This window comes from Dermacentor variabilis, chromosome 10 (genome assembly GCF_050947875.1).
Source record: "Dermacentor variabilis isolate Ectoservices chromosome 10, ASM5094787v1, whole genome shotgun sequence".
NCBI classification, from domain to species: domain Eukaryota; kingdom Metazoa; phylum Arthropoda; class Arachnida; order Ixodida; family Ixodidae; genus Dermacentor; species Dermacentor variabilis.
Genome location: NC_134577.1, coordinates 79,637,592 through 79,776,582, shown reverse-complemented (window position 1 = coordinate 79,776,582; position 138,991 = coordinate 79,637,592). Strand labels below are relative to the sequence as shown.

Genomic DNA, 138,991 nt, shown 5'->3' with positions numbered 1-138,991 from the left:
TTCAGCCAATGCGGCCCAAATGCGAAAACATACTTTGGAATCCCTGACGTCACGCTGACGTACCGGCGCTGCGTTTTCGTCGCGAAATTCAAATACTGATACTTGGACCTTCATTTTCTCATCTAATAATCAAACAATTTTTTTGAGATGACTGCCTGCAGGGTTTTCAAACAATGCTTCATTAGTCTAAACTGATTTATTGTTTCGCTTTAGTGTCCCTTTAATGAACTTTGATATAAAGGGGTCCTGGGCCACCCCTTGGGCTTCGTGAAAAAACAGTCCGTGGATAGCATATGTTGCTGTGACCATCTTGGCCAAGTTTTGCAATCGTGCATGTCGTGTGGAGCTCTCAAGCGAAGCGCAAATTTGCATTTCTCTCAAATGCTCCCTTTTCAACAGAAGCCTGCTCCTCACCCTTTTCTGGATGCTTTATTTTGTAACATAGCAGATTCCCATACACGGCTGCTATTGGCTAATAGCTGACATCAATCAAGAAGGGTGTTTAGATCAGTGCACTCCTTCCGACTGTTAATGTGTGTATTTATTGACTCAGTTTAATGAAGAGGCTGAACTAAGTGAAAATCTGATTTCAAATTTTGATAATAATTACGCACTTCCGGAAAACAACTATAGTCTGCTCACGTTCAGCCATGGCCACCCGCGTAGAAATTAAACTTTGGCCACACTGCTCATCGCTGTCGTAGACGTTGGGTCTCGCTAATTTCGACTAGTTTTGTGCACTTGACTAGCCTATAACCATGCGAAACTTGCACGTGCCTGCCAACGCACGCTCATTCCTGGCCGCACCTGGTTACATGCCTTGGCAGACTTCGCTATGTATTGAGCTATTGACAGCACTTCAAATTGTGGAAGTTTGATGTGACCAATATCCGCTGGTCAAGCTGGTGAAGGACAAAGCCAGTCAACACCAGGTAGCATGGCCAGACTGGAGCACGAGCGCGCACTCAAGCCCTCTTGTGCACAAAGCAAATGCTGCGCTTGCGCACTGCAGTTGCATGTATCTGCGGTCTGCTACGTAGCATAGATGCCGCGGTGCATCTGCTGGCTGAGCTCCTGCGCCTCCTCCTCGCATGTGGACGACGCACCCTATCTTGGAGATGATCTGCGACAAGTGCAAGAGGCCAGCTGAGATGGTCTGTGCTTTCATGCTCATTGTGTTTCCGCTCGACTAGTGTTGGGTGGTCGTGTAATCTCAAGTTTCAGAGACGCAGTGCGAAGCATTCGCTGGCATTGTGACAGCGAGTTCGCGATCATCAAGTGAGATCTGTTCATGTTGGCCTGAGAGTGCATGAAACTGATAAATATATGGACTTTACTTCTAGCAGTGGTCTCTGTTATGGCCATCAGTGCTCCGCCTTTCTGGCGAAACTGCTACATTTTTAGAGCGCAGCTTTCAGGCGCCCGTTCCTGCATTCAGCATCGGTGTCTTCGGCGTGAACGAGTGCAGGGGTGGATGAAAGACGCAAGGAGGAAAGCAGAGTGCATGGTGCAGGGTAACCATGAGGCGGAAAGCGGAGGAGGGTATAGTGAAAGCATGAGAAGGAAAGTGTAGCGCGGCGACAATTGGTACAAGATGGCGCCAGCGTAGCGCGTGGCGTCTGGGAGGTCTGGCGGCGGCGGCCGCTGTGAATAGTGCCCACGCGTTTACCCATGCGCTGGCTCTCGTGACCTCCAGATTAGCAAGGCAGTTGCGGCGCACTTACTCCATTTGCCACGTGCCACGCGAGACAGATTATCCGCAACAGCCAATATATCACGAAATGAAAACACTTGTAGAGCTGCACTCTAATTTCACGTTGGGGAGTATCGTAATTGTTGGTGTATTCTTTTTATCGATTAAAGATTAATCATTTATCATTCAGCCTTTAATCGATGCAGCGTCTTTCAGCAATTGATTGATTAATCGAAATTTCAGCCGGGCATCTTAAAAAGGTGGAAATAGTTATCTACTTCTGTAGGACCCTATTTTAATGGAAACAATCGTTCTAAACAGAGTTTATAAAGTTTGATGAAGAATAATCTTCAACCTGTGAAAGACTTAGAGTTGGCAATAGTCGCCTTTGAAAATATGAACAATATATGTTATATGATGGCACTTAGAGCAGAATTAAGTAAGATACATGGCACTAGTAAATCCCTGTACGGAACAGTTAAACAAGACTTTAAAAAATAGTGGCGTTTCACTTCATGAATGCGGGCTACGCGCAAGGGATAGCAATGATATGGACACTCCAGGCTCATTTCTGCTGTAGTCGCCGTGATAGGAGGAGTAGATTTTAATGGAGAGAAAGGAGGAGTGGTCGGCCTGGAGAGCGTGTCTCTAGCCTGCTACTCCTCACTGGGGAATGGGGAAGTGGGAAATACAGGGAAAGGTAGGTGGCGGATGATTATGATATGGTACAATGAGATACTATATACACGTTGGCCAATATGCGGATGCGCACTGGAGACGCAATACACTAAGAGTAATCTTGCCCATAAAAAAAGTAATCTTGCCACAAAAAGTTTTTGCGCAAACACATTTCGCACTGACTACACGTCTCACAGCTTCTAGAGGCGATCGTCTAAACCAGTCTCACTTAAAAAGTTCAAAAGTGCTTTTACGGCACGTTGTGAGTTCTGTATAAAAGTCCTAGGGCGATAACATCATCCCCGCGCGCCGTATGCTGTACGTGCGAGTGAAAGCGTGCAACGGTGAGCCACAAGGGTGGAAAGCAGTACTTTAAGGAAAGCGGGAAGGCAGCGTGGTAGGGCGACTTGTACTCTTGTCGCAACTGCGTCGTTTGCGCAGCTGCGCGCGCCCTATCTTGAAAGCGATCTGCAGATGGCTCATGCCGGGATTCGATCCCGCGACCTCGTGCTCAGCAGCCTAACACCATAGCCACTGAGCAACCACGGCGGGTCGCCGCTCAATTCTCGTTGACGCGATAAACAGCACGTAAGTCACTTCGCTCGCTGCTGCTGCCCCGCTTCCTCACGCCAGCACTTGTCCAGCCCTTGCATGGCGCTTGGCGACGACTTAGGGGGCGGTCGGCCTGCCGCCGTTCACGTTGCTGCTCCATCTTTCTCGCACAACGTTCGGCAACCCGATTACGAGATGAACCCGGCCGGTACCTTCGTAGCGTACACACAACCCGTAGCGACAGCCACAGGAGGTCAACCCAGCGCGCTTCGCCTAAAACTCTGCCTTCCCTCGACGCTTGCCCTCCCATTGGCCGAACGCCGTCGCGTGCTGTTTCGCGCGTTTTTTCCTTGCTTGTTTTTTGCTCCCTCCGCCATCGCGGTGCCAAACACAACGAGCGGCGTACAGTACGCAGGGACCACGGTCGCGCCTCCTTCGTGTTTTTGTAGCGTAGTTCCGTATTCGCGATGCTGTGTAGCTGTGCCTTCGGGCGCAGCACACGTGACAGGGACGGCAAGTGACTCTTCCGGATTCCATCTGCCAAGCGAGACGCGGCACGGAGGAATTTACTCTGGCGTCAAAGAATCAGCCGAGCCGAGCGCAAAATGGTCTCGGCTCTGTGGGGTAAGCGAGCGGTTTTTCGCTGATCACTAATCTCACATGCTGCCGCTTGCTGTATGCGGCTTCGTTAGTTTGTCGCTTCGTCAAGTCGTCTTCAAACGCACGTGATTTTTGTCGACTCAGTCATACATTCCATGGCGTTGTCATTGTTTGGCCTTAGTGTATGCGAACGGCACCTTTTGACTGTATCGCCGCACGTTACGAAGCAGTGACTGTACGTAGGCACAAAGGTGCGCTTACCTGCGGAAAGACGAACTAATTGGGGCAACTTTGCTCGTTTAAAAGAAACTGAACTTGGTGCTCGGCGAAGATCGAAGTTCCTGTCGCTATCACCCGCGCTGAAAGACGTCCGAGGGACCGATAACTGTCTCGACAATGGTAGAAAGTGTTCCGCGCGGAAATTGTGCAGAGCATTCTAGGTGCGTATTCGTGCAGTCACGATGTGGGGTACGACTGAAGAGTGCAGTGCCTAATGCCCCTCGGAGAAAGCTCTTCGGCCAATGATGTCGACCAACTGTCATGACGTCGTGGCTAATCCGGTTAATTCGTTTGCCGCTGTCATATCCCTTCGATGTGGCGCTAGCAGGTGCAGTGGGATTAACCAAACGCTCCGCGTACGAACGAACATAGTAGCATCTAGCAAGGTGTGCTGCCGCTTAAAAGGCGACGGGGCAGTGACGCAGGCGTTGGCTGTGCGATTTACGCCATCGATTTGCTTCCCTCGCGGCGTTTTATGATAGCGATAAGCAGGCGCAGCGGCAGCACACCCTGATAAATTCTGTTCTGTTTGTACGCGGAACGTTTGGGAGCGCTGAAATAACGGCGCGCAAGCCAACACGTCACGCTGTATTATTTTTTATTTTTATTTCGCGGGCATCTGTAGTAAGCTGGAAAACACTAAAGTTTAATAGAGAGAAAGTTAGAACTCACGTCTAATCGGACGTTTTTCAAAGCGCTCTACAACTTTCTCGTTCGAATTTTTTTGCTTAGCTTCATTGCTTCCGAAGTTGGTTAATTAATATTGACTGATTATGCAATTAAGCAGAATAAGAAAATAGTGTGACTTACCCCATACTATAGTCAGCAACATGCATTTAGTCGCGTCGTCTTGCACTGCATCGGCATATTCTTTAAACTCTGGGTAAACTAAACAGGGACGCCCTGTATAATGGTGAACTTTTAGCGAAAATTAACACACGGACACAAAGGAACAAAGTAGAAAGTGACGGACCCTACTAGAAACTGAATTTATTGACGCGCCACCCACCGATATTTGTACAATTTATTGCGCATGCGCGGCGCCGCATCATCGAATCACGTGGGAAGACACCGCTTAGCGCGGGCGTTCTGTGCTCTGTGTGTGGCCGCCCCGGCTGACGTGGTAGCGGACTTTGCGTGTGAGAGCGGGCTTGCATGAATTTGTACTCTGACGAATACAAGGTTATCGAAGCTTCGCTAACACAATTAGAGGCATTCTTTTTTTTTTTTTGATAAAGGAACGTCTCCGGTGCCACATGCAGTAAGATGCTCGACCAAACGTGCGTGCTTATCCTCCTCCTTTGGTTACTTTTTGAACATGCTCCCTAAATAGTCTGTGTCAGTTAGACATCAGGTGCGACGCTGTGGAAGCTACGTAAGAAGTTCGGTGACAAAAATGTATCACTCCGCGCGTTCCGTCCACGCCTCGCTGCACGCCAAAGACGGACGCTCGCGCGAGCGTGCGCGAGAGGCTGCCGCCATGGGCTGCCAATAAAAAAGAACCTGAAAAGAAACGCAATGCCAATAGAAAATAACCTGAAAAGAAACGCAATGATAAACAAATTGATCGATAACAACGCATTAGATAACCGTATACCAGAAGGGTTTCTTTTTTTTTCTAAGGACATTCAATACTGAGCCTCCATAAAGAACAGTTTCGCACAATGACGATCAAGAACACCAAACTATTTCGAATTGCGGACGCAGCCACTGCAAAGAGTCTCTCTAGCCTCCACAGCGTTGCACCTGATGTCTGAAACGGAGTACAGAATTTCCCCACTTGACATTGGAGATGAAGTAGCTAAATGCTGTGGTAGACCTAGATGCCATGTTGGAAAATCTACATCGGCCACACGGAAATGTGTTTCCGTCTGTTTCAGTTATCCATCCCTGTTCTTTTAGCTCTGCCACATTTTATTTAGGATGTGCGAATATTCGAAACTTTCAAATGAGTCGAATAGCGTCCTATTGGATTCGGTCTTTGAATCGAAAAGTCACTATTCGTAAAGGCGAGCATTTTTCGAGTGCTTTTCGAATATTTCCAAACGTTAACTGCGCCCAAATAAACTTCTGTATATCACTACTGTATATCGATCTAGATGGTAGCTGCACAAACTATAATGTGTGTAACATTTCTATCAAAAGTGGGTCCATAATACCCCGAAGGAAGAACCGACGAGAGACAAGTTGCTTAAAGAAAAGGTGAACCAACCCACGACCCATTCTTTACAGGTGAGGGCCGCATGGTATCAGTGCGTGAGCTCCAGGCAAAGGTAGCGAGTATAGTGCGCACAGGCAAACATGCTCATGGCAAGACAGCGCGCGCAGGCAGACATGATCATTTGACACTCGATGACCGCGGACACTCGCTGTCAAAACGCTGGCGCGAGGAATCGCGGCAGCAGCAGCGAGCGAAGTGACGCTTCAACGCAAACTGCAGGGGCGAGAACGCTGCGCATGCAAAGCTACGAGCCGCCGTCGGCCCACCTAGAGAGTGGCCCCAAATCAGATCGCTTTCCAGATAAAGCCCGCGCGACCGCTTGCGGCCGAAGTATTGACCTCGAGCTCCACCACTGGAAAAGCTGGCGCCACCGTCGGTGTGACGTTCTATTAGGGATCACGTGGATATAGCGGCCGCGTCGGCTGCTTCGGGAGCGCCTAAGCGAGCTGAAAACGAGTTTAAGTTCCCTCGTACGCTGCGGTCCTCATTTAGTGGCGAGATTTTCCCGCTTCGAGTGTCTCCTTTACAAGGATTGAAAGCACTACAATAGGTAGTGGCTGCCTTTGAAGGCGCGCAACATGGTAGGCTATTACTAGGTGCCGCCGTGCCGGACGTACGCAACGGAGCCCAGTGTCAGCCTTCATACGTAGCCGCAGGACAAGAAGGTGCGTGAAGCTTGGCTCGCGAAACATAAAACCGGCAGACAGCCATCAGCTACAACTCGGGTATGCAGCAAGCACAGACGCGAGGAAGATTTCTGCTACCGCGCTGGGACTGCGATGTTCGGAAAACGCGCACTGAGACGCTCGCCCGAGTCCGCTGCCCGACTAATGTCATGACGGTTTTGTCTATGAACTTGTCGATGCTATAGATACTGGCAAGATCACTGGAGTGGAAAGGGAGCGGTAAGAAGCACATTAAAAAAAAACATGGCATATGGTCATGCTTCTGTTATGAACTAATGCACTGGATTACAAAAAAAAAAAAAAGAAGCAGCGGGAAATGGCATGCTGGGAACACCAATAAACATACAGTGCGACGCAACTCGAGAAATAATATTGAAACGTTCAAGAATTTCGAAAAAAAGAAAGATTGAATCGTCGCGACGGCACATCACAGTCCCCGTAGGCGTCGAAGTTTCTACAATGAAATTATCTTTGAACAGCTCTGACAGCGCCCACGCAACAATGGTTGCTTGTATACTGTCAAATGCTCATATTCTGCGGCCTAAAGCTCATGGCACGGAGCGAAAATGCGCACGCGGCGAAAGCGAAACAGTGCGCGGACAAGCATGCAGACGCGCAGTAGGTCGCTGCTAACCTGTGTAACCTGTGCGATCGCTGCATTGAGACTTCATTCTATTACGCTCCATTTAGTTATACAAACACTATAAGAACATATTTCACATAGTTTGCTCTCAGCGTCTGCCTACCTTTCACGCAAGAAGCCGGTTCGGGAGACTCCATCGCGGCGACCGCGCGCAGTGGCGTTCACTGTACGTATTCGGTAAAGAGATAGCGTCGGTAAACGATTCTGTGCTTTCAGTTTGCCCAAGATTATTATTTAGACAGGAAGAAGCTTCTCTCGTTTCGAAAGTACTTACAGAAATGTCTGGGAGAGCTCCCGCGTGGTGTTTTCAGTGAGCGCTGACAGCAAAACCTATGAGGAGCGCGTCGCGTGATTCCTCATACTACGCCAGCGAGGCGCTACCGATAGATGGCGACTCCGTAACTCCTCGCCGCCAATACAACGCCCCGCCTCCCTCCCCTCCGCCGGTGCCATGTGCGCGACGGAATACGGCGCGCTTTCCTTCCCTTGCGCACGCGAGGTTGCGCCACCATCGTCGACTCACCGACGCACCCTTTCGCTCGCGCACAGAGCGTACGGCGCGCGAGGACGATGTCATCCACGCACCTCTGTATCGCAAACAATAGAGAGTTTTAGATCAGCGGACGCAAGCCGCTTGCGTCCCCTAATCTAAAAGTCTCCAATACCTGTAGCAACTGCCGGTGGAGTTCAACCCCGCGCGCCTCTGCCTACCTTCGCCCTCCGCGACGCTTTGCCTCGTTTGTTCTTCCCGCCTTCGCTCAATGTTACCTACGCTTTCCTCTGGGTGGCGTTACTTTGACGCGCGCTTTGGGTTTTAAAGCTTTAAGCTTTGGGTTTTAAAGACGGTAAAAGTAAGATAGACTTTGAACAGGTAGAAATAACTAAACGGAGGCTATCTGATTTGTGGATAATTTCAACGCAAAAGTGAAGGAGTAAATACATAGGTATGCATGCATATATGTACCATTCAAGGCTAGGTGGCATCGCGCCGCCGCCGCCCGATTCAAAGGGTTGAGCCTCATTCATCCATCCATCCTGGCGTCAAAGTATGCCGTTTGCAAAAGTGTGCTTGCTGCGGAAAGCTAGGGAAACTATGGAACATGTTTTATTAGAATGTAAAGACGTCTACCCAGCGGTCGATTTAGGCACCACTGGCCTCCTTGAAGCCCTTGGGTTCAGCGAGAGCAGTGGAAAAGGAAACATCTCCGCAATAGGAATTAATAAGATGCAATTGGAGGATTGCATCTTATTACAGGTGGGAGAAACAGTAGGGAAATGACAAAAAACGGAGACGTACAAAAGCACAGTTCACAATGGGGGATCAAAAAACTTGCTTGTGGGAGTCCATAGTGTACTTTTTCTCTTTTTTTATTGTTTAACCTAGATACACTCTAAGTGCCCCTTCTGCCACACAACGATAATCGTCATCTGCCTTGATGTGTTTCCTTTCTTTAACGCTGCGAGCTCGGTACTTTCCAGTAACGAACGGCACGCGCGTTATCAGCATGATAGCATTGGCGACAGGAAATGCTGTCATGCTGATAACGCGCGTACCGTTCGTTACTGGAAAGTACCAGGTTCGCAGCGTTAAAGAAAGGAAACGCATCAAGGCAGATGACGATTATGCTATCATGCTGATAACGCGCGTGCCGTTCGTTACTGGAAAGTACCGGGCTCGCAGCGTTAAAGAAAGGAAACGCATCAAGGCAGATGACGATTATCGTTGTGTGGCAGAAGGGGCACACTTAGAGTGTATGACATTAGGCAGTATAATAGCAAGAGCTTGGTGGCGCAACCCACCGCGCCGTTCCAAAGGGGACGCTCATAACATCCATCCATCTATGCTTGTGCTCCTTCGTACTTTCCCTGGCGCGCGATTTCCTTCACTTCCAGGCGCCTTCCTCGTTCGCTGGCTTCGCAGCTTCAGACAGACACCGCCGATTTGAAGAGCTGTGGACATTTACGCTTGCACGTAAAGAAAGGAAAATGAACACGAAGCGTTACATGCTGCGGCCCGCTGTCGTCTTACGTTCTCTTTGACGTGGCAAACGTTCAAACAATTTCAAAGAATAGCTTCAATGTCCCCGGGAAGAATGACACACGGTGATCGAGGGGACCGAGGCAACAGCGACTCTATCAGCATGCAATCGAATCGCGCGTCTGTCTCATCGTAGCCGGCAACAAGAGCCACGCTGGCGTTTCCAAACGGCTCCCTTTCGAACGCGCAAACATCGAAAATGTAAATGTAGCGAAAAGTGTTGTGGGCAGCAACGGTGGAATCGCTGCGGCAAAGCGCGTGCTCGGGGACACTTTTTCTCTTGCACGGGGCGAGACTGCAGTACCTATGGAGGAGTGCCGACGAACCTTCGAGCCGGTCACGCCATGGTCTCCCTCGTTTTTTTTCTCATTATTGTTATTACTTATTTATTTATTTTATTTTTTGTCGGCGTCTCCGCACAACGGTGCTTCGGCCACTGTCCCTTGCAAGCGTGGTCATCACGCGACGACCACGCTAACGGTGAGCGGCAGTCACGCCAAGGCTGTACATTGTTCCAGCTGGGGGCCTGAACCGCGGTCGTTTCGCGTTTAAGGGGAAGCTTTAGCTCGGGGCCAATAACTCCTATTTTCCTATTCGAATGCACGCAAAAAAACGCAGACGCGTTCCCGTGAGGCTACCGCTGGACTGATTTGAATGAAAGCATCAATGAATGCATTTGAGAGAGAAGGTAAATTCCAGCAACTGTGAGGGTGGGGGGGAGTAGAACTTCGATTTGGGACCTCGCATTTTAAAAAGAAAAATTGCCGATAATCGGCGAGTCTAAAAAAAAAAAGAAGGACGATGCTTACATATCCGTAACTCTGCACCAAAAACAGATTTATTTATTTATTTATTTATTTATTTATTTATTTATTGTACCTTCAAAGGCCCGAAGGCGTTACAGAAGGGAGTGGAACGAAATACAGAGCATGTGCAGATAACAGGGTAGAATAATTAAAAAGAAAGTTAGAAAGTTCGGATTAACAAGAGTATTCTTCAATAGTAGTTCTAAAAGCAGATGTATCGGTTATGTTAACAATTGAGGCCAGCAGATGATTCCATTCATTGGTAGTTTTAGGAATAAATGAATAAAAAGATAGGTTTGCGCGACAGTGTGGAATGCTCAATTTATGCCGATGGTCAGTACGAGATGATATATATGCAGATTCGGAGAAAAGTTCACTTTTTCAATCCGGATTGTAATAATAAATTTTGCGTAGCAGTGATAAGCGTGCTAACTTCCTACGGGATGAGAGGAGAGGGAGGTTTAAAGTAGCCTTCGTAGATGTTACGCTTGATGTCCGAGAATAGTTAGTAAGAATGAAACGCGCGCTACGATTTTGTATAGATTCTATTGCATTTGTTCAGTAATCCAAGCCAGGGTCCCATACAGAAGAGGCATATTCAAGCTTAGCACGTATTAGTGTTTTGTATAGAAGTAGCTTTAAGTTAGCGGGAGCCATGGAGAAATTGCGACGGAGGTAACCAAGCATACGGTTAGCATTGTTAGTGATGTGGTTTATGTGTGTTTGCCAGGAAAAATTAGATGTTATGTGGACGCCTAAGTATTTATAGGAACTCACTTCTTCGAGTAGAGAGTTGTTCAAGTGATAGTTGGATAGGTTAGACGAAGCAGTATTGCGGGAAACCCTCATTAGTTCGCACTTTTGGCTGTTAAGTCGCATTTCCCAAGTGTCGCACCAGTTAGTTACCTTGTCTAGATCAGATTGTAGATTTAGATTGTCAGAATTTGATGATATTACTCTGTAAATGACACAATCGTCTGCAAATAACCTTATGGGGGACGCTACACAGTTAGGCAAATCATTAATATGAATGAGAAAAAGCAAGGGTCCGAGAACAGGACCTTGCGGCACCCCGGAACTGACAGGACAGCGCGAAGAGTCAAAATTGTTAGCTGAGACAAATTGTGTTCTATTGGATAAGAAGTGTTCAATCCATGAGATAATATCACGGTCAATGTTAAGTGCATTTAATTTTAGACAAAGTAATTGGTTTCATAGTTTCAATATCATAGTTTTGTAAACTGCATCTGACAGATCCTTGCCGCGCGAACGGCCGCTCGAGGCACTTTGCGTGTATTCGCGGGCTTCTTTCACGCTAGGAAAAAAAAACTCTTTTATGTAGCACGCATCGCACAACAGAAAGCTGTAGCGGGAGCTTGTCATGTCGCTCTGCAATTTTCTCATTGATACCTTTGATTTAATTTTTATAATTGAGAAGTTGATTAATTGAGAATTAATTATAATTGAGAAGTTAATTAAGACTCATTATCTACTTAGGCGGAATGAAAAAAAAATAATTTGAGTATCTATAAGCGACGGCAAGCAACATTACCTTGGTTCTGTCCAGCTACATGGCATTTGCATATTTTTAATTTTTGGCTCAAGGTATACGTGGGACACCCTGTATACAGTGCCGTTTTCCAAAAACTGTACGACGCAGGATAGTTTTCTTTTTTTCGCGGCAGGAACACAAAGAAAGGCGAGCGTCTGCTGTGGCTGTCATTTTAGAGAGAGAGAGAGAGAGAGAGAGAGAGAGAGAGAGAGAGAGAGAGAGAGAGAGAGAGAGAGAAAGCTTTAATGACACGAAATGCAGATAAGTCGGCCTGAGGTACATTCCTCTAGCCAACTACTCTGCGTTGTGGGAAGGGGAAGAGGGAAAGAAAGGGGGCAGGAAAACGCGCATGATTTCAAAAACACTTCAATTTTCCGTGTTCGGCAAAAATCTCTGTGCCAAGGGTGTAGGAGATGTCCGTAATCCACAGAGTTGGTAAATTGCGGAGCCTGATACTGCCTGTAAAATGACACTCCTGCGAAATCTAGCAGCAGTAACATAAGCAGTCAAAGGGCAGCAAGGGAGAATCGGGCCACTTATCGATGCCTTGGTTAGAGAGTCTGCAATCTCATTTATGATTAGTCCTTTATGGCCAGGCACCCAAATCAAACGCACGCTTCTCAAGTGCCCAGGTACCAATGAATGAAATGTCCTCATCACGCGAGAATCACTAGAAGCAGTAAGGGATGAGCACAATGGCAACGAATCAGTGACTATCACGGCTGACGTAATTGATGGTGCTAATTTGCGTAATGCCAGCGCCACGGCCATGAATTCTGCTAAAAAGATCGGTATGAAATCTGGCAACCGTAGAGAAAATGTCCAATCGAGAATCAGGGAAAATATTAATACACCTGGCTTTTCTTCACATTGTGGAGCATCTGTCGCAATTACAACGTTTGTTTGAAGGTTTTTCAGATAATCTTGTAATATACCGTCTAGAATACGGTGTAGAAGTAATTTTGCATTATTAGGAAAAATGTCGTCGAATTGAATATCCGTTGCAACAGCTCTGTCGGGAATAGGAAGTACATCGCATATGCGCATGCCCAAAGAGTCAAGTACATGACATGGTCAGCGCCAATGTCGTGTTCTTTTCCTTCGTCCTTGTTTGTTTCGCGCTGTTAATTTTCGAAACATATAGTGAGCAAATTGTGCTACTCAGAGCCTACGGTCCAGGGCCGTACTTAAGAAAGAAAGATCAAGTAAGGCCTGGATGGCCTTAAAACTCGATTTAAAGTCTGGCCGAGGGCTTAAAATAACGTCCTCCGACAGCGTCGGGCTGCCGAGACGCGTAAGGTCATGATTCAACTTCTGACGCTCTTCCACGTATACTGAGGGCGGTCGCACAGCACGTGACCTATAGTCTCGTTCACACTGCAGTCTGCAGTCTCGCTGCGTCGCATGAGGTGTACGTATGCCCGCGCCTAAACGTCACCCCCAGCCTAAGTCTGTGCAGGAGGCTGGCACAACTGCGTTTGAATCTTGGGTGGTAGCCTAAATTTCGTGGTAGGGTCCAATATTTAGAGTCGCCTGAGGTGCTTATCCGCATTGTCCCAGTGCTTTTCTGTCGCTTTTCGGATGACACTCGAGAGAAGGCAGTTGGCGTCTGCTCTTGAAGAAGGAATCGCAAGCTGTGGCTCTGGTTCTTCGAGCGCCTTTTCCGCTTCGGCATCGACCGTGTGCACTCCATGTGACTGGGAACACACTGAAATGTAATGTGGTGGCCGTTCTCTTCCACTGGAGTGTATTGCTCAGCAGTTTGAAGAGCCAACACTCTGTAAGAGCTTTCTTTCAATTACGACTCTAAGCAGCTGCAGAGCCGATTTCGCGTCACTGAAGACGGTCCATACTTAAGGAGGCTATCGCGAAATATAGTGAACTGTCTCTCTGATTGCCTGTCGATTGTTCCGTGATTTCCCGTGGACTGTTCTGTGGATGTTGCTGCCTTGTTTCTCAGAATAAACCGTCGAATGACGATGCGTAGGCAAGACGAAAGCCGCACCTGACGCATACGAATAGACCAGTCGCTCTGCATATAACGTTCACCGATCAGCCATATTATTTTCACATATATTCAAGTGTTAGATGTCTGAGGCCCACGGTAGGTATGCGCGATTTTTTGTTTTAGAAATTTCGGGAATTGAGTGACGTACCCGTGTTTTCGACATTACCCATGGGGGCATACATGGAAGGTCAGCAGGGGCATAGTATCATGGTATATGGCGGATTCTTGGCATTTAATGTCTCTTGAAAAAGTGGGGTCCGGCCGTATGTCGGGAAGTTTCGATATGGGATGACTTCAGTGACGGCAGAGCAGCCGCAGGAATAGTCGAAGAGGTTCGCATCGTAGAAAGACAGCTATATGGGTGACGCGAGCTTCCTCAACTGCACCATAAGTTAAGGTGTAACCTGGAACCCCTAGACATCTCAGCATCTGTGCCCGAGCACTTTCCAGCGTATACGCCAACATGACCGGCTCGTACTTGATAAAACTGGCCGGCTATACCGAATGTAGCCGACGTAGAGAGCCTGGTTCAACCGAAGTAGCAAATGCTCAGATGGGCCCCACTTCATACCGGCCAGAAAGCGAGAACCTTGAGCAAGTCCAGTTAATTTCTTGTGTAACATTGCCACATGCTTCGACCATGAAACACCGCGGTCGATGACAACGCCCAGTTATCTATGGTGGGCCACATATGGAATGACACTGCCGTTGAAAATAATCGGATACTGACACATAAGCTTTCGTGTGAACGGTACACGTCGCAGCGCACTTACCTGTGGCCAGTTGCAATCCTGGGCACTGCAGGTACCAGGAAGGAAACAGCACGCTGCAATCTTGCGCGAAGTTGCGGTCGCGTGACTTCGGACGTCCATATGCATATGTCGTCGGCGTAGGTACTGATGCGTACTGTATCAGGAATTACTTCCGCAAGGCCAATAAGGGCTACATTGAAAAGGGTCGGGCTGGGCACTCCTCCTGGAGGCACTCCGCGGACAACAACGTGCCTTCTCGTTTCGCCATCATTCGTGGACATGAAGGCGGTGCGACCCCCCCCCCCTTTCTAGGTACTTTCCAATCCACATGTAGAGACGGCCGCCGATGCCTGTAATTTTAAGGCGTCAAACAAAATGTGGACATTAGGGGCAATTACCATAGAGTTTCATATTAGTATACCTAGAGGGAAATCTGGCGCTGCGATCGTTCAACCATCATGGGAATGATGGGAAGTACAGGCTCCGGATTGGCATTCTGTTGGCTGGCGAACTAGTCTACAAGTATTTTTTTTTGCAGTTTTGTTTTCTCTCCAACCGCAATTGCTGTAACCTGCAGTGGGACAGTGCAACGCAAAGCTACCTGCATTTGTTATGTTATGCATTTGTTATGTTATGTTAAACATCGACCCAGCGGCTGGGACGATGTTTGTGTCGCGGTGTGCTGTCGAAGCCCTGACGAGAAGGTGACTGCATCGTAAACGTTGAAATAAGAGGTTTTGACCTTGGTTTGCTAATTGTGTTAGGTTGGCGCTGTAGCGTTACATGCTTTATGAAACTTCAGAATAGGAAAAAGAAGGCACTACTGATACAAGACAGTTGTACTTCTAGTGGCTTGACAATCAAATGTTATTGAGGGCTTCATTATGCATTGCTCGTTTACGTGCTCATTGAAATGCGTGTTTTAGGACTTTGAGAACACAAACTTACTTGTGATAGGAAAGGTTGCTGCTTCCTGGCTGTAGTGTAGTGTCGCAAAACGGGTAAGTGTAAAGCCACGCCATAACGCTTCGGCAGCGGTACGTCAATATAATATATAATGAATCATACTCGTTGGAGGCCTCAAGCATCCCTGCTACCAGTCCAGCAGATGTGCTTAAAAGTACTTGAAGACGTTCAGCAATCGTGACAGCCGACACAGCCTTTCGAAAGAGCGAGAGAGTTCGCAAGTGCCTGTCGTCTGCGAGAAAAGTCTCGCGTTTGCAGCGAGCAGGTGTCGTAGCAGACGACACTTGCAGCATTCCGCTCAAGGGCGCAACACTTTCACACAATACAACATTTTTATTTCCATAAATACTTGATGAGTATTTTTGTATAAGTACATGCACGGTTGTTATTGCTGTTGCAAAAATAAATAAATAATTATTCTCTGGCGTTAAATCGGGAACAGAATCGCACAAGAATGCATACCCTGATGTGTCCTGGTGATAAACCATAGTAAACCGTGCTTCCGTCTCAAAGTCATACAAAGTTTATGTAGCGTGTTGTACATTATATAACATACTGCAGAAATAAAATTAGATTTTATGCGATAATATTTGAGTGTAGCTTTGTTTACTGCGCCGCAAGCAAACGCCACTATAGTCTAAAGATCGAAGGCAATCCGAAGCCTGTACTTCCCATCATTCCCATGTAGGTTGAGGCAACACTCATGAGAACCCCTGTAGACACTAGCGCCACAATTCCCTCTAGGGTATTTATTTAGAAACTCTATGGTAATTACAAAGGCCAAGTATGTTTCGCTCATAATCGGCAAAATCTTCTGCAACATCAAATTTGAGGTACACGTGAATTAAATGCAACAGAAGCTTAGAATGTTTCAGCATTAGCCGTGACGTGGGCCAGGTATTTTTCGCTGCCAATCTTGAGCTCGCCGAATCGCTTGGTGGTCTGAAGGCCCCGCTTCTTCTGTGACATTTCAGTGTAAGCGACGTTTTATAGCAATCTAGTTTAAACTACTGTGCTCCACTGTGTGACTCGAGCACTCGCCGGCTTTCTAAGCATGAACTGGCGCAGCCGAAGGTGCTATGACGACATGACGACAATACGATCACGATTCTGAAGTGATGAAGATAGTATAAAGACGGCAGCGCGCGGACGACGGCATAAAGACAAGGGGATGACGGCGGTTCTGTGACGTAGAGTGACGAGGACTGCATGGTAGCATCGGTATGACGACGATGACGTCACGACGATGGTAAAGACGAGAATCAGTCACATGACGAAGCTGAAACGACGACGATGGAACAAGCACGGTGGGATCACGACGAAGTTATGACAACGAATGCGTGACGCGACGTCTGTATATGTACGACGACAGTGAAATGACAACGGCGTCATAATAGGTTTGTTCGATTCAGAAAAAGGTGCACGGAACCTCGAACGAAAAAGTGCAGGGGGTGCCGGGTTGCACCCACTCGTTGCAAGGTTCACGGGTGCAGTGCACCATGGCGGCACCTTGCCTTGCACCCCGTTCAATCGAGCACGGGGGTGCAGGGTGCACTGCTGCACCTTGGGGAATCGAGGGTCTAGGTGCAGTGCACCGTGAATAGGTGCAGAAGGTGCAGAGAAACTTGGCTGAATCGAATAGGCCTATAATCACAAGTGAATGGCGACAGCACGACGTACGATGAAATGACGAAGAAGGCGTGACGTCGACATAACGACGATGGTGGCGTGACGATAACGGCACGACGACGAGTGTGTGATGACGACGGCGTGAACGACGGCTGTATTACGACGATGGCACGAAGAAGACGGCTTGACGACGACTGTATACGACGAGAACCGGATGACGATGATGGCACATGCCTAATGGTGCCACGACATGCGCAGTGTGGCACATACCCCGCGGCATGGATGTATGAAAAAAAAACTTTATTGATTAATCAAGGGAGGGGAAAGGGGAATAAAGGAAGGGGTAGTGCGGGAAGTAGCGGGTGAATGGGTTCTTATTCCAGGACACCAGCGGGGGGGATCCTGGCTACACTCTCCGCCTGGTGCCCTTTGGGCCTCCCTGCCCCGGATGGTCGAGGACGATCTCCCACGGCTCCCTTCTGTAGGTAAGTATCTCCGGCGAGTTTGCTTCCTGTGGTCTTTTCGTGGACTCTCACGTCACAACTACAGTTCCCTGGTACATGCAGCTGGGCAGGGCGTACAAAGAGGTGCGCAGTGGTACATAACCGGGAACTGTATAGTCTCCGGTATCGCTCCACCACTGAAGACGGCGCCAACGGTGCAAAACTGTGCAACGAGCTAAGAAAAGCTTACGGTTAAAAAAATATAAAAAAGCAAGAACGAAACCGAGCACTAAGAAAGAACATGTGAATGACAGAAGTTCCGACAGAAGTCCCGACATGTGTTAAAAAGCGGAATGGAAGTTCGCAGAACGTCGTATGGGCGTATGGTGATGTAAAGTACATTTTATTCAGTATTTACTTTCAGATAGTGTTGGCCATCTTGGCCGTAACGGTGCGGGTAAAGCAAGTTTACACCGTAACGGAAAAAAATATAAACACCTCAGAAAACGTAAATAGGACGTGAAGCAATGAATGTTGAAAATGCAATACAACAACCACCAAAACAAATAACCAAATACAAAGTACAACACCTTGGCTAAGAAATACAAGTTTGTCGCATTGTGACAGTGATATCGCAAGCAGTATGAAATAAAGACTACAGGATGTATTCTAGAACAGTCTGACATTGTTTGCACGACACCACTAAGATTCAATTTCATAAAATGCTTTTAAAGCGTTCCTTGAAGCGTTCAATCCTAGTGGATTGCAAGATAGACACCGGCAAACTGTTGCATTCTTTAATCGCTTGCGGAAAAAATAAGTAAGCGTACATGTCCAGATATGCTTTTGGAATTGAGAAGATGCAATGCTTGCTTGACCTGTCGTTTCTAGCCTGCCTATAGCAGCAAGATAGGGTGGGGCTTGAATATTGAAGTGTCCTTTTGATAACAAGAAAAGAAATTTAGTTCTAGCCAATTCCCGGCGTTGAGCCAGCGTAGGCAAATCAAGCGACCGTAGCATTTCAGAAACAGAGTCAATACGATAATACCGGGAAAGAATGAGCGTTGCGGATGTTCTCCGTATTTTCTCAATCTGGTTTATCAATCCTGATTGAAACGGATCCCGTATGACACTGGCACACTCTAACGTCGGTCTAATGTAACTTAATTGAATTGGATTTATTGATACGAAAGACGGAGAGGTCGACCTAGAGCTAATGCGCTCTAGCCTGCTACTCTGCACTGTGGAAGAGGGAAGGGGAGTGAAAGTACTTGGATGGATGATGATGATAAAAGAAGTGGTGAGTGCTTATGTACATGAGACAGTTGTCTTGCTAGAGCCGCTCGTCGAGCGGAACCATAACTTTTTTTCTGCAGCTCCACAAATTCTATCTACGTGGTGTTTCCAACTTAAGCCTTTCGAAATTCCTAAACCTAGGTGTTTTATCGTTTCAGCTTCAGTTCGAATGGTCGAATTCATCTCATGATTACACTCAATAACATGCTTTGTTCTGTTCGTAACTCTGAGCATGAGTGATTTAGATTCGTTAATTTTCATTTTCCGTTTTGTGGCCCATACTTCTACATATTTAAGGGCTTGGCTAAGTGACGCCTGATCGTTTTGGTTATAGATTTCACGATCGATATGCTAAACAATCGTCTGAAAATAACCGGCCCATTATGTCGGTACTTATGTGATGAGCGAAATCATTGGTGTAAACTAGAAAACGAAGTGGTCCTAAAACGGAGCCCTGTGGAACTCCTGAGGTTATTTTTAATTGGTTAAATTTGTTACCATTTAATTCAACGTATTGTGGCCGACCTGTAAGGTATGAGCATGTAAATCCACATGACAACTTCATAATGTATATTAATTTCTATCATTTTGTTAATTACTTCGTCATGTACGACTCGGTCGAAAGCCGCAAAAAAAATATGAAATTATGGGATTTTACGTGGCAAAACCACGATCTGATTATGAGGCACGCCGTAGTGGGGGGGGGGGGGGGGGACTCCGGAAATCTGGACCGCCTGGGGTGTTTAAGGTGCACCTAAATCTAAGTACACGGGTTCGCATTTCGGCCCCATCGAAAGGAGGTCACCGTGGCTTCGAAAGCCTTCGACAAATAAAGACGAATGTAGCGTCGGCCTCTTTTCTGTTGTTCAAGGAAGCTGAAAAATCGTTAATCGTTTCTATCAACTGTGTGACAGTCTAAAGGTGCAGTCGAAATTCGCGCTGGTCAGGGGGGAAAAAAACCTTGTTTTCAAGGTAGGTGTAAATTTACTTCGAAACTATGTGTTCAAGTAGTCTGCAGGATACACACGTCAGTGAAGTTGGCCGATTGTTTCCGAGATATGTCGCGAGAGAAAAGAAAGGGCAGAAGAGAAGGAACGCGAGAAGGAACAGAAGGAGTGGCAGGAAGAGATGAAACAAGGGCAGGCAGACATCGAGCTCGCGACAGTAAGACTGGGGCAGGCGAGATTAGCGCGCGGGGCGGATGCGGCGCCGGCACAAACGGGAAGCGTGAAGACGACGAGTTTGTTCCAGCCGTACGAGACAGGCGATGACACCGGTCTCTATACCCGATTAATTTTGAAAGGATATGTGACAAGCAGTCATTTCGCCAAGACACGTGGCCGGAGCGACTGCCGGCGTTGTTGCCGGGAGAAGCCTCGCAAGTCGTTGCCCGACTGGGCGCAGCCGAGGCAGGTGATGAGAGTGCAGTGAAGTCGAGTTTGCACGCAAAATACAAGCTTTCCACAGAGGAATTTCGGAGCAGATTTCATCAGGAAATAAAAGGCCTAACGAAAGCTTTGTTGATTTTGCGCGTAGCCTGAAGGATAATTTTTTCAGAGTGGGTGAAAAGTGCAGGGGCGGATGACGTCAGTAATTAAGCTGTCAGATTTAATCTGCTTAGGGCAGTTTTACGAGAACCTGACGGATAACGTGCGCCTTTGGGTTAAGGACAAGTAGGAAGGGGTGTCTGCAGAGAGTGCAGCACAGCTGGCCGATGAGTATGTGGTAAGTCGTGGCTTCAGGCCACGGAACAGTAGCGCCCCCACGGCCAAAACCTCGCCCTCGAGGGCAGCAAAACACCACTTAAAAGGAAGCTGAAAGCTTTTCCAGAAAAAATGAGTGAAGAGCAGTACGTCGTAGTTTTCAACCCTCTGAATTCGAATGTCGCATCGAAATTGAGCGAAAGAAAGCGCAAACATATTTTATTTCGACGAAAAGTGCAGCAGCAGACACGCCCAGTTCGCGCGCCTCGTTTCCGCCTGTGATTGGTCGGGCGCCTCGTGACGTCAACAATGGTGTTCGTCCGGGCCGACTGCTGCCGCTACACACGAAGCGAGACAAGGCCAGTCGGAGTTCGGCGCGCACCGAAGGCATAGCGAAATCGCCTGAAAGGGGTAGAAAGGAACCCACGAATCATTCGGAGGAGCTCGAATCGAGAGTTCAGTTGGCATGTTATCACTGTAGGGAAACGGGCCACTTCGCCCGAAACTGCCCAAATGAAAGGCCAGTATTCACTTGCATAAGCAATCATCCGAGTAACCTCGATCTTCTAAAGCCATACATGACGGATATAATGGTAAGTGACAAAGAATGTATACGGTGCTCAGGAACCTCGCGGGCACTGTGGACGTAGTCCATCCGAATGTGATAGGTGATACGTGAAGGCTAGGTGCCCGAATGCGCGTGTATGAGGCAAGCCGTTAGCGAAGACTCAGCCTGCCAACCGATGGCAAAGGTACAGATTCAGGGACCTTTCGGAGATGTACAGACACTAGCAGCAGTCTTCAATGGGGAACCGGAAGGATGCCCTTACCTTTTTTCGAACAGCTCAGAGCCGCTACTGAACAAAAGTGGACGCGCATTTGCTGAAGCCCAGGTCATGGCTTTGAAGAGGTCCAAAGCACGCGAACTATAGCAAGTCACGACGATGGACAAACTGCAAAGAAAGACAATGAAACTCCGGAGACGTATAGTTGAGCCGGAGGAGGAAATCTCGACGATTTCCCCGATGGAAATTCGGGAAGAGGGTCAGTCAGGCTGAGGAGTCGCCAACGGGAAGAAAAGAAAGGCACTCGAAAGTGAGCACCAGAAACAGTGCTAAGAGAAAGAGGCGTCGCAAATTCAGGAATGCGGCAGAGAATTGGCAACGCGGCCGAAGAAAGCGAAAGCCTCTAAACCCCGTGGGGAGTGCAGGGAGACGCGCGTTTGTCGTTTGGAATGTTTCGAGTCGGAGAGCGTGCGAGCCAAAGAGAGAGAGAGACGTTTCTCGTGTTCCTAAAAAAAATTATGGGTCGACCTATGTTCGAAATATATATATATATATATATATATATATATATATATATATATATATATATATATATATATATATATATAATTTACTTGTCGGCGAGTTCAATATATGCATGGTTATATAGAGGCGCGTTTTGAGGATAGAACACAGAAAGAATGCACACAGGACTCTATCCGTGTCCTGTCCTGAAAACGAGCCGTTATAACCATGTCCCGTCAAGCCAGCAACCAACTAAGTCATCTAAGTCTCTTCATCAATATACGCAGGGGTCGACCGATATTCGTGTTTGACTTCTTTTCGAGTAAATACGGTACATGTTTTCGTTACATTTCGTTACACGCATGCAACGTTTACACCCATGGGGTTTTATCAAGCGACCCCACACGCTGACCTACATGAAAGACGTTTCACTCCAGAAAGGAAACTCGTCAGGTCATCGAAAGTGTGTGTGTGGGGGGGGGGGGGGGAGGTGTAGTGATCACTAGCTATCACAAACAACTCTGTAGAGCATGTCAGTCAGCTGCAGTGCGGTGTTCGAGGGCCATTCGGTGTCTCTGTGTCCCCGAAAGCAGCTCTATCTCCCCTCTTGTCTCTTCGAGTGCCGAAGGGACTAGGCTATCGGTTGCACGGTCGCAGCATGTGTGTGTGTGTGTAGGCGTCAGTGGTGTCTGGTGACGTGAGACCAACACGTCAGGTTTCGGTGACAGTCTCCCGCTTCGCGCCTGAATTAAGCCGCGCTGCACTTGGCGTGCGCTCAGAGCTGGTCGCGTTCGTTCGTTCGTTCGTTCGTTCGTGTGCTTGTTTGTTTGTTTGTTTGTTTGTTTGTTTGTTTGTTTGTTTGTGGTATACCGTGCCCATGAAGAACAAGAGACCTTGGGGATGGTGCGCATCAAAAATGTCGAGAAAATGTCGCAGCCTTCTCTCTTGCTTTATTATTATCAATTTTCCCCTTCTGTTATGAGTGCCGGTATACTTTTGCTACGCTGCATTTCGTCGTGCTTGTTGGCGGGCCTCGAGTGCTTTCCAAGCATATTTCGTAGTTTTTCTTTCTCAGCTCCCTTTCCCTGTACACAGAGAAACACCGAATTAGAAGGTATACTGTAATTAAATATTACTTGCGTTCTCGAGGCGCCGAGGCTCCATAGCGTAATTACACTGTGACGACCGCTATCAGATAAACAAACAAAAACGACGCAAAAAATGTTTTCCCGTCAGTACACTCATTTGCCACGCACGAGTCAATGACGTCAGTGGCTGTTGTGCGCAATCGGGCGGACTGGTAAGTTTGGCGGCAGCTTCCGCAGAGGCGCACGCCACTGTCATCGGGGTGCAATGGCCTCGGCGGCCGGATCTCTCTCTCTCTCTCTGGGCCCGAAACGCCGACAAGCCCGTCGTGCGCCGATGTTCTCTCTTCATTCATGATTCAGTGCTCATCGCTGGCGACCACGCCTCCCGGGCCACGCGCCGCGTATACCGCATGAATGGGGGGGGGGGCGCTCGCTGGGTCTTCGCCCGACTTTGCTCCACGCGACACTTCTTTCCGGCTTTCTCACACTGCGGACAGACAAGTCTGTTCTTAGTTGACGAAAGCAGCACGAATCTTCGGACGACACGACGTGTGTCCCGCCCTGCAATCGGTTCCGGCGCCTGGAGCCCGCAAAAGCGTAGCCTTCGAGATCGGTTTCCGTTACTCAGAGGAGCGCGTCGGTGGGCCGCGGATTTGGACAGCGCCTATTGGTTGAACTTGATCGAGCACTGCAAGGACAGCGCGAAGACGAAGCAGGAAAGAGAGCGACAGGCATAAGGAGATCCGATAGGCTCGAATTCCTTTTTTTTTTTTTTTTAGAACCTTATGAAGAAAACAAAGTCGCAGAATGTCAAGCTAAAAGCTCAGCGGAAACCTACAGTGAAACGCGTCAGAACACGTAGTACCGAAGAGTGGGCAGCTCCCCGTACGAGCATCTATTATGGGAAGCAAAGCCCCTTTCTTCCCCTTGTCAACACCCCCCCCCCCTATTGAAGAACCACATTAAAAACAAATATTCCATTAAGAATATCAAAAACAACTTTACTTCCGTGGCAGTGTAGTATAAGTTGTGCGAGCGAAATTTTGCGTACTAGTATTTAGTACTATTGACTTGATAGTACAGTTTCGTTTTAGCTGTCTGCCACAACTCATCATTAACAATTAATTACGTCTAAATAATTAGGCGCCTTCTTTCCATTTTTAAACTGTCCGGGTTGTAATGTTTGGAGTCGGGCATGAATTAGATGGTAGCTGGCCCATGCCGTCGTGCAACTTATCCACGCTGAGGACGCTGTTGAAGGGAAGGACTGCTTCTCATCGAGTACGAGGAATACGGGTTTATTTACAGTATCTACATAAGGACGTTGCAGTTCATCAGTCTAGCATGACTGCAACAGAGAACACACTCAGCAGCCGCACAACAGCTGCTTATAAACACTCTGTCCTCCCTAGATCCCTAGGTGAGGGAAAAACGGCAGTTCACGGCCAATTCGTAGCGTCCAACGTCATCGTAGTCGACCTGCCTTTTAGGGGGAGAGTTACACACACTTCCACACAGGTTTTACTGACCACGTCGAGGTGAGTGGGTTCTTGGAGACACGGGGCTTGGCCCGGGCAGGCGCCTCTTCATCCCAGTTTCGACCCCGCAGACAATGGCCACGGCGTCAGTCCATGACTCCTAAGCCCCGTGAGACGGCTGCGCAAAATATCTTCCAGGGGCTCCCCTGCTTCAAACAGTGGACACGGCAAATCCACGAACAATGCTTGGTCCGCCGACCACGTTTAGTCATAGCGGCGCCGAGGGGGTGTTGACGCGGCACATCGTCGTCCCTACGAAACGAGTCACCACGGCAGGTGGCATGGTCGCTTCGGGGAAGCTCACCACGCTCGCAGCTGCAGCTGGCTGAGAAAACATTGCATGTCGGCACCTCTGCAGGCAGTTCCTAGCAGGGTATGTATTTTTGTCTGCATTCAGGCGCAGATTTGCGACCTCATTTCTGAGATGTGTACAGAGATGAATCTCTCTCATGCTTTATTATTAATAATTTTCGCCCTCTATTATGAGTGCTAGTACACTCTTGCTGCGCTGCATTTCGTCGTGCTTGTTGGTAGGCCTCGAATGGTTTAAAGGCACATTTCGTAGCTTTTCTTTCTGAGCTCCCTTTCCCTGTATGCGGAATAAATAATCTTCGAACTTGAAGGTATGTGGGAAATTAAATGTTATATTTAGTTGAAATGTATATGTAATAAGGAAGAAAAGGAAGTGCAGGAAAAGCTTTGCCGCAGGTGGGTGTCGAACCCGCATCCTGCTCATTATATGTGCGGTGCTTTACCAACTGACCACTTGCGCGGCAGCAGTACGAGGCTAGATCGACAGAATATATGATAGTTTAGAGTTTGTGGCAGTATATGCAGTTATAGTGAAGTCAAACATGCCTCTTTTAGTGGCCATAGCCTAGTGATGATCACACTTGGGAGTAAGCAAAGTAAAACGCGATTTAACTGGGATCTTTGGAAATTCACTGTAACGCTCTTGAGAGACAACATATTTGCCGATGAAATTAGAAAAGAAATGCCAAAATGGCCGCCAATAATTCGCCAAGTAGCAGAAATAAGTGGGAAAGTGGAAAAGCACGCGATAGAAAAGAGAGCGGTGCTCAGTTACACAGAAAAGGTCACTGAACTGCAGTGTCAACTGGATCTTTTTTTTATGTGCATGGAAACTGCGAAACTAGGCCGGTCATGTGCTAATTGTGGCCATGTTGTCCCTGCAAACTTCTTAATGTCATCCGCCCACCTAACTTTCTGCCGCCCCCTGCTATGCTTCCCTTCTCTTGGAATCCAGTTCATAACCCTTAATGATCATCGGTTATCTTCCCTCCTCATTACATGTCCTGCCCATGCCCATTTCTTTTTCTTGATTTCAACTAAGATGTCATTAACTCGCGTTTGTTCCCTCACTCAATCAGCTCTCTTCTTATCCCTTAACGTTACACCCATCATTGTTCTTGCCATAGCTCGTTGCGTCGTTTTCAATTTAAGTAGAACCCTTTTCGTAAGCCTCCAAGTTTCTGCCCCGTAGGTGAGTACTAGTAAGACACAGCAGTTATACACTTTTCTCTTGATGGATAATGGCAACCTGCTGTTCATGATTTGAGAATGCCTGCCAAACGCACCCCAGCCCATTCTTATCCTTCTGATTATTTCAGTCTCATGATCCGGATCCGCCGTCAATACCTGCCCTAAGTAGTAGATGTATTCCCTTACCACTTCCAGTGCTTCGCTACCTATCGTAAAGTGCTGTTCTCTTCCGAGACTGTTAAACATTACGTTAGTTTTCTGCAGATTAATTTTTAGACCCACCCTTCTGCTTTGTCTCTCCAGGTTAGTGAGCATGCATTGCAATTGGTCCCCTGGATTACTAAGCAAGGCAATATCATCAGCGAATCACAAGTTACTAAGGTATTCTCCATTGACTCTTATTCCCAATTCTTCCCAATCCATGTCTCTGAATACCTCATATAAACACGCTGTGAATAGCATAGGAGAAAGCGTATCTCCCTGCCTGACGCCTTTCTTTACGGGGACTTTGTTGCTTTCTTTATGGAGGACTATACAGTGGCTGTGGAGCTGCTATAGATATCGTTCAGTATTTTCACATACGCAAACGACATACGTGAAGTAAAAAAAAATCAATTGGAAGCATTGGAAACACAAAAATGCACAGCCGCGGAGACAAGAGCGCGAACTGTTAAACATTACTTTAGTTTTCTGCAGATTAATTTTAGACCCACCCTTCTGCTTTGCCTCTCGAGGTCAGTGAGCATGCATTGCAGTTGGTCCCCTGAGTTACTAAGCAAGGCAATATCATCAGCGAATCGCAAGTTACTAAGGTATTCTCCATTAACTATTATCCCCAATTCTTCCCAATCCAGGTCTCTGAATACCTCCTGTAAACACGCTGTGAATAGCATTGAAGAGATCGTATCTCCCTGCCTGACGCCCTTCATTATTAGGATTTTGTTGCTTTCTTTATGGAGGACTATACGGTGGCTGTGGAGCTGCTATAGATATCGTTCAGTATTTTTACATACGGAAACGACATACGTGAAGTAAAAAAAGAAACAATTGGAAGCATTGGAAACACAAAAATGCACAGCCGCGGAGACAGGAGCGCGAACGGAAAAACTGAGCCAAACATACATATCTAAAGCATATATGGGTGTGTTGTTCCAGCGGCAAAAACAGAATGTCAAAGGAGAACAGTTTCTACGAAGGCTTTCTTGGAGGATTTGCTGATGGTGGAATAAAAGTCGCCTCTCGGACCGCATGTAGAGCCGACTCAGAGCATTGCATATATCGGGAAAATTTCGATTCTTGAGAAAGTTTAACGCCAAACACGCCACATCCCCGATGCGTAAGGACTCTGGTTTGGTTGATCACGGTATGCGCCTTCCGTTGGGGAATTCGTTCATAGTTCAGGACAACATTCATTTGGGCTAGATGGTGCATACTTGAATTACGAAGGAACAGCGCCAACGAAGACGATCACAAGTGGGGAGAACGACACAGGACAAGCGCCATCCTGTGGCGCTTGTCCTGTGTCGTTCTCCTCACTTGTGATCGTCTTCGTTGGCGCTGTTCCTTCGTAATTCAGGTAATTCGTTCACCGACCTAAATGCCACCGATCTTTGAGGGCTCATGTGCTTCCTGTCGCGCATCGCACACAGATATAAGATGATAAGCAGTGATGAGGGGTAGTACGGGTCTCAAGACGGTTTATAATGTTCGGCATGGATGGATAAGGTGCTAAAGAGCGATAAGGGCTTATAATGGTCGGAGCGATTGTGATAAGCTTAACGAGTTCCGATAAGGGCTGGTAATGGCCGGTCGTCCTGTCCACTCCTTCGTCACGTCACGTCTGAAGTAGCGGTTCTTTTCCCCTTTAAACAGACCGGATCAAGTTCGATAACGTTGATAAGGACCGATAAGAGTTGATAGTGGTCGCATTATGTCCGATAAGGCTAATCAGCACAGATAAAGGTTGATAAGGGTCGGATCGATTGCGATAAAGTTGATACCGGCAGATAAGGAGGCTAACAAACGATAAGGTTTGATTAGGGTCGGATCTCGTCCGATAAGGTTGATAACTGCCGATAACGGTTGACAGGGGTTTTTACTGGCCGGATCGAGTTCCATGACATTGACAATGACACCGGGCAAGTGGCACAATGCTTACGCATACTTAGCAACCAGAGGAGTTCCTGCGCGAATTATTTTTACTGGTTTAGGATGAAAGGCGCATATGCTGGGAATAACACGTTTTATGACTGTGTATCGGCGCTCTGCAATTGACAAAATTCTGAGGAATAGACCTGAAAACCTGGTCAGAGCAGCTTTGGCGTTTCAATAATGTAGCAACTATTTAGCATATGGAATAATACACATAGACCATAACCCGCCTTGGTGGCTGGCCGCTCGAGGCACTTTGCGTGTGTTCGCGGGCTTCTTTCGCGTTCGGAAAAACACTTCTGTGTAGCACGCATTGAGCAACAGACACCTGCATAGGGAGTTTATCACGTTGCTCTACAATTTTCTCATAGGCACTTTTCATCTAATTATAGTATTTGAGAAGTCAAATAATTATATACGACTAATTATCTAATTAGGCGCAATGAAAAAAAGAAGTAAATAATCCGAGTACCTCCGAGCGTAGGCAAACAACATTACCTTGGTTCTGTCTAGCTACGTAGCATTTTCATATTTTTAAATCGGGGTTCTTCATGGCTCCGTTGTAGGTCGTGGGAGTTACCCCGCACCTCCACCAAATGTTACACACGAGGTGTTTAATGCAAAACCGGATGAAGCTGGTTGATAGGCGCGGTTGTTGAAGAGCGGTCTCGCGGCAGCTTGGCTAACGTCGTCCTCTTCTTTTTTTCATCTGTCTGCGCGGCAGGCGTGGTTCATGACAGCTTGTGACAATACACACACACACACACACATATATATATATATATATATATATATATATATATATATATATATATATATAACCGACTTCCGAGCTTGTCGTGCACCAATGTCTGGTTGACGCCACAGCCCGGGGGTCTCGCTCTCTTCGGAAGGTCGGCTCCCTCGCAAGACCCGGTCGCGAGTGCGGCGACATGTGTGTCAGCGACGCGACGCGCGTATAAAAGGTCGAAGCGCCTTCTTTACTGCCTCGCGTGCTGCTGTACTCGCACACTCACACATGTATATCTGTCTCACTGCGGTCGCCACCGCATCGACATTGCGGAGGGTGCGCACCTGGCTTCCCTTTCCCCTTCCCTTTCCCCGCCGACGTCGAAGAGGCGGAATGACGCGGCACGCATTTGGAACGCTTTTCTTTTCTTGCTTCCTTCCTTTCTTTCTTCTCTTCCTTTCTTTTTCCTTCCCCTTTCTTTCTTTCCTTCCTTTCTTTTCCTTTTCTTCCTTCCTTTATTCATTTCTTTCTTCTCTTTCTTCCTTTCTGTGTTTGGCTGTTTGAAATCATGAATACACAGGTGCTACGTGTATACGCCTGGCAGACGACTTCCCGTTGTTCGCTGCCAAGACTTCTCGAAACGTCACGTTTCGCTCCACGTTCGCCGCACGTGCGCGCGCATGCGCTGTTGCGCGTGAGCGGCGCGGTTGTTGCACGCGTTCGCGTGACGGGAGTGCTGCGCCGCGCATAGAGCGGTTCGTGCAGCAGGCGAGCCCACAGCGCCGCCGGAACGCATGGCTGAACCCCTCCCCCCCCCCCGCTCGACTCTGGGTCAAGGGCAGTGAACAGGGGCTCCACCCGCGCGCACGCGAATCCGTCCCCGTCCGGTGAGGCGGTAAAAGCGTACGACGCCAACCACTCCGCTCACCGCACGTCTGAAACACAACGTCATCGCTCTCTCTCTCTCTCCTCCCCATTTTCCTTTTCTGAAAAAGGGAAGACATAATTTTTTTTTATTCTACGCCCAGAAACCGCTCAGCCCTGCACGTCGGGGGGGAGGGGGAGGGGGAGGGGCAATTGCCTTTTGTAAGATGGAAAATTGTGCGTCTGGCGTAGCATTACTTCTTTCCCCTTCTTTCATCTTTTCCCGTTAACTTGTCCGTACATCCAATATTAGAGCGGCTGTGGATGGCTGCTGTCGGTAGAGTTTTCAGGCTCCTTATGAAACAAGTATAAACAATAGTGAAGTCTCTCGTTTGGTTTTTGTTTTCTTCGTGACGTTTTTTTTTCTTTCTTCTTATTTTTTTTTCTCGGACCATACGCTTGCTCTCAGCTGCGTTCAGCTCAGCGGGGTATCGGGTCCGGCGGGGTATTTCAGCAATGCACAGTCGACGATGACCGCAGAAAAACCCGCTTTGTGGGAGAAAAGATCCCAAACTCTGCAGTCACATCAGGCGTCACTCCGAGACAAATACAGCTGTGCTGAACCGAGGGTCGAATGGGCGCTCCAGATATTTTGATAACTTTCGGGACCGCGTCCCCCTCGAAATCCGAGACGCATATAGGGCAGTCGGAAGTGGAGACCGATCGAAGTGAGAGAGAGAGAGCAAGGAGAGGAAAGGCCAGACGAGCGTCCGGTTGTCACCCTACACTGGGAGTGAGAGAAAGGAGGAACACAAAGAATAAAAGAAGGAAGTGATGACTGTGTGTGCAGTGAAGCACCGTGACACCAAAGTGGAGTTCCATAGCTGGTGATCTGCGTTGATTACATCTGAGACGACCAAAGATCGAAGTGAAACCATCTTACAAGTTAGCCGATGATATACGTAAGTACGAGGCTCAACCGAGGAAGGAATGGTTCCGTGGAAGGCTGCGGTTCTACGAAGCTTCTTGCGCCATCGAAGTATCTTGCGGCGGTGCTTTGTGCATCCTTCGCTGGGAAATGACTGTATTGTTATCTAAGATCGTACAGTCTTCGAAAGGACACAGACAGTCATGCCGTTTTTGTCATCAAGCCTGTTGCTTGTTCATTGACATGTAACATTTCACGTGCAGCTTGCATTTCATGACGTCACGATGATGTGAATGCTTACGTATATGCTGACGTCATTACGCTTTTCGCATCAGCCATAAGTGGCGCGTTCACTCTCGTTTGCAAACACAGCTACGCATGCGCCGTTGAAAGCATGGTTAGTTATTATCCGATCTGCCCCTTGATCTTGAAAAGTGTTCAGTTTAATTTTTCTCAAGTACCCCTTAAAAGTGTCGCTGTCTTAATTTATTGAACTTGCGCAGCGTAGGGAACTGATATAGCGTATTAGTAAGATCTTGATGAGGGCTAGTTGGTTCATATTTATAACGGAGGTTGTCTGTGGTATTTGTTTCCTTGTGTCCTTGTTTTACTCGCGCCGTTTAACCTCAGTTCTTGATATAGCGTAATTTGGGATGACTTGCTTATAGCGTATACTATAGCGTGTGCACATTGATTATGCAGCCACATAGGAAACGTGAGCTGTCGACGTATGCTTCGATCGGATAATCGGATATCGATCGGATGATACTTCCTTTGATATTAATTCTAAATTTATAGGTATGACTGATTTTAGGATTGGGGTTTAAAATAAACAAAATTAAATTGTGGGATTTTACATGCCAAAGCCCCGATATGTGTGTGACACGCCATATAGTGGGAAACTCCATATTGATTTTGTTCACTTGGGGTTCTTTAACGACCCCCAATGCACGGTACACGGGTGTACTTTTTATTTTCATTTACTTTCTTTTAATCATTTCGCCCCACGCACAATTTTGGTGCGTTTTATATTCTATTGCCTCGGCGTGTGAGTTATACACGCCCGTTTGTTCCGCTGGAATTGTAGACTTTGCGCCGATAAGTTCGTGGCCAATAATGTTTTCGCTCCAAGAATCGCGGTCGCATTTTGTCTTGTGCAGATTTGCACGACTTAATTAACTTTATTTCCACACTCAGAAGAGTGGAGGAGGCATCAGGTGAAAAAAAAAGCCTGTACAGTTATAGCTTGGTGGGCTCCAATAGAGCCGAGTAAACATTTCTCGGAAGACGACGTATTCAGTCGAGTGAGCAAACAATTGCGAGAGAAACCATCGAAAACGATTGTCAAGGACAGAGATATTATTCTTGCGTAGGCTCCTGCGCGGTCCCCATGCCATGCGGCGAATCACGAAACCTTATCTGGGCACAGCAGCCGAAACTCGAATAGGCAATCTCGCTGCTTACCGTAGCCAATGTAGCGGTCGTCAATGGGCGGGAATAAGAAAGCGCAATGCCTGTCCTAGCAACCAGCAGCTCTTTAAGGCGATCCGCGTGATATTGTACTTTTCCGGGCGTCCTTTCGCAACCTTGGTTTCGTTCACCATGGCAACATTCAAATCACTGTAAAAGGTAGAAAAAAAATGTATCGGAAAAATTGTCCACGAGGTCAATTAAACAGTGCACCAAAATGATTGGCCACAATTTTTCTGCTGGGACGTTTGGCGTGGAATGACCTTTCTTCTAAATCGACAAACAAGCGCGCAGAACATGAATCGGGCTGTGTTCCTTATTAAAGGAGCATTTATATTGTTAATTCTTCTCCACGAGTCGCAAAAAAATGACTGACGGCGCCCCCACGCGGCAAGAGCATGCAACAAATAGGACGGCCTATCACGTGACCAGGTATTAGTGAATTCGGCTCCTGGGCCTCTCTTCTTTTAAATGTTGAAATGTTTTTTTTAAATTCATAAGCCATTCTGTTACTTACAATGCGAAGCTAAATCTGTCTATCTCTCTCTCTCTCTCTATATATATATATATATATATATATATATATATATATATATATATATATATATATATATATATATATATATATATATATATATATATGAGTAGAAAAGTGGCGTCATGGCCTCCGAGATTGGAAACCGAACTTGCAGGTCATATAATGAGTCTGTGAGAACTTGCGCCCACGGCCAATTGACAGAGAGAGAGAGAGAGAGAGAGAGAGGTTAAATGCAGAGAAGTTAACTAGATTAAGTGCCCGGTTGGGTGCTCTGCACAGGGGATTGGGTACGGGCAGAAAAGAAGATAAAACAACAGAAGGGGGCGCCACATTGACGCTAGGAGTAGAATTTTGCACCCGTCACAGACGCAGCAATTTATAGCCGCAGCTTTTCGTTTTCAGAAGTGGCTGAAAAGTTCAAGATGCGGATGGTTATCGAAAGTTTCACCCACTCCTGCAAAAGCCGCCCATCGTATACTGCTTTCCCCATTTTGCGAGGAGGGCTATTGGCGACTTCAATGAAATGCTCGCCCCCTAAGCGGCCGCGCCGAGAAACAGCTCATCCAGGTTCAAGCTTGAAGCAAGAGGGCCTCCTATCAGGGCGTGCGCTTAATGCTTCGTAGTTCTCAAATCGTCGCGATGCTGCCGCGCACCAAGCCCGAAAATGAAAAAAAAAAAAAAGAAACGGATATTGAAAAACTTGTGTACCATTATGTGTGTCGTCGCGGTGAAAAGACAGCACTGTATGATTTCATCTTTTCGCAAAAGGAGCAGACGACGCACATCGGAGAGCGACTTGGACAAGAAACTTCCGCATTGGGAAAAGGTGACGACCGACACCATACCGATTTGTTCGAAGCACTTCTGTCTGAACTTCTTTCTTCCCGGCAAGCAGAACATTGCTTTCAATATCTTGCTGGCGTTTCAAATCGCGCTGTGTGCTTCGTTTAGGCAAGCGCTTTGGTAAATTATAGCGATGTACGTTTAAGCTTCATTTGGTTTTGTTCGTTTGTAACTTTCTGCTCCAGCATTGGTGTTACTAGTGCTTTAAGCAGCAGGAATATTCTCGCCAATGTATCTATGTCTGCAGGCACGGTAGCAGGAATGAACTGCTTCAGAAAGTCCGAAGTTTGTTATGACACATGTGTCACAAAATCCGCGTTATTTCTTCAATTCTCCAACCCCCACCTCCTATGTATACACGCCTATTAAGCATCGCTTCTTTAAGAGTGGGCCGCAGGCCTAAGTGCCGCACAGTTTCGCAAACGGTGGAGAACGTGATCTTGAGTGCATCAAGAGCACGTTGAGCTATGTGCGTTCGTGACTGCTGTTTTGTGTGTGATTAAATTGTTCGCCAGAGAAGGTGACCGCTGGTAGGGTCGGAACCATGGTGGCTACACACCCGGGCTACGTGAAGCTGAGTGCCTCCGTGGCTGTTGTTTTGTGTGCTATCAAATTTCTTGCCAGTGAAGGTGACCGCTGGCAGAGTCTGAACCACGGTGGAAGCACGCCCGGCCTACGTGAAGCCGTCTTCGTCCGCAGCTATTGTTTTGTGTGTGATTGAATCGACTGCCGGTGAAGGTGACCGCCAGTGGAGTCATGAACTACGGTGAGAACCAGCGTGCGCGTGTGTGATCCATGTCTATAGACGGCAAGAGGGGAACGCCGGCGCCTCGAGAGGTTTATGAAAACGCGCCGATCCGACACTTCACCAGTCTGCTCCGGGGACGATAAACGAAAGCCGAGCAACTCTCGGGCGAACAAGCTGCCGACATCACGCCCCGACACCGAACACCGCCAGCCGCCGTGGAAGCCAGCCGCCGACGTCGAGGCGCCGACTTCGAGGGTCACTTACGGGCCGCATCGGTTGGGACGGACTGTAGACGCGCCAGCTTTGCTGCATACCACTTTTGATTCTGTGGACTCTAAACATTTGCTTTCTCGATTACTGTTTAGGAATGTAGTTTGATCTGATGTTCATTGTTCACGCTGCGATTGCACATCGTAATTGTTCAACGTTGTTACACCTGTTCTTTGGAATTGTCGCTTTCATACTTTGTCCAGCAAGTACGTCCAGAAGCCATGGCCAGTGGAGCCCTGGAATGAGGGCACCAACCAGTCGACCTCAAGAGGAACGGCCCCTATGGTCCAAATAAATGTATTCTCTGTCTCTCTCTCTCTCTTCTGCATAACATATTCACATCCACTACTTAATAACGTCAGTTCGTTTTGTTGCTGGGAAATCGCATTAAATTACTGCCCTTTGTTTGATTTCATCAGGCCTTTGTCTCGTTCACGACGGCGATTAGCGAAAGCCAGGCACTAGACTGAGAATTTCTACGGGCGCGGCGGCGGTCTGCTGTGTTCGCAAGCCCGAGCCCTACCTCGAACACCGCCTTTTATATACTACGAGCACGAACAATTAAGCACCAGTCATCGGACGCAGACGACCTTATCACACGCATCAGCCAACTGTAGAAAGAAAGGTGTGGCCCCGACTCACAGACGGAACTCTAATTTGTTTTTATCCCCAGACACACTGACCAGCTAACGCTACAGTTTTTAGCCTCAGTACAATATATTAGTATTTAGCTTCTGAAAGCAAGACAGGCGTTACTGCCTATATATTGTGAGATGGTACAGGTGCTGTACTATACACAACACCAGTCTCAGTGCGGAGTCACCCATGGAGATCGAAAACAGTCGAGTTTCCTACCTGTACCAGTGGAGCAAGGTCGCCAACAATTTGTTCCACCTTTCGGACGCCCACTATGCACAACCACCTTCCTTTTTTTAAGGCTCCGGCTCACTTGAAAGGCTCTTTGTCTTAAACAAATATGATGCGGCTCGCTGGGCAGGCCGAACGTTGGCACGTGAAATCCTTGAGACCGATCAAAATAAGTTCATTGGCAGGTTGGACCTTTTCGGCTTCGACGAAATTCGACGCCATGAACGAGAAAAAAAAAAGAAAAAAAAAACGCCCGAGCCCCCTCCGGACTTTTCAAGGGGGGGAAGGGGGGTTGAGCCCCCCCGGGCGATGCCGAATGCACCCCCCCCCCCACCACACGCACACTTAAAGTGCCATTACTAAAGCTTTGTCACGCACATCCTTTGAGGTTTCTTTTGGCTTTCCTCGACCTTCTGACTTGAGATTTTACTGGGGCTAATAGCTTACCGCATCATTTTTGGCGTGGACGTGCACGTCTTTTAATTCATACTTTCGCTTTATTTCTGCAAATCCTAGCAATAGGAGAACGAGCGCATTAGAAGTACCAGCTGCCTCGTGCGTATTTTCTCACTTCAAGATTGTTTTAAATTTGCACTGTAAACACCATGCACATACGCAATATGCTTAAGTATACACACAGGACAAAGTTTATTATATTTTTGAGAGAGATAGAGGCAGCAAACTAAAATTAAAAAATTCTAAAGGTTTGGATAGCCTATGCCTAGAGAATGAATATGTTGCTATGTGTTCACCATGCTTCAAATTGGTTTTCGTGCTTTATTGACCATGAAAAAAAAAAGCTATAGACTTCAGTAACCATTTCGGCAGAGTCTTTTATCATGTTTTTTTTATGTGATATGCACGTAAGTGAAAACATCGTGCACCCACGCTGATAAGACAGCTGTGACAGCTTCAGCATTTGCCACCCGCAATATGTTACTTGTTCGATCAGCCTTAGTCGACGTCAGGAATGTAAAGATATTTTTATACGTTTAATAAGCGCTGTGTTAGAGTAAATTAACCTGAGTAGGTATCAAGGAGATAAAGAAAAATCGGCTGTCATATTACAGTCTGCAATGTGTAAATAATTACTTTGCAAGTTTGCCATCTTATGTGCAAGAAAAGGAACCTGTTGTTGCTCTTAACAACATGGTGCTTTTCCAGTGGCTTTGAATTCTGCCCTCCAAGGCTCCAAGAACCAGTACTCATCGCCTGCTGCCACCAGCCATTGCTCATCCATTCCCTTGTACGAAATAAATTTGACCAGAAGCTCTTGCATCTTGAATCTTTTTCCCCTTGCAGGTAACGAAGCTGCTGTTAAGTTTGTGGTATGAATCGTAAAAATAAGCCTTGCATAAAATGTGCGCATGTGAACATTTGAAATGCGTTTAAATCTACCTGTCTGCACCGCTTATATCGAAAACGTGCAGCGGCTGTGAACGACGGTTAGGGATGAATAACGGAAACGGTTAACGGTCCCTGACATATTTGCAGGCACGATAATTCTATTGGCGACGATCATTACTCTTCTGGTTTCGGCAGCCAAAATGTGCTCACATAATTGTCCACCGCACGGGTGTGAAGTTTTCTTTAAACAACCTTTAAAACATTTCTTGCCTTCCGGCGTCCGCGAGAAAACTTCATATGCATGCTGAAAAACATTGCACCGCATTTTTTGTTAGAATGTAATGCACATTTGCACGCGAAATTTTCAGCTGTTCGAGCCACGGACGTAGCCAGGATTTTATTTCGAGCGATCGAGGGGGGTCCTACTCCTTATATGTACGTTCGTGAGTGTGTTTCTATATGTACGTGTGTATACCTACACACAAACTAAAAATTTCGGCGGGTTGACACCCCTCCGGCTACGCCAATCGTTCTAGCTTAGCCTGCATTAAAAAGTGTCACTTTGCTCAGCACTTGCGAACAATTGCCGCATGTAGCTCGCAACCAGCAGACAAAAAAGCAAATGGAACACCGCGCGGCATTTGCCTCCTGCACGCGCGAGGAGTGGCTTCACTGCAGAGCTGGAACATAACGGCGGACGTATGCGCGACTCTGCTCTCCGCAGGAGCATATACAGGGACACTCACCGGCATCATAAAGCAGAACCCTCGAACATGTTCCCTCTGAGTTCTCTAGAGGGAATTAAAAGAAATAAAGAAAAAAAAAACATCGTGATCGAGCTAGTAGTGCTTTACCTGCCGTGCCCTGGCTGAATTAACACGTCGCGTTTGGCGTTAGTTGGAAACAAGCCGTGTATAGCTGTTGTGTCAGCGTAGATAAAGTGCACGGATGTTTTTTTTTTTTTTCTTGCCACAAAGCCTATCACCACTAGGAGAGCAGATAGTTGGGCTAGTTGGTTGAAATGCACGCCGAAAAAGCTTGCGCGGAGTCACACGAGGACAATGCCGAGAAAAGACGAGGACGAACGCTAAATGCGCCAAGGACGAGCGCTCGTCCTTGTCTTTCCTCAGCATTGTCCTCGTGTCTCCGCCGCAAACTTTTTCAATATGTCTATCACCACAAAAGCGAATTGAAAACGTCAGTGCACAGCTTTAAAGGTGCGTCTTGTTTCGTCCCTGTCGCGATGTCCTTCTCTAATGAGCAGAAGGTAAACGTGATCCTTGCCTTGAGATCTGCAAATGGCCACAAGAGGATGCCCGCCAATATATATATATATATATATATATATATATATATATATATATATATATATATATATATATATATATATCAGTCATGGGAAGTGTGGCGGTAAACCAAACGCATCGACTATCATGAGAAATTATGAAAACCTGAGGCAAGCCGGCAGCTTCAAGAAACAGCGGTGGAGGACTCCATCTTTGAGTGCTAGCACGTATACGGATGTTCTAGCATTTATAGCTTCAAAGCGTCATGCCCAGGTATCAGTTTCCAAGTCGTCAGTTTGGAGGATTTGAAATGGCGTCCTTTCGCCCGTACCACCTTAACCAGCACCAATGCTTAGAAGATAGGAACCTGTAGAATCGTCTAGATTTCTCGAATTGGGGTCCTCACAAAAGCCGATGAGTCACCGGACTTTTTGAGCAACATCATGCACATTGAAGTGCACATCGTGCACAGATGAAGCCAATTTTTACAGAAACGCCTAGGTAAATTTGCATAATGTGTACTATTGGAGTGACTACAATGCACATTGGTAAAGCGCAATCGGCACCAGTACCAGTGGTCGTTCAATGTATAGCGCGGAATTTACGCCGGTGCTATAATCGGTCCCGTATTATTCGATGACACACTGGCTGGCAAGCGTTACGTGAACGAAATCCTTGAAGGAGTGGTGGATGAGTTTCTCAGCGAAGTCGCGCGCTGTCACGTCTTCCACTTCTGTGGCATCAGCAAGACGGAGCACCAGCACACAGCAGCAGCGCAGCACGAAACTGGCCGGATGCGACTTTTCATGTGCAATAGATTGGAAGGCACGGGCCTGTAAATTGGCCGGTTAGGTCACCTGACCTCTCTCCACTCGATTTCTTTCTTTGTGGTTATGTGAAAGATCGAGCTTACGTGATCGAGACGGACGCAAGATTAGTTCAAGGCAAGGATAACGGATGTCTGCCGTAGAATTCGAACGTCGGTCATCAAGGAAGACACTGAAGATGTGATAAACCGGACACAGTACTGCGTATCTGGAAAAGGAGACTTATTCGAGCACGTCCTCTAAGCAGCAACTGGTGTTCAATGGCGCTTACGAACTCATAAATAGTAAGGGCACACTGAAATCTGATGTAATTATTGTTTGTTTTTGTGCAGGCGTCCCGATTGCCAATTCGGCTCACTTAGAAGTGGTATATTCACTTTCTCGAACGCATCGGTTTTGCCTTTGCTCTCACACGTTGGTCGCTTCCTGGTCTGTTTATTTCGCTTTTATTTTTTTGACACGAACCTGTTTTTGCAGCATGTATACACTTTCATGAAAAATAAAACGGTCACTTTAATTTGGCTTTGGTCCGGAGCAGGTTCCTGGGGCGAAATATAGCTTCGCGCGCACTCATTCGATGCGGTGGAGCAAAGCCGGAATTTTGAAACATTCTGTGCCTTGCCATTTGTTGGGCGTGTTGGTAAACTGAAAGCATATTTAGCGCCAGCAAACAAGGAAGGGAGGGAGACGACACCAGAATGCGCTAACTTCAACAACTTGATTTTCAGGAAATGCACTTATATAACCCATTCACAGTGGCGCCACCTCATCCTCTGCCTATATTCTATTGCTTTTCGCATTTCGTGCGTGGTCAGAGCAGCGCTTCGGCCGCGTTATCAAGGGGCTTTTGTTATCACTGAGATCAGTCGGCCTTGAGCAACGGTTAAGTGTGACGTAGAAATGAGAGGAAGGAATAGCTTACGAAGTCGCGAAACCTGCTGTTGGTGCTCCTTCCGTATACCATTATCAAGGTGATGCGCTGTCTCTTCGGGTGTGCCACAGGCAATGCAGTTGCTTTCAATCAGCTTCTTTGAGGGCCGTAGCTTTATGATGCTGGTGGGAGCGCACTCGATCACCTGGTATTTTTCATACTTCGTGAGGTTTCTTTGCCAGTCGGAAAAAAGTGTACGGAATTATTACGTCGCTGAAAACACCGCAATTAGATATCATTTCGGAGTGCCGACAAATGCCTCATTGACATTTTGAAAATTAGGACAGTACCTCCCGAGTTAGATGATTAATTGCAGTTACCGAATTAAATCTCAGTAATGAAAGAATTACTGGCCGCTACTCCACTGTACTGGAAACAATATGCACTAGGTTTTCTTCGAGTAACGCAGCTGCTCATTTTTTAACTCTTGGTGAATGATAGTTGGCGAACACTGTATAATTCACCCAGTAACCGAAATGAGGCCAAGCCGGTTTCACTCGAAATCATATTCAACAGCAGTCATGCGCAGGAGCGCTTATACTCGGACTCACAGGGGGGAAAAAAGGAAGAGAGAGAGAGAGAGAGAGAGAGAGAGAGAGAGAGAGAGAGAGAGAGAGAGAGAGAGGCTGCAATTTCCCCAGGAAGGCGAAGCACTGTTAGTTATAGCCAAGTATGCTACAATTACACGAAGGAAGATTGCACCACCGAGAGTACTCGGGCTGTGATATTGAACTGTCTCCTATACTATGAGGTCATGAGGTCTTGTATATATACTCATATAACGCCGCTGTCACTTCAGCGCTCAATTCTTCGAGGTCGCACGAAGTTTCTTCAAGTGAAACACACACACACACACACACACACACACACACACACACACACACACACACACACACACACACACACACACACACACACACACACACACACACACACACACACACACACACACACACACACACACACCATGTATATATATATATATATTTCCCGACCGGCAAGCTGGTCCGGTCCCCAGCTCCCCCTTCCCCCCGGAAAAACGAAATGGGGGCGGTGGAATGAAATTATAGCAGACACAAGATGTGGAGTCAGTTGAAGCAAGACAGTGGGTCATTTGAGATCGCTTGGAGTGGCCATAAGTATCGCTTGTCGGTTGTTGTGCGTCCAGAACTCAGGATCAGAGCGGAGGAGCAGTGCGCAAAAATGAGCATCTTCATTGTTGACATGCTCACGTTTACACAGGTCCGAGCGCGCACTGGCCACGGGAAGCGGTCTCCTACAGAGGGGTAAGGGGGCCGCATACGCGTTGCTGTATCCGTTTACATTTACGTGGCGAGCCTGGCGTCCCGCGAGAAAGAAAAAGAAAGCGTGTTTATACGTGAGAATGGAGTTTGCGGCTGCGGGCACACGCATTCCACAGCCGAGCTCCGACGTAAAGGTTGAAACGCCGTGCGGTATATCGTTCACACCCACGGCGTTGTTAAACGAGTATACGCGATGGAGCTCTGCCGCAGCTTATATATGTGCGTGGATCTCGGGTTCCCCAACACTGACGACGACACTGCATGCAGGGGGGATTGCGGTGTGCCTGACTTGCGGCCTCGGTCCTGTGCCTCTGCGGCGCTTTCCACGCGCGTACGCCACGCACAAACGTACACAGAGGCTTGGCGTTCGCTTACTGTTCTTGCTTCTTGCAAAACGTTCTTGCTTCCTGCCGCGCGCGCGCGTGTGTGTGTGTGTGTGTGTGTGTGTGTGTGGGGGGGGGGGTGTGTGGGTGGGTGTGCGTGTGTGTTGGTGTGTGGGTTTGTATGTGTGTGTGGGGGGGGAGGTGTGTGTGTGTGGGGGGGGGGGAGGTGTGTGTGTGTGTGTGTGTGTGTGTGTGTGTGTGTGTGTGTGTGTGTGTGTGTGTGCGGGCGCGCGCGCGTGTGCACCCTTGCAATTTTTTTTCAGATCAATGCCATGTAACGGAGCGCATCGGTGAAAGGGTCGAGAGTACGCGCAAAGCGCAGCCTACAGTACAAGAGTCCTCGGCTGCGCTGTTCTGCTAAGCGGTATCGCCCCCTGTGCTTTCTGCTTCATCATTGATTCCTCTTTTCTTTTTAATTTTTTAGCGAACGTCTTACACAGCCACGTGGACAGTGTGAGCATCGAGGAAGCCGAGACACGCCCACAGACGTCGCTGTTTCTTGGACTCGTGTGTTTTCGGAGTAGATCGTGTGCTTGACTGAATAAAAATGTAACTGTATTGCGCCAGCTGACACCGTAAGGAGGCGTTGTGAGCGCAGCGTCAGGGGATAAATAATGCCTTTACCACCCGTAACAGCAGTGACTTTTGCATGGGGCATGACGTGCCTCCTCGAGTGCCAAAAGAAATCAGAGGCTGCGATGTATGCGCGTCTCTGTACGGAGCGTCCCAGTGAGAGATTGCAAACACGATTAATATAAATGAAGCCGCTGTTAAGAGAATCGTGCAGGCGTTCAGAGATGAGGGACGCATTATTGATGCAGCAAGAAATTGTGTCCGCAAGACCATGTACTGAAGAAAGAGGACGCTGCTTTGGTTGGCGTCCCTGATGCTATAATACTTTCACGACAGCTGGCCAGGTCAGAGGTGCGGTCAGCCTGGACTTGTACGTCAGCGCAGAACTGGTGGGACGGCGGTTTTTTCGAAGCAGGTGTCAGGACCCGAAGTGCTGCTCTGCCAAGAAGCCGCATCCTTTTCCAATGAGACGAGAGCGAAGAGACATCGCGTTCGTTCAAGCGCATCTTCACCGTGAACTGCAGATGACTGGCGAAACGTTGTGTTCGCTGACGTGAGTACGCGTTTAGCACGAACCAAAAACAGAAGGTCTACCCACCGGACCTCATTAGGTGCACGTTATTTCCGAGTTTCTTGTTAAGCTTAATTCCCCACGTTTTTTTTCTGTTCATCCTTCTTACTTTAATTGTATAGTGATCCGTCTTTACAACATCATGCACACAGCTTGACACGCGTCGAAGAACGCCACAATGTCTTATCTCAGTAACCGCTTTTGATATTTTTGAGGTATGGCCATCCCTCTACGTTCAGCAAGTGAAGGCCAGTGGGCGCAAGATCGTGAGCGTTTGAGGCAATTAAGGTAACCGAGGATGGCCTTGGATACATCTCTCCGCAGGACTGAAGAACGATTGTGCAGTGAAGCCGATACAGAAATCATCAATCGAGGCTTCCTTGCCCGCGCGCCACTTCCAGCCGGCTACTACTGGCTTCAGCAAGACTTGTCGCACGTCCCAAGGAGGTTTTACAAATTATTTTTACAAACCTCCTTGGCCCGTCCACACGTCGCGCGCCGTCCGAGCGCGCACTGGAAGATCGTGGCGTAACGACACTAAATTGGCCCCCATTAGGAGCAGATATATATGAACATTATTGAGAGCATTTGGGGCATAACGAAACTCAGCCTGGCAAGTCCACGCAAGTCGTGAAGAACTGTGGGCTGCGTTTGAAGAACAGCGGGAGAGACTCTGAAAAAAAAAATGGACCCCGACATGCTTCCAGCGCTTCATATACATGACTCGCTGCCCCGCCGTCTTGTTGAAGTCGTACAGTCTGCCGGAGGCTTTCCTTCCCATTGAGTGATGGTACAAATGCACATAGAAATAATCCCCTCTCCCCCTTTCTCTCTTTGTCTTATTTTTTAATTCATTAAATAGTAGAATAAAGTTGTATTTGTCACGACGGCAATGTGTCTTCAATCGTTGCGTCATGGCGGCCGCAGGCATGACAAGAAGACAATGGAAAAAAGCAAAATACGATATCTTCACGTACGCAGATCAATTGAGCTACCTTTTAGTACGTCCATATTATTCTACTCCGCGAAAACGGCATGCATTAGTAAAATAAACAAAGTATTAATCACACAATATATATGCAAATGATAAAACAAAACAAAAAATGAAGTCAAGCGTTCCTATAGATGCAGGCGTGAGTCGACTTCTCGAAGCTCAAATGCTTCTCATGTAGTATGTATGTGAGCACGCAGATAAGTTTTCTATTCGAGTGAAGTATGCGCGAGGTAACTTTTATTCCCCAACTCGTTATGATTACGTTACGATGCATATCTTGTAGACTATACATACGCCACAGGTTGCTTTGCCATAACAATATATACCGAGCACGCCGGCCCTTCAGCACACGATAGCGTCTGCGAAACTATACCCTCAATAAACTTCACCGCAAAATTTATTGTCGAGTTAATTGTCCACATCGCGACGCATTCATGTGTGGAACGTGCAACCAAAAGTGGTCTGACGAATAATTTAGTTGCGAACGCAGCGCTCTTGTCTTTTGCGTATATATATATATATATATATACACGCAGCAGCTGCGAATGCTAAACTATACAGGGCATACTCGGCGCTTTAAATTTGCTTGTTACGTCCCTCTTTTTAGGCGTTGTTTTCTTGTTTCACGATTACGAATGAACAGAAGGTAAAATATTTTTTCGTTCGCGCTATGAAGATGCATTGTGTTAGCCCTCTACATGGTCGAAACCATAGCGTCTGATTCGCACACCCTCGTAGTACATGCACTCGTATTGCTGGAAATGCTGCGTGGGGCATGCGTTGCGTTGAGTGTGTACACACCCTCAGCACGACGCCCGACAATAATCGAAAGCGAAAACTATTTTTTTTCTTCCAGTGTAGGTTCCAGTGTAATCGCGTGGCTTCCAGAAACTACGCAATTCGCGTCCCGCGTACAATCGGATTACAAATACTACGGCGCCATCTCGTAGTCTCGTGCGGCACTCTGCTTTTCTCCTCCCCATTTCGCCATACCCTCACCCTCCACTTTCCGCCTCATTGCTTTCGCCGTATAGCCTCCTCCTCCTCCTCCACTTTTTCCTCCTCGCGCTTGATTCTTTCATCTCCCGCTGCGCTCCGTGTTCATCTTTCCTTGTGCTCGTTCTTTCGGTTACACCCAGGCACGCCGACGCTCAACGCAGGAATGGGCGCCTGAGAGCTGCGCTCTAAAATTGCCTTTCCTGCAGTCACCAGAATGTTATTTTACGGCGTAGGCGTAAGCTGTTACAGCTTCATTCTAATAGCTGTTTCGGTTGGCGATGGTGTCCACCGCCGGTGTCCAGTGTCCGTATAGCAGCTATCGCCGGGAATGATAAAAAAAAAAAGCGAACCAGTTCCTGCCGGGATCGAACCTGGGCACACTGGAAGTCAGCTACTCTACGAACGAGCCTGGCCAGTTTTTTTTCCCTTATTACATGGAAAAGAAAACTGAAGGCGTATTATAAAGTGGACACAACTGCACACTTAAAACACAGGCAAACATACACATGCATCCAACAAGTGCATCCAGTCTGGCGGAGGTTCCTGCGTATCGTACACACTTCTTACATAAGCAGCACTTTCGCGAAAGAAGGACTTTGTAGATCGCGGGCTTTCGGCATGGCGATCACACAGTCTACTTCTCCATAGGCTATGTAAACCAAGTACTATGAACATGTCATAGGGAGGACCACCCGTAACCTTAAACGGTAGAAACCTAATTGTATATGGGGTCATGTCAATGTCCTTTTTGAGCGTCCGTTGGAGAATGTCCCAAAAGAATACAGCGTCCCTACAGTCTATGAAGCAGTGATCTATGGTTTCGGCACGTGGACAGAGCCGACAGTTTGTTGACTACGGCACAAAGCAAGCCCTCGAATTCAACCAAGTTTTAACAGGGAGTGTTTCCGAATGTAATTTAAAGAAAAATATTTTTACTCCAGTAGGTACACACATTTTTCGGACGCGCTTATAAGTACATCCTGATAAGGTCGGTTTAAATAAGGTACGTGATACAAAGGATCTGGGAAAATAGAGTCCACCAGTGCCGCAGAAATTGCTTTTCGACTCGCAGTGAACACGTACTCCCCAGGCTGAATCTAACTTTCAAAAAAAGAAATGTGTCAACAACCTCCTTGAGAAAGCCCCAGGGAGACTGTGGGATATCTTTGGCATTTGATGACACTACTGTATTAGGAACATAATGAACTAAACATAGTTGCAACATTTCACGCAACAATGGATGGTAATTGTCTCGAAAGAAAAACAAGCGTGAAACAATTTGCCTGACGAAGTGGTGGACTAATCCCAGACCACCACGTTCAAGGAGGAGGAACAGATTGTCGCGCCGCATCGATTCACAACTCGAACTCCAAATAAATGTTGCAAATACGCGATGCAGTGCCTGAAGGTGAAGTCGTGAGCAGTGCAGTACTTGCAGCACATACATAAGACGGGAAGCTAAGAACACGTTGCACACTTCAGCACGAATGAACATTGACAAATTCCGCCCTCGCCATGAATTCACTTTACATTGAATTTTGCCAACTTCTCCCGACCAACGAGCGTTGCTAATTCTTTACTGTGACAGAGGCACACCTAAATAACGCAGATCTTCTTTCCATTGAATGCCTGCGTAATGTGATGACATTGTGGCCCATAATCCAAACCAAAGACCTGAACACACCTAAATAACGCAGATCTTCTTTCCATTGAATGCCTGCGTAATGTGATGGCATTGTGGCCCATAATCCAAACCAAAAACCTGAACTTTTTTCAAAGTTAACGCTTGCACCAGAAGCCGCACAAAATTCTTCTGTAATTGGAAGAGCAGCCTTTACACTCTTTTTATCTGTACAAAAAAAAAAAAAAAAAAAAAAAAAGAAGGCCACGTCGTCTGCATACGCAAGAAACCGAACCTCATTAGTCAGTAATTTAAACCCTTGGTAATTTTGTTCTTTAAGAATGCTCATACAAAGTGGTTCTAAATACAAGCAGAACAGAAGCGGTGACAAAGGGCATCCTTGTCGTACTGATGATGCAAGCCTAATCGAATCGGAGACAGAGCCATTCACTATCAGCCTCGTTGAACAAAACTGGCCTGGCTCGTTAGCATATGGTATGCTAACGAGCCAGGCCAGTTTTGTTTTATTCCAGCGCTTGCTAACATGCAGCGAAAAAAAAAAGACCTATAAACGCGTCCTAACGCGCGACAAGACAGGAGATGTGACATACGCGCCGCGTAGCGTCGATACGTGCACATTTTGCATGGCAGCTGCATATTATTACAGCCATAGAGTTTCTCAATTACACCAGCTGAAACGGCATGTAGCAGACGCACAGTCAGCGGTACAAGGCATTTAACGAATGTTTGAGGAATAAATAGTTTAAGGAGATGTATGCAACAATGCTACAAAATATATATCGTGTATAGCTGATTAAATCGAGCTGCCTAAGTGACTATGTCACCGCCGCGTTTCAAGGGGGATGCCAGTAAATCCTAATGATCATCATTATCATCGTATCGTGCCACTTGCCTTGCGATGTGAGATACGCGCCGCGTAGGGTTAGTACGTACAAACTTAGCTATGCATTTCCGTTATATTCCACCAGGTGTCCTGACATGTAGCAGTTGCATGGCGCATGTAGAGCTGGACGTGACCCGCTGTGGTTGCCTAGTGGCTGTGGTGTTGGGCTGCCAACCGCGAGGTCGCGGCATCGAATCCCGGCCACGGCGGCCGCATATTTCGATGGGGGCGAAATGCGAAAACACCCATGTACTTAGATTTAGGTGCACGTGTAAAGAACCCCAGGTGGTCAAAATTTCCGGAGTCCCCCATTACGGCGTGCCTCATAATCAGATAGTGGTTTTGGCACTTATAAAACCCCATAATTTAATTTAAGTTAGGTGGACGTGGTTAACTCAAGCACGCCACGTGACTATTTGTCGCCACCCCGCGTCGAAGGGGATGCCAATAAACCACCATTATCATTATCAGCAGCAGCAAGAGCATCGTATCGTGTCACGGGACGTGACGTGGGCGCCACGTAGTCTGGACACCTGCGTCTACTCCTCGGCTGTTAGATACGGGCCCTTTTCCTGGCATCACTCGAGTTCACCAGACCACACCGAATCGCCGTCGCATTCCAATTAGGGTGCGCAGAAGCGCGCCTAACACGTTCCCGGACCTGTCAGACAAGTTGGTGACCCCCATCTCGTGCGCCGCACGTGGATCTATTGTCCCACTGCTTCACTCTTCCCGAAAGTGCAACGGGAGCCTGGCACGGTTCCAGGTAGTTGATCCTGGTCCCGATCAAAGCTGCTTTGCAGCTCTGAAAGCTCGTTCGAAAACTACCCGTCTCCTCCAGCTGAGCGCTTTCAGACGGGGATGCAACACCAAGGGAACGCCGGCTGTAAGTCACCCGTGAGTAAGCCACCGTGAAGCCCTCGGAGCCGCGCCATCTGCCGATTGTGATGGCAGTTGCTGACCACGCGGCGATACCGGTGGAAACTCATCCCTCGAACATGGATGGATGTTATGAGCGTCCCCTTTGGAACGGGGCGATGGGTTGCGCCACCAAGCTCTTGCTATTATACTGCTTAATGTCCTACCTATAGGTTAAACAATGAAAAAAAAAAAACACTATGAACTACCACGCCCAAATTTGCTGATCCCCTATTGTGAACTGTGCTTTTGTACGTCTCCGTCTTTTGTCGTTTCCCTACTTTTGTTCCACCAATCCTCCAATCGCCTCTTACTAATGCCTATTGCGAACATGTTTGCTTTACTACTGCTCCCGCTGAACCCAAGGGCTTCAAGGAGGCCAGTGGTGCCTAAATCGACCGCTGGGTAGACGTCTTCACATTCTAATAAAACATGCTCCTGAAAGTGAAAACAGTGGAGCCCTTGGAGCAACACCATTGGCCGAATGTGACGGCACTTGCACGGGCCATTTAAGAGTGGAACGCCGATAGCATTAAAAGACCCTGACTGCTCTTCATGCTTCCCAGCAACTGCAGCTTATGTAACCGTAACGTTCACCGGGAAACGCTGGCACCGAACGCTATACACGAAGGCGAACTTTCCAGTCGGAACACTGCCTCTTGCGTGGGTCGATCTCCTGTTATTGTTTCGTGCTTTTAATATTCCAGTCTGAGCAGGGCTAACATAAAAGATATGCGCTGTCAGTGTTTATTTTGCCTGTTACTTTTTTTTTATGGGCTGCCATTCTCAAAGTTCCGAAAAATCACTTTGTAAAGAATGAAAGAAGGCGTGAGCAACATTGGTGGCAGAAGAGTCTTTGGGTACTCGTGGTTCGGAATTTAGTTCCAAATGCTTTTCGAACTAGCCCTTAACAGCTTCGCTGTAAGCTTGGTTACGTATTTATGTGTATTAATTAATTTATTTATTACGACGACGAACGCGGTAGCACCGAGGGGCGCCAACAAACCAGCTGTGGAAGACGACGACGTTGGAGCCAATCGCGATGATGACAGTTTTGTGTCTACACATGGACACGATCCTGTGGGAACTATAGCCCTTAACAGCTACGCTGTAAAATTGAAAAAAAAAAAAACAGATTTCGCTTCCCATTATAGTCGTGTCGAGGGTATATACTCAACGCAACCCACGTGCTGCTCAACGCAGCATTTCCAGCAATACGGGTGGGTGCATGTACACTACGAGGGTGTGCAAATCAAACGCTTATCCACGCTATACGGTTTCGACCAGACGGCCACCATAATGCATGCGCATAGCGCGAACGGAAACATTTGGCTTTCGGTTCCATTCGTAATCGCGAAAAAAGAAAACAACGCTTAAAACGAGGCACGCAACAAGGAAATTTAAAGCGCGCGAGTATGCTCTGTATAGTTTAGCATTCGCAGCTACTGCGCGTGTACGCAATAGACAAGGGCGCTGCGTCCGCAGCTAAATTACTCGTCAGACCGCTTTTGATTGCTCGTTCCGCATAGGCGTCGCGAAGTGGACAATTAACTCTGAAAGACATTTTACGGTGACGTTTATTAAGGGTAGTTTCGCAGACGTTATCGTGTGCTGAAGTGCCGGCGTGCTCGGCAATAGCAAAGCAACCTGTTCCGTACATATAGTCTCGGATACTGTGTGCCTTGCAACGTATAATCATCACGAGTTATGGAATAAAAGTTACCTTGCGCATGCTCCGCTCGAATAGAAAACTTATTCGCGTGCTTACCTTAGCCACGCGCACGCATAATTGCTTTTTAAAGCCACGGGAAGCGTGTGAGCATCGAGAAGTCGACACGCGACCCGCCGCTATAGGAACGGTTGCCTTCATTTAATTTTTGTTTTGTTTTATCGTTTGCCATTGTGTTATTTTTATTTTACTTATTTTGCTCGGGCTTGCTGTTTTCGCGGAGAAGAAAAAAACATGGACGTGCTAAGGCAGCTCCATTGTTCTGAGTACTTGAAGATATCGGATTTTGCGCTTTTCCATTGTCTTCTTGTCATGCCTGCTGCCGCGATGACGTATCGATTGAAGACACGTTGCCGTCGCGACAAATGCAAGTTTATTCTGCTGCATAATGAACTTTAAAAAAGAAAAAGGAGATAATGTTTCCTTCTGTGCATTTGTAAGATCGCTCATTCGATCCCGGCGGGAATTGGGCATTTTTTTTTTTAGCTCATTCCCGGCGATAGCCGCTACGGACACCACTGCCAACCGAAACGGCCCTTGGAATGAGTACATAACAGCTCACGCTGTAAAAAAAAAAAAAAAAAAAAAAAGAAAAGAAAAAAAAGAAAAGGCGATGCCGGGTTTTTTTTTTTTTCTTGCTGAAGGCGACCACGTTGTTCTCCATGGTTGTGCACGCGCGATGAAGAATCGCGTCAGCGACTTTTTATTTTCAATGTTGCTTTCTATATGCAACGCGTTTGTTGCGCACTGCACGGGTTCACACGACGAAACAAAGCGGCGCTACCGCGCGGCAGGTGGGCTCGCAGTGACGTCACACTCGACTCGACTCGACGTGAGCGGTTCGAGTCTGGTTGAATCAGACCTACCCGAAAGCGTTAAGATGCATTTTTTTTTTTTTGCGAACGATTCCAACCCTTCCTCACAGACGTAACTTTTGAATTTTTCTTCTCTGTTTTTTGCCTATATATCAAACATGTGGCACCATATAGGGGGGGGGGGGGGTTGGATTGGCCTAGAAATGGGTGGATTATTCCAAGTTTGAATAAAAAATACATTTTCAGGAATGCTACAAGGCAATAAGCGCAGTCGAAAGGTGAACTTACGAGTTACAATGTAAGCAATAATGTATTCAGTGCGAATTCAAAAGAGAATAATTACGAAAAAAGCATGCAACGCGGCAATCTCTAACCGGCACACACGCGCACGTCGAGTGCTACATTGTTTCGCCACTCCATCACACGTGACAGATCATTCGCACCACACACGTGCGTAGCTTCGGACGGCGACAGTACCGCAAAAATGTCAAAGAAGCAGCATTGCCGAGCCTGGCTGACAATAATCCACCCACTTCCTGGTCAATTCCCCGTAGCGGGCAGTAGCCCCGTGCTCCATGGGCCACAACAGCAACAACAAGCTTCTTCGTCTTCTGCACCGAGTACGCGGTTACAGAGTAGCGGCCCAGAGAGGGCGTTCACCCAGCATTCATGTGTCGAACGCCGCAACACGTGAGCCACGGGCGTGTTTCTCTGAATCCGTGCCTCGGGCCGCGACGCAGACGACTTCCCAGCCGGCAACAGCGACGATCGCCGTCGCCGCGCCAACGGAGCATGCTACGCTGAGGCTGAAATCCGGCCGGAGCTGCGCGCGACCATCCCGGCCCGGGATTGGGACGCTAAGCCTACGGGCGCCCAACGGTGACCGCAGTTGCGACCGCTCGCGTTCGTGTCGTCCGCTGGGGCGCCGCACCACGCGCGCGCTGCGTCGCGTTCATGCTGCCGGACGATGCGCAACGGTGAGACGACGAGAGCCCAGCTCCACGATGCTCTACATCGAGCTCGACCCTGCCGGCAGCGTTAGGTGGTGGCTCCCGACGAGCTGTCCGGAGGCCTGTCACCCATTGGACGTCGCGCGCGGACTTATCTCGGCGCACCCGATACCGCTGTCCATAAAACGGAGGCTGCACCCGGTCGCGGGTCAGCGCTATGCCGGCACCACCACCGCAGCCGCCGCTCCCGACCGACCTGTCGTCTGCTGCGGTTCGCCGCCCATCGCCAGCTCCGCAGCCGCTCGACAAGACGGCGTCGCGGCGCTGCTCGCCTCTCCGACGCTTGGCGGAAGTGACGCAGTTCGACTCTGTTCTCCACGCGTAGCGGATCCGGAACACTCACCAGGGCATCCGACGACGTCACAGAGCCGTGGTGACGCCACCAGCGCTCGCCGCCGCCGAGCTTCTGCTGCTGCTGCCCGCGGCGGCGTCTCAAAGATGGCTCTCCTGTTTTACACGCTCTACGGGTTTGCCATCATCTTCTTCGCCGGCTGGTGGTTCGTCTGGCTGCTTCATCTATTGGCCATCTTCAACGGGTGAGTCTTGGCGCCCGAGTCTTGGGCCGCTCGCCGAACACGGCTCAACCATCCGTGCGTGCGAAGTGAGATCACCCCCCCCCCCCCCCTCCCCGTGCGCCCGGTCCCTTCTTTAGAAGTGGTCACTTTCCTTCACCAAGCGTACGCCCGGCGTCCTTGGCTTGCGAACCGTCGCGCGAATTCCACGCCCCGTCTTGTTGTGTGCGATAGGGCACACGGTCCATCGCCGAGTGCGGCGGGAGCAACGGCTGTCCGCGTAGCGTCGTCGTCGTGCCGTGCCCACACGACCGCCGCCTCCTTGCTTCTTCGCAGAGCTCGCGCGAAGTTAGTGGGACAGCCACGCATGCGACGTTCGCCGGCTTCGTGGAGAAGCGTGGAACGGGGTGAAAGTGGGTTTTCGGAGGGCCAGGCCTAGGTTGTTGAGCCGGCGTCGTCACGTCAGCGCGCCGCACTCGAGGACCGATCTCGGCTCCGGCGAGTGGCGCTCCCGAGCCAATCGCGCCCGCCACATAACAGACGGCGGTGCACCCTTGGATTGTCGCCGCGATTTGGCAGCCGGCGCCGCACTGTATGGGCGTGGTTTTCTTTTCGTTCTTTTATTTTCGGTTCATCGGCAGCCGCCGAAACGACGTTCGTGTCTGGACGAAGGCGCTGGTTGTTTTCATTCGATCCCCGCACACCGCCCTTCGGCACGGCCAAATGGGAGGGTGGGGTGCTGCCAACTGCCTTTCGGAGTATTTAACTGGCCCGCGCGGCTTGTTTTTCAGCGGCACGCGCTTTCGCCCGCCTCCACCGGCGGCCAGCGATCGTGGACGCGCTGCCGAGTTCTCGTCCGCCTCGCTTTTTCGAATCTTGTCGGCACGCCTGAAAAGCTCCAAGTGTGACTGCCCCTCAAAAGCAGCCCCATGAAAGCGTGCTGTCACATGCTTGCGATCACCCCGCCAAGCTTCCCCATGTCCTGAGTCATGCGCCCGGAACGTCGCGTCATATCGGTAGGCGGGTTGATGGTCGCGTGCTTTGGGAGAGTTACCGCTGCGAGTGGAAATCGCAGCGCTTCAATCTCAGTGCTTTTGACGCGCGGCTTCTAGGGCGCATTGACCCGCTGCTTAGGGGGTGTGGTGATCGCGCCACAGGTCGTCTTCTGTGTGTTACGTCTGCTTACTTTTCGCTCGCGGTTGTCGGAGGCGCAAGGCCGACCGACCACGCGGAAGGCGCTTTCTCGCGTTTGGCGATGCAGATTTCGTTCTCGTCCGGCACAACTGGACCTTTCGAACGCGCAGAGCGCGAGTAACCGGATTACTCGTAAATGCAGCCCGTATTCCATCCTATTAGTCGCCCCACTCGCGAAACCAGCGCCATCGTTCCTGTAGTTCTGCCTGTTTTTTTGTCTTTCTTTCGCGTCGAGATTTCGAGGTCGCAGACGTTGCCGTGTCGTCTGCTTGGGTGGCTTACGCGAGCCCGCTTTGATTTCGCAGACGATACAGGGCAACGCTGTATCGAGGACGGACACACACACTACGCTGTCTTCGAAACCGTTTCATCCGGCGGTGGCCTTTTTTTTTCCTTTTTAGCTCGGCTTCGGTATCGTGAAATTCTGCCGCGATGGCGAGTTTCTTTTAGAGCGCCACGCGGTGCAGTAGCGTGTTTGTGTCGCAACGGGGTGAAATGCGGGGAGCGTTATTGTGGCGGCCTCGCATGAGGAAAGCGTGTTTTCCGCCAGCACTCACGCCCTGTGCGCGGTTCGGCGCGTGGAATGTGTCGTATGCGCTTCACTCGTAGGGCGCATGTTTGGGAAAGTGGACGCGGAAGACGGCAACCTGAAAATGCGCTGTCGTGCTGCGTGGAGACATCTGCGAGAGCTTCTGTCGCAGCTCATTGTGATCGAGGCAACGTAGTGTATGTAAATTTTACGATTGTAGAGCACCTTCTATAAATCAACCATTTGGCAAGTGTTTTTCGTGCTAGTGAACTTTAAACGTTGCTCTCGTCACCATAACTCATCGTTCCGATGGCAATGTGCGATCTTTTTTCGCTTTTATTTGTGCACGTGTGTGAGAGAAAGAGAAACATCGGAACACGTCTGCAACAAACGAGACCGAGAGATTTCTTTTTCATATTTGTTGATTTCGTCGGTGCTGCAAGTTTGGAACGGACGACCCTGTTTTTACGACTGATCTTTTTCCCCGCCCACTCAGACGCCACTCATAACTAAGATATTTATGTGCTACCTCAACCGTATTTTCACCACTCAGATTAACATATTTATTTATCTGTTCCGGATGCATCAACTGGGCACTAGGGGGCGTCCTCCACGCGTGACGTCACTATGCGGATATTGTTGCCTTGTTGTGCAAATGCTTTTGGGGCTCGCTCGCGCTCGGCGACAAATTTAGTAGCAGCGAAAATTTTTATGCCAAGGAACATCTGCTTTTGCGATGACTCTTCAGCTCGCGAGTAACGTGTTCAACCAATGGCCTCCGCGATCGCCGTATTGTGCGGACTGGACAGCTTGAACAGACGACGATAACCATGATCTCGTTAGCCGTACGCGGCAGTGTTTTGACGCTGCACGCGTGGCGAAGTTAGAAGGCGCTTGTTAAAAAAAAAGAAAACGGAGTCCGTGCATGGCTTCCTGACGTGTTGTATAACCTTGATCTGCACCAGGTCGCAGCTCGTAGCCGGGAAATTGACATTAACTGCAGCGCAGATATGCACATTTACAGATGTTTTTTTTTTTCCTTTCCTATCTGAACAATGAGACGCGTACCTCAACGCCTTCCCTTGATCGTACAGTGCGTGCTTCACAGCCACCTCAGAGATTGACGTTGTGGAGGTTTGGTTCGGGCCCCGTATAATTCTAAAGTTTCTGTTCTTTAACTGTCGTTGCGGCATACAGGTGCTGGTGAATTATGTCGCGAGAGACGTCGCTCCAGAAACTCGGCAGCTCACTGTAAGATAACTTGCACCCATAAAAAGTCAATAACTTGGGTGTAAATCGGTTCTGCAACTTGCATCCTTACACCTTTATTGCATGTAAAGGCGAGTCATAGACCGATTTGCACTCCTGTTCACGTTTTGAGGGCGTAAGTCATTTTACTGCGTGTGGTGCGGAGGAGAGGTGTGTAGAACTCGATGACGTCGCGCGCTCTGCCATAACTCGGGGCGCTGTAATCATTGCCACTGTCTGCGTAGCGCATCGTATCGGTATGCGCATGAACGTCGCCATGCTTGTGTTGCAGGGATTACGTGCTGTAGGGGCGTGGTTTTGTGGTGTCGATGACGTCATCGATAGTAATTTGAACCATCAATATATATACTCCCATAGTGATTCTGCCATCGATAGTTCTGCATCGCTAGGTTCGGTTGCGCATGGCTTGCTTCCATGTGGTGCTGCTCTTTCTTTCTTTTTTCTCTTTTCTTTTTTTTACGTGTCCCGCAGTATTCCGCTTCTAAAGTTAAACGCAGCTTTGCCGGATAAATTTTATCGCAGTCGACTGTAGTCTGTCGTCGCGCTGCAGTGGCTGCGAGGTTGTGCTAGCGATCACGAGTATTCGGGTTCGATCCCCCTTCCCGCTGTGATCCGGTTGGGGACGGGATGCAGAAACGTTCGTGTAAGAACCCCCTGAGTGGCCGAAATTAATAGCCGAGAGACCCTGACTACGTCGTCTGTCTTAGTGTTTCCCTGGCACGTTAGACACCGCCATCAATAAAAAAAATTGCGTTCACGCGGATGAAATCCCATATTAGAAAGAATACAAAGAAACAGATGTGACGTTTACATGTCGGAGATTTTTCTCTGTCCGGCTCTCCCGGGAACTTGGGCAGCGAGATTAGGTACTCGTAAGTACGAAGAAAGAAAAGAAATGCGGTTTGTTCGTATGCTTATCAATACCATTTTTTTTCAATCACCATTGACGACGAGGCGTACGCGACGCTACCGTGGTAATGCCCTAAGAGCTTCGTTTACTCGAACAAACACATTTATCTTTTTTTTTTTTCGACGCACAATACATGACTGAAATTGCCAACTGCGAACATTTTGCAGCGAAGCTGTATATGGCTAGGGTACCGTGTATTTTTCGCGTGCGTCAACAAAAACTATCCTCATCAATTGCTCATACCCTCGTAAGCTAGCAAAAAGTGCAATGGCTTATAGCCCCGTAAGGTGGAGGCCACAAGCACTCGGCAAATTGAAGCGAACGGTGCTTACATTTTTTATGATTACTTGAACAACATAGAGAACAGCGCGTTGAAAACTGTCATCATCAATGGCACGCCGCCCCGGAAACAATGGCTCGTACCCCTGGAAGCAATGGCTCATACCTCCGGAGAAGCAAGCGAAAAATCCAATGGCTCATAGCCCCGTATAAGGTTCATGGCTACTCACTTTTGCGTGTGTTAGTTGCGATGACACTACCCCTGAGGTCGTTGTCGGTGATTTCCGTGTGGATGCATCGGGACCGAAGAGGGAGTGGTTTACGCACTTCTGTTGCAGATAGTACCACTTGCGATGCCACACCGCCCAGCGGCGTACGTGCATCGGTTTGACATTATCAAAGAATGTGTTTGCATATATATCCAGGCACATCCAAGTGTACATGATATTGAGAAGTTCATGGCCACGCACTTTGCATGGTCTAGACGCGATGACACTATACGCCTGCGGTCGTCGTTGGAAACTTCAATGTGGACATTCCAGAATCCGACCAGAAATGGTTCGCTGTAAAAGTTTGGTTTCGAGTGCCACACTAATCCAAGTCACTCAACTAGTCAACAGCGGTCGTGTGCAGATTAAACTTTGGCCAAGTTTCCGTGTAAGGTTGTAACCGAGCCAGTCGGTATACATCACAGTAATCGCAAAGCTACATCGTCACCGCCATTACCAAATGATGAAAATGCATTCGTCCTTGTCTAACCCTGCGTGAGGGCCTACACGTTCGCCGGAGTGGATTGGCTCCTCAATTTTTTTCTAAAGCGTACTGTTCACTAATTAGCCTACCTTGTAGTACAAGTTCCACTATGATGCCCGTCCTGTATGGATCTTGAGCCCGCAGTATGTAACGAATAAATAAATTGCGCACATATCCTCGCGCAGTGTTGGATACAAAAAACGCGCGGCGAACTTCGCGTCGCCCGAGGCCGCACCCGCGACATCACCGAATCGGCCTGTATGTGTAGTCACCTATATGCTGTATGCCGAATACACACGTAGTGGAGAAAGGCTCCGTTCTAGCTACGCCGAATTGCGCAACGAAACAGCTAGCGAACGCCACCCAAAATGTCCTCGCTGAAACAAACGTATGCGCCTTTCGAGATCGTGATTCATCTGATAAAAGCGAATGTAGATTTCTAGAAGCGTTCGGCCTTTCTCCTACATTGACGTTCATAGTCGACAGTTTTCTGCACGAATTTTTATTCCGCGAGGCAGCAGCGTTCACGGGTCACCAAAGTCCAGGAGGAGAAGGAGGCTTCGAGTTTGACGCATCGAGGATATATATACATATGTATATGTGTGTGTGCGCATGTGTGTTTGGCGGCGCAACGCCCCGTGCGTGGCGTTGTTGATTGTTGTGCGTAGAAGGCTTGTTCTCCCTTGGCAAGTGCTCAGGAAGTCGTGTTATCTCTAGCGGACGACGGCTTTACGATGCTGGATGTACGCATTTCAGATACGAGCCGTGTATGTTTACAGGGTGCTTCACGTAACGTGAACCTAGGATTAAAAAAAAAAAAACAGTGGTTAACCGCGAGTGAATGAAAACAACGACATATGGTTCGCCGCCATGTGGCGCTCCTTAGAGTAGCTCTTTTATATATTGCGTTTCATTAGTTATTTAACTAAGATCAATTATGCAAATTTCTTGATATTCACTTTAGGGCCAAGTCCGTTTCGTTACCTTGTAGGGCGCATGCCAAAACGACCGATCCAATTTCTTTTGTGGCGACTTATACGTGCTGCGCGGTGATTTTTTTTCGGCGTTTAAAGAAGGCCCACGAAATGTGGAATAAAACCACGTGACGGCGCTCGTGCGCTGTCTTATTGCATAATTGATCTTAGTTAATTAAACGCAATATAAAAAATATCCTAAGGAGGTCCACCTGTAGGCAAACCGCTTGTCGTTGGTTTCATTCAGTTGCAGTTAACCACTTTGTTTTTTTTTTAATCCTTGGTTCATGTTACGCGAAACAACCTGTATATATAGGCCTTTCATTTGTAGCTTGTCCCAGCTAACTTTAGCTAATGCGTTCAACGCAAAAAAAAAATAAAAATAAAAAGAAACACTGTGCGAGGCACGATTTTAAAAACCATGTAGTTCGCTAGTCAAACCTCTGACGAACGAACACCATATGTCTTATAACTGTGCTGTAACCTTACCTTTCTTTCTTTCACCCTCTTTTTTTCTATACCTCGGCTAACGTTAGCTGGGACAGAGTATATAATCACGTTTCGTACGACACCGAAAGCGTCGTCTGCTACGTGAATACGAAACGCCGCCTCCTTCCTAATTAGTGTTGACGTGTGCATCGACGGGAGAGTATCGTTCGCAAAGCCCCACCAAGGAGGCATATCGCGTCCCATTCATTGCGGTTGGTCCTGTTGCATCCGTTTTGCATTATATATATATATATATATATATATATATATATATATATATATATATATATATATATATATATATATATATATATATATATATATATATATATGTGTGTGGCTAAACTTGAGGCATCGTGTGCAACGGTACACACACATGGAGCGAATGTCAAACACGGAGATAACAAAACCTCTCAACTTCGCAGTGAAACGGGGAGCGCCTTAACGCGTTGTCGTCTTTCCGATTCGTTGTTCGCCTCCTTCGTTGTTTGTGTCTCCGGCTGCAGAAATCGCAACCCTCCTACTGCCGCGAAGTTTTTTGTTTTTGTTTTGGTTGTCAGTTTCCCTTTTAAGTATGCTTTACTTTCTGGGGTCACAAAATGTGCTCGCGCAATGCTGCCGTCGCGCCTCGCCTCGCTTCGGTTTCTTTTCTCTCTCTCTCTCTCTCTCTCTCTCTCTCTCTGTCGCTGACAATGCACAAATGAACTGCAGCCAAGGCGGGGAAAAAAAAACATTGCCCGCCGTGCCACTGAGACGCCTGAGACGTGGCCTGGCGACGAGGCGTTGCCGGAGCCAACACAATGCGAAAGCGGTCAACGCCGCAAGGCGTTGAACGCCTTGCTCTAGTCGCACGCGTAGTGTGGTGTACATTCACTTCTCTGCGCTCTTCGGCGCAAAACTTGATCGTCCAGTTCGAGCTCTCGTTTAGGATTTTTTTTTTCGTTTTGTTGTTCCTGTGCATTTCTTCGATGATTGCGAAGAGGAGCACAGGTATATAATGCAGCAAGATTTGAAAAAAAAAAAAGGGGGGGGGGGAGGCTCTCTTGCCAGCGTTTCCAATGGTTCTGATACAAGTTGCCAAGACATGCGAGACGAAATTTCGCGCCGAGAACTTTAAGCTCTGACGCTCTTGTGTACGAGCGTGAGTTGGAATTTGGCGCATACCTTATTTGCGTGTCTTTTTCTTTCTTTCTTCTTTAGATCCACTGTTTTCACCCTTCGTCACTCGAGTTTTACCCCTGGCCGTAGGTCAAATCCCTTCACTTGGCAATATACAGCAGCTACGAGGACCACCACATACCATTAGCTTAGTTTTTTTTATTTGGTACGATTATCCTTTGGTGAAAAACCTCCGATTTGTATTATCCGTGCGTTCGCGTTATCCGTACTCGCGATTGCCGCATTATGCGCCCCCTCGTCACCGGGGTAGACCACTCTGCAAAGGACGATAGAAAGGAAACTATCGAATCCGAGGAAAAGCGTTGCTAAAGAAGTATATCCCCCTCCCCCTTTTTATCTTCGACGAATGAAGGCCCAGTTAAACCCTTTGAACGTTACAAAAACAAATACCAGCAAGTGTCAAGGCGCCCCGAAAATTTCCAGATGGCGCACGTTCGAGGGTTTCCAATACCGCGCTCCAACGCTGTTCGCAGCGATTCAGATCCCGCTCGAGATTGGAGCTAACAGAGAAAGCCCTCCCCAGCCAGGTGCACGCGACTTCAAGGGGATCCGAACCTCGGCTTGTCGAGTCTGAACCCGAGCTTGTCGCCACGAATCGCAGTAGCCACGTGATCGAGCTTCTGTCGGATCTCGGTCGCGCTTCCAGGCCGCAGGTGCTGTAGCGCGTCTGAATCCGCGCCGCTCCCAGTCTGCACCGCTCCGAATGATTTTTTAAAATTTATTTATTTACACAATACTGCAGGCAGCATAGATCTCGCGGCCGAGTGTGTTTCGCGATTTCGACCGGCCGAGTGTAAACCTGGCCCGCGAGGAGCGACGTCCCATAGACCTCTCGAAGAAAGCGACCGGTCGTGTGTCCCATGTGGTATACTTGTTTCCGCTAACCAGTTCCGGTGCCCGAGCAGAGGATGCGTCGTGAAGTTATATGTACGACACCGATCCTGTCATTTGAGTGGTCGCAGCGTGCGACCAGTCGAAACGCGCACAGCGCTCCCAATACCGCTCATCCTCGACTACGCTTCCCTTGGCGCACGTTCTGTAACTCTAATAGGCCGAACAATAATGAATTTAGCACCAAAAGCAAGGTCTCAGAAAGAAAGGGCAGTAGGAGGAGGGGACATAATCATAGAACGAGCGCTTAGTTTCAAGCTTAATTATTGTTCGACGTGGACCAACTAGCTCGGCAGCAAGTGTTATTTTAGGGTCTACTTCGTAACGGACCGCCCGGCATCTGCTCTGTGCCATTGCATAACACGCCCAACTCCGCTCAGACGATAAAGTATGTGTCGCAAGTAGCGGGTGCGCAAGTGGCATTTTTTTTTTTTTTTTTTAGCTCGTGTTGAATACAAATCGAGTGCTGTCGAGTCGCCGTTCGTTCGGCACTTTCGGGACTGCGTGACTTGCTCGAATCGTCCTAAAGGTCTAAAGAACGGCGGCAAAAAAGAGAACAAATTCGAGTCTATTTAATGGCTCGAATCGTATTATCCGAATACTTTCGTGTTCGAATCAAACGGGATTCTGGTCCATAGCATTGCACGATTTCTTGCCGGGACCTCTCCAGTGCGTTCGAATTAAGCGAGACGTCGAATTAACGAAGGTTGACAATGCCAGAGTGTAGTCGAATCGAGTGCCAAATACTTCTTAAATAGTTTTCTAGTAACGAGCAGCCGTTTATCGCAGTTCACTATAAAAGGATGTTCGTTCACGATTACCCACAACGATAAGTAAGTTTTCTGCCGTTGTGTCATTGCACGTCATGAAGCGTTGTTCCTTAAAAGCACAACTGCAACACTGAAAACAAAATTAGCAGTTCGGGACTGCATGTCCGATGAGAAGGAATGCTCGTGGTTTTAAGCCTGGCTCCCTGAGCAATGTAGCGAGCGTTTTCTGCACACCGCGGCGGCGTCGAGGTGAAATTTATCGCGTTATTGCTGCTGCAGTATTGTGTTTGACCGCGCGTAGTTGAAAATTGGAAATTTTCGAAAAATATTTGTATTTGCTTAAGAGAGACTATTCAATTAGAAGTCCCAGTCGAATGGGGCAGAATTAATGCACAATTCGTTACTCGAAAGTTTTCAGTGTTTTCGCGCACCCCTGCTGTCTGTTGGTGAGTAGTTGCATCGGGACTGATTCCCCGTCTGCCCTGATCTCAGCCAATCAGATTAAAGCCACATCAGGCAAGACGCACGCACTATAGTCAGATCAACGTGTTTGCATTCGTTAGCGAAACACGTGTCAGGAATTTCGCGTTGAGCTTCTACAATCCTGTTGTGCCCCACACGGGAAACACTAGCACATGTTGTCGCCTTTTTACATCCGAACAAATCCGCCGAGGTAACTAATCTGCCCACGAACATTTGACGAGCACAGTTGATCGAACACGCCATGCTTGCCAACCTTTATCCATAAAGCACTGCAGAATTTCCTGTGTTACGAATTCTGATTGAATCTTATAATGTCACTTGTACAATAGTCAGGATAGGAAGTTTGTGTACATCACCTCCACCCCTTATGCCGGTATCTTTAAATCCTTACATTTGAAGTTGCCTTTTGTATTGCCCTTCTTAGTTTGCGGTGTCCCGTAAATGAATCTCTATGAATAATATACGTATTGTTTTGTTTTATCGCACGCTCAGAAGTTGCTGTAGCTTCTTCGTCCATCTCCAAGTTTTGGCGCCATAGTAGCGGTAGTTGTCCTTTGTTTTTTCAGACTCTGATAGTCTGTTAATCAGACTCTGGTAGTCTGTTAATCACAGGACAAAAATCGTAGTTATATACACAGTGCATTTTATAGTCGCGTATACGAACCTGAAAAGCTAACGGCTTGGTCAGATGGCACGAGTGCAAGCGTACAAACAGCATCTCCGCGTACGCATAGACAAGGTGTCATAAGTCGAGCTTGTTCAGACGATAACGTCGTGTACGTTTTCCTAAACACGCAGATACGGGCCTGACGTCGACTGGCGCTTCATTACCTTCGCTTGTCCTTATCATCTTGGATTGCTGCGACATCGGGTGGCATTTCGAGCGCGCTAGACATTCATTTCTCGTCGTCGTCCATAATGCGTGATCACGTACGCGGCTGGCACGAAATGTCGATCTTTGCGAAAGTCGGCGGTGTCAGTATACGTTTGAAGGATCGACACGCATCTAGTGCCACGCCTGAATTTAGCCATGTGTGACGCCCGAGTATTTTCGCTTATTTGTGATGCAACATGTTGGAAATGGCGAAAGCCAGTCAGCCCAAAGGGCACCTCAGACAGGGAAAGACCCTTGTGCGCGTCCCTTGGGAACGTTGAAAGATGAGAGCAGCATTCCGGGCAAGTTGGTAATCCATTGCTTAAATGATATTGCGCGACATAAAAACGACACGGACGTGAAAGAAGACGACACACCAAGCGCTTGGTGTGTCGTCTTCTTTCACGTCCGTGTCGTTTTTATGTCGCGCAATATCATTTAAGCAAGTTGAAAGATGGAATAAGGCGACAGGACCGAGCCCACAGTAACAACCAAGCTTGCTTGTCAGATTTTCGTGAACGTAAGTGCATTCGGAGGGTGGGGGAAGTGGAGGAGAGAGGGTGGTGGTGGGAAGGGCAGATAAAGCCAGCACTTTTTTTTTTTTCCACAGGTGAAATAAAAGCGTGTACGCACGTGTCCATGCAAAACGCATAATCTCGAGCGATGCCGATACTGATTATCTAGTAAGTTACAGTAGAGGGCGTGCTCACGCGCTTATCTTCTACTACCCCGCGGATAAGGAAGGCCCTCACGAATTTCGCGTGCGCCTCTTTAGTCGCCGCGCTTGACCACAACTTGGCATTCGTCAAACCACTCTGAGCAATAAACATGTTTGTTAGTGTGCGCTCTTTCTTGTCGCCGTCTTGCTTGCTTTAACGTCTCGCCCACTACGGGGGCGTTTTTCCTTGTCTGAAGTGATGTTTTCGCCAACCAGCCCGGCAAGCCGCCCTATTACGAGGGGTGTATTCTCACGGGGCCTCGGGGGGGGGGGGGGGGAGTGTAGGAGGGGGAGAGGTTAGTAAGGTGCCCCTCAGCAGTCGGCAGTTGCTGCCACATGCGCTTCCGGGTGAAGGCGTACGTGCCCGTATACACGTATACATGTAGTACACACTTACACGCAAACATACATGGCCAACAATCGTTGCTGTTGTGGCGATAAAGAAAAAAAATCACCGCCGAAGCATTCCGTACAGATAATTAACCAGCGAAGCTGAAACGTGCGGCCCCGGTGTTTATCGCTGGGTTTATCCCGATGGTTCATTAGACGGCTTCGTGTATATATATATATATATATATATATATAATATTAGAGACAGAGAGAGAGGCTGCCGGATCCTCGGTACGCAGTTGCTGCTTGCGCTCGGCTGCAGCATCGGTACGGCGTATACGAGCTCGTTCCCGCTTGTGCTCGCGGTGTTACTCATCGAAGGATGCCTGCTCCTCGGGAGTACGTGTGGCCTACGCATTTCGGAGCCGGAGAGAAGCTGATACGCGCGCGTTCGGCTACGACGGAGAGCAACGACGTCACTACTACTGGTGCAGCTAATCCAACGCCACCTAGATAGCACAAGGCCTTTTCACTCCGATCGATGACGTCACGTTATCTGGCCCGACTGCCATGGAATGTAATGCGGTATGCACGCGGGTCGGCAACGGCGATTTTGACGTCACCGCTCTCCAGCCTCGTCAACGGAAATTTCGAGCCAGGTAGCGTGACGTCATGAATCGGAGTAAACAGGCCTTGTGCTATCTAGTTCGTGTTGGCTAATCGCGCGCCTCTGTTTATTTTTCTTTCGCGCATGCGCATGGGGTTGCGCCGGTGGAGTTTTCGGCGTACAGGCGACCGACAGACGGAGGGACGAGACGGCTACACTCTAAAATAATTTACACCCTTAAAGTGAAAAATGGTGTAAATGATTCTAACTCACACCCTTAGGGTCTGAGTTATATAAACCAAACCCGAAGGGTGTGATTTGCACATATTTGCACCCTTTCCCACGTTGAAGGGTGTAAATTATTTTGCAGTGAAGCCGTATACAGCTTCGCTGTGAAAGAATGCTCCCGTGTGCCGTTTGCGCGAGCCACAGCGTGCGCGCGTGAGCGCTCTTGCACGCCTGTTGCGAGCGCTGCGCGTACACCGGTGTGTTTGCGTGTATATTACCGAACGCGCGCGCGATGTTTCCTCGCTCGTCTAAACGGCGCCCGCGCACGTTTGTGAATGGCGCGGGTTCTTGCCTGTGTTCCTTGCACGGCCCGCCTCTTTGTATGCGTTGCAGGCGAGAGTGCAGGAAAATAGTTGGTGCCTTCGCTATACGAACAGCGCTCACGAAGAGGCGACACAAAAGGAATAATTATGGCTCACACACGCAGCGCTGACTCGCAACTAAGGTATTTCTTGGGGGTCTGCAAGTGTACGTGCGTGCATGTGTGTGTGTGTGTAAAGTGTGTGTGTAAAGTGTGCGGGTAAATCTTTCAAGGAAGAAGAACGAAGACAACAAATCAGAATAGACATAGTGCAGAGCAATCTATAGCCATGTCTGTTAGCGGGGGCATTATAGACAATAAAAGAGAAAAAAAAGAGGGGGCGGTTTGGGGGAGGGGCAGAGGGCACAAAGACAAAAGATTATTACGAAGGCTTGCCACTGCCAAGGCGTCGAACTACACCGCACGGGGCCGTGCAGGCTCGTAAAATTTTTGTGTACGCGGCTTTCTCCTTTATTGTTACTTTAATCGATCATAGCGTACTTTGGGAGGTCCCGACTGACGCTTGCTGCGTCTCAATACGGCGATGAGCATTCCTTAAGGCATTTAGCACGAGGCAACCCCCCTTCCCCCATTCGTCAGCCTCTAACCAGAAGTCGACGCAGCGTTGACGCCTGCTGTTGACGGGTCAACAAAAAGAACCCCTCTTTCTGAACCTCACAACTTGATACTAATCATGAAGAGACCCAAAGTCGAATGCTACCGTGGGAACGGCTTCTACCTCCGATTCCCAGATTGCTACGCGCTTGCCAAATATTAGGGGCCAAAGCTGCTGACGCGACCCGACGTGAATGAACTCGAGACGTTTTAATAGGCTCCTACATGGAGCGGGCTTCCGTATCTGGAGCCACTGTAAATAATGTACAAATAAACCCTTTTAACGCGACAGCGTTAAGGAGCTCGTGTCGCAGAAAAGCCGGTGTCGTCGGCGTCGTTTCCTTCGTTCTTACTACCCGGCGCATTCGTCGCATGGTGCTTGGTGGATTCCCGGTGCGAAGCGCCACCTCGTGCCGCGTCGCGCTGCTGCTGGCCTCCCGAGTGTAGCTCTCGCGCAGACAAAGGCACGCGGGAATAATTCATTGTCCGGTGGCGAAACCGAACCTTGGTTTCCCAGCGCGGGAAGAGCCCGCGATGCTCTCTAACCGTTACGCACACTTCTCATCGTGCCAACGCCAGGTGGCGCTTTCGGACGACTGGCGCTTGCGTCGCACCACGTGCACGAGAGCACGTGATCGTACATTAAATTGCCAGGCTACTATGGTAATTACCATAAGCCATAATTGTTTAAGTGAAAAATAGTTTCCTGAAGTTGTGCGTAAGCTCACTAGAACTTCACTTGAACTTAGAAGCTCGCAAGGTTTTTCCTAAGGGAAACATCGCGTGTATCATCATCATCATCATCATCATCATCATCATCATAATGTTTTATGCCCACTGCAGCGCGAAAGCCACTCCCTGCGATCTCCAATTACCCCTGTCCTGCGCCAACCGATTCCAACTAGCACTCGCGAATTTCCTGATTTCGTCGCTCCACCTAGTCTTCTGCCGTCCTCGACTGCGTTTCCCTTCTCTTGGTACCCATTCTGTAACCCTAATGACCCAACGGTTATCTAACCGGCGCATTACATGACCTGCCCAGCTCCATATTTTTTCTCTTGATGTCAACTAGAATATCGTCTATACCCGTTGGCTCTCTGATCCAAACCGCTCTCTTTCTGCCTCTTAACTCTATGCCTAGCAATCTTCGTTCCATCGCTCCTTGCGCGGTCCTTGTTCTCAAGCTTCTTTGTTAATCTCCAAGCCTCTGCCCCATATGTCAGCACTGGTAAAATGCACTGATTGTACACCTTCCTTTTCAATGGTAATGGTAAGCTTCCAGTGAGAAGCTGACAATGTCTACCGTATGCGATCCAACCCATTTTTATTCTACGAATTTCCTTCTCATGGTCAGGGTCAGAGTATGTATACCGTGAAACTAATCTAAAACTCGCCGGATATTGATTTCCTGATGGGGACACTAGCGTAAGGAGATGATTAGGATCTCACGAGAAATCCAATAAAAAAAGTAAACTTTCATCACTGTGCCTGGCACGTGCTCCGTATGACTTGTCGTGACGTAATCATCGTTTGCCACCCACTCTGCAACGACTCCCGCTGGAGTCGGCAGTACTGTAAAATAAGGCACGAAAAAAAAGAAAAGGTTACCGTACGGTCGATGGCCTTTCACGACTTCGTGATTCGGCCGTCGAGTCAGCCAGAGTACACATAGCGTCGCGACATCTCGAGATTTATTCCGATTCGAACGGATTCGTGAGTCCCCAAGGCAACACGGGGGGACCACGCGGTACGTATATACAGTGAGCTCCGCGTCGATTCTGAGCGCACGCGTGGTCGCTTTAAAAGTGTTCCCCAAAAAATACGCTACGTCGGCGCCTATGGCGTTTACACTACTCTGTCGGGAGTCGAAACCCGTGAACCTCGGTGTCGGAGGGTATCTCTGAGGCAACGCTGTGCGGGTTGCGTATCTCGCAGCAGGCGAGTGGTAGCGCTGCCGGGCTCCCGAAGTTCCACAACCCGACTCGCGGTGAATTCGTGCGAAACGTGAAATGGCGCACGCTGTGACGTGTATAACCCTCTGTTCGGGGAAGTGGGTGGGCTAGCGAGTCCGTTTCTAAAGATCACCGGGACACCTCTCTTACTCAACGTCACTGAGTGACATATCGCTGTGTGACAGTCGACGAGTGAAAGTCGAAAATGTCACTGGCGTGACATTTCCGACATTTTTAATGTTCGCATTTAATTTGAGGCCATGTAGACCTCGAAACTTAAGAAGCGCATAGCGGAATGCCTCAGAGTTCCCTAGATAATTCAATCTGATAGATTTCTTTACGCGAGCAATCTTCAATTTCGTTTCTAATGGTCCTGACGTGATGACGCAGAAGGTGGTCGCGTGGGAGTAGGGCGCCGTGACGGTTTCGTACTCGCTTCAGATCGCTCGGTCGTCTGGTAACGCAGGCTACATCGTGCCGGAACGAGAGCCGAAACGTCGCGATGTTCTGCTCCCACGTGACCTACCCCCTGCGTCATCGAGTCGCGACCACGGCCCTCAGGAACGGAACGGAAACTGATTAGGTAAAAAAAAAAAAGTTATTGTACTCGACTGTTTAGGACGTTCTGACGCTTGCCAGTATGTATAGGGTTTCGAGATCCAGAACTTCCGCATAACAACAACAAAGAAAAGTGAATAGGAAAAATCACGTGAGTACACTCGTTTCGATGGAGCTGTGTTGCACACAACGCGCCCCGCGTCTCGCCATTTGCTTGCATCCGTTCCGGATAAAAAGTCCATCCGCGCACGTTACATGTTCGGCCTCTGGCGAGTCATGTTTATGCGTCTCGAGAGAGGACGGTGTTGAGGGCGCAAGCAAGCTCGGGGAGAGCATCGGGACGAGACGGGGCGCTGACTGAGCGTCTCATCTATATATACTTCTGCGTTTGTATAAGTAGCCCACCGGCCGATGTTCGCTGCCCTCAGTAGCCGGCAAGGTCGTAGAGTTTCTCACTATAACACCTAGACGGAAACCTGGCGCCACCGTCTACGGGAGTTCGTTAAGGGGCGCTGTGCCGTCATGGGAATGACGGTATATGTATGTGTCTGCGAGGCTTGTGTTGGCTGGTGTTGTAAGAGGCTTGATCTAAAACGTGGATATGGCTGCACAAATAGCGCGTTCTTAATGTAAATCTTCATAAAAAGTTTCCATTCACGCAAATTGCATCTTTACTCACCTACAATGCATGACGAAGGGAAGAAAAGCAAGAACAGACGACAAGCTGTTTCAAAGCTAGCGCGAATCTTGTCGTCTGGCCTCCTACTTTAGCGGCCCGCTGTCGCTTTTTACGTATCATATAATTGTACGTGCAATAACAAGTTCTCATAGCTAAACAAAACATGTTTTTGTTTAATAATAAAGCTAAAGCAGCTTTTTACGTGCAGTTTTAGTATAAAATGAATCACTGTGACAGACGGAACGGTGCTCGCCTGGCTCTCCGAGAACGATGCCAGTCCGAAGGGACAATATACCGGCATACCCATGCATACCACAGCGGAGCTGCGCCTGATTTCCCTCTAGGTAATATAGTGAGAAACTCTTTGGGCAAGGTGGTGTTTGATCGTTAGCCGCGACTTCGTGTAAGTTTCCTTCCTCCCTTCCTTCCTTTCGGTTCTTCCTTTCTTTCTTCCTTTCTTTCTTTCTTTCACGATAGTTGCAATGTGGGCTTGTCTGTGTGGCATCGTGAGGTATTTCAGTAGCGCAAGCAAGGAACGTGGGCACAAAGAAGACCACAAATAGACCCACGGCGCCACTTCCAACAACAGTCCGTTTTCGTAAAGAAGCCGCAAAGCGCCCAAACCCGTCACATTCATATGATAACATACATGCAATAGAAGAAACTAAAATAATGCGGCCAGAAGTCATCTACGTTGATTATTAATATATTTATTTGTTTGTTTGTTTATTTGTTTATGGTACTCTCACGGTCAGGGTATCTTTAAAGAGGGGCCGGCAGGGGCATCTCTTGCAGTGCTGTGCAAGAGAATTGTCGACCTGTTCTTTGTTTAGATTGCTGTTATACTCTCTTAGCCTATCGTTAAGGCATCGCCCGGTCTGGCCGATGTAGAAAGCTCCTCAGGTTGTAGGTATCTCGTAGACGACACCTGTTACGCGCCTTAAAAGCTTATTCCGGTGATTCTTTTCGCAGGTCGTCGTCTTTGTACCTCGAGGTGAGGTCTTTTTACATAGACTGCTTAATGCCCCTGCCCTTAATCAAATATATACTCCAAACGATGGTTATCAAGAGTCGATATCTGCGTATGTGCCGAAATCTTTTAACTTCTTGTTTGACAGTGCTGTAGCTGGCTCGCTATAATACAGGCCGCACCAAAGGCAGCAATCTGTTCACTCTCGACTTATCAATCGGGTCAGCTTGCACTTTTGGCTCATTCGGAACAAATAGCCAGATTACGCACTTGAGTTACTTAGAGAGCCTGACGTTGGCTTCCCCGACAAGCCTCTCCGGTCTGATAAGTTGTTAGTTACAGTAATGCGTATGCATTAGCGCATAAGCACGCAAGTCAATCCGCGGTCCATTACCGGAACGTATGTTTTGTACAGGAACGCCGACTCCAGTTCCAGCCCTCGCTTCTTCATCATCATCATCATCATCAGCAGCAGCAGCAGCAGCAGCAGCAGCAGCAGCAGCAGCAGCAGCAGCAGCAGCAGCAGCAGCAGCAGCAGCAGCAGCAGCAGCAGCAGCATCCTATTTTATGTCCACTGCAGGACGAAGGCCCCTCCCTGCGATCTCCAATTACCCCTGTCCTGCGCCAACCGATTGCAACTAGCGCCCGCGAATTTCCTAAGTTCATCGCTCCACCTAGTCTTCTGCCGTCCTCTACTGCGCTTCCCTTCTCTTGGTACTCGTTCTGTCACCCTTATGGTCCAACGATTATCTAATCTGTGCATTATATGACCTGCCAGCGCCATTTTTTTCCTCTTAATGTCTATTAGAATATTGTCTATACCCGTTTGCTCTCTGATCCAAACCGCTCTCTATCTCTTAACCCTCGCTTAGACATCCGTTGTACTTTAGTTGCCACACTCTGCCACCAGGGGCATTCTACGTTGGCCCAACTTAGTGCTATTGTATAGACTGCCTTTAGAGTCTATACGGTAACTCTAACCCGATTTCTAACTCTAACCCTCCGCTCCATGTTGAGGTCATGTTGAGGAGCCGCGCAAATTTTCAGCGCGTGCGTGTGTGTTTTTGTTCTCTGGGGTGGGGTAATAAAACCTTTTTTTTTTTTTTGTCAGCCTTTCTTGACGCATGCAGTCGTTTACGGAGGTTGCTTTTTATACCTGGAACTAAGATTCCTGTACGCAGTCCGAAATGTCGTTGCAATTGACGTCAAAATCCACCTGTCGAAAGTTTGATTTTCAGCGCATGTGTCACATGCTCAGCGTCGCCGTTGATCCAAAGGCAGCGCAACTTGTTGATGCATGGTCGAACACCAACTCCCGTATTCTGGAACGTACGTCCATTCAGCCCTCTAGTGGATGCGTGGATTAGGCTCAACCCTTTGAGTCGGGCGGTGGCGGCGCGCGCCACCTAGCCTTGAATGGTACTATGTGCATGCATACCTATGTATTTACTCCTTTACTTTTGCGTTGATATTATCCACCAGTCAGATAGCCTCCGTTTAGTTATTTCTACCTGTTCAAGGTCTATTTTACCTCCAATGTCCTCAAAAACCAAAGCTTTGAATAGTTCCCCGTTACATTCAACTGCAGGGTGAAGTCGCTTACAAGAAAGTATCAAGTGTTCAGCGGTTTCCTCCTCCTCTCCATACGCCCCGCACAACAAGTCTATCCCCTGGTATCTGGCTCGGTACGTTTTAGTCCGCAGTACACCTGTCCTGGCCTCAAACAACAACGAGCTTCCCTTAGAGTTATCGTAATTTTTTTGCTTTGGCTTTTTCTTGCTTAAACGTCCTGTATGTCTCCAATCTGCATCTCTGTTTGCCAGATACCACTGTCTGTCTTCTTAACATTTTTCTTGACGGATGATTCCTTACCTGTCCCCCCGCTGCTGCCCAAGTATTTGCTTGACAGTTTTCTAGTTCGCTTCCTCCACCATGTATCAACATTCCTCGTGTATAAGTATCTGAAAACCTTCCTAGCCCACTGGAAAGTGGATGACAGCGTCGCCACTGGGCAGAAGGGGTCACTGCTCTTCATTGACGCTCCGCGGCAGTTCTCGAGAACCGTAGCAGCATTTTTTCAGTTGACGGTCGGGGCTGCGTTGTTGTGCCCGGCGGCCGTTCAGAGTGGGGTGGGGGGGGGGGGGGGGTATGCCACCCCGGCGACGTGCACTTGGTCACGCTTCATGCTGCTGTTCTTCACACCTGTCAGCAGCCCGAATTGGCACGACCGCACCGGCATCGGGAGTCAGCGGACGTTCCCCCCTCTTTGCCTGTTTGTGCCAAGTGAGGTGCGTGCGTTTCCGACCAACCAAGCCAACACCTTGACAAAGCTCCTTTCAGGGGAAAAAGGGCAACACCGACCTCCTGACGCCATCGTTTCCCCGACTCCGGGATTGGTCTCGTGACGTCATCTGTCTCGTGACGCCGGATTGGGGAGGCGACTGGGCAGTGACGACGCAGGGCATAACAGCAGATCCCGACGGCTGGAAAGACGAGGACGCTCGGAAACAGTGTGACATGCGGACATGCGAAGACGCTGTCATAGTGTGCTCCGATATTTGGAGCCGTGCTGCAAGACCCAACCATGTACTTTTTAAAAAAAATGTATTCCTCTTTGTTCGTTCCCTTAAACGTCGCTCGGAACTTTTTTCTCCCGACACCTGGCACGGCACCATCCACGGAAACTTCGTTGGCCGCACGGACCCCTGACTTCACTATGTTCAACTCGGTTGAGTGGACGATCGTTTCAGAATACAGGGATCAATCACGCAAATACGAAAGAGCGCAAGCTTCTGCAAACACAGAGCACCAACCGCACGGACCCCTGACTTCACTATGTTCAACTCGGTTGAGTGGACGATCGTTTCAGAATACAGGGATCAATCACGCAAATACGAAAGAGCGCAAGCTTCTGCAAACACAGAGCACCAACCTTTAGGCGTCTGACGCGTACTCCAGCCCAGCTAATCATGCGAATTTCAGCAGCAGACGAAGTTGTCATGTTCACTAGGTGGACACTTACAGACGCCCCCCCCCCCCGCTTCCTTGGAGCTCGAAATTGACCAGCGGACATTTTTATTTATTTTATTTATTTCTAGTAACACTAGTGGGACAAAGTTGACCATAAACGGCCAGAAACTAAGAAACCGCTAAGTGAGAAAAAAGTAAAAAAAATAATTTGCTGTAAAAAGATGCTGACGTCGCCTTCACCCGACGTTTTCTGCAAATCGCTGCGTCCGGTTTCTGAATGTGACGAGACATGTATGAGGTATTCAGCAAGCAGCTGCAACTAAAGCGGGCTCTTGTGTTCCCCGTTTGTTTAACTCGGCACGAATGGCTACGCGGTGTGCGCGCGCGCCAACGGGATCCGGTGCACCACGACGCGTCGTTTCGTTGCAACGTTGCAAGCGCCTTTTCGACGTACACGCGGCGTCACCGCGCTGTTATAGTTTAGCATTCAGGGGGTCGTATTCCACGGTCCGGCTGACCATCTTTCACAGTCCTGCGCCGCGCCTATTCGTGGAACGTAGCGCGGAGAGGTATATTGCCGCCGGGCCACTCACACTCTGCCGTTACACTTAAGTTTAGACTTTCGCGCTCGATCAGCCTCAGTCACTTTTGAAAAGGCCGGACGCCGAAGGGGGGAAACGCGTTGGACCAGTTGCCGACTGATGAAGTATGGTTTCAAATGCCCATTTTCGTTCAACCCGCGCTGCCGTGGTGGTGGCCTAGCGGCAGTGGCGTTTCTCTGCTAAGCTCGAGGTCCCGGGATCGAATCCCGGCGGGCTTTGGGGGCGCAAAAAAAAAATAAAAGAAATAAACACGCCCGTGTCCTACGCATTGGGTGATCGTTAAGGATCCCTGGGTAGTAAAATATATTAAACCGGCGCAACCGAGTCGCTGGAGGCGTTCTTTGTCGGACGCCGACCACAAACCACAGTAAACTTGTTACGGAGTGTGAAAAAAAAAGCGCTTTCTTTGCTCCACTGTAAGCTATAATCCATGCCTGTGACACAAGATGGCGGCGGTCCGCGGCTTCACTTTCGGAAAAGACGCAGCTGCTGTATCGTGAGAGCTTCGTCTGCTGTGGTCGCCGGTGGCGCGTATCTGTCGCGCTCCTCCGTATAAGTAGGGTGCCTCGATACATCGCCGCTCGTCGCCGGTTTCTTATAGGGTGGCGACACGGTCGCCATTGTGGTTCACCCATGGTGTGCGTATACCCGCCGTATGTAGCCGCGCCGTTAATTGCGAGTGATTGAAAGCGGCTGTGAATGTGGCCTCCGTGCCTGACTCTTGAGGGAGCGTCCACGCTATAGCTGAAAGTCGAGTTCCACTGGTTTGTTTCTACCTGAAATTAAATTCTGTAGGCTTATTGAAAAAGGAACTCTCGTCGTTCTGGCCAGAAAAATCTTGCCTCCGGTCGATTAATGATATCATGATCTCCCGCACTATATATATATTTTTTTGCCAAGGTGTTCAAGTTTCAGCCGAAAAAACCAGTGACACGAAAACGCACCGAGGAGTCTCTGGGTCGCCATTTTGGTGCACAGAGCGGCGCGGCACCGCGCGAAGTACAGAGTGCCTCGATGTCCTCCTCGCCCGCAGCGCGCTGCAGGGTGGGAAGGAAGTGCGCTTTGAGACACCATACAGTGAACTGGAATTCGCAAGTTTTTCTTGCGGCGCAAAAAAAAAAAAAAACACGAGGACGCAGACGAGTACACACACCCACAGTCGCCTGTGTGTGTTTTACTCTTCTGCGACTGTGTTTGTTTACTCTTCTGCGTCCTCGTGCTTTTTGCCCCACAAGAAAAAAACTTCAGAGTGTTACACCAACAAGCCCAAATATCTATGCACTGTTGGAATTCCAGTTCACTGTATACCGTGGCTCAAAAGGGTGTGTCGCCACCCTGAACTGCTGGTGCTGGCGCGCTGCTCTCGGGACACCCTGTATACAATTTCGCCGCCGAAATTCCGTTGGCAACGCTCTCCTGTCGAGAGAGCGCCGAAATGTCGTGACCTTTTCTTTCTTTTTCCCCTCGGGTCATACACGTTTCAATGCCATACACTTGCAAACCTATTTGTAACAGCTTTCGCCGTTCTTAATGCCGCACTCGGCGGTCGCGCTGCTTCTGCGGCAACCTGTATAATATATATATATATATATATATATATATATATTTCGATTCAGAAACCCAGGAGCCCTAACTTCATTTTTTATTATTATTTCGCGGCTTAACCCTAGTGCCGGCACGTCATTGGGACGTCATGGATTTCAAGGTGTTTTCCCTTATACTCGGGATGTTATGGCGCAATGAAATGTTCTCGAAACAACGTTCTAAGTGCGGTGCTTGGCACACGCAGAGTGCAATACGGTCCATTTTAGCCGATGTGAAGTTAACTACAGGTCGGAGCGGACGCTCTCGAAATTCGTAACCGCAAACTGGTGCCCGACCAGGTTCCCGAACCCTATATGTATGTCAATGAGAAAAAGGCCTCGTACCGCCTTGTGAAAGATTTAATTCACAAAGGCGCGATCGAGAAATGTTTTCCTGGCGTGAGGTCAGCTGAGAAGATAAGAAAAAACATGCATAAAAAATCGCGCAATATATAACAATTTCTGGACACAACGTACCACGAAAATTATTGGCGTAACGCAATAGTTGCCTTATGCCATTGGTTTCATTTATTTCTCGGTGGCGGAATAAATTATTAGAGTAATAAATTATCAGGCGCACAAATAAGTAAGACACAGCGGTTTCTCAAAAGCGCAAATAGACACGAGAGCATTAATAGGAACAGCGAGGTTTCTGTTATTGAGCAGCTGATACAGCATATTACGAATAAAAATTAATAATGAAAATGCACAGCATAGACTAGGGATATTTGCAAATAGAGCAACCAAAAGTCTGCGTGCCCCAAACGCCTCACTCTTGTTTGCGTTGTTATGTACCCCGTTTTGGCGCCGCATATTTGGGGCCAGCATTCTTGCGTTGTTTTCTAAGCCAGGTGGTTTGGTTTGACTTGTAAGTTGGTGCTCTTCTCTTTCCCATTAAAGACATCAGTTCGCTGTCTGATGCGATGGTTTCACCATCAGTGAAAGAAGAAAGCGTTCATTTGCCCACTTGATCTGGAAATGAAGTCGTCGGCAATCTTGTTCAAATTGATTTTGCGGGATAGTTTTTTTTTTGAGAGCGTAAAAAAAAAAATGCAAGACGGTTCAAACGGGCTTGTCCAGTGGTCGACTGCAAGTACGGTTTCGGTCGAAGACTAAGAAAAGCACCTCGATCGAACGGGCTCGTCGAGACCGGTATGGTCAATCTAAATTTTTGTTTTTTTTAGCTTGGCCATTTCCGGCAAAAGGTTTCGTAGGTATTAGCCCTTGCCTCCCCCCCCCCCCCCCCTTAGAAAAGGCATACACGATGTCCCCGAACGTGTGCAATGGTGGCCAACTTTGCTGTCTTCCAATGTCAATCAGCGTATCTCTTTTCCAAATCAGCCGTCGTGAATCGAGGTCGGTATCGTAGAACTTTGTTATGTATGCATCTCCATCCTTCCCTATGGCAACCTGCTCAGCGTGTTACATATGTTGCCACGTCTCGGCTGGACACCTGTGGCTTGACGAAGACAGCGCGGTGTCAGGTACTTTGTAGAACCTCTGGCGGTACATGCATGTCACGCGCTGGTGGGACCACGTGAGCTGAGGGACATTCTTGACATAGTGACATGGAATCTTCTTTCGCCTACAGCACCTGGAACACGCGGGTCCTCGTCTCCTATATATACTTCCTCTGCCATACGTGTGCGGGTCGCGCGCTTCATTTTGGTGGTAATCTGCGCCGGGGGTTCAAGCTCGGGCTCCAGCCCGAGATATGGCTGGTCCCTTCGCGTGCGCTGTCTTATATACCGCCTGCGTGTAGTGCTAGGTATCCGCCGGTGCTTATGCGGTGGAAAATGCGCTTCCTTCTCAGCGTCAGGCGGGTTATGGCGAAGTACCGATAAGGGAGTCCGTGCCCACTGTTGACTTTGTCGTCGGCGCTCACGCTGTGTTTGTAGCCCGTGCACAATTGCGACGTCTGCAGCCGCGGTATGGGAGCGAGCTCGGCGCGTGTTTTCTATTTCTCGTTTCCTTGGGATAGCAGTTGTATCGACACTCGGGGTAAATTTTCGCTGTCGTTGGCATGTCGTGACGTTCCGGATGAAGTCCAAAAGCCACACGAATGAGCGACCCGTACGCTGTCGGCGGTGAGAGAGAAAAAAAAAGAAAGCACGTACCAGTGAGCCGAAAAGGATATTTGCGGCTCGATGGGCATCGTGTTCCCACGCGCTCAATATTCGGGTTCGTTGGGGGTCACGTGATCGAACGCGCCGTCGCGAAGGAGAGTGGGCGTCTTTTCCTCTATCCTTGCCGTATAGCTGCGAATGACTGAGCGCGGCTGACGCTTACGCCGCCCGCGCGTGTTGTATGTAATTGTTGGTTATCATTGGCGGGTGCAATGATAAAGGGCGAGCAGTGATGGCTGCTAACCTCGTGCGCGCCGTCTTCCCGCACCCCCCAGTGTAGAAGGTAATTCGCGATCGCTGACGGAGGTCGTCATTTAGTGGACAGGAAGTTTATGCAGGTGTGGATGCTGAATCTAGTTTTCGCTGTTGCGGTGAATCGCGCAGCTCTACGAACAGGCAGCTACAGGCAACGCTTCTAGTTGCCTCAACAATCAACGCATCAACAATCTGGTAATGACACTTTAGGGGGAGGGAAAGAGTAGGCGTCGACATCACCGGCCAGGGGAAGGGGGGACGCTGAGCCCCCAGGAAAAGTACTACTAGACCCCGGCTAGCATACTACCCCCGGGTGGGGGCTAGTACGCATGTCACCTGGGCCCTCCGCTCTGCGTATGCCCCGCCCAGCCATCAACATGAAGGTCATTATAACTTCCCCAGTGGGATATTTTGCAATAATATGAATTGGCAGTAGAACAACGTGTTGGTCTGCGGCCTATAAAGCGGCATCTACCCTGCTCGCTCCCCAATTGGCTCGAACTTTTCCGTGTCAAGTCTGGGCATGAAGCATAGGGAAAAAAATTTAAAAAAAAACTCCACTGCCATTTCACTCGTTGTAGGTGGAGGACCAGCGACGCTATGTATAGTGCGTTTGTATACATATATATGGGCACACATTGGACTTGGCTATATCGATTTCTTGGTCTATACGCGAACTTCTACGCGCGCAGAGAAAGCGGAAACCTAGCCATGGAGGAGCTCCGCTGTAAATAAAAAACGCGTACTGCACAAGTCAAAGGGTGAAAGCGATATTCAGGTTTTCAGCAGAAGCGGCGCGTTTCCGTTGCTAAGCGACACCTGGCTGGGCGGAGCATATATGCGTAGCGCGTGACCACCGTGACACGATACTCTCTGAAAGTGGCTTTGCCCTCTGATTGGCTCAAAAAATGTGCCGCCGTCATGCGGAAGTGGAACAGTGTGGCGGAATCTGAGGATGTCCAGAATGTATAGCACCCCAGAATGGTGCTGTGTGTGTGTGTGTGTGTGTGTGTGTGTGTGTGTGTGTGTGTGTGTGTCCGGAAGCCGCAAGGTGGCGCACGGCTCCGTGGTTATCCCCCTCCCTTTGCTGGAATCGGGGCTGTGCGCTTGCATCGGGGGCTCTCTTCCTGTTTACGCGTGCGGGTCGTGCGCTTGGGACTCGCGTGCTCGTGACACGGGGCGCGAGCTTTGCGCCACCCCCCCTCCCCCCCCCCCGCCCCCTCGTGACTTTCCGGTCGCGTTCCCTGCACGAACGGCGCAGCTGTTCCGTCGATGCACTGTCGCGTACTGCACACGACACGCGCCGCGTCTTCATTTTTTTTTTTCGTGACTTTTATTTCGCTTGTTTTGCTTCCGCAGTCTTTGCGGCCCGCTGCCGCGCAACTTTTTTTTTGTTTTTTTTTTCTTGATTATCTCGCGAGGCCGCGGCTCCGAGACCAATCGACAGCTGCGGCAGTGCACGAGAGAGCGCTCGCAGTGGCGTTTTTTTTTTTTTTTTTTTTTGCTGCACGTTCCCTCAGCGAAAGCGGGACAGCTTTGATCATTCGACTGGCTGAGGCAGTGTGTATGCAGCGATCCCGTTTGCGTGCTCATCTGGGGTGCGATGTTGTACGCGTTCCAAAATAGAACGGAGGCGGTCCGTTCCACCGAGCCGCACACGACTGGTCAAGTTGAACCGTGACGAACGTCATGACGTCAATTGTGACGTGTTATCTGCTGTCAATCATTCCGTGTCGTCTGCTATCGGACGAACGCAACGGAACGGGCCGCCTATTTCGTGATGTATAGAACGGACCGCCTCCGTTCGATTTTGGAACGCGTACAAGATCGCAACCCTTGAGTGCGATCGGACATCGTTGTTCGCTGCGTTCGTTCGGTTACCGGCGCGCGCGATTGGCCTACTCCGCGCCGGCGTCGCCAGTCGCGGGGCGCGGCCACGCTTTTGGTGACGTCAAAATGACGACACGCTCCTGTCAATCATCTTGCAACCGAGCGCGTCGTCTGCTAGGCGCCGCACGCGACGGGAGTTGGGGAAGTTTGGAGCGATCATACGCTCGTTACGAGACCGGCTTCGCACGGCGCGTCTGGTGGATTGGATCCAAACGACGGCTTCGGCCGCGGAATCGCACGTTCGGATCCAAACCATAGTTTAATTCGAGAGAACGGCGCTTGCGATGGGAACTTCGGTTGCTGCGTTGTCGTTGCTTGAGGAGGGACGAGAGCGGTGGAGGTGCGAAACGCGTTTCAAGAAATGGCAGAAAGCGAATGCCGGCGTCGCTTTCGTTTCTCGAAACAAATAGTGCGTTGGTTTGTGCGGCGAACTCGACCCCATCGTTGGGTGCCAGCGAGCCGCTGGAATGTTTGTTGTTGCCTCTTGAAAAGGTGCGCCACTATTCGTGGGTCAGCGCTCGTGTTTGGCTATTCTTCGTCCGTGTTTTTTTTTTTTTTTTAGTGCGCGCTGTTTGTAATAGTTATGAAGATGTACCGACTCGCCCAGCTAGCTGCTGTACTACACTGTTCCCGTTTTCTTTTCTCGATGTGCGCGACACCACCAAGTTACGAAGCAGAGAAACGAATAGTTATAAATTAATTGTAGTAGTCACACGAGTTACCATTTGAAGACGTGTTTAAGCTCGAGAAGAAAAGAAAATACATTCATTAGATTTCATTCATTGGAAGACGAGGAACATTTCGTTCTGTAGTATACTGTCTGCAAGCAGACGACAGGCGAGGGAAGTAAACTTCGGGGGAGTTCACCGCTTGCCGATTGGCTGCTCTCTCGGCCCCGTTCTCGCAGATTTTGCATGCTGCCACTTTGTGGCGCTGCTGCAACCGAACAAAGATCGAACAAAGATCTCCGATCGCGCCGCTTATCAGCGCTCGCGCCGAGTGACCGATCTTGGCGATAACCGACGGCCTCAGCGAGTCACCGACGAAGGAGCGGAAAGTGTGTGTGACCTCTCGACACACGAACAAAAAAGAAAGGAAAAAAAAACAAGGACGCAATTGGCTTTTTACAGTTTGCTTTAACCGACAAGTATACGAAGGCGAAAGCGCCATTTTATTAAAATTACCTCGCTTAGATGCCTGAACGAGTATATCCGTGTTACTCGTGGACTAAGAAACTTACCATCTTGCACGCTAAGCTTATAGAGATCGCGGGATCGAATCCTGTCGCAGCGGCCGCCGCGTTCGATGCATGGGGGATGGGGGGGGGCGAAATTCAAGAACGCCCGGGTACTTAGATTTAAGTGAACGTTAAAGAACCCCAGTTCATCAAAATTAATCCGGTCACCCAGCTATATGCGGCGCGCTTCATAACCATATCGTGGTTTTGCCACATAATAACGCGGAATTATTATTATTATTATTATTATTATTATTATTATTATTATTATTATTATTATTATTATTATTATTATTATTACTTTTTCCCAAATCGTGGCCGAAGAAGCAGTTCCGGCACTCCGCAGGAACGCGAAAGAAAAAGTAGCCAGCGAGCGACGCATGTTGTGTGCGATTGGAGCACGTCATTGACGAGATTTTGCATAATGCAGGGCCTCGCCCGCTCTGCGCATGCTTCACCCAGCCATCATCATCATCACCACCACACACACACGCACACACGCACACCTCCGTGTATATGTGGGATCGGGGGCTTCGATTAGTGACCGGTTTTGAGTTTCGTGCAAAAAATTAGTGGTCGGTAATCTGGTGTTGCTCGTTATACGATGGAAATTGTGGGTATACGTATATATACGTATATAGCTATATAGCAGCTATACGTATATATATATGTTTGTGTAATCTTCGTGTTTATGGCCTCAGACGTTTGTGCGGCGTTATACTTAGCACGCCTTGTCCTTCTACACTTCCGAGCACTCTTTCTTTTTTTCTTAGACACAACAAGGCATTATATGCTCACGTGCATGATAATTGTTAATTGTTTAATTTATTACGCTATACTTACTTTAAGAAAAAACGATTCGCGTTTCAAAGTCACAACGAAGTGCAGATGCAAAAAGGAAAAAAAAAGTTTAAGCAAACCATGTACTAATTAACATAACCATTATTCCCATGATGCACCCACCTTGGGGGCGTATAATGGTTTTGACGTTGTGATGCGCTAAGCAGGTGGTCCTGGGATCAAATGCAGGTCGCGGCAGCCGCATTTCGGTGTGGGCGAAATGCAAAAAAAAAAAAAAAGAAGCGCCCGTGCACCGTGCATAATTGTTTGCACGTTAAAGAAGTCCAGGTGTACAAAATTTATTGGAAAACCTCGAGTGTACGGCTTGCGTCGTAATTACACCGTCGTTAATGGACACGTAAAGCTCCCAAAAATTTAATGTTATTATTACTCTTATGTTGCATGGCTTACCGGCTATGCTCGCCGATTCTGTGCTATGCTGGGTGTCCCAGGTTACTGATAACCGCGATGTCAAAAAAATATCGATTTAAGAAACACGGTGCAAGATACACTTATATATAGGACCTACACGTCAAACCTATGACGACCGAACACCATATATGCGTGCTGGCGGATACTGCGGCTTTTACCAAGGCGAAATAACGAAAATCGAGGTGGAGGGGAGGGGAGAGGAGGGTACGTAGAGAGAGAGAGAGAGAAACAGGGGATGAAAATCAGTAAAAAGAAACGGCGGCTGCGGCGCCATTAATCGTCCCACGATGTCGGAACCAGATAAGTAAACGCGCGGCGTCGGTGCTTGTGCTAGACTTGTCGACCGCGCCGACGTTGTTCGCTGCTCGGTTTGCGACAAACAAATTACTGGAGAGAACTCGGCCCCCAATAGCCGTTCCGTGCGTAGCAGTCACCGCCGTGGAGGCTAGAAGACGTCTTGCAACGGGCTTCGCGTCCGCACCCGATTGTAGTTCGATGTTTTTCGACCGCAACTGTGGCCGTCTGCTTTTTATGTAGAGGCTCAGTATTGAATCGAGCAAGTTCTCTTTTTTTTTTAACCCTTAGAAACAAACACACTGTGGTATACGGCTGCTAATGCGTTTGTTTTAGATCATTTTTCTTGTTCTTTTCGTGTTTTATTTGCAATCCGTCGCCAGGAGCGTCACGCGCATGCTCGCGCGAGCTAATGCTGTCGGCGCGCAGCCAAGCGTGGACGGAACGCGCGGAGTGATACCTTTTCTTGACCGAACTACTTGCGTAGCCTCTCCATAGCGCTGACTGCTGTGTGTGGAACGGAGCATAAGGTCTGCCGAAGGGAGATGGGATGGCGCATGTATTTGCCCAAAAGTTCGTCCTTCCGACTTGGAACGGCTTTGTGGCTTCGCAGTCGTCGATCATTGACCAGCGAAATACAATGTTTTGCGAATGGAGCAGTGCGCATTGATTATACGTGCTGTGCGCGCAGGATGATTGCCTTGCTGCGTATGTAGAAAAACTCCCGAGTGCTCGAAAATTTACAAAGACGACGCGTAAAAAAGCGGCAACGTCCGAAGAACGTTTGAAGTCGCAAGCTTAGGCGAAGATTATATATATGTATGTGCTAATTGTCGTTCCCCTGGCAAGCCGACTTGTCGCAGCGTTCTCTGTGGTATTTTTTTCTTTTTGTATGAAACTATGGTTGGGCGATTTGACGGTCCAGCACGTCAGCTCCCCGTGCTACTTCTGGTTACGTTACTAGTACACCGTAGTTACGTGCTGGAAGATACCGTGTTAAACACAAAGAGCGAAAAAAAAAAAAAGCCTTTTCTGAGACGTGCCCCGGGGTTGGGTACACACGTTAAGGGGTGGCCATGACACCAAAATTTCGACCTTTAAGGGTCTGACAACTGGCCAAAATGTGTTGTGAGACTTTGATAGAAATGAAATGGCCATGAGTTACAGTGATAGAATCCAGCCCGCTGTTCGCGATTTAAGTGGGAATTACAATTTTTAAATTGGCAAAGAAAGCCTCAAAAACCTCTAAGGGGGATGTATTCTATGAGATTACTGTACCTAAATCGACTGTTAAGTGCAATATAATTATTGCTTAATATTGCAGTTGCCATGTTATGAAACATTTCCGCTTTATTCTATGCTTCGGAAACCAAAAGCGCGGCCATGGCTACGGCAATGCGCTGAACTGCGTTTCACGCGTAAAAGCGTCGTTTCGTTTTCGATCCGATTGGTTTCGTCTTGACTGGTTAAACGCCAGAGCAGTTCGACAGGAAACCACGAAAACACGTAGCTAATATCGCAGAAAACTTTAACACTTCGGAAAACATGAACCGCAGTAACATCGGCTTCATAAACAAAATAATGCTTTCTCACAGCTACGGCCCCACTTGTCGTCTGCCTCCCACTTATGCCGTCGTATAATCGCTATCGCGCTCGCCTATCACAGTTTTCAGCATGCTTCCAGTGAACAGACTACATCCCCACTGCAGATCAAAAAATTTTGATAAAAAATGTTCCACGGTGTGTTCCGCGTGATCACTTTATGATTAGACGCTCTGACCGATAAGCTTTCCATTGCATTAAAGAAATAAGTACCATGAAGATTGGTTCAGTCCCTTTACGTTATGCATCGAATGTTAAACCATACGCGTCCCACAGCAAGCTAGCAAAACTTGAGTGCATTCGGTGCGGTAGAAAGATAGTATTTGAATTTTTTAAATGTCGCAGTTGAACCTTAAAGCAGTCTGGCGGCACTGATTGGCGACGAAATGAATGGGTATCCCCCCCCCCCCCCCCCCCCGGAAACGGCGTCCTTGGGTAACAGCAGCCGGTCTGGATGGCCATACTTCTGTATGCTGCAAACACCGGTGGTTTGCTACTGCCTTCTGCCGCGCAAGTGAAGGAATTGCGGGCACAAATAAGCGGCGACGCCATTGCTACCTTGTTGGATGCTAGAGCATGCGGAGAAAGACGGCCGACGTAGTCTCGAACTGTTTCAAAGCAGGCGACACCGAAGCGACCCCTCAGCTCCTGACGTCACACCGCCTTGCCCAAGTGACCATTCTTGTCGGTGGGAGTAGTTGAGAGGCATCGATTTCAAATTGAAATTTCGGGTTAAAATGGTGCACTGAGGGCCCTTTATATATATATAATATCGCGGCTAGGGTGGCGTTCGGGGCATGGAATCCAACAAGCCCCTCGACTACAACGTCGGGTTGTAGAAAATGAAGGAAAAAGGGTTTATTTAGCTTAGTTACACTGCTCCAGCGTGGAAGCCCACTCCATGCAGGAGCAAGTTAAACGTCTCGGTTCGCATCAGGACCCTCTGTCCACACTCTCGAAAAGTATCTGCTTTTAATGCCGTCGTCTTCCTTGGGCGAGTCGACTGAAGACTGTCCAGCAGCAAATTACCAACATCGACTCCGTTGCGATACCACACCTATGCTATCCATAACCCGCCTTAACTCCGCCTCGAAGAGACTGGTTTGGAAATTGTGGAAGAAAGAAATCATCCGGTGACAGCTGATTCGTTCGTCGTTGCCCACCCTGTTCTTCGCTCAGACTGGTGGGTGAAGCGCGGGGTTAGGGCCTTTCGTGGAATCCTGCAACAGCCGGTTCGCACGCTGTCTCGACGGCTGGATAAGTGCCGATGGATGGGTGGTGATTTGACTCGTCTAATTAACTGCGCTAATCCGTTCATCGCCGTGGTTCCCTTCCGTTCATCCTTTTCTCCGGTTTCTAGGTAATGGCGGGGTTACTTAGGTCTGCTATACAGCGGGTGCACTCCCAACAGACGTAGGGACGAAGAGGGTGCGTGGCTCTGTGGAGTTGGTAGGTCATCTGCTAATCCGTTGCAGACGACCTACCAACTATCCCACATAGCGATGCACCCTCCCCATCCGTCTGTTGGGCGTGCACCCGATGTATAGCAGACGATCCTCGACCGCAAGAAGCAGCGCGCGGTCGAGGACCAACAGACAGACGAAAGAGGGCGCGTGGCTATGTAGGATAGCTGGTAGGTCGTCTGCTAATCTGTTGCAGACGACCTACCAGCAATCCCACATAGCCACGCACCCTCTTCGGCCGTCTGTTGGGAGTGCACCCGATGTGTAGCAGACGATCCTCGACCGCGGGAAGCAGCGCGCACGCCGCATGCCGTCGTGCTGCAACGCACGCGTGGCACGTTTGCCCCGTATATCGATCAACACGGCGGTGGGCTCGAGCACTGTGCGTGGCGGCGGGCGTCCCGTGCGTCGTCAATTCTTTATGCGCCGGTGTCCGGTTATTTTCCGATGATCGGTCAAGTTGGCGTATGTACCATGGATGGGAGGGAGGGGGGTGCCGTAACACCGCATCGACCGCGCCCCGCGCTCGCAACGCGATCGGGGAGTTTGCACGGAAGCGCCGAGCTTATGTAGCGGCGGCGAAGCGACGTTTCTGTACCCACCGTTCGTCCCGTTTATTTTTTTTTTTTCAGCGATGGAACTCGATGTGTCGCCACCGCTGCCTCGATGACACGCGGCAGGTTCGCCCGCTCGCTTCCAGTCTCTTACCGCATTGTCGTTTGTGGTGTTGCGACCAGCGTTTTCTGTAGACTGTGGCAAGCTTCCTGAACTGTTCCCCAATTGGCTATAGGAGGTTGAAATCGCCACGCCTTGGTGGACCTCTCGTAGCAGGAGGGAAAAAAAATAACTTGGTAGGATCGCTCGTCAAGTAGACTCCAGAGCGACAAACAGCTGGCGCGCCCCCAACCCAGCAGTCCTCGGCGCCAGAGTTGCGAAGTGGAGCCCTCCCTTCCATTCCCGTTCGATTCTGCGGAGAGCCGCGATTCCCGTAATTACCCCCCCCCCTTTAGCTCTTCTGAATGGTGAGAGTTGCACCTTCCCCACTCCTGGAGAGGCGCTGACCTGCTCCATTCGATTCCTCGAATTCCAGTAAATTAAACCTTTATCTCTAAGTATTAATAATAATTCGAGTGAAGTCAAGTACAAAGCAATCTTGCACTGAGTCCCTCCGTATAGTGGGCCAGCGCATTTATTAGAGGGGAAAACACGCAAGCAAAATTAAGATGCATGGTGTGGTCTTCAAGGAGAACGCTGTCGCCGTCGCTGTGAATGAGTTTCAAGCCGCCAAGATCGCTGAAGCCAGACTAATTTTTTAAGCCAAGCTTTATTTGCCTTTTCCTTCGAATTTCCCTCTGCTGCTGCTGTGGCGGCTGCTGCACGGCACACCGCGTCGGGGGATGGTTCAGAGCAGCGAGTGAGAGAGGAAAGGCGACGCGAGAAACTCGTTTTCATCCTACCGCGTCGAATGTGCACAATGCGCTCTGTAGCTCCCTGCACGTCGCCACATTAGCCTCTTGACAGCAGTAATTTTCCGTGACTATCCTCAGAAGCATTGCAGAGACTGCAGCGCTTCCCTTTCTACTAACGTGCGAGTCCAGAGGGAACGTAGATAGAACTGTAGGGAGGAGGGAGAAGAGGCAGTTCCCATACAAGAGGAGGGGGAGGTGTCGTGAGAAGGCAAGGATACCCTACTATACTATACTGTATACTATATATATACTATACAATACTATACGGTGTGTTCGCGCTGTTTCTGAAGTATAAACGCCATGCAAGTATGTCAAGCGGACAAACTACGCAGGGCGTGCAGAAGCAGAACCGCATTAATTAACGCGTACCGCAGGGTCCAGGCGACACTACGGAAGTGGTCCACCGTCAAATCAACACTTCTGTGCCCGCGTCGTTAGCTTTGCGGCTATGGCATTGCTAGAGGGCGTGGATTTGATCCCAACCGCGGCAGCCGCATTTCGACTATAGGGCGAAATAGAAAACGCACGTGCGCTTTGATTTTGGGACACGTTAAAGAACATAACGGGTCTGGCAATTAATCCGGAGTCCGCCGCTACGGCGTGCCTCATAATCCTATTGTGGTTTTGGCACGTACATACAGCTCCATAATCCAATTCAAGTTTAATACTTCTGCCACGTTGGGATGTGCCGTGTGAGGCAATGACAGTGCTCAATCCTCTCAGATGTTATGAAATATGGCGCATAACAACACCTCAAGCAAACACGTCTCTCTGTGTGTTCTGTGTACTACGTAGACAAACAGCAGTGGTGCACGCAAGGTAACGTCCAACATCAACTCACCACTCTCGTGTTAGACTAAACGTTAAAGAAATTGAGCTTTAGCCGTTAACATCGCCGCTAATTATCGTCGATCAAAGCACCCAGCACGGAAAGCTTCGCTTACATCGATTCCCACAATGCGTGGGATCCGCATATTTTTTTTTTGTCTCACTTTTACTGGCATACTATAGCGGGCACTATTTGCCTGCGCATCTCTCTGACCACCTCTTTGACCGCGCATTTTGTATACTCAGCAGTATGCGGGTGGGGGGGGGGGGGGTGAAGCGCGCTTTTCAAATCGCAATGGACTCGCGCAAGGTGCAAAGCGTTCGCGACGTGCCTGTCATTTGTAGAAGGTCAAGCGTGCGTACTCCAGCTAAATCGAATAATTCCTGACAATTTGACTCGCCAACTAAGTGTTCACTATAGCTAAGGAGTGGCTTAACATAACTCATTAACTAAAGGATGCGGTTAACTGTAAGAGTTGCCGTCTTGAAATCCACTTCAACATTGTAACAAAGAAAGGTTTCCGGGTTATGGGAAGTTTATAATTACCGCTGAGTTACCCGTAGGTAGATATACTCAAAGAGCGGTATTGAGTGAAAAGTGAGAAATGGGTGGGGGGGGGGGGGAGAAATGGTTATGGATAGGTTAGTCTAATTCACAAACAGTTTCGTAAGGCTCGTTTAAAATAGACACTTAGCGCTCCGGGGCTATTTTCCTATTCCATTCCATCTCCATTCCGGAATCGCAGGACTTCAATCCATTCGCATTCCATTGGTCAGACTGGTGCCATCATTACATTCTCATTTTTATTCCAGTTTGAAAATGCGGAGTGATTCCGGAATCGTTCCAAGTTGCCGCTCCGCAAATCTGCTCGGTACTGTGGGAGGTCATCTGGCTGGTGTATGACTGATTGTATGGGTTGGCTGTTTCTGCTGACTGCATATACAGATTGACTGACTGTCTTGACTTCTGGGCTGAGTGTATATATTTACTGTGTACTGAGCGTATGGATCGTCTGTCTGGCCTGTCTCCGATTGGCTGTGTTGGTTGACAGCGCTTACCTACTGACTGTATTGATTTAATTTGTTTCGTGACTAATGGTTTAGACTTATTCTTAGCGGACTGACTTTTCTGACTGACCCGCTGTGTGTACGTGCTGTGGTTTAGTGACCGACTGTCCGCGCTCTCTGGCTGTATGGATTAACTGTGTGCGCTGTGCGGCCCCTGCCCACTGGGTTGCGACTGGGGTTCCGAAGGCGTGGAATTCACTTTGCTCGTGGCGCAGCAATGGAACGTGAGGCTGGGTCCGATATTCAGGACGTTGGCAAACACGTATATCTTTACATACGTACAGGAAAATGCAAAGTAATACGGAAAAGTTTATGAAGAAGTTGTAGCAGCCGTCTGTCGCTCCTTTTATGCCCCGCGTGGTCATTGTTCAGTAATTACCCCCAATCTGGCGTCAGGAGACCGGTGACATCAGGCCCCACCAATCCGGAGGGCTGTTGCCCTTTCCCTCCGAAGGGAGCTATGTCGGAACGCACGTACATCACTAGGCACAAACAGGGCAAGGGGGATCGTACACGGAATCCGCTTGTCCGTTGACTCCGGTCGTTCACCGACTCAGTCCCCGGCGTGGAAATGCCAATTTGGGCGGCTGACAAGTGACGGCCGTATCCTTGCACTGTTTCCCCAAACCTTTCCTGACCCAGGTACTCCCGTGTTGGCTATAAGTCATCCGTTTCGGGAACCATTTTGACGAGGTCGTCGGCCCGCTCCCAGTAATCGCGCGATCCGTGACTGGAGGGTGTCGCGCGGGGCGAACCGCCGATCACAACACCACTCTCGCTTGGCGATCAGCGCTATATGCACGTGCGCGCGTGTACGTACAAGCGTCCCATGTGTGTGCGGGGGAGGCCCCCTTATGCATGGCGTATGCACCATTCTCGGGGCAACTGGATTTGTGCCGCACTGGGGAACCCGGCCGTTTCTGACCAGTTTTCGGGACTTTGTGTGTGTCGGTGTGACAAAAGAAAAGGTACAGTCGAAACTCGATTTAACGAAGTGATGACCACGCCCGAACTATTTCGTTAAATCGGGAAGTTCGTAAAATCGAGAAAGAAACTTTTCGGTCCTTCGAAATCTAAAATTGTAACGTAGCGACACGCAAGAGCTATCGCGGCATGGTATTTGCCGCCGGTCCGGCCATCTGCCGCATAAACCATGAAATAACGAAAGCAACCGCCGCCGCCCCCTATACCGAGGCTGTGTTGAGTCTGCTGTTCCGTGCATGGGTGCGGCGTACGGCCTCGTCAAAATAAAGCTAGGGCCTTGGCCATGGCGCCTAGATTTTTTAGCGCGATAGCTTCAAGAGCGCACGCTCGAAGAAAAACCCGTCTGTGTCTAAATTAGAAAGAAATCACCGGGTTCTTCTTTTTCCTACTCATTTATTTCAGGAGGAACTTCGTTAAATCGAGTTCGCGCAAGTTTCGTTATTCCGGGTCGACAGCATTGAACCCTATGGGTACCTGCCGGAGAATGGGAACTCTCTTCGTTAGATCGGGAGCTTCGTAAAATCGGGTTTCGTGATATACGAGTTTTAACTGACATAGAATGCTTAAATGTAGGTGTTTTAATACTTCATTTCGTGTGCACCTCTCCTAGTCTCCTTCACTGGCCTTCCCTCGAAAAACAGCGCTCTTCGCCGCCCGGGCGATATCGTTGTTGTGTCGACACCTCACACTTGCGTTCGCTTGAACTGGTATTTGCATTTCGCCCTACAGCTTGAGAACGGTTTAGGTGCATAAATATTATTGCACGAGCTTTCGCATTACATACGATGAAAATAAAGGCAATTAATAGTATACGCATCGCATCTAGCTGGTTGTGTAGCGTTTAATTTTAACCTCTTCACCAAAACTTCGCGTCATATGTATTCCAACGCGTGCGTTGGATTTGCATATTTGTTGTTGTTTTTTTCCTGCGTTCCCGTCCACGTCGGTAACGTAATGCTTGCTGATTAGTTTCGCTTATTTTTCTTTCCATTTTTGCCCCTCTATAGCGGGTCAAGTTTTCTTCTATATACAGGTCCTTGGATAATATAACCGCCCGTCTATTTTCGTTCGTATTCCTCCTTCCTCGGTAGTTTTTTTTTCGACGCGGATTTCGCCGAGCCGCAGGGTAGAACAAAGGACGCAGCTGCAGCCACAAACGCTTGGATGCATTTGCATAACGGAAAGCGTGTCGCTACGTGCGCGATGTTTTTTCATCTTTCGGCGGGAGTCGCAGAGCTTGGCAACCTCCGCCCGCCGGTATTGTTGTTGCTCAGCGAGAGAGCGAGGGAACTCGACTGTATACAGACAGCGCGCGAACGCTCCCTCCAACTCGGAGCAGCAGAAGTGTTTCTCATGGCGCCGTCTGTTTCGACTGACCTGCCCAGAGATTTTTTAAAACAATTCGGTGGTGGACTCTCCGCCTACACCGCCTTGTGGCTTTACGCGTGACGATGATTTCTAACGGCATCGCCCTTTTGAAAGGGGCGGCGACAAATAGTCGCGCATTATGTAGCCCGCTTGAACTGATCAGATTTTTTACTGCGTCTGTTGCGGTCTAGCATTCTTGCATAATCTCGTATTTTTGTCGTTTAAACGTAACCTAAACGTCCATCTCCGCGGCTTCGTCTCTTTCCTCGCATTCTTCTTTTTCCCCCGCCAGTACTCTCCACGCCTGTTGCTATTTGTCGACCGCTAACTAGTTAGTCAATGCTCCCGTCAGCTTTGCTCTCCCCAGCTCTTCTGGAAGGAAGGTGGAAGGTCCCGGCGGTTGTTGTTCTGGGGAAGTATTTGCATTCCCTGACGAATGGCGGAGTAGTCGCTGGACTTTCGCGTCAGCAGACGTGTGCCTTACCCTGTTAGGAATATTTGCTTCGGAATGTTGTTGTCTTTCCTTCATCTTTTTTTTTTTTTGTGCTCAGGCAGACAACTCGACGTCTCAACTATCGAGGCTCCGTTATCACGTACAACGTTTCCCTTTTTAATTTACTTCTGGTCATTCTCGTAATGTCTCCCCATGGTGTTTTTGTTTCCGTTCTTTGCATCGTTCTTTTTGCAGCAATTCCTGTAGGAAGCTCTGTAGGGTGGCGGCAGTGAGGAAGGCGCGAGCAGCCAGCGTTTCATTGTGTGGCCAACTTTTCATTTTTATGTTTGTTTTGTTCACGGGCACGGATCCCGGCCGTACCGCGCCAAAATCACGCGGGGCAATCGCGTGGCGAAACAATAGAGCCCCAGCAGGAAGCGATGCGCCCGGAGCCCCGTCTGCTGCAAAAACACACGCCGTTGAGGCTTGACTCGATCGGTCCAATTGCGTTACTTTGCCACAGGCACCACAGGTTTCACAATCCGGGTATTGCTGAAAGCTGGGCGAGTTCGCTACAGTTGTAGGGTGCCTCTATGTCCTCCTCGCCCGCCGCTCCCTCTCCCGTAGCTCTTTTTTAGGGAACGGCGGGCGAGGAGGATGAGTAGAGGCACTCCAGCTGCTGCGCATTGCGGGGGCGTGTTGTGAGAGGAAGCTTTATGCCACCTGAAATACTGATGGGCTAGTTGGTGAGCCGTGATGTTGACGCACCGCATTTAAACCGACACTCACGCACACATGAAAAAGGACATGCGCAGCGCCTGCCTATTGGGTCGGTCACGTAACAAGAGGTAGCTGGCCCATGCCGTCGTCCGACTCATCCAAGCTAAGGGCGTTGTTGAAGGGAGGAGCGCGTTCTCATCGAGAACGAGGAATACTGTGTATATGTACAATGGTTGCCTGAAGAGTGGAGAACGTTAGATTTCATCAATCTAGCATGAATGAAAACGAAGCACACCGAGGAGCCGAAAACGTCTGCTCAAGCCCACTTCTGTCATCCCTAGATCCCTGGGCGAGGGAGAACTGCCGTCCAAAGTCGTCGAAGGTTTTAGTCGAAGGGACCCGCTTTTGAGGGCGAGGGTTCACACACACACTGGCTCCCGCACTTTCGTTCCACTGAACACACCGGAAGGAGTGAGGCCTCGTAGACGGGGTTGTCACGCTTGGCTCAAGCTGGCGCGTCTAGGTTCCCGAGCTGACTCGGCAGTTAGCGGCCGCGTTGTCGAACGACCGCGACGATTACCGGTGTCCGTGGGGGGAACGCCGTAGAACACCTTTTTTTTTTTTTTTCAGGAGTTTTCTTGCTCCAGTTAGTCCGTGAAGGCAAAGTGTTCATTATTCATCGTAAAACCGGAGGCATCATGGTTTTTATCTCCGTCCTTCATTACTCTATCTGCCTCGGCCCCTCCGTCGTGTTTCTTCATTGGTACGAAAAAAAAAAAAAAGCCTACACTGTGTCAAACGCTGCTTCCGGTCCCATATCGCATTCGCGCGTGGCAGCCGCTTTTTCGTTGATTTTTTTTTTCTTAAAACAGTACGCCCCTTTTATCGTTTAGCGTCCATCGCAATGACCGACAGCCTGTTCAATAAATCTGTTTAGCAGCCTTTGCTAATTCGTTCAACTTACATTTGAAGCCACTGAAAGCGCTGCGCGTTAGCCGGCAGTCATGCGGTATCTTTTTTTTTTATTTCACGCACTTTAAAGAAAGGCTGGAAAGTAATTCAACAGGGCAGTTATCTTAATAGGGATGAAATAATCCGACGTTTCTGAACAGGCGCTGCAACTTACGCATGGAAGATTTCTCGCTAGAATTACTAAAGTTAAATAAGCGATCTCTTAATTGCCCAGCTTGGCGGATTAGAAAAAAAAAAAACATAACGTGCTCCATATGTCTCGGAACAATACTGCGCCAATTCGACACGTGTAGCGCCTATGTTTTTCTTTTTTTAATACTTCGCCCAAGTTAGCTGCAACACTCTGGATAAGGCGACGCGCAACCGGACAATCTTATCATCCTCCGCTAAACGACCCTCGGGCGTTGGAAGCGGTGGTTTCTAAATATCGGCGGTCGCGCTCAATGCGCGCGCTTTTGGTTGGCCCTTGGCGATTGGCCGCGCTACGAGGGCGATCACGTGGGCGCCCGCTTCGTGGCGGCGAAGAGGGGCCGTGCAGCATTAGCGCACGTGGCACTGTTTTCGCCGGCCCGCTTGTGACGAAGGACGCCCTCTCGTCTGACCCCTCGAGGTGGGCGTCGGCACTCCAGCATATGCCGTCACACAGCGGCGCGCCGAACGGGCGCGCGAGAGCGCCGACGCGAACGGGCGCTTGGTGGCGCGACCCACCACCCCGTTCCAAAGGGGACGCTTGTAACATCCACCCACCCATCCGACCGCACTCGGGGGCATAGTTTCTCACTATAACACCTAGACAGAAATCTGGCGCCACCATCTATGGGAGTCTCCGAAGGGACACTGTGCTGTCGTGGGAATGACGGTATATATGTCTGCGACGCTTGTGTTGGCTGGTGTTGAGAGGCTTCGTCTAAAACGTGGATATTGCTACACAAATAATGTGTTCTTAAAGTAATATTTTCATAAAATGTTTCCATTCACGCATATTACATCCTTACTCGCCTACAATGCATGACCAAGCGAAGAAAAGCAAGAACAGACGACAAACTGTTTCAAAGCGAGCGCGAATCTTGTCGTCGGTCCTCCAACTTTAGTGGCCCCATGATACTTTTTATGTATCATATAATTGTACATGCAATAACAAGTTCTCATAGTTAAACAAAGCATGTTTTTGTGTAATAATAAAACTAAAACAGCTTTTTACGTGCTCTTTTAGTAGAAAATCAATCATTGTGACAGACAGAACGGTGCTTGCAAGGTGCGTCTTCAAGTTGTCCTGGCTCTCCGAGAACGATGCCAATCCGAAGTCACAATATACCAGCATTCCCATGCATACCACAGCGCAGCAGCGCCAGGTTTCCCTTTAGGTAATATGGTGAGAAACTCTGTGGCTCGGGGCGATGAACCGCGAGTAGAGTGTACTAGTATATAGTCTAGTACATTCTAACTGTGAGCGTGCGGACAGCGAAAAACATGGAGGAACGAAACAAAATTGGAGAGGCCTTGACGTGACGTTTTCGAAGCCGGAAATGCAGCCATGTTGGTGTGCCATCACCCGTTGCGCCTCCAATCAGCTCGCCGGAGCAGTAAGACGGGAGCTTTGAACTTGCATTGCTACAAGCCACCGGTAGTGTGTGCTGCCAATGCGCGTCAGAACAGAGCCCACGAAACTTCTGTAACTTTAGTGAAGCAGACACTCTCCTGTGCTTCTCCGTGGCATGTTGAAGACGACGACGAAGACCCACACCATGATTACTTGAGTGTCTCTGTTGCTGATCGAAAACTCGCACTCACAGATCCATAACATAACTTTGAAGCTTACACACCATGCTCCAAAGTCAGGTTGTCTCGAGAACAGAATACGCTGCGAGAAAGATACGGGCCAAAATAGTCGACCTCACTTTTCAGAGGCCTAGAGCAGCAGCGAGAGCTTCAGGAGCGTGGTTGCTATGGCAATGTTGATGTTTGGAGGGCCATTTTCAGTGCTGCTTTGCGAAAAACATAATGGGGCATCTCAGGGACAGAGCGACCACCGGTACTTACGAATAAGGACCATTGATTCATGTGAAGGTGAACATATGTATACATTCACTAAAGGCGAAAAGCACGCTTATCGTTGGAATTATGCGGGTCGTGGGTTCTGCGAAATAATCTCATTTGCTCAATGCACTTTCACACGCTTGTAACATGAAACCGAAAATTGCAGTTCAGGCGTGTCATAGGAAACACAGGAGTGCACACAGCAGTTTCAGGTTATTAGCTTGAGTTGCCAAAAAAATATGCAACACTTCTTTTGCAGAAACCCAGGTTCACAGGTGTAGGCGGAACTGCGCAGGCCTGTTGGCATCTTGTTTCCAGGCCGAATGCATAATTTCTTGCAAAAATTACCGGAGAGAACTCTGGTGATGCAATCCTTCGGCGACTACGAGAATGATGCGAAAACACCCGTGTGCTTAGATTTAGGTGCACGTTAAAGAACCCCAGGTGGTCGAAATTTCCGGAGTCCTCCACTACGGCGTGCCTCATAATCAGAAAGTGGTTTTGGCACGTAAAACCCCAAATATTATTATTATTACTACGAGAATGATGATTAGAAATTTGATTTTGTTTCTTTTCATGGAACTTGTTATACATTGTTTTTCTTAATTTCCAAGAAATCATGTTTCTAAGCATGTGGAGGCAAGAAGACTCTGTACACATGCGTAATCATGGCAAATTGTTGCATTAATAATGCAGTATTTTGCAGTACATGGCCAATTTGCAAAGTTGCAAAGCCATTTGAAGCCGGAAGGACAAAGGTTATGCAAATCCAAGCATTACATGCTAATCCCACGCTGGCAGCAACAAACTGCCATGGTTGTTGCTCCTGTTGACACATCTGCAAGGTTTCCCTCTAGTAACTTTTGTACAAACTCTCTGGTATCAGCATACTGCAGAGTATGACGCCACAGAAGTGCTACAGCACTGCAGTGACATTATTTTTTTTCTAACTTCAACAAATTCTAATTAAATTTGCAGCGATGCTGTTTATGGCTAGGGTTCCATGTATTTTTCGTGTGTGTCAACAAAAATTATCAGCAGCAATGGCTCATACCCCCAACCCCCTAAGAAAGCAAAAAAAATGCTATGGTTCATCCCACTCTTAACGCAAAGGCTACAAGCACTCAGCGAAGTGAAGCGAACAGTGCGTACATTCATTGGAATCACGCATACAATGTACAGAACAGCGTACGTTGAAATAAAGAACAAGCTCAAAACAGGCATCTATCGTCATCACCAATGGCTCATACCTCCGTATGCAAGAACAAAATGCAGACTCATGCCCCCCCATAAGACAGAGGCTCGAAGTGCTCAGCAAGCAAGGTTAACAGCACTTTGCCAACTTGCAAAAGTAACTAGAGTCCAAATAGAACAGGTATCACATATTGAGCTGATAAGAACAGATACTAGACTTTGACCTGCGTCGATATTCTACGTTCACACTTCCCTCTCTTTGTCAGCGTTCCGAACGCTTGTATCTCCTTTCTTTCCGCTCTTCCGTGGTGTCAGTCCCATCAAAATGTCATGCTTGTATATTTTCCTCTGGCACCTCAGGGCGGTGTTTCCGTCGTCCACAATTGTATATAAAAATCATGGTAAATGCGTTCGTACGTTTGTTCAAAATTATGTGGCACCTCTGTGTCGTGTGCTAAATAGCTTTGCTAGTCATCCACCTTCATAACCAACTAGCCCGCCAACACATGCTCAGTTAATCCACCTTCACAGAGTGGAATGGCTCAGGAATTTTTTCTCAGAAGGCAAGAATAGTTATGTCGCCAAGTTGGTGACAGATACTTGACAAAAGAATGTGAGGACGCATTGGTGTAGCCATTTGCTATTTTGTCTGCGTAATGCCGAATTGTTGACATGTAGGTTTGCCCAAGCCAGCTTGCCTATACTTCAGTCCTTTAACAGCATGGACCATATATGGGTAATACTGGAGGGAGAAGCGGCACCAATAACTGCAAGCACTGCTGTTTGGTTCAGCTGTTCGTCCAGCATAGGAATGCTGGGCAATGTCTGGATTTGCCTCAAACTTTGTCCTTCTGGCTTCAAATGATCTTGTTCACTATTTTACTAGCCTCATTGAGCCTCCGCTCTAAGCAGCGCACAAAGGATGAGGGCACAGCAGAGCTCGTTCCTGAGCAAGCCTGCTCTTATTGAAAGTGATAACCATTCTGTTAACGCTACCGTTATTTCTTTTAGGATGAGGGCAACTCAGGAGCTAGGCAGGACGAGCGCTGTCTATCAACTTAAAATGATGAACCTGTGAAAACTAGAAATGAACTGTATAGGGATGGTGAAAGGAAACAAGTTGGAAATGATCTGTATTAAGCAGTGCACAATTGGACGAATGCAACTAAGGAGGAACACGAGGATGGGCAGCACTTGTCCACTTTGTTCTTTACTTGCCTTCATCCATTTGCATGCTGTTATGATGGATTATTTCCAACTTGCCTGCTTCACCTTACCTTTACAGTTTGTCGAAATTTCTCATTGTGAATTTGTTCTGTAGGAATAATTCATTTCATTTCGACTCTAATTCTGTCATTCCGTTGGTTCTCAGAAATATTTTACAAAAAAGAAAATTACGTGTGCCAACTTTTTATTGTGAAACATCTGTATTCAGTGATGACCTGAAGATTCATGATTTTCAAATTTTCATGATATCTATGGGGCTCTAAATCACTACATTTCGTCTGTTCAGCTTTCTCTCATAAATGCAGAAAATTTAATTCAAATTGGTGCAGTTGCTGTCTAGAGAGCGTTTTTTAATTTTGCATATACCGAGTAAAAAAAAATTGCAGTTGACCCTGAGCTAAAACTTCCTCTTAAAGCAATGTAGACAAACTACTATGTTGTTCTGTCTCGCGTTTTTTCTCGTGATTGTTTTGAGCACTCAGCACGGGATTCCCATGTGATAGCGCAACACTCTTTTGACCGCCCCATTGTGCGAGTGTCTCGAGGGCGACGCTGCCCTGGCTCTTGATCTTCAGTCTTATCACATTTGGCTCAAGAGCCGATAGGCAGAGATGGGGGCAACTGGCGTGAACTCGATACTCGCTTTGTGAGTGGCATTCCAGTGGGTGCTATTCTTGCAGTCTCTTTGGGCAAGGTTTGCAGGATTGTGCGGTTTCACAGTGTTACATCCTTTCCACTGCATCAGCCACTTTTCACAAGCTGTCACTCTCTGTCGAGAACCACTTGCTTTCTGCATCTCTATCTTTATTAAGCCTTCTTGGCCCTGTTGTTGAAGCCTTTGCGACAGCAGACGTGTTCAGGCTTTTTCACAAAAAGCTAATGTTTGCCGAGATTTGTGACTTATTGCTTGGCATTTCATTTATCGTTATTGACATGGGTGCTCATGGGCAACTTGCACATAAATTCAAGAGTACGGCGGCCGCATTTCGATGGTGGCGAAATGCGAAAACACCAGTGTACTTAGATTTAGGTGCACGTTAAAGAACCCCAGGTGGTCGAAATTTCCGGAGTCCTCCACTACGGCGTGCCTCATAATCAGAAAGTGGTTTTGGCACGTAAAACCCCATAATGTAATTTTTTTAAATTCAAGAGACTTTTCTTTTTAAGCATTATTTTGTCTCTTTTGAATGGTGGGCACATTTCATTGGCGATTCAATTTTGCACATCATTTTGTGCTTTGAGTTAAGGCTCTTCCAAGTGAGCGCTGAAGTTGACTAAACCTAACTTTAATAGCAAAGTCAAGTAAAAGTAACGCTGATTTGTGTTACACTGGCTGCAAGCTTCTGTCATACCTCTACAAGATGCCCCTCACCAGGTTGAAGCATTGCAAAAATGCATGTACGGCGCACGGACGACACGCTGTCGTTGGCATCTGCCAAGTATCAAACTTCTCCGTGGTGTGAAAGCGTCTCAAATTTTCAAACGAAAGCCTGTTTGCCCTTCCGGTTGAGGGAGCCCTGTTTCGTGCTAAAGAATCAAGAGGACACATGTAAATGGCTCCATGTGAAGTGTAGTGGCTGCAGCGTCCCCGATTATGGCACTAGACTCAGTCGTCCAATGCAGAACATGATTAACTGCCACTGGAAGTGTACCACAAAGCATGAAGGCAACAAACGAGAAAAGGAGGCTCGGCTCATAACGTATATGCGACGCTGTTCCTCGGCTGCTACTGTGCGAGAAGGCGGGGAAGGACTGCATCTTGTAACCGCACAAACAACAAAGGACAAAGGAAACGCACAGGACAGGCGCAGGACAGGACTGTCACTTGCGGACACTAGTCGAGGCAAAGGGAGAGTCTCTGTGTTGGCAGCGACGCTTACCTCCTGGCAGCATAGCGACGCGGCATTGCAATTTCACCTATCTCCTCTAACAATGAACAACAACAACAAAAAATGTTGGGATAAGACGCTCCATAGATGACTCTTTGCAACTTGCAGAAATTTGTTTGGGACTGGTGGGGTGTTCTCTAGAGCAGCTTTTACCTAAAACCAATTTTATTATGTTGATGGTAATTAAGGTTGATTGATTGCTTGACGAGTAAGGGCCTAATGCCCGGCTGCTGACCATATTAGCAGCACGCAATGTGACAAGAGCCTAGACATATTCATTGCACATGACTAAAGACAGCATGTTGTTTATCACACAGATGACACAACAAAGTGGCTTGAAAAACATTGAACGATGGAACTCTTTTATAGGTCGTAAGGAAAGTCTCTCATTATTTCTTCCATGGGATCACAAGGAATTACAGATGAACCGTGGTATAATGAATTCTCAGAAATAATGAAGTTGATCTAGAATGTTTTTTGCCAATATTTAGTGTATAACAAGTACATGCTTATAACAAATACCTGATATAATGATGGTGTATTCGTGAAGTTTGCAACTTTGTTATAGCAAGGTTTGGCTCTACTACTGGTCGCATATACATGAAGCCTTAGGAACAGAGAGAGAGAGAGAGAGAGAGAGAGAAATAGGAGTGTTAGGAACAGATTTGTAAAAGTGTATATATAGCTGAAAAATGCGCTCAGAACAAGCACTCGTATTGATGCTAAAGTTCAATTAAAATTTTGAATGGTTGTCTTATATTTCACTGTCTAAAAAAAATTCAAGTCAAAGTTTGAACACTTGTTTTATATTTCACTGTTTATTTTTTAAATAGGGAGTGGTATTGCCGATACACACATTTTTGGTATTGCCTTTGTTAATTTTTACCAACCAAATTGCAGCTTGAGTGCTTGGCGTGACCTTTCCGCTTTGTTTTTTTCTTATTCCCCTTTTGGACAGAAAAATGAAGCTTCACAAAAAGAAAGCCCTTCCGCCCCTGGAGGTGCCACTGCCCGGCGTGTCCATCATCAAACCATTGACGGGGGTGGACCCAAACCTCTTCAGCAACCTTGAATCATTCTTTACTATGAATTATCCACAGGTAAGCTGCGCTTTGTTTTTGATCCCTCATGGCTGCCTGCCTGTTGCTGAGTCACCCTCGCTGCTCATTGAGCCTAACCACTTAGTCGCCACCACTGTGGATAGCCACCAAATATTTAACTCCCCATGGTGGTTGGGTGGCTGGCAGGATAGCACCACCCCACACCGCTCCTCAGTGACCGCAGTTTAGGCCTCTGTCGCCTGAGCAGCTTGTGTAGGCTAACCACAATGTGACATCTGCTTACTCTGTTTGTAGTAGTAAGCCTATCCCGGGGCTACTGAGAACAGCGACCTCTGGGGGTGAGGCTGCTGTAGATTATACTGTCTAATATGCTTACTAAATTGCAATAGCAAGCACTCTTAAACAACAAGAGAACCTTTATAGACAAACATCTGAAAGCATCAAATCCTAGAGATCAGGTCAAATGGGCTGAACTGTCAAAATCAATCAAAAAGCATAAAGTGACATCTGAAAGTGACCATTGTATTTGAAGTGGCCATTGTAAAGATTGCAGAAGCAGTGAGGAATAAAATTGGCAAGAAGCTAATATGCAAGAACACTCAGTGTTGAAAGCAGCAAATGGTGCACTTAGTGATAAACAGGGCAATGTCATCAGCAATTTCAGTTAAATAATGTACAGAGGAGGTCAATGTTAAATTGTAAAGTACCCAAAGCGGTGACATAGATGCCTGTATGCGCACTTGGCAGACAAAATATTGAAAAGGCTCAAGTCTAACTAGCAATGAAACTGTAAAGGCATGTGCAAGACGAGATTATAAGAGGAGAAAGGAGGCAGTAAGCGATGGAACAAAGTTGAGTCTGATAAAAGGCAGGGGAAATATAGTACTGCTACAAAAGCTTGCAGCTGTTCATTGCTTAATGACCTCAGATGTACCAGGGACTTCAAAGAATTCCAACAAAATAACCGCCACGGTAGCCACAAGTGGCTATGGCATTGCACCACCGACCACAAGGTCTTGGGTTCGATCCCTGTTTCAGCGGCCGCATTTTGATGGAGGCAGAATGCAAAAACACTCGTGTGCTATGCATCAAGTGCAGGTGGAAGAACCTCAGGTAGTGAAAATTAATCCAGAGTCCTCCGCTATGGTGTGCCTCACCATCTGCTGATTTTTCTTCTTTTTTCTTTTTTTGTTGTGTAAGACCCCACAAACTGATTACTTCCAGCACAATACGTAGCACTTGTCCATACAAATTAGGCCAACATTCTTTTTTCAATATGCACTGTGGATGCATGAACGGCCACTTGGGACGAGAATTAATTGTCGCTGTTGTCTTCCTGCCCAGTCGTTTTGTTGTCCCTGACCCATATGGCAATGCAACAACAGCTATGTAGTTCTTGGAGTAATCTTCACTTCTAGGTAATTCTGGGTGCATAAGAAATTAAATAGGTATTGCGAGCCTCTCTCTCCAACACATCTGAAGGGGAACATGTCGGTGCAGGTCAGCATTAGAACGGGACACTAGAGGGAAAAATAAATTGAGTGGGAAAATTACCTTTCTGCAATACCAGAAAAAACACTCCTGCCATGAGAGAAGGCTTAAATAATCCAGAAATGACACCAAGATTGGTTTCTTGAAGTTCCTGCACAAGTTTGCCGTGATGTTATGGGATTTGACAGCGTCTGCTAGGGCCTAGTCAATTGTTTAATTGTTTATTGGTTAACACAGACTACATTGTGTTCTGAAGGAGCCAAAGACTGAACTTGGCAGGTTTCCAGAACTTCTACTGCAGCAACAACAGCGAAGATATACGAGAAAATACATTTGACATCAGTGATGTCACGCTTTACTGGCACTGGGGTTTTGGTGCGATATTGAATAAAAGGGAACCTTTGGGCTTCATTTTCTTTTCTGATAATCAACCTCTTACTACAAAATGAACAAAAATATACTTTTTATCAGTCTAAGCTGCTTTAAAGATTTATCTTTTGCACTGCTGCCAATTGTGATATACTTAAAAAACCTGTGTATTGCCTTAGTGTGTACATAAGTTGCATGTTTCTAAACAAAAGAGGCAGTGCAGAAGTTGGGTACAGTTTAAACTACAAGCTAAAAAAGCACATTTTCCCTGTAACGCTGTCTTCAACTTTTCAATAACAATCACCAGTACATGTAAAAATGTGCGTTCATGTGTGTGCATGCATGCGTGTAGCTCTAATGGCCTAGTCATGTGACTGCTTGTCATTTTCAACCAAGGAGCCGTTTGTGCTCTTTGATTACATATAAATGAATAGGTAAAACAGCGGCTTCGCGGCAGTCCAACGCCACTGTGGAAGCACACGTGCCTTGAATTCTGCTTGCTGCAGATATTTTCGTGACAAGCTGTTTCGCATGGTTGTTGGCTCTGGGTCCGACTGAAATAGGATCGGCATGATATTCTCAATGTGTCATTTAGAAGTTTACATATTTGCTGACCATCGTGCTTACTGTCTGCTGTTTGGGGTAGACAAATTTGAGAGGCATGATAGGCTTGACTACGACAGGCAGTTTGAACGCTTTGTCCTGGACTCTGCAAACACAGCAGGCTAAGATAGCAAGATAGCGTGGTGGGGGGGAGGGGGGGAGGTGTCAGCGTGGCGGGCTGAGATAGTTGCCGCTTGCTGCGGCTCCCAGTGCTTTATGAGCATCTTGGCAAACTTGGTGTGTCCCTTGGCCTGACTTTTCTTCTGCTGGTTTCATTTCTCGAAGGTGTCGGCTACTTGGCGCTGTCAAAGAGCCAGTGCCGAGTGGGCATCTTCGTGTTTTCCTGCCAGCCTGCCTGTGTTGAGTGGAACAGCTGACTGTTTTTTTTTTTTGTACGATGTCAAGGATGCATGTTTTGTTTCACACTGGAGCATGTTCCATCCCTCATCACTACATGAATATAAAGAGCGTAGACTACAAGTAGTTGAGAGCTTCACAGGGCGTTCTTTTTAGCTGCACCAAATCTTGAAAATAAGAGCAGTGTAGATCAGTCTGTTGTGGCTAGGGCATGGAATCCACCAAGCCCATCAACTACTATGCCAGGTTGTAGAAGACGAAGGAAAAAGTGTTTATTTATAGCTTAGTTACACGGCTCCAGTACGGAAACCCACTCCATGCAGGAGCAAATTAAACCTCTCAGGTCACATTAGGGCCCTCTGTTCTCACTCTCGAAAAGTCTCTGCTTTTAATACTGTCATCTTCCCTAGGTGAGTCGACTAGGAAATCTAAAGACGGTCCAGCAGCAAATCACCATTGTCGACTCCGTGGCGATACCACGCTCATGCTCACCGTAACCCGCAGTAACTCCACTTCCGAAGAAAGGGGTTTGGCATCTGTGGAAAGAAATCGATCGGCGACACCTAGTTCGTGGCAGAACTCAGGAGCTACGCAAAGTGTCAAGCCGCAGATCGAATGCTGCTTTTGCCTCGCTTGACGTCAAAATTCTTGGTTTTTTTTTTACAGGATCTTCATCACTGTGGCCTTCATTGACATTCGTGTCCTTTCTGCCTTAGATGGCTGTAGAAACGTTGCGAGTTGTCAGTTACAGCACCATCATCGCGTCGCAATCAACTGTGATGTATTTGTCAGCCATTGCACCCACAAGCAGCATGCAACTTAAGCGATTGCTGGAGCACTACAGCAGGACTACCACTGATATTGGCATGCTCGTCAAGTATGTTGCTTGTGCCACTGTAAGTGCAGATCACACCTTGGTGACACCTATGAAGGGCAGTGGTGGCATCACTACATGGAGTTCATTGTAAAGCAACAGATCAACCATCAGGGACGCCACATTCTATTGTTGTACAGGCAAATTTGTTGTAGGTTTTCTTTGTTGTTGTTGTTGTAGTGGCATTTAGAACACACGTAAAAGAAAGAACTTCTGCAGGGACATAAATCCTTTGTTATACAGGTAATGTTACTGTAGAGCTGTTTGACATTATTAAGCAACGCCCTAGTAGCAGTTGGTATACAATATTTGCCACAGCATCTCGGGAACATGCATTGTCTCTTAAATCTGACAACCTAATAAAAGTTGCCAGACTTAAGTTTAGTGCAAGGTTAAAAGACCGAAGGGAAGCTTTAGTGTTTTGTACAGGTGGTTACATTTTATGGCAAAGGTCGAAAGGCTTCGTGCAGTCCCTGGATAAAGGTGTTAAGCCGAACAAATAAGTAAGCCTGTCAGAACAACCCCCCAGGTAAGCAGTGGGGCTGCCAAGACAGTGGAATAGCTGGCCTAGAAACCCTAAAAAAAGGGGGCAGGGGGGCGGGGAACATCTCATTCCGCACGTTTAGGAAAATATGGCTTGCTTGAATTGAGGTGCATTTTGTACAGTGCAGTTTGTTGTCAAAGGGAGTGCTATAACATGTGACTCTTTCATTTCTGGTGCTCGAGCTACAAGTTCTGGTTGAAGCAATGTCAATGCACTGCACAGGTGTGTGAAAGGTGCCAGCTGATGATTAAATGATTAAAAAAAAAATTGAAATTAAAGATGATTAAATTATCTTCTGCAAAGCCAGGTGATTGCACGGTTGCTGGGAGTAAAGCTTGTGCTATGCTCTCACTTGTTCTCTTTAGCAGCAGACAGTGCTGTACTTGTATCTTCACGTCGAGTTCTAGTAGATTGCTGAGCTAGACAATAGGACAGCCTGCGTCTGTGTAGATTTCAGTGCTGCGTTCTTCATGAACTACTTCAATATTGTACAGTGACTTCGATTGCGGCTGTCAAGTGAAGATGGCAAGGTAGCTTTGTTGAGATTCAGAACACACCTCGGATATCAACTTGGCGACTGGTCGAACATAGCAGCTTCTGTGGCGACATATCCCTGAGCTTTCTTGGTTTTTGTCCTTATGTTGAAAATTTAGCCCTTGCATAGACAAAGAATAGGGTAGACAACAAGTTCTGTCAACTGGCTTATTTCAAAAACACGTCTTAGCATACCGGAAAAAGAAAGTAAAACATTCCCGTGCACTTACAGGTGAACCAAAATTGTTATAAAACATAATAAACATATCCGTCAACAGGGCTCAAATAAAGTGATACAAGATGTGATGCACGCAATTGTAAGTGGATATGTATACAGCATGCAAGTGTGTGCATATTTTTTTCAGTATGTTAACCCATGTTCTCAAAACAAACCATCCGCTTGTACTATTCAGCGCACGGGCTCTCTGCATTGCGTTCATTAACTGCTTAAAATGTTCGACGTGAATTGTGGCCTACTTGGTCCATTCACTCCTATTAATGCATGCATTTATGATTAGGAAATTTGTCTTCGCAAACGCCGAGAATCATGGTGGCTGCTCCAGCTTCGTGGCATGAAATCCCCCAAACACAAGCCATTATATGGTAGCTATAGAAAGGCACTAAAGGGAAATTTGGGTCTGAATTGTTAAATTACCCTCCAAAAATACAAAAAGAAAGGTACTTGCAGCAAGAAAAATGCAAGTGGTGACATTGCCTTGAGGTTCCCATGCCGCCACGTCATGATGTCATGAATTTTGGTGCTGTCTGCTCTGCGTGGGCTCTACAAGCTCTAAAATGGTCTGCATTGTATTTCAAAGGAGCCAGACAAGGAACATGGCAAGTTTTGGGGACGTTTACCGAGCCTAAATACGAAGAAACACTTCATAATTCGTGATGTTGCGCTGACATACGGGTGCTGGGGTTTGGGTGTGAAATTCCGACAAATGTGAGCCTGACCTTCGTTTTATCTTCTGATAACCAACTTATTATCGTGAAATTAACAAAAGCAGAGGCTTGGAAGAATATCTTATCAGTTTAAAGTTATTTACTATTTCTCTTTAGTGTCTTCTTAGTGGCTTGGCATAGGTAAGCGTGATACTGTTGGCCGCTGTTTATCGCCTGCCCCGCCCGGGTTGCCCAAGTTTAGAGCCTTGTCACACGTGCTCGGGCCTCTTTCGAGAGCAAGGAGCAGTGCCGCAGACTGCATTGTTTGCATCGACACAGTGACGGAGAGCAGATCAAATGATGCACGACAACCTGTCAGGCATGACGCGTGTCTGGAAAGCAAAACAAAGGAGCTTGGAGAAAATGCTTCACAGGAGGGCAGATGTTAGTGACTGGCTTGTGGGTTGTTGATGTGTGGCCCGCAGTGCTGTAATAAAAAAAAAAAAAAAAACGTAGAATGGGAAAGAATTCACTTGCAAAGCAGTTTTCAATGCAGTGCAAGGACAGTGCTTGCAGTTGGTTTTGATGGCATTATCGTGGCAATATGCAGCATGTCATCTTTGCTAGGCTGAGTTCGATACCTTAAGTGATTGTTGTAGTGTGGAAAACGTGACGCAAAGCCCGTAGCAGCGTTCTTGATATGCTGGGAGCGAGTGTTCAATTGAGAGTTCATGAAGCCAACTACTAATTAAATGTCTACTACACTAATCAACATTTTACTCAAATAACATCTTTTTTTGTGTGTGAATATACTCTTTCTGGTCGGAAATATAGGTGAACAAGTTATTTTAATTTTGCTTGATATTGAATGGTGTTTGGGCTTGGCGAAGTTAATTATGGTGATAGCTTTGGTGGCTGTCACTGTGGTTTTACAAGGTTTCACATTAGTGAGTCGGGCCTTTTCCAGCCCCCATGTCTTAACACAGTGCAATATGAATACATTTCGATTGCAGGAAAGCCAGTAGTCATTGATGTCACCTTTTTCTGGTGTTTGGCAAAGTGCTAATGTGAAACTGTCAAAAGAGCCAGGGCAGTTTTGTGCCGTAGTGAAAAAGGGCTGCAAATTTTTAGTTAGCTTGTAACTGGCATTGTAATTTGGTACTTGATTAAAGATTCTTAATCTTGGTCTTTCAAGCACACTGAGCCAAGCACTGGCAATTCATAACCCCAGTCTTGCAGCAGTGAAAATACAATACTATTTTTCCTACTCGTGGACGTTGTTCGTCTCCTCCTCTTGCATTCTAACAGCATTATTATTATTATTATTATTATTATTATTATTATTATTATTATTATTATTATTATTATTATTATTTCAGAGCTCACTTCTTGTGTTGTGAATTAGTATCAACCATTATGTTACACAATTAGCTTACGTGACTCCAAGCCCTCTTTCTTTCTTCGTCTTCCTTATTTTTATTTATTGATTTTATTTGGTTTTACTTTTCATTACTTTTTTTTCGTTTACTCCTCTGTTTTTTATTATGTATTTGCCTTCATTTGCCTTCTGTGTATCTTGCATTTTGCTATTTCTTCTACCAGTCCTTGTAGCTTGTGTAAGCACACATTTCTAAGTACACCCGTACGAAGGATTCATAGCTTTGCCTGAGCACTATAATAAATGCTTCATTTGTCATCATAATAATTTTCATCACGAGTTATAATGTTCATGTCACCACAGCTCTGAGCATTCGGGACTCATTTGATATAAGTGTTTTGCTGTTCCATTGTCCCCCATTAAATGACCCTGCCGCCATTCATTTAAGCCATTGGGAAACAGTCTGTTCTGTTCTCCGATCCCCGCTTTGAGGTGTGCGAGATAAATTTAGCGACACCAACACACCCACCTAATTGTTTTCTGGAAACGCGCACGGCAAAGGAGTTCCTGATGCCAGAAACATTGACCCGACAGATAAAGGCTCACGGAGCCTTCCCCGAGCCCACGAGCTTATCACGTGCCAGAGACGAAGAGTGTCATCCCAGCAGACTCGAAAGCTGACGCCACGTTGTTGCGTCAGCAGTGCCGTGTTGTGCGGTCACAGCTTCCGCTGTCCGAAGCTATGTAGGCTGCGACCAGCTTGCTCCCTTTGAAGCGGGAGGTTGGTTGTTAGCGTAGTAGGCAGGCAAGCATGAGTGCCGTGGCAACCAGGTGCGCTGCTGGTTAAGCATTGCTCCGTGCAACTCAGTGGGCAGAGTCGCTGTTTGCCTAACTTGCTGGCTAGCACAGGAAAGTGCACTTGAAATATTGTGCATTTTTACAGGGCATAATCGTAGTCATGAGAGTCATACATATATAAAGGCAGCATGAAAACTGGAAAAAATTAACCAAGCAGTGATGTTGACATAAGCATGCATCCTAGTACCAGTTCACAAAAATCTTACTTGAATTAGATGGAAGTGTTGCCAGTTCATTTAGTATTGATGGCTAATATGAAGGGCATAATGTAGGTTCCTGGTTCTTAATTATGAATGTGTTTGGTGAGCCGTTCGTCCACCTGCAAGAAAAAAAAAAGGAGTAAAGAACAGAGCTGGGGGTGTGTGCTGGAGGCATTAATGCCATAGTGCCGTTACTATGACTACTTATTGCATTTTTTTTTAAACAAGCACATGTGTGTAACAAAATAAGCTGCAGTTTACAGATGACATAGTTCTTTCTTATCATTAATATCTGCTGCTGTTAGTGTCAACAAGTTAGTTATAAGAAAGGTATGAGTTCACTGTGCTATGTGTTGTCAGGTAAGAATGGAATGTGGCAAAATGCACGCAATCTCAGAGAATTAGCAGGGCTCCAGCTATACAGTCGCAACATGACTGGACACCAGCCAAAATGTTAGTAAGGTATCTCTTCCTGTGCATATTGTCAATTTTTTTTTATGAATATACACAATACATTTATAATATTATGAAGTTATTTTTTAGGATGAGCGTCCCCTGAAATATTTAGGTATTGTGGCTTTTCTATTTCAAGCAACCCTGCATCTAGGCAGCAGAGACATGTATCGCATGCCGTGACAACTTGTTTCTTACTCTGAGGTCTTAAAACTTCGGAACACCTGCTCCTCCAGGGTGTAACATTGTATAGTGGCACAAAAATCGTATGAAAGAGCTGCTCCCATGTAACAGTGACTGTTATTTCCCTGTCTTGTCTGTGCAGTTTGAGCTTTTGTTCTGCATCCAAGATGAAGGGGACCCTTCCATAATGCTGGTGCGGAGACTCATGGAGAAACACCCACTGGTCGATGCCAGGGTCTTTGTAGGTCAGTATGCACCAGTCATCCTCCTCTGCCTTCTCTGCTTTGATGTCTGCGGCATACTGAGGTCGAAGCTCATGTGCTGAACTTATGTATTTGTTTATTTATTTATTTAATTAGAAGTATAACTTTGTCTTGAACGAGACCAAAAAGGTGGGAATCAAATGCAGTCATGGTAGGAGACACAAACAATATAAGTTTCTTGTTGTGCAAGCACATGAACAACGAAACCATACCTATCGATCACAGTTCACAGAAGTGCATTATAATAACAAGGTAGAGCAGATGCGTGATCGTATTTAGAGGATGGACGCAGCATGTTTAAATGCAGCAACCGTATCGGATAAGACACTGGCAGCCAAAGCATTCCACTCTTGTATGGTACGCTGAAAAATATGAAGTTATAAATGCTTGTGTAGGACCAATAAGGCAGTAAATTGTGGAAATAATGGTTATGGGATGTACATGTTAAAAACTGCTAAACATATTTCCATGCGTAAAGGCACACCAGCCCTATACACAGGACTGAAATACTTGTACAGGAATAAAATGGTCAAGGTTAAAATAGAGCAATGCACAGAACAGAGTGCAAGATTAAACAGCATGAGCACTAACTTGGAACTAAGCTTACCCTGGGAAAGCATCACTTAACACACTTGTGTGCATCAAGCCTGTTTGCACATATTTTTCTATTTTTTGTTACCGTTGCTCAGTGATGGTATTTATTGCAGCAATATCATCATGTCTTCACTTATACGCTTTGGCCCACTGGTGAATGGACAGGAAATGCATCCAAGCTGTAAATAAACCAAGGGCATCAAGTTCATTCAGTGTAACAGTAACATCTGGCACACAGCTGATTGAACAACACAGTTATGTTGGGCCCTAGCGTCAAGGTTCCTACTGTCTCCCAAGATAGGCTGCTTCTTTTTCCACCAAAACTGCAGCAGGTGCACTTACACATGGCGCAACCTATCTTTTGTGTATCGGCTGACTTCGCTATTTCCCGTGGCCATCTTTCAGTAGCCCGGTGCAACATACACGAGTCTCGTAAAATCGGGGACGAGAGCCTCAAGTAAGCTGCAGCGCGAGGGCAGATCTGCTACACTGTTTGTGATCGAGGACACTGCATGCTCTTGTAGCTTAATCACATTCTCATGGCATCCCAATCACATGCGGCCACATGTGATTGGGATACGGTAAGCCATGCCAGTGATGCATGCCACGAATGGCTTGGCATGCAGAGTTTCAAAATAATGTGTTTTAGAAGATTGTTGTTTCCAAATTGCCCGTTTTAATTGCTCAGGATTAGGATGAAATAATCATGGTATTATGGTGCCATTCCCTTTTGCACTTCTACAGTGGTCCAAGTGAGGTTCCGCATATGCTATCGCCGAGATTGGCTGGTGGCGAACGGTGGGTAACGCGAAAGGAATAGGATCGAACGAACGAAATCATTACATTGTACTGGTCCCGATTCCTCACTATCCTTGCTGCCATGACTTAAGCTCCACGTGATGGCACGTCTGCGGTGTGTGTTGACCAGTCTGCTTGTGCGTACATCGTGGACATGCCAGCACTGAAAGCTTTTGTCATTTCCTGTGGCAAAAACAGCACTTGAGAGAGTTGAGAGAGAGCACCTGAGAGAGTTGTGGTGTAAGCCATACTTTCTGTTTCTTTTACCCAGGGGGCTGCCCTGTTGGGGTGAATCCCAAGATCAACAATATGCAACCAGGCTACGAAGCTGCCAAGTATGAGCTCATCTTGATCTCCGACAGTGGAATTCGGAGTGAGTGCTCTCGCTTTTCTTTGAAAACATTGTAGTTGTTGTCGTAAGCAACAGTGCATTAAACCCGTAAAGCCTAGACACCATTCCACATGAACGAAAACTAGAACAACTTGTGTGTCATTATTTTTGGCCACTGAAGGTTGAGTTCATAAGAAATATAATGAATTGTTTCTTGATTAAATGTATGTGAATGCCCTAAATAGTATCCTAATCATAATTGTTTTTTTACCATTCTATCTAAAACTAATACTTGCTCCAGCATATCAAAAACATTACTGTGAGCCAGGAACAAGATTTCCCACATTTAAGTAAGAATTTTGTGTTACTGAACTCAGCATAGCAAAATGGCACATAAGGCTTTGTGGGGTTAAGAGTGTGTTAGGGTTATTTTAATCATTTGCCATAATTTGCAGTTTGTCCACCTGATAAATGGAAAGTATTCGGTGGGATAAGTGGTGGCAACAGTTCATAATCGTAGCAATTTCAGCAAGTTGGTAATGCATGTCGTGGTGTAAGAAGCTTGCAAGAAAAACAAAACAGGGTAAACAAGAAGAGGCAGTGACACATATTACTTTTTACCTCTTTATTCTTGTGTTCTTTACACCGAAGGTTGCAAGAGTTGAGTGGTTGTTGTTGAGTGCCTCTGATGCATTTGGCCATCCAGCAAAGCCATGTGTGGAAGTATATTGTGCAGTTGGCACCAAATCTTTACAGGGCACCACAAAGCTGAGTATTAAGTGAGCTCTGGGCCCACATTCTGCAATTCAGATGTGCTGCATTGACTAGCTTATGCCACCAACATACCCACTGATAGCAAAACCTTTTATAGACACCTGTGACTAGGCAAAATGGGCTGCAACATCTGCAACTGTTCAAGACGTCCGCAGAATGCCTTTTTGTGGATGTCTAGAAGACGTCTTGCAACAGATGGGCAAAAGATTCTTTTTTAAAGCAATACAACGCAATATAGCATTGTATTATTTTGCTGGTTGCTATAAGAAACTGGGCTTGAACTTCAGCTTTTTCACAGAACCCGCATCCCGCAATCTTTTGACCTTGGCTGCATCAAGTATGTTTCTAATACCCTAGTCAGATGGGCAAACTTGGTGACACTGAGTGCAGCTCGCCTTAGTGAATGCCACTTTGATAGCACGCTGCCCGACGGGAAAAAAGGAAATGTCATTTGGGGTTGATGGCAGTGGCTTCATTGATGGCTTGATTGATGGATTGATGGCATCAGTAAATCAGCCAGCACATTATGTAATGGGTAATTTAAGCAGTATTTGCGAAGTGATATTAGCATAATCATCACAAATGAAGACTTGTTGCACGTTTAGAAGCATTGAGAGTGATGAAGCATCATCATCTAAAAGAAAAAAGGCTGCTTTTGTTGGCGGAAGCAAAATGGCAGTTTTCGTGAGTGGAGATGGCTTCAAACTTCTGAAATCGACAAAAAACTGACTTCAGAATTAGCGCCAACCCTGCACTGAGTATTACTGCATTTAATTTTTAAGCACTGCCATCAAGGCTGGTACACGCTTCGACATAGCAGAACAAGTTTGACGAATGCATTCACAGGCTAGTGTAGAACGCCTGCAGTTGCATTTTACAGTGAGTGTCGCTAAAATCCATGAATGCAATTAAATGCAAAGTGCACTCGCTCAAGGAGACATTCATAAATACTTGGGTCAGACGGGCAAATTTAGTGACACTTTGGTGGCGGGGTGTTTACCATCTTGCTATGCGTGCCTCATAATTATATTATGGTTTTGGCATCTAAAACCCCACAATTTAATTTAACGTTCCGAATGAATGTTCTGTGCAGTAGTTTCAGAGCGAACATTGAAAAAGATTTTTTGCCAGTGCACAACACAATGCGCTGGGGGTATCAGGAAGATGTTCCTTAGACGTCATTTCGGAGTCGGTTTTAGAGCGAGTCATACCGCTTATATTCGCTGGTGTTGAGTGGTCTGTCTGCTTGTTGGCCCGAATGCGTGCTCATCAGTGGGGCACAACACGTTTGCAGTGAAGGAGGACACGCTCCTGGACATGGTGCTGACCATGGCGGACGACGTGGCCCTGGTCCACCAGATGCCTTTTGCCTGTGATAGAAAGGGGTTCCCGGCCATTTTAGAGAAGGTCAGTGGTTCATCACCATCTCGCAGTGCAGTGGCTCCTTGTGTTTGCATAAATTCTCTCTCGTAAACATTTAAAGAAGACAAGAGTTAGGTCTTGTTCAGTAGGAGCTGCAACAACGTGGTGCTTGCAGTTGAAGGGGCCTCAGGACTGCATGGGGGGGGGGGGGCGGCATATGAAAAATTTATTTGTTCAATAGCACTAATTCAAACGATGCTCAGTTTTCAATTTTTCTTATGTAAGTGCCGCTGCGCCGTCTTGTGTCCTCTCCAACCAAGGGCACCACGAGGAGCTCATAATAAATGTATCCGTGCATAGAAACTGAAAATTGGCCAAGTTTGTATGCAAGCCTGTTTGTATTAATAGCGCAAGGAAGAAGGCACAAGAGAAAACGACAGGAGAAGCACCAACTTCAAGCTGACGCTTATTTCTGACCAACTTGATGCTCTCTACAGTTCGCATGCTTTTGGGCACGTGCATGAGCTATGGCATGTTCTTGCTCTCAGATTTTGAGTTTCTTGTTTTGTCAGTGCGCAGTGGGGTGATAGGTAATATTTCGGTGTTTTGGCATTTTGAATGCGCACGCACCATGATTTTTGTCTTTGCATTATCTGTTTTTGCGATGGTGGTTAAGAAAGTATTTTTTTATTGGGAAAGTTAGCGCCTGCCTTGTTCTATTCTCTTGTGTCGTCTTTCTTGCGCTATTAAGGTAAACATGTAGGCAAACATGGGAGTGTATCCAGGCAGCGTAGGAGTTTGTTGCCCCAGTAACCGACAAAGCACAAGCCCTAGGTTCACTTGACTCCTCTTTTGCGTGATAAGACATTGCGGTTCAGGCAAAACTCTGCGATTAGCCATCATCCGGGCGATAATTCCACCACGCCGATCGCCAGCACAAACCAGGTTGGCACCCGAGCATTGGCGGATGGGGAAATGCTTTTATGCAGGACATCAAATGTGTTCGAACAAGGGTGGCTCTGGAACCAATGTTTTGACAAGGCGACTTTTAAAGGGGCACTAAAGAGAAACATTATCTTACCTGTGTTAGTAAATTCACCTTCTAGAATGCCAAAAAATTACGCTCTTACCGTGATAACAGGCCTGGTAAGCCAGAACAGATGCAAGAAGCAAGAACAGACGGTGGCGCCACCTTGTCGTTCCCACGTTAGCTTGCCATGGCTCAATCGATTTTGACAGCATCTGCTCTTGTCTAGTTACTTTTTATCGGTAAAAAATGGACAGGAAAATGGAAAGGAGCCAAAGATGGCAAGTTTTGAGAACTCTCACTCAGCCGACGAATAGATACTTTAAAATTTGTGACGTCACACTGATGTACCGGCAGGAGGTTCTGGCGTAGAACTCTAAAAAATTAAACTTTTACCTTTATTTTCTTTTCGTATAATCAAGTTCTTATCGCGAAATCGGTGAAAATAGCATTCCGAAAGAATGCTTTATCAGTTTAATCTGATTTAGTAGTTTTCTGTAGTGTCCCTTTTACTTCAGGTCAAGTCCTATTCGTCCAGGCCTTTTATGGTTTTCTTGCCGGAGACGAGCCACGCTTGTCAACTCAGTCTGCGTCAAGCATTAGAGTTTCGGTGCTTGAACACATTCCTCAATGCTCTCGATTCCTTTCGGTGTCATCTGTTGAGATAATTGCGCTCAAACTTTAAATGTGTCCCGTGAGAGAGTCTCTTTCAGAGAATGTGCCTTTAATTAATAGTTTGGGATACTGTAATACATAAACCGCAAATATGATGCATTTACTGCAACTTGATATAACGTGAAATGTGTGTAAAGAAAAGAACTTGGGAGTTTGAGGGTCAAAAAAGTGCGGCAGCACCTCGTGTCATGACTTCCCCGAGGTCCCCCATTATGACACGCACATGTGCAGGTATACTTTGGAACGGCGCACGCACGCATCTACCTGGCCGCCGACTTTCTGCGCATCAACTGTGCAACGGGAATGTCGGCGTTGATGCGGAAGAAGCTGCTCGACGAGGTGGGCGGCATCAGGGCGTTTGGCCACTACTTGGCAGAGGACTTCTTCTTTGCCAAGTCTTTTGAAGACAGGTCAGTGTACTTTGCATCCAGCTGTCTATGCATCACAACGATAAAGCCACCTTCAGGGGTGTGTGGTAGTTTTAAAGGACTACTGATGCACCTTAGAAAGTTGTAAATGTTCTAATTCTTTTAATGCCGTTTACGGATTATTGAGTTACCGAAGCTGCGGACGGCAGCGGCAAAGCTGGCAGCAACATCTTGTGATGCTTTGTCGAACTGCAATGCGTTTAATCGTCTTTGTTGTGTGGGTGTTCACGTCGGATGAAAATCGTAAAAGGATTACGTGTCAGTAGTTGTCACCTCACATGCTTTACATCAGCAGTTAAATAGAATGCATGCTGGAGATTTTCTGATGAATCTCTCCAACTCTACCATAACAAAAATGTTTCATTGTGAACACTGAAGCTAACCTCAAGCAGCTTATATGAGGTGCTTTTGTTATGACTATACACAGAATTTTTTTAAATTGCCTGTGGTTCGTAGCACAGTTCTAATTCTTCTACTGGATTTGCCAAAAAAGCATACATTACGTGCCCAAGAAATCGAAATGCATAATTAGCTAGGATGCCGGTCACAAGCCAAAATGGGACAACCGTTCATGACTATCTTATGTCTTCAAGGTCCCTTAGAGGATTGAGGAGACTAAAAGCTCACTAAATTTAGTGACTTTTTCTCGCGAAGTCATCAACGCCACTTTCCTGTCTGTGGTTGTTTGCCGCAGGGGCTGGAAGATCAAGATCAGCTCCCAGCCAGCGTGGCAGAACTCTGGCCTCTGTGAGGTCGGGCTTTTCCAAACCCGGGTGGCGAGGTGAGTGTTCGTTTTGAACTGGCTGCCTCAGGGCATACACGCATTGACATTAAAGGCCAACTGGAATAACTTCTTGGGCCGCGTGAAAAGCCCAATTTCAGATATTGGATATAGTGCGGCCGCCTTACAATATGTTATGCTTGAAGTACGAGTGGATTGGTCACGAAAGGCTAGCAAAAACACGTTCTTCATACCGAAACTATATTTAAAAGAAGAGCAAGCAAATAAATGCTGCCATTACCGCTCGTTTGAAGTAGCTCATCACTTGGAACGTTTATGACCAGTACGGTCCCTTGGCACGACCTCTTAGGTTAGCTGATGCTTGTGGCTGCCGTAGGTTAGGGGTGTGCCAATATCCGAAACGTGCGAGTAATGAATCGAATTAACACGGCAAGCTGGGCAAGTTGGTGATGTTCCAATGGGTGGGCAGCACAACCCGGACGAAGGACGAGAGGAAGTACGCTCGTATTGTGTACTTCCTCTCGTCCTTCGTCCGGGTTGCACTGCCCACCCATAGGAACATGTTTAATGAATCGAATAGTGTCCTGTTTGATTCGGTCTCTGAAGCAAATAGTCACTATTCGTAAGTGCAAATACATTTCAAATACTTTTTGAATATTTCAAAATATCAACTGCACCCAATCAAACATATAATTGGAGCAAAAGTGCAGTAAGTTTTCATGCCCGTGGGCATATCATAAACATAAAACATAAGCTGCATAGCGGAGCAGGTTGTGTCACGTGGGTAGCCATACTTTGCAGGCTATACAGCTATAATTTGCACTCTCTGAAGAGCCCTATGCATGCGAAAGAACTGCTGGTTTGCTTCTGGCTCTATTTGTGCATTTAATAAATGACTCTTCATATCATACTATGTATTGACAGAAACTTGCTAACTTTAAGACTACTAAAATGTGAACATTGTTCTATGTTAATTGTGATAATGGCTTTCTATTATACGAAAACTATTTGGTATCTGATTTGAGTCATTTCTTGCACTATTTGATTCGCATTTAATTCGGTCTCAAAAATCACCATTCGCACACCCCTATTGAAGGTGCTCAGGTGCTGTTCAAAGCCTGCTAACGAGAAAAATGAGACAGCTAGCAGCTCTACAGCTTTGCCTGGGTTTCTCTAATACAGTCGCTGACCGTTTATTCGTACCTCACGGGGACTGCGGAAATGTCCGAATAAACAGGTGTCCGAAAAAGCAGATTAAGAACAAAAAATGAAATCCTTTATTTCTACGCACTTATTCAGGCTCGGCAGTAGGCTTGAAGAAATCGTGAATGCGCCGTTGCACGCTGTTCCGTTTACGCGCAATCAAATAAGCCTGAATCTAGGAGAGGGTCATATGGTCATTATAGGCGGCTGAAAGCGGTCACTGCTTGTACACGCTCCGCGTGCGACGGCAGCGTAGACATGGTGCGTCATCTTCCAACTCGGAGTCATCGTCCGGCGGCGCAGCAGAAACCTGACGAATGATCTCGCCGTTGTCGAGTTCTGCGCATGTCAGTACAGCAGTGTCAGCACCTGTGAAACTGTCAAATGAGACGGTGTCCGGAATCGCAATGCAACCACTGCACAGGTCTCAGCAGAACGTTTTCCGTGTCAGTAGGGAGCACATCGGAAGGCGAAAAATCTTAGGCCTCCCAGCACCCGCTTGCCGGCATTCCCCAGCGCAGTCTGCGCGGGCACTGTCGGCGCCATTAGACACTTGACGCGATGTTTCCGTAGGCCGCATTGGATTACCGGAACCTCGACACAGCACACAAAGCAAACACCACCATGCCGACACCAGTCTCACAACCGAAACACGTGGCCTACTTGCAGCGCCGTTACAGTGTACTAGAATAGGGGCAGTGTGTTCAGACGGCGGAGCGCGCCACGCACTGCTTTGAAGCCGGGAGTGTAGACAGGTCCTGAATATATGCGGCGGCGCTGCAATCGCATGGGCTATACGGACGCATGCAGACGTGTTCACCGTGTGTTGCGCCCGGTTGCAGCGTGCTTGCTCTGAAGGACTCTGAAGGAATTCCTCGAGTTTCTGTCTCGTTGGGAGTCACATGCAAAAGGATTGCCATTTGTTTGGCGTGTTGGTCAACTGACTTGGAAAGTATATTTAGAGCCAGCGAATAAGAACAGAAGGGAGACGACACCTCAATGCGCTAACTTCAGCAACTTGATTTTCAGGAAACACCCGCCTATTTAACTGTGCATGGGTTAAATAGGTGGGTGTTTCCTGAAAATCAAGTTGTTGAAGTTAGCGCATTGTGGTGTCGTCTCTCTTCTGTCCTTGTTCGCTGGCGCTAAATGTGTTTTCCAATGTAAAAGGGCTTTGTGGCTTAATTCTTGAGCCAGTCGATGGCAGATGGGCTCCGTGTGACATTGTGCAGCCCTTTGACTCTTGTTAGAATACTTGGAAAGAGAGGGTTTTAAATACCCATTGACATCTAGACTAAGCCAATATAAGTTGTTGAACTTCTTGTGAGGTAGTTGTAAGGATCCAACGAACACCCAGCGCCTTCTCAATTTTTTATTGTTGTGAATTGCCTGTCTTTTTATAACTTGGTGAAGGCAATGCAAAAAGGGAACACAGAGGTCAGTAAAGATTTGGTATCGCTACTTCACTCCCCTGATAATTATGACCAGGAAGTGGACGTTGCGTCACTTGATGAGTTAGTTGAAGCTGGAAATCTAATGCTGGTAGAGCAGGGCTAAACAGTACGCCGGCAGAGCACCGGGCTTATGTGGAGAAAAGGAGCGATGACCGCCTCATCCTTTATATATGGCAGGGTATGTCGTGCAGACATTTTTACATTCAACAAATGTGAGGACTGCCGCTCTCTTCTTTTGCAGAACTCTAGTGTCAGTAGCAGTCCTGAAATTCACAAATTTGTTAGAGGGGAGGATTGCTGTATCCCTCCAAGTTGCTTTTTGAAGTACTAAAGAAACTTGAGGGAATATATTTACAACCTTCTTCAGCAAAGACGAGCTTTGCAGCGACAACATAGTTGATGTCATGATTCTAGTGAACGCTTTAAATGTAATTGGCTATGCCATAGGCTGCAAAATACATGCTGATAATTTCACATCAGTAGTTGTGCGTTTTTATGTCTTAACAAGGCTGCACTTTTATTTTAAAGGGCTTCATCAGTGAAGAGAAGCACGTCGAAAAAAGAAATTGCACTTTAAAGTTGGCTGCAATTGTGCAACACATGTATGCTGACCCCCTTGTCTGTTTTATCTGAATGCACAACTTTTTCTGGTGTATTCAAAAAGCTAATTTTGTGAATATAATTAAGAAATGAATTAAGGAATTCATTTGCGCATATTAATTCCACTGTAGGTCTCCGTTTGCTTGGAATGGAATGTACTCTCACTGTTTTTCTATGTTTTGGCATACTGTGTGCAGTTTTGCAGCGATCCCTTTTACTTGGCGTCTTTCCTACCTGTTTGATTCCTTTCATAAAAATGTAGGATGTCGTGTCTCATACTCGCACATGAGTCTGATGTTCGGGAGCACTTCATCATGTAAATAAAAAAAATTCACGAATAAACTGCAAATGTAGTTGCAGGGAGTTCGCCAAACAGAATGAAAGAACGAGGGACAAATGTTTATAGTGAAAGAAAATAAATGCCAAACAGGAAAGCCCTTTGACTTTGGGCTATGTACGTACACATTGTTTTGCCTTCTCTCCTACAACAGTGGCTGAGGAACTAAGCGCTTGACGGTGGGTTGCAGATGCCACTGCCGCCTTTTTATGAATGTGAACTGCAAAAGAAAATGTGTGCACCTGGAATCCAGGTTGATTATAATCAATTCGATGTCCTTTACTACAGCGTTATTTCCTGCCAAGTTTTCCGTCCGAATAATTTCTGGTTACTGGCAGCGTGGCTCAACACAAATTTAACGGCTTTAAGCCACTACGTCGGTGTCTGCAAAACATTTGCTGTCAGGTTAATAAATCTGTCTAATGGGCGTTGAGATGCGCTAGGAGTGCACATATAATTCATCTATTATATGAAGTGAGTTTCGGAGGTGCATCTTAACACCTGCCGAGCATTTGCATGTCTTTATTTGACTGCGACAGAAAATGATTACCAAATAACATGCAGCGCTGGCGCCGCGCCGTCCGTTCCGTACAGCCCATATTCCTACAGCGCCATCTCGTGCTATCTACACGAAGCGCCTCAGCGGCGAGCGCTTCCTGAACACACTGCCCCTATTCTAGTACACTGTAGCGCCGTGCACGAAGAAACAAATCAGCTGCTGGATTGTCTTGACATGGCTTACTAAGCTGAAACCGGAACTGCTGTAGAGCCACTCTATCGAACCACGCAGAAACGATGATGATGAGCGGGGATATACAGTAGCGCTACTTCGTGGGGCAGCAATGAGGCTCTGTTCAAAACAAAAATGGCGTTCAGCAAGTCGAACTATGTGCTGGTCAGAGTGCGTGCATGGTGCTCTCGATCGAGTTGACTCAAGGAGTGTCCGAAAAGTACGACGAGGTTGCAAGGTGTTCGACCTTTCAGAAGTTGTTATACGTTATGGTCTATGGGGAGAATGGCGGTGCCGTGAAGCAGACCGAATAATCGAGTATGTCCGAATTTTTGGAGTCTGGAAAATCGGTCGGCGACTGTAGTAGTATAACTCGTTTATGACCAAATTAGCCAAAGTGAAATTTCGTTGCAGTTGGCCTTTAAATTATGCGTGGAGTAACACCCACAAACTGTGCAGCAAGTTTTTAGGGTTAATTAATGCTGACTACCTGGGCTTCTTTTACATGCGCAGAAAGTGCAGTGCGCGAGCGCCGTGCTTCCACACCGGTGCTTTTCACACTGATGCTTCTATACGCCGGTGCTTCCACACCCATCAGAATAGGGACAGTATGGCCAAGAGTCGAGCCCGCAACCTTCTGCTTAGCAGCAGTATACCATAGCCACTGAGCATACCAAATACTCCATTTGTGTGCATTGCTTGTAACAAAAATTTAAGTGCTAAGTGCATGTCACAGGAAAATAGAAATGGGACGTTGACCGACAACGTACAAGTAAAAAAAAGCCATGTTGGCTTCCGTGTGTCAATCGAAACATCCTTTTATCAGAATGTGGCCTTAATGTGGTAGCCAAGGTGCGCTTTTTTTTTAAATCATTTATCCATGCCTTTCTGTTTAGCAGTCTGGGCCAGGGTATCATAACAATTCTGTTCCATTGATATCCCATTTCGTGCATCGTCAGTTGCTTGAGCGGCGCCCTGTGCCGACGTTATTAATGGTATCGGCCATCCATAAACAGTGGATGATAAAGAAGGAATAGATTCGTGTGATAGAAATCCTTACGTTATTCTACCTGCTTTATTTTACTGTTTTATACTTATAAGTTGCTTCCAAAGATGAGATGGCCCCCAATCCTTAAACCCTGGAAATAAAAGCAAAGAAACACATGGATCCAATGCAATTCTGGAATCAAAACGACGTAAGCTAGCTGCAGTAGTGGATGACTCAGCCTTGTCACTTGTAGCTGTTAACCTTTTATGTCGTGTAGGCGAAGGCAATGTACTGGGCTTGTCAGGTGAAGGACGGTGATGGCAGGTGTGTCCACCGAGACGTAGGTGGTGGTGCTACACCCGTACCTAATGACATTTAAGGTTTTTATACCTCCTTTTTCAAGGTGGTACGCACCCATTCTGGGGCATTTGCCACGAGTAGGCGCGCACTCGGTGGCACATGTGAAGGGCCAGGTTGTTGGCTACACAGGAGGACAGCGGCAGCCAGCACCTGCAAAGTGGGGACCAGGAGGAGACAAAGAAAGCTTTACCTCTCAAAAAGACTTGTTTGCTTTCCCACAGCGACCGCTTTCACCAAGCTAACGTTATCACTGGGTGCAAGCCGAGCTCGCTGTAATTGAACGCTTCGAGAAACCGCGCAGCGCATAGTCGAACCGGTGCGAGCACCGCCGACCGCTCTGGAGTGACGAACCTCGCACTGAAAGGGTTGTGTCGTCGTCTCGCAATGGCAGGTGGGCCAAGCTACGGTTTGCCATGCTGCCGCACACCATGCTGCTGGAGCCCCTGTCGGAGTGCATGCTGCTGGGGGCGATGGTGGCGTGGGCCACCAGCTTTCTCTTCCAGTGGGACGCCTTCGCCGTGTACCTGCTGCACCTCCTGCTCTGGTTCCTGCTCGACTGGATGTTGCTCAGCGTCGTGCAGGTGCCTGTCCTTTTTTTTTCACTGCCGCGACCGTGCAAGAAAGATTTCCTGCAGAATTTACTACACCCAGTCTTGTATGTAGCAGACAGCGCTGTCTGGGAGCTACACAAGTATTTCAGTCGTAGAAATCTCATTACACGCATTTCGCAGTGCGGTTGTTTTACGGTGAAGCTTTAAGAGGAGTTCCACGACTATTGTTTTGTTCGACGGCATGGTTGATATCAAATGTAAATGCAACGAATTGTTGGTTGGAGCCTTAAATTTGCTTTAAAACATAACCATGAGTGACTATAAAAGTAAAAGTTTCCTTGCATGTATTTCACTTGAATAGGCAACAACTTACATGAGCAGTTTTTTTAACCAACAATTCGTAAGTTTTCGTTAACACATCGCGTTATGCTAGCTGCATGTCGGTCAGCCAAGTGTTTGTGTGGCTGCTACGGTGAAAGCAGATGCCATTGTACTGCAACGCAGTCTGTATAGGAAGCGTCGCTGAGGACGGCCAGCCATGACCGAGCTTGAATGCCGAAGCAGTTGCTGCGTTTGAGCAAGACCGTGAGCCAGTGAACAGATGTCTAGTACAGTAGAACCTCGTTGATATGATTCCCTTTGCGCACGATTTCCCGGCACCAAAGTGCGCGATCGAAAACACAAAAAATGACACAGTAGAGTTATGCTTCCTCTTTACCGGTTCATACGTTCCCGGAAAAAAAGAAGTTTTTGGGTACCAACGTTAAGTACATTGCTAAAGTGCAATTGTATGAGACGTTTTTCAGCTGCTACATTCCATGTGAGCAAGAGAAAGGGCGCGAGGCACGTGCGATCGAGAACAGTACCTGCCCGCCCGTGTCACGGGAAAAACTCCGGCGCGCACTCGGTTTCCCGTTCCGGTGCCAGCAAATCTCCTGGGTCGTCACATGCCGCATTCACAGCTATTGCCACCAACCCTATTGTGATAAACACCTTCACCTATCTGTTTCACCGCACGTGGGGCTTAGTGCTGTCGGAAGTGTACTGCACGCTTTTAGTAGGCGATAACCAAAACGCGCCAAACAGGCCACTGTTCCCTGCTGCACGCAGCACGAGGTGAATGTAATGTTTTACTCTGGTGGCACGGTAGGCATTGTATTCCTGTGCCACGTCCACCAGCTCGGTTTCATTTCACTTCCCGTCTCCATCTTAAAACACTACGCGATGGGATGGCGACAGGGTGCGTCTCTTATTGCTCGGGCCCCACCATCTTGACGGGCGTCGTCATCTCGTGCCGCAACGATTTAGCGCCGAGTGGGGACATCAAAACGTCCCCGCTCGAAGCAGCTGCTGACCCAGGCTGAATTCGAGGAGCGCAAGCGTAAAGCTTGCCAAAGCTGCAAAAACGACAACCCGTGTCTCTGGCCGCACGGTCCCTACCAGCTCGACGCACGTCGGCGCCTCGTGCTGCAATGATTCGCTTAATGCTTCGCCTTATGTAGATGTCAACACTGCAGTTGTCTGTCAGATTGTTTAGTGACTTCGGATTGTACGTTTTCCCGGTTGGTATGTTATTTCTAGCATTTTTCCCCCACAAAACATATGAACGATGTTCTACTGTACTTCCAAAGGACATGAAAACTCGCTTACACGGCCTCGCTATCTTTGACCTATCAGTTATCATATTGGCGTACATCTGTGAAGGAAGAGAAAAATAAGCTCTACGGTATAGTATTAGCAATCTGCCCTTCTATTAAATTGCCCTGAGAGGCTTGCTTATCCATAAAAAAATGGCAAATATGGATGACTGGTTGCAACGCCACTTTGAGATTGCCGCACCAGCTCATCACTATGATGTGATGAATTTTGATGCTGTCTCCTTAGGCCTAGTTAATAATCTATCATTAACCATGGGTTGCATTGCATTGTATTCTAAAGGAGGCAAAGGAGCAAGCTTCAACAACTTCTACTGCACCAAAATGGCTAAATTAAAAAAAAAATTAGGGGTGGGCGAATATCGGGGAGCTTTGAATACGAATAGGCAGTGTTTAATATTCTATTCGTATTTGCAAAGGGACTACACGGCATTTTTCAAATATATTACAACTACAGCTTTCGTGGACCCTTGCCTTCGAATGGAGTTGTTGTTGCTGGCCATCATCACTAGCATTTCTCAGAAACCGCACGGCATAAAAATTCTTTCGCACCGATTGCACGGTAGCACACAAAACATTACATATCAGCTAAATACAAGAGTAAAACGGCCGAACGACGCAATAACAATTGTAGAGAAAGTAGTGATTAGCTTGGCTGTTCTGCTGCATTCATCAAGCCATGTTTGAAAGGTTGATTTCGAATTCCACCTAGTGGTGAAGAGCATGCACCTTGCGTACAATTTCACATTATTATTCGTTGGAACATGTAGTTCATCGTAGCATAGATCCACAAATTAAAAAATGTCATATTATTATAGGTAGCTAAATTTGTCCAAAAATGTGCTCATATGATTACCATTTGATCACGTTCCTTTCTCTAACTGATCCCGTGTAGCAACAGCACACTGACTTTGCTATAACTTTGTTTCATTCTGCCAACCGCACTTAAGTGTAACTGCGACTAAGGCTGCCCGTGTAACAGGGGTATTACTCTAGCGAACGCAAGTCTCTGGAATGTGAGCCAAGGGAGCTGCTTCATAGCTGCATTGGTTGGTTTAAACGCACCATATAAAATTACGCCTGTTAAGTGCAGTGTTTCACAGCATGCTAAGTACATAGCCGCAGGTGAACAAGAAACGGGGCAAAAAGTTTGCTTTGCACTGACAGGAGAGTAGTGTACCACAGTGGACCAAGGAAAAGATGGCAGCCCACACTGTAGCTCAATGTTAGGTCATGTCTGGACTTAATGATTGTTTAGAAACTGCGAAGAGCCGCAGCGTGGGTCATTTGCAGCATACTTCAATGCCTCTCCCATACTTCTCCAACTACCCCAGTCATGTACTGATTGTGGCCATGTTGTCCCTGCAAACTTCTTAATCTCATCCACCCACCTAACTTTCTGCCGCCCCGTGCTATGCTTCCCTTCCCTTGGAATTCAGTCCGTAACCCTTAATGACCATCGGTTATCTTCCCTCCTCATTACATGTCCTGCCGATTCCCATTTCTTTTTATTGATTTCACCTAAGATGTCATTAACGCTTAGTTGAAATCAAGAAAAAGAAATGGGCATGGGCAGGACATGTAATGAGGAGGGAAGATAACCGATGGTCATTAAGGGTTACGGACTGGATTCCAAGGGAAGGGAATTGTAGCAGGGGGTGGCAGAAAGTTAAGTGGGCGGATGAGATTAAGAAGTTTGCAGGGACAACATGGCCACAATCAGTACACGGCCGGGGTAGTTGAAGTATGGGAGAGAGGCCTTTGCCCTGCAGTAGGCGTAACCAGGATGATGATGATGATGATGATGATGATGATGATTTAAAGCTTTGCCGTTTCACGAGGTTTACCGACAGTTCGTGGGGTTATCACGGCAACTGTGCTGTGTATTATGTAGGAGTGCTGAGGCTGTTTGTCTTTGCTTGTCTGTAACCCCCTCTTGCCCACCTTCTCTCCCCTCTCTGCCTGCCTGACAAAACAGAACGGCCTTCTTCCATTCAACAAGTGGGAGTTTGTGGTCGCATGGACATTCCGAGAGTGCGGCGCCCTCTACCTGTTCCTGCACGCCTTGTGGAACCCGACGATTCGGTGGCGCGCGGGACTGTATCGGTTACGATGGGGCGGTGCCGTGGAGGTGGTCAAGCCAGACTCTTAGTGACCCCCCTGCTCCCAGACCTCTAGGAAAAAAAAAAGTATGTGCCGCGACATAGCGCGCAGCTGACTGCCGCTATTGATACAAGATTGCGAACAAAGCAAGGAAAGGAAAGAAAAAGAAGTGCCGGCCACGGAAGCTGCGGAAAGTGCCCTTTCTTTACCCGCTGCCGGTCAGCCCCGACCCGCAAGCCTTCTTCCAGCAACGGCAGATTTTTCATTCCTCCGTGGTTCCTCTTCCGCCGAGTGTGCGCCTCGGCTTCCGGGCGGCTCAGTTGCTTCCCAACGAGTCGATGCAACGCAGCGCCTATCGTGTGCTGACTCAATGTCGTGCTGCGGCGGAAAGACGGCAGCAAGCAGCAGCCCCTAGTCGGCGGTGCCAGACGTTTTATTGTTTTTCTTTCTTTCTTTGTTTTACTTCAAGTGCCGGGAGCTCGTGCTGGTTGCGCGTTTCAACGGCTAGACTGGATTACAAGTGCGTTGGGAGCGAGTGTGCGTGTGTGTGCGTGTGTGTGCCAGACCTACGTGTGTTTTGTACATAGAATGAAAGGAACTTGTAGCTCTTTACTCTTTCCTTGTGCCCTCTCTGTCATCTGCGAGATTTTTTTTTTTCCTCTTCTTTTTTTTTCCCCGTGTTGTTACATTTGGTTGGCATCGTTTCCTTCACACTTTTGTTTGGACTCATCATGTGTCTCTGGGACCGAAGAATGTGGCGTACATGCACCGTGGGACACGCAAACCGTTGGTGCCAGAACATTGTCACCACTCCGAGATTTGTTCATGGACATTGTGTTCCTTTTCTCTCCTTTCTTTTCTTTTTTTTTTTTTCTGCCATGCCTTGTTACTTCCCCAGTGACTTTTTAACCGAGCCTGAGGTCGAGCCTCGCATATGCATTGTTTCTGTTTCCATTGTTTGTTGTTCCTTGTGGGTTTGTTGGTTGCTTGTTGTTTTGAGTAAAGAAAAAGACCTGACCATGCCTTTTTCTCTCTCGAAGCACAGTACAACAGCCATAGAAAAAAAAAAAAATTTGCCGCCTACAAACTCGCAAAGGCTAATAGACTACGATGGCTTTTATTGTATGAAAGATGATGGAAATGAAGTCTTAGATGCAAAGAACAATGGTGTTTTGCAGTGGTCCTGGTATTGCCAGGAAAAAGAAATGTGCTTTTGAGTGATGTTCTCGTGACGTCATGCATTGCTGTATATACAAAGTATAAAAGTGACCAAGGAGCTTGTTGGTGTGTGCCATTGAGTGGCACTCTGTTTTGCGATGGAACAATGTCTTAAGAGCAAGTTGAATAGTGTCTTGGAAAATTTTTTTTTTACTTTGGCATTGCCTACGGTCTTTGCAGACGTTATTTATTCTAAGTGGCGACCCTTCAAGCCCAACACAAATGAAGCAGTGGGTTTCCATTGGAACAAAGAAATATGCCATGAAGGTTGTCTTTCGCCCCCTGCCATTCTGGCAGAATGTAGTGCCTGAAATTTTTGCATTGATTTCTTATTATTAGGCTCAATTTGGCTGTTTTCCGTGCGAAGTTCCGACTGACATGCTGACTTCATTTGAAAGACAAATGGAGAAAAATCGAGATTGTCTGGTCAGGCAGGTAGTGTCTACAGGTACACATCAAAGTGAACACTGCTCTAGTCAGAAATTACAAGCGACGGTTTTGAATTGATAAGCGGATGCTTCAAAACTGGCATTGCTGCATCAAATGTGACAAGTGGGTCGGGCAAAAAAAGAATGGCGAGGAATTTAGGCAGCTAATGAGCGGTCTTGCAATGTCCTCTCTTCTCGCTGCCATCTCTTGCAGTGGCAACTGTGACGACACATTCCTTGGGACCGGAGTTGTTGCGCAGTTTAGTTTTTGTCTCGCTAATGTATCTCCCCATGGGTCTTCCACTACATGCTTCAATTTCTGTTCAGTAACAGCACCGCATCTTTTTGCAATGCAGCAGCCCTGTTCCAGCTAACCTTCTGGCAAACTGCAACATGCACTTTAAATTGGGTGCAGGAGCTAGCTATAAAAGCTGACAATTTTTTTAAACGTTAGGTTAGGTTAACGCATTCCTCACGCACATGATAGATGTGCCTGCTGCGCGTGCTGTGCTCTGAAATAGTTACTAGCACTAACAAGACTAACGAAAAAAAGTTGGGACAGGACTGAGTGCTACATAACTAGTGCTCTGTCCTGTACCAACTTTTTTCAGTTAGTCTTGTTAGCACTAGTTAACTAGGTCACAGCAAATGCATCAACTTCAACTAGCCCAACTTTCTGTGTTAATTGCACACGCTATGCTTTGCAGCAGCCGTAAATGTATACAGATTGCAGAGAACATAATGTGTAGGCTTCCTTTTTCAAAACGAGGCAGGAAAGACAGTTTCACAAAACTTGGCCAACAAGGCGACAACAGCCAGCCTGCTATTTTCACTTGCGAGACCCTGGTCCAAGCTCTTGCCATGACCGAGCACACTTTCGCAGATGAGCAGGTCTACAGACTGAAGCAGACTGCGCAACTTGTCTGGACCCTCTTTTTCATTGTCTGTATTCCCGAAACCACAAAGTGTTTCTTCCGGAAACTTTACATCGAGTATCGAGTCTCTTGTTAATAAGCGACCTTTCTACCGAGCTTTGTATACGTGGGCTTTTACAGCAAAAAAAAAAAAAGTAATAATAAATGTTGTTTTACTACATCTTAAGCAGGCTGTACCTGCTGTCTTTAAAAGTGCGGCAAAAAAGAAACACATTAACAAGTGATGGGTTACCTTTACCCACTGACTGTAATAGAAGATTTACGTGAAGCCTCCTGCAGGTGCTGTTTCCGAAAGCATGGCACATTTCGGCGAATGTACAGCCTACATAGATTGAACAGCATACGATGGCGGTCCCTGTTTACCTATGCAAAATGAATTTGCAAGCAAACCTGCAGTCGTCTTGCAGTAATTCAAACTCTGGCCATTCAAAACTCAGATGAATTTAATCCAAATAGTTTGGTTGGCCTGCTTACTTTTAGTGGGATCTGGATTCACCTAATTAAAACGAGGTTATTAAAATTTTGTGGCTTCCTAGGGCATGGCAGCATCATCAAAATGGCTGATGAGAGAGACATCTACGAGCAATAACTTGGAATTTATTTGCAAGAGCAGAAATACATCCCCGAGAAGACATCAATAAATAATGAGTTCACATTGGACATTCAAGCTTCAGTGCGCTGACATTCAAGCTTCATGCCACTTGGGCTGAATGCCCGCAACCCTGTTATATGTTTGTGGTCTCGGGTGTGTACTGCAGTGGCCGTTGTGTAAAGCCCAGGCCTGTCGCTCACTGCAGGAAGTTTCATTGTTTGGGCGATGAAAAAAAAGTTCCTATATTAGCCCGTAGACCTTTTACGGCTTGTTCATTTTTGGTCAGTTCAAATAATAATTTGCACGAGTTTCGAGTTTTTGCAAGTCGGCTGCAGCTGCAAGCAAAATTATTGTGCCGCTGTGCAAGTTTATGCGTGTGCCCTTGCGTCAGAAAAATGGTCGGATTTGTCAGGGCGCTATGCGTTGCTGCAGAAGGCCTAAGATTTAGGCTGTTCTGCGAGACGATGACTCTGGCCGTGCGGCCTGGGCAGCTTGTTACTCGAGGCAAAAAACGAAGGAAGGGAAACGGCCTGCCTTCTTTGCTATGGAGAAGATGGCAGGATGTTCCATTTCTTGTTTGATACACGAGTGTCGCCTTTCCGAAGCCCACAAGCCTGCATGTCAACATATCGCGCGAGAGTTTGCGCGCGCATACGTGCTCAAACTTTGTGCTAGAGCAACGTTGTAATCAAAGCGACTCCCTAGTGCCGGGAGAAGCCACAACCCCGAGGACTCTGCATAATTTGTGGCACAGACAAGGCGTGTGGTAACCGCAAAGAACAAAAAATAAATAAATTAATAAATGGCATGCATTGTTTGCTACAGGCAAACCTCAGTTTGTCTCATTGCCATGCAAGGACTACATTCAACCCTGCTTTCCGCACTGTATAAAACAGTCAGTTCAAGAGTGTCCATGGTGTGTTCTTTTAATCCTGCATTACAACTGAGGTGCATCAGTTTGATTCTCGTTTAAGAGCATCTCTGTGCTCTCGTAAAGCAAGCAGCCACGGGAAGCTTGCCTATAACATTTTCTCGTCATCTTAGACCAGTAGGCTCACATGCACCAAGCAGGCCGTTTCCAGTCGGCTCAACCCCAGGTTCTACAACCTCTTAGGAGCACCCTCCGTCACTGCCTAGTTACCAGTACTGTCTGCCCAGACACTCTTGTTTAGCGGTCGTTTCCGTGACGATTGTAACTGCCACATTGCTAGCCAACTGGATACTGGCCTGTTTCGTGCATGTGATGTCACCTTTTCAGTATGACCTCTCTACTGTGTGCTTAAGGTTTCAGGAGGTTACACAATCCTGATCAATTAGTTTGCCACAACTGTTCAGTTTTCTTTTTTTTTTTTAATACCCTCTCCAGCAAAAGATGTTCAATGGTACTCCAGCATATGCTTTCGCTGAAGTGTGAAGCCTTTCATAGACAGACTGCTTAAACACTGAATAATCTGCAAGAAACTTCAGATGCTATTGGCTAACTCGTGTCGTGCATTTTATATTTTCTGGGGAAAAAAAAACTTACAAAATGTTCCAGTTAATGGGGGTGTATGCAATAGCTGTCTAATGGAACGCTGTGGCCTTGGACAATGCAAATTGCACCCACGAACACATCTGCTGCTCCTGCTGTCAACTGCTGTTCTTTCTGGGCCATCTATAAATCTACGGTTTCTATTGGACTCTCAACAAAATGGCAGCTTCACATTTCTGTAGGCCTAAGAGAAGCTTTCAATACCCACTATCTACAATGGGTAGTGCTCTGGGTAGGGTTCAGCACTGTCTACACTCTACGGTATGCAGTGGTGAGCTCTATTCAACAAATAGTGCGATACGTAAGCTTGCACTCTCTTCTGCTTCCATTTGACAGATGAGAAAAGCTGCATCTCAGTTCAAAGAACACATTGTTACAGATGGCCAATGTCTGTGCGCCTCTTATTCGCAAGAGATTGTGTGCCATGTCAGTAGCTTGAACTTCCACACTCGACTTGGCCATCATATCAGCATCTACAGGTGTGCCCAATATTCCACGGGCGACAGCTGACTGGCATTGCAGCTTTTGTGCACAGTCTTCTTTGGTGCTTTCCAGCTTTCTTTACAACGAAGCGCTGTGTCACTTTGCATTGCCCAAGGTTTTGCATGCTGCAGCCCTGCTGGTCCTTTAGTAATGAGCAATTTTGTTGGGGCCATTGGTTTGTGCTTTTGATGTGATGGCAGTAGGGAGAATGTTGTCGTTAAACTGAATTGTGCTTTGCTTTCCTTTTTCTTTCTCTCTCTCTCTCTCGCGTAGCTCTGGTAGTGCAAAGATGGAGCAGAGGAGACTGCCAGCAACCACTAATGAATTAATTGTGCCCATTTCATAATTAAGACAGCAATTTGGCATCCGACCTCTGCTCTAGCTCTAGCAGAGCTGAGGTACTTTCTTCACATTCTTTCAGGATTCGTTGGCTCGTAAACAGTGTGTTCATGTCTCGGGATCTCTCCTACTAAGACGATACTGTGTTGCTTTTTGCCTGGTGTCGCGTAAGGACTGTGCTTTTTCAAGGGGCAACTGTGCCCAATGTTGCCGCCTCGACGAGTGGCGGCGTTACTGTGAAAGACAATGAAAGCGGGGCAGGGAGGGGGTATCAAGTTTTCTAATTGACCAGTACTACCATTGCATTGTTCTTGATTTCGAGCATTTTTTACAAGACTCAGCCCAAAGTGCTTTTTGTTATTGCAGCAAGCAAACAAAGGTGACAAATAAACAAAGTATAAAAAATAACGCCCAATTCTGTGGCCTCCATCTCTCTCACTGAGTGTCCTTAGTGTGCAAGTGCAAGTTTGTCAGTGCCATAGCATGGAAGTAGGACCAACCTTGACAACGTAAGCTGTATTGCAACATCATATCTGTGCATGTTCGACTCATTCAGCATGTGCTGCAACATTCCATTTGCTGTTTCCTTTATTGTTTCTGTCCCTACCAAAGATAGACGCACTGTCACTGGTGTTCATGAAAAATGCCATATTGAGAACCTTAAATGAGTTCTTCAGAAGTTTCAAGATATTTGGCCTTGCACAGCTGTCATTTTTTTTCACAAAACGAGCACTCGAATGGCGCCATCAACAAACCAAGGCTCGGGGGAATTCAAAGGTTGGAGAACCTTCTCCATGCAATGTAGAGGAACATTAAAACTACCTTGGCTTACAGAACTTCTACGAACAGTTCTTGCCTGACATTTTGGTAAAAGCTGCAGCCTCCATGCAAGCTACTCTTCAAAGGCAAAATAAATGTGTATGGCAAAAACAAGAGAATGCTTTCTTGCAAAGCAGCAAGCTTCTGACCAGCCCACCTGTCCTGATACGCTATGACCCCTGGAAAGCAGCGGTGAACACAGTCAGTTTGCAAACAAGAAGTGACAAGACGTGCTTGGCACTGAGGGCAGGCTCCTTCAAAGGTTCCATGGCAGCCACCAGCGGGGTTCATACAGTTGTGTGTCGGGCACGTGGGCACAAGGATGTAGGCAGTGCCTCAGTCTTGCTGCTACGGGCAACTCCAATAACTGTGGTGAAATGGAGGCCCTCGAAACATTTGCGCCTGCAGCTTAGTGCTTTTGAAGCACTGCAGGATCTGTCGAGCAGTCGGGCCTTGCCGCCTATATGCTTTACGTAGACTGACAGTGCCGAGCAGGGCTCCCTTCTTCTGTTGTCTCTCCCTGTCCTTTTTCTCCCCTCCCCTCGTTGCCCACAGCTGACCACAGTTCAGGTCTCGGCAGCCAAGACAGTTACAGCGTGGTCAGCAGTAATTTTCTTCCCTTCTGTGTCCTTTGTTTTATTTATTTTACTAAACAACTAATTGCGTACATACAAAGGAGCTTCCCTCAGCTGTTGGACAGTACAGCCATAGCAATGTTGGCGCAGTACTGGTGTACTTCTGCAATGTAGTGGAGCGCCCTGTGGTCTTTGCCTCATGATGACGGCTCCCTGCTATAAACTACAGCTGGCTGGACAGAGCAGCCTTGACTTTGGTATCTGGACTGAGCAAGTTCCATCAGCGTCGGTGGGGAGCTACTGTGTACTGTAGTTGCAAGTCACTGATAGGCTCCAGGCAAGATGTGCCCCCCAAGGCTCGGTGCAGGTTATGGAGGGCCATTAGCTCTTTGAAACTACCCGTTCACAGTCTCCTACAGGCCAGGAAACCTTGCTGAAGGCCTCTGCAGGCTTCTTCCTACAACAAGTTTCGCACCCGAGTACAATATTAGCAGGCGTACTCCTGTTGAAACAAGCATGCCCTGATGTGTTATCAGCAACAACTGCCCTCATAATGAGAAGATCCCCTGCACGCACGCTTTGTCAGTGGCAAAAATTTACGGACCATGGGATCTGAGAGAATGACTATATCCGCAGCCTCAAAAATCTGTACATTTTAATTTACAACCTGTAGTAGTATGTACGAACATGTGTGGTTTTACTGGTTACAGTAAAAGAACTGCTAAAAAAATTTTCAGATCCCCTGGTTTGCAATGTTTTGCAGGTGCCAGTACATACCATTCTTACAGTAACTTCCTCACCAATGGGAGGAGCGTGGGAATCCTTCGATCGCAGTTCAGTGAACTCTGCTTTCGTAGCAGCTGTCTATTGTGGGGTTCGCGTGTGGTCATTAAGAATGCACTGCAGTCACAATAAGTAGTACTTCTGCATCCAGGCTAATATCACGTAAGTGATCACAGGTTGTTACGCGTTGGCTATGAACTGGCTATGCCATTACAAACAATGTCACAGACTGCACTGTGGACAAAGTTCACCAGAAATGAGCAAGAAGAATGGAGGAAAAAAGGGGGCGTAATTTTTTATTAACACCACAGGAGGTCAAGAAACAAACAAATCCTGGTAGGAAACTATAGCAAGTTCCAGAAATGGGTCTAGGTTAATTTGTAAAATAAAATTCAAGAAGCCACTTGTTTCATGTTCAGAGGGCGTTGTTTACCAGTGCCTGACCACATGCGGAATGACTTGCACAGGGCAAGCAGAGCATTGCATTATCACCAGATGATTTGAGCATGAAAGGTCACTGAGCGAGAACACCCCCCCCCCCCCTTTTTTTTGTGCTTCTTGCCTGTACACTGTGCTCTGTGTAGGTGGAGGTCTATGTCTGAAAAACCAAAGATTTTTTACCGCAGCAAGAATAGCCATGTGCGGTTAGCCATTGAAGCATACCATATAAAGATTAATGCAGAATTAATACATCTAGAATGTCGATCCTGTAGTATGACACTAAGGTTTTGTTCCTTGATAAACATTTAACAAGTTCTACTTCGTTTGTTTGCTTTCACATTGCTGGGTGCATGCATGTTGTTTGTGCATATTATGTGGGATGCTTTGCCAATAAAAATTCAGTTGCGAGTCACTGCCCGTGTTCTGTCCTTCACCTTACTGTTTCTTCTTTGCTAATTACTCTGTTATATCAGTCTCCGAAAACGGTGTGTTTTGATAGCCCCCAGAACAAAAATCAGTTTAGGTAGAGTCACAAACATTGTAGGTATTTTCAGGAGCTTGAGAGGGTCGACTAGGTTTCATGAACATGGGCGCAAATCATGTAGGCCGCATGTCTCAAATATTCAGCAGCTGTTGCATACAAGTTGTGCAGCTAGCATCTTCTCTGCTGGTGTCCACACATCACTAAAATTACTTGATTCCACAGACTTCAAAGGGACGAAGTAAACTTGTTTCTCCTGATGTCATAATATCAACCAGATGCACACACGATGCAGATAATATGCATGTGAATCCATTCTTAGTGGTTCCTTCCCAAGGGCGTACTCGAACGGCGAACTCAAGCGCACACACACACACAAAAAAAAAAGAGAAGAAAATGTAATGCTTTCCTCACTTTCTGAAAAAAACAAAGAATCTTTACTGTTAACCTCAAAAGACAATGATAAGGGGAAAATAGTGTGGTGTACGCTAATAGCCTGGTTGACTTGCTAGAGACAGACCTCAGGAAAGGCCACTAGCTAGCTGTGTAGCTGTGACGAAGAGGTGGCCAAAATTAATTGGTTAAGCACAGTTGCATGTGCCTTAGGTGATTTAGAAACGATTATGAGCACTGCATGTGGCCGTAATTTTTTTTTCCTCCGCTACGGATGTTAATTGGTAATCGCATGTTCAGATGGCAATATTCAACACAATGCCAAATGCACCTTTTTCTGTGCAGCTTTGCAAGTTCTGCATGTGGAACGGACAAAGCGCGATAAGCATCGAAAAAAGAATCGCTACGAATTCGCAGGTAGGTGCACTACGGGGCACCTAGCAATCCTCTAGAAATTAGGTGCACCCACTAATTTTTCAGGCTCCGTTTCAAGGGGCCCTACAGGTGTTCTGTGGCCCTACTACAGTCTTCAAAGCAGCAGGCAACATTTCAGATCTCGGAGTGCTGGCCTTCGAACGTACATTCCGCTTACTTTCAGAGGGTGGACAATGGTTCGTTTGTTCGTCGAAAAAATATTAATTGAACAGTGACATGTTGCAAAACGTAAGGTAAAGCAAAAAAAAAAAACACAAAAAATTTTAAAGCGAAAAAAAAAAAAATTTCACAAGGGGGCACCCGGGTTTGAACCGGGGACCTCTCGATCTGCAGTCGAATGCTCTACCACTGAGCTATACCCCCGAGTTGGTATGGCGTTTTACTTGTACACATTTTAACAGTTTGCATTTGCATTTTGGAATGATATTTTGCCATGCTTTATATTGTCCCGTAACTTTCGGGATTTCTTTTTTTTTTTACCATTTCATCAATATTGTCAATCTCCGGCAGTCGAGTCACTGAGGATTGGCGAACGAATTGGAACAAGGCGCTTGTTACAAAATACGACGGCTGTTTTATTTAGCATTTGTATTGTGCGGTTCTGGAGATTAACAGCAGACGTACAGCAAGAGTGCGTGCATTTAGAAGTTCTCTTTAGCGCTGAGGAGCCTAAAAGGCGAAACTACACCGTACCGCTTGGTTCTTTATTCTATGGCGTTGCGGTGTAATTTCTCACGCCATGGCAGCGTTGTAGGTCACTCCTAAAGCTGTTCAAATCCTGCACACGTAATCACCACGATATCGATCGAGCGGCACGCGTACGTAGTATATTAGCCATTACTTAATTGGGACTTAATTGAGACGAATAACTGCAACTACTAAAAACTGTATGTGCCGATAAAACAAATGCCACGTACTACGGGTAACCACGGGGCACACGCATCTGCGCCCTTTTCGCCTGCTGCTGCTTACTCTTTGCCGCACATCACCTTGACCACACAGCTATATGCTGTCGAAAGTTCCAAGCTTCCCCGGATGAGACTGGTCTTACATATGAATTAAGCCAACTGAGAGAGTGTGAAAAAAGTCGTGATCGAAACTTCTGCGGGCAATCTGTATGAATCTGTGGTGAGCAGCCGTCGGCGTACAGGACATAAGGTAAGCATGACATGAGCTCTGTGTGCCGGAGGGAGCGCTTTATGTTTTGCCGGCTTTGAGGACCAGGGGCGGTTTTTCTATTAGGCGCGAGCGCACATACATGATGCAACATTTTCGTAGGGTGTGGCTGGATATGGGGATATATCATTGTTGTTGGCTCTTAATTATATTTAAAGAAATAAATCACCATCCAGGCCCTGCGAAAATGGATGTTCAGCGAAGCTGTTGAAAACCACTGCAACTGCTGAGGGGCGGGGGGGGGGGGAGGTATGCGATGCTTTATTGCTTTATATAGTAATGGGAGTAATGGTAGTATTGGCAGCACGCCGCCGCTACTCCTATTGCCGTTTCTTCTTCCCTTTGCCGCTCCTCGTAATAATGCGCTGCACCTCGGGAGTCGTATACCTTTGCGTTGCGTACCCATGCATATAGCGGTGCTACAACAACAATGAAGCCAGTTGCTAGGCTGGTTCTTTTACAGACGAAAGGCTATAGCGACGTCGCTCCCCACATCACAAGCTGCCGTCGCCGTGGCAGCTTGCACAACAGTAATCTTTACTGGGAAACGTATGTGGGGAGCGCTTCGTGCTTAGCATTAGAGACCTTTAGCGTGTCCGCTGTTCCGGCAAACGGGGGTGGTTTGCGCGAATTGCCAGATGGGCGAGGGCGTAAATGTGAGCGGCCGGAGTGGTGCAGCCGCCTGGTGGCTTAGTGCTCAACCAGAAAAACACAGAGCTAAAGTTGCAGTAACCTACTATATCCTGCTTCAATACTGGTGCAAATTTTCGGCAGCGGTGTAATTGTGAGCACGATTACACAGCTGCCGAAAATTTACACCAGCAGCTAAGCGGAATATAGTAGTTGGCTCTGTTTATGTGGTTGAGCTTTGCACCACCAGCTGGCGCCACCAATCTGGCCGCTCACGTCTACGCTCACGCTCATCCGGCGAACCGCCCGCGCTTGCCAGAATACCGACGCACTAAAATTCTGCATTGTTACAAGAGCGCCTTATCAGAAATTATGTGGATCGGACGCTTGTTTTGTGCTTGTTGTTTACTGAAACGAATGCTGTTCTGTATGTTGTATGCGTGACACCAAAGAATGCATATGTAGCTGTTCGCTTCATTCAGCCTCTGCCTTAATGGGGTACGAACCACTGTTTCTGCCCACATTTTTGCTAACGGACGTGGACACGAAAAATGCCGACTGCCGCGAGGCTTATAACTTCGTTGTAAAATAATCATCATGTATACTGCAGGATGAAGTGAAGGCATATGGGATCTCTGGTCGACAATGTCTGTAAAAATTACTTTTTTTTTTCCATAGAAGAAAAGAAAGAGCATGAAAAATTGACAGTCACAAAGTCGACAGATTCAGCAGTGCCGTACGTCCAGCTTTATTGTAGCCGTCGCTCTTAGTGCTCGTTCTTTCATTTTGTCTTGCAAGTTGAATCCATCACATATGGCTGCAAATGCTATTATCCCGCAACACCATGTATACCGTATCCTCCGCCATTCTATACTTACCACGAAATCGTTATGTGCCCAACATCATTTAATAATAAGTTATTTCTCATCTCAACTAGAAATATCGGCTATCCCCAGACAAGTCAGGCAACTTTGTATTCCCAATCAGCCATTAGCCTTCCGTGGTCGGGCAAAATGGCTCGGGCCCTGCCCACATGGGCTGGTCCCGAATCATTCTGACCTTTCACGGAGGGCTAATGGCGAATTTGGAATAAAAGCTGGTTGGAATAGATTTACGTCATATATACCGGCCCATGTAATTGCTCTGTAGCCATTTTTCTAAGCATTAGGGAATGAGACACCGTCAAAAAGGCAGGTGAAACTGGCAACGGAGCGATGCATTGCAGTAGTTCCGGAATTTTTCGCGGTTGAATCAAAATTATGCTGATAGTACGTGTGTGCCCCGGCGTACACGTATGGCGTTTTGGTTTTGCAACTCATGAGCTACAGCGCACCATCGCAATGAGATGCGTCGCTTATATCACTTAATGGCGTCTCCAGTGGCGTAGTCAGAAATTTTTTTTTTCGGGGTGCACCCAGTTGACCGGGGAGGGTAAGGGGGGCTGGGCAAGGCACATACAAAATTTTCCGGGAGTGGTGGAGCGGGGGGTGGGGAGCCCGGCTGAATGGTTAGCGCGTGAGGCTGCTGTACTTAGGTAACAGGGTTCAAAACCTTCGCTCACCGTGTAATTGCCAGTGTATAAATATGTGCCACTATTCAACGAAGCTCTTCCATGGCGACATGGGTCACTGCAGACGCGGGACTGGGTAGTTACCGCGTCGTTGAAGTGATTCTTTGAAGCTGACTTGGACTAGTGGATACGTGCCACACATCACCAATGAACCTCTTCGATGCTGCCTCGGGTCAGTGGGTATGTGCCAGTATAGGAGTACTGTG

The 138,991-nt window shown here is 47.4% G+C and overlaps 1 protein-coding gene and 1 non-coding gene across 2 annotated transcripts; one reads left to right on the top strand and one right to left on the bottom strand.

Annotated features, from left to right (window-relative positions):
* The first annotated feature begins 51,041 nt into the window (after positions 1–51,041).
* GlcT (ceramide glucosyltransferase) lies at positions 51,042–131,911 on the top strand. Its single transcript, XM_075672996.1, has 9 exons — positions 51,042–52,120; positions 100,150–100,291; positions 109,124–109,226; positions 110,908–111,009; positions 113,036–113,148; positions 115,037–115,215; positions 115,928–116,014; positions 122,039–122,228; positions 125,832–131,911. The coding sequence occupies exons 1-9, from the start codon at positions 51,150–51,152 to the stop codon at positions 126,003–126,005; spliced, it is 2,061 nt and encodes a 686-aa protein (XP_075529111.1). The 5' UTR covers positions 51,042–51,149; the 3' UTR covers positions 126,006–131,911.
* Positions 131,912–135,700: 3,789 nt separating this feature from the next.
* Positions 135,701–135,772, bottom strand: TRNAC-GCA (transfer RNA cysteine (anticodon GCA)). Its single transcript has one exon. It is a non-coding gene; the product is annotated as a tRNA-Cys (tRNA).
* Between the last annotated feature and the right edge of the window lie 3,219 nt (positions 135,773–138,991).

Coding starts and splice junctions, on each gene's coding strand:
- GlcT (XM_075672996.1), top strand. CDS start 51,150: ATGGGCCACAACAGCAACAACAAGCTTCTTCGTCTTCTGCACCGAGTA. Junction 115,216..115,927: donor GCCAAGTCTTTTGAAGACAG/GTCAGTGTACTT, acceptor TGTTTGCCGCAG/GGGCTGGAAGATCAAGATCA. Junction 122,229..125,831: donor TGTTGCTCAGCGTCGTGCAG/GTGCCTGTCCTT, acceptor CTGACAAAACAG/AACGGCCTTCTTCCATTCAA.